Below are 144,179 nucleotides of genomic sequence, written 5' to 3'. Positions count from 1 at the left end.
AATGCCTAATGACACTGACTGTTAGCATCCTTTATTTTTTGTGCTTGTTTTTGGGGGAGGAAAGAGAAGCTTATGTGGTAATCACATGCTCCCAGGTCATTGCAGGGAATCTGGTGCCAGCAGTAACACTCTGTTCAAGGTCCTGCTTCTGTGGGAAAACTTGCGGGTGGTTAACTCGAGCATCCAATTTTGAGCCTTCACAGGGGAGGGTGGTTCATGTATGCTTTTTCTTGAAGCCATTTGGGCCCCACTATGATCTCACATAAGGAGACATTTTTTTCTAGATTTGGGTTACAAATTTGGAGTTGGGATCACTCATATTGATCTTTGGTTTCAAGCTTCTTTCTGCAGCAGTGAAGGTTGTAGTTGTTTACTTACTAATTTCATCATCGTACTTATGTTGATTTAGTGCCCATAGGTATTTAAGCTGTGAGAACAGTGAGAAAGACTTTAACATCTAATTTTCCCCATTTGTGTTCTTATAATTAAAAAGAAATCCTACAGCATTCATCCAAGGAGTCACTGTAAAGTTCATGGTTAATTTCACTATCCATGGACAGCCGAATGCACTTCTGGGACTTTTTTGCAGCACGATCGGGGCCTTCTCTTAATGTTTCTATGACAATTTAATATTCAGTTGGATTTAGAATGAAAGAACAAAAGGATTCTTCAGCATTCAATCTGGCTGCCTAGGGAAGTGGTTGAGTCACCATCCCTGGAGGTATTTAAGATGTGTATACATGGCACTTACGGACATAGTTCGTGGTGGACTTGTCAGCACTGTGTTAGCAGTTGGACTCGATGATCTTAGAGGTATTTCTAACCTAAATGACTAAATGGTTCTAAGATGCAACCTACTACTTCCTGAGTTTGCTCTCCTGTTTGAAGGGCTGAGTGAGGCACATCAGGAAAGTTGTGGTATCTGGGTTTCAAACTTCATCTCTTTTGACCACCTTCCATGCCAAGTATAGGAGCATGGTGAGACCTTTAGTTCTTGAAAGGTAGATTGGTTATTTAGGGACAGACATTTGAGATTATTCTTCATTTCTTTGTCCATATTTGTTTATAATAACAAGGCTTCCAGGAAGAAGGTACTGCCTTTAGTTCAGGATTTAGGAGGGCAAATTACTTCAGGTGAGAAGAAGTTTTTTGGAGGTGAATGTAGCAGAAGTGTTCCTGCCTGCCTGTAGCATTTGGATATACCTAATAAGGATGGGAAATACCCTGACCTTAAGATAGCCTTCTGCCCTCCTACTTTGCCATCTGTTTCAAGACCTGCAAAAGATTTCACTGCTTCTCACACACTATTCTACCAAGGTGGTCTCTCAGAAAGGGAAAAAGAAGTTACCTAACAGTGTTTTCCTCCAAAACTGTGTGTTATGGAATTCAACCAAGACCCTGATTTTAGCTCCAGTAGAAGTCTAAAACTGGCACATGTTGTTTTCCAAGCTCCCTTTTTCTGTATGTATAAAGAAAGTGAATGAACCAATAGTTTAGTATGTGGGGTAGAATATTCCTAAATAGCAGCAAAGTAGAATGGTTCTTGGGAAGAGCCACAACCACCAATTCACTAGTTTGTGAGCTTTCCTTCTCCATGAGGGGATACAATTACTTTCTCAGAAATCACCAGTGGAGTGCTTAGAGGAGAGGAAATGCACTGTGATACAGAAATGGAACCCATTTCAGATATGATACCCTCCTGTTGAACATTTATGAACTGCAGCAGTTGTATGTAAGGCTTGGGATTGTTACATATGCTTAGCTTGTCAAAAGTTTCTCAGGGCATTAAGGCCAGGCAGTGTCATTTGTGCAACAGGCAGAGCTCTCTGCCCGTGGATGTAACACTGACCTTACTTGAACTGATAAATAGCTGTCTTATCCATGACCTTTAATAGCTGAAATGTGCACATCATCTACAGCCTTTTTCAGGTTTGCTTCAAAAGAGATCACTGGATAAAGCATATGTACGTATGTATGCAGTACTCTGTGTGATCTTCTCTGGCTTCTAACAGCAGATCAAGAGAATTCCAGAGTTTAGGAGTAGCAGAGCAATCACTTTTCCATGTGCTCTTTCTTCCTCATGAAAGGTATTCATTCATAGGGATGCATGGTGTTGTGCAGCCAGCTGATCTTAAAGAAAAATAAAACACGACAGAATGTAATGTTGGACTTTATTCTCTTAATGTCAAATAAGTACTACCTTCTGTTTGCATTCTCTGGTTTAATTTGGAAGAAGACAGAGACAATATTAAAATATAATGAGGGCAGTTAATTTTGTGGTTCACAGTGGCTCAGATTTAGAAGGGAAAAAACCCACCTTAATCAGCACAGTACTTAAGGGCTCCCTGTAAGAAGGTTGTGCTTAACCTTCAGCAAACGCTTAAGGGCTGCCCTGAATAGTAATGGATTTAAGCACATGCTTAAGTGTTTTCCTGAAGGAAGACCTAAGCATCTTCTCAAGTGTTAGATTACAGCTTCATTTACCTTATTCATAAATCCCAGCATCAGAGGCAAACTTTTCTTTCATCTCTTGGCAGATATTTGGGTGTATAGATTTTTCCACCTCCGTTTGCCCTGCTTTCCATGGCTCTCTTGCTGCAATCTGATCAGCCCAGGCTGACCTTCAGGGGTGCTCCACATGGTTCGGGAGCCTGCCCGCATGGCTCCGATTGCACGATCAAAGTCCGTACCTTGGCTTTCATCTGCCGGCTCTCTGCCCTTCCCAGGGTTATTAATTTGAAGAACTCAAAGGCGCAAGCCCTTTCTGCTGCGCCCGTTCCCCGGGAAGTAGGAATGGGAACTGGCAGGTTGTCCAACGGCTTGGCTGTGGTCAGTTTTCCGTGGTGGGAGATGGGATTGCAGAGGGTTAAATCTGTACCAGCTGGTTCTTGCTTGGTTGGCTGTCGGAAATGCAAGGAAAAAAAATGAAAAGAAAAAACAAAGCAGGAGAGGAAACAACCCCACACCAACCCTACAAAAATATGAGGGGAGGGGAAAGGAGAAAAAAATAAAAAGGGTGGGGGAAGGAAGAAACAAGAAGAAAGAGGGGAAAACAAAATAAAAAAGGTGAAAAATGGGAAGAAAAAAGGGGGAAAGAAAAGAGTACATAGGGGTGTAAAGGGATACAAAAAAAGTAAATAAGAACAAGAAGAAAAGAAAATTAAAATGAGGGAAGTAAAACGGAAAATGGAATAAAGAAAAAAGGGCAAGGAGGGAAACGAAGGAGAAAAGGGGAGGAAGAAAAAAAGTATCACGGGGAAAGGAAAAAGAAAGAAGGGAGAAGAAAGAAGCGAGAAAAAAGAAGAGAACGAAAAAGGAGGGGGAAAAAGGGGAGGGGAAGAGTAAGAAACAAAAAAAAAAGGTGGGGAGAAACCCCCCAGGCGAGCGCGCCGCCCCCCGCGCCGGCAGGAGCCGCAGGCCGCAGCCCCGGCCGGGCCGCCCCGAGGCCGCCGCGGGGGCCCGGCCTTGCGCGGGGCCCGGCCTTGCGCGGCTCTTGCGTAAGCGGCGGCCCCGCCGCCCTGCCGGTGGTGCCGTTGCCATGGCGAGATAGCGGGGGAGGATTCCTGGGATCCGTAAGCCGGGGGAGAGGGACAGATTACGTCTTAACCCGTCACTTCGCGGCGCCTAACGTGATGTGGCAGGGTCGCCCAGGTGTCCCGGGGGGGTGACCCGGCGGGCAGCTCCGGGCTGTTGCAGGCATCGTTTTAAATAAAATAAAGCTGGGAGGGTGGGAGCGGGGGTGGCTCTCGGGGTAAGAGGATTAGATGCGTTCGTATGGGGGGCAGGATGAGAAAAATACTGCAGGGCTTGAGGGAGGTGGGTTTGAGAAATTGGCCTCGATGGAAACGGGAGGCATCCCTCTTTATGAACATTCCTAGTGCCTGCTGAGAACTGCCTGGCAGGTGCTGGAAGGGGATTCTTTTAATCTTCATCTGCATATTTTATTATCACATTTAGTTGTCAGCATTTTAATCGTAAGATGTGAACATAAACACACCCTGAGAATCTCTAAGCAGCAAGTCCAAGTACCAGCCCTATGCTGATACCAAGCCTAGATCAAATCATTGACAGATGTCTTTTACATGAATGGAAGGAATGACAGGAGAAGGCATCAGTGTCTGCTTGGGTAAGTTTCCTTTCCCTTATCTTTAATCATTGTTAGTATTTTACACTGTCTCTTCCTCAGTGTCAGAGTGGGAGCAGTCAACTCTGGTGGGGTCTTCTTGTGCTTTTGATCTTCTCACTACTCTTTGCCTGCTAGAATTCCTAGAAGCAGGTGAGGATTTATTTAACCCTTTTGCCGTGGTGTCTTCTTGGTCGCTGTAAGGATGTCATTAGAGCAGGAAAAAACTTGATAAATTCCGATGTTTGATTTTAAATTTGGAAAAGATGATGTCTGGTCTAGAATTGAGTATGAAAAATACTGGTCTCCAAATTTACTGTGTTGTAAAACATGTTTCTTAAGAGAGCAGCCCCTACCTGTGTTAATAATAATATTCCATTGCCAGAAAAGAGATGTGTGTGGGGCAAAAGCCTTAAGTGAATTTAACATTCTTAAACAGTTTTCCAGCAGTGGGGTAAGAAATGTAAGAGAGAATACTACTGGGAAATGAGCTTGCGTTACACCCACAGAGCATATACTGTATATTAGTTATAACCCTGTTGTTTTTGTTGCCTGCAATTAATTGAGTAATTTCTTCCATGGCTGAAACTGCAGGTTAAGCATGTTTGCTTTGAAAGCCAGTCTTCTGAATTGAGACGGCTTTTGCACTTACTATATATTAACAAGCTCTCGCAAAGTACATTTTGTGCGCTATGGTTCTCAATTCCTGAAAGGTGTCAGTGGGGGTTAATTCACTGTTACATAAACAGCCAATAACAGCTTCTGACTGTACTGGAATTGGTCTAAAATAGTTATTAGCTTCAAGGCCATTATGGAGGAAAAGGCATTTCACTTTTGCAGATATTATTTCTATGAAAAAAACAGAAAATGGACTATGAGAACTCTGAACCATTGAAGTGAGGACACTGCTGTATGAATAGGCAAAGCTGTAGTGTAGCTTTACCACTGGGTTTTACAACTCTGACAAGGTCTTTACCTCCCAGTTATACTTGGAAACCAACAAAATCTTAACCAAGCCAGTTTTCCAGAAGCTAAGCATTTATTGTATGAAGACATTTGAGTAGAGCATCATTGCTTTAGCTAGCAGAGCCTGGGTGCTATCTGTGTGCACGCATGCTGATGTTCTAAAAAAGCAGAAGTCAGAGCTGGCATCACAAAAAGCCAAATCTTAGAGCAGTACTGAACTGTGGGAGCACAGGAGCAGCACAGAGAGCCAGATGCTGGGGTTTATTGCAGCAGGGTTATTCAGCAGTTCAGCTCACTCCAGGTGGTGCAGGAAGGAGCTGAGAATCAGTTTCTGAGCTCCCTGCCTGGGAAGCAGGGGTGCCTGGAGGGTGGAAGATATGCCTGGAGCCATTTCTGGTGCCTTCTGGTTTTGAAACTTCCCATGGGGAATTTGCTAGATAGTTTTGTTGCTGGAGCGTTTATTTAGCAGAGTAGGCCTGGTACCTGTTGAAGCAGCCTGCAAAATTGGCTCTGTGCTCTCTGGGCATGAGCAATTGTTGTTTGCTCAGAGAACTGGAAGTGTTTGAATATGAGAACTTTACTTGCATTTAGACATCTTCAGTTGCCCCCAAACTAGCTTACACCTTGACTTTTCAGAAGCTGGAAATACTTCTTCTGCCTCATTTCTAGAAGTAAAAGAGTACAGGAAGGGATTTTATGCGTAATTCAGCTGGTTTTTGCGTATGACTGCTCATACTGACTGCTACTTTCCAAGAGATAAAGTAATTTTATGTTTTGGTTGTTTCAGCTATAGGAGTTGACTCCTGTTTATTTTAAATGCAGTGTTGTTCTGCATCACCAGCAAGTTATTTATTTAGGTGTCTGAGGGAAACACATGACTTGGCATTAACTTTTCTTTTCCTCCCATCTCCCCTGACCCCAAAGTAGTTCAGCCTGAAACTTGATAAGTTAATCGCAGTTACCTTGGCAAAATTATAAAGAAATTAAGATGGATGAAGCCTGGCCATAAAATTATTTTGGATAGGCTGGGAAAATGCAGCTGAGAGCATTAATTGCTGCTACTTTCACTGCTACCTTTGACAGTGTAGGGTTTCAGTAAGTAATTCCTCCTTGAAGGAAGGGAAACATGCCATGTCATCTGTGTCACTTCTGTAGCCTTTCTGAAATTCCCTGGATTTATGATTTGTGTTAATCGATGTTTTGTAGGTAAGTCTTTCAGATATTTTCGCTTCCCTGATATGGAACTAGTCTATCTCTTTATTTTGGTATATGTATGCTTGTCACAGGGAATTACACGTTTTTGCACTGTTTAAAAATGGCAGACCCTTACTACAGTCAATATAGTTTTAATGGAATTAATGACATTTTAAATTAAGAAGAATTTTTGCTCATTTGTCTGTTATGGACCATAATTTGATTACAACCCCCAGCAGTGCTGATGGCCCTGGAGATGATAGATGACAGGACACAGCACATACTGTAGGATCAGCTGTTAACGTTGCTTCATCCAGTCCTGCATGTTGTGGAAAGACATTTAGGAGGTGCCAAGACCTCAACCATGGAATTTATTTAGAGGGAGATTTCAGAAGAACACCAAGCTAAATCTTCCCATATTTGCAAGTTTTTTTGTGATATTAAATCTGATGGTGCACATTTTTGTAGTATATTTTACCAAAAGTGAGCCTAAAAATTCACAAGTTGTCTTTCATCCAGGAGGTGGGTAGTACAGTGAGAGTGAGAAGCAGGGATAAGGCTTTTGAATCTTAATGAAGCTAGCTCAGCCAGAGGGGATGTGTCAAGTGGGAGGCAGAGCTGTCTTTAAAGAACCACATGGATATCTTTTGGTGTGGTCTAAGTGTCCATTTGAGACCCTCTACAGATTTACCACACTGTTTCGGTCTTTACTTGTTTGGGTTTTATATATTATAGAGTATATGATTGTAAACCACTTCATACTGAGCACAGTATTCATTCTGGTTGAACATTCATGCCTTATTATATGTCTTTATCATCATTGCAAGATAAATATCAGGGCTTTATGACTTAATAATAAGTTTTATCTTTAAAGATCATTTTCTAACATATTGAAATGGGTTGTTACCTCACCTAGGAGTTATGAGTGTGATTGTTGGGAACACCTGAGAGTTGAGTTAGCTGAATGCTGTTTTAATTGGCAGGAGATTACCAGTTTCTATGGGAAAATGAATTAGTTAAAACCCGTCACAAAGGCCTTTTGAAAATTCTCAACTGTATTATGAAGATTGTTGATTTTGAAATTAATTACTACAAGTTGGAAGAAGAGGGTACTTTCTCAATACCCCAGTTTTGCATTGTCTGTACACAGTAATTGGTTTACACTGTATTTAGGAGACACATACAAAACAGTTGTGTTTTTGCAAAAGTTTTAGCAGTAGCTTTGTGTGGGCCCACTCTGAGACAATCTGATAAGGTCTGATTTTCAGAAAGCCCCCTGCTGAAAACCAGGCTGGTTTAAGAGAGCTCTGGTTCAGCACTTTGATTCATTAGCTGTTTTGGAAGTCTCTGGTCTAACTAGTTAGTATTTCCTGTCAGAATGTGTAAGGGCAGGAGGAGTATGTGGCCACTCTTGGATGAAATAATTGTACCTGATGAGGCACTGGCACAGATTGCCCAGAGAAGCTGTGGATGCCCCATCTCTGGCAGTGTTCAAGGCCAGGTTGGATGAGGCTTTGAGCAACCTGGTCCAGTGGAAGGTGTCCCTGCCCATTGCCGGGGCATGGGAACTAGATCATCTTTAAGGTCCCTTCCAACCCAAAACATTCCATGATTCTATAAAATAGTGAAAAAAGCTGCCTTTACATTTTTGTGTATCATTGGAAAGGGCACAGGTAAATGAGAAGATAGGCTCAGGAGGGCAGGCAAGGGGTTAACTCTAGAGTGTCTCTATGTAAGTAGTTGGCAATAAAGTATCTAAATATCTGTGTAAGTCTTCATGTGTGCAGCCACTATGTTCCTTAGGAATATAATTATCTTTCCAATTAATTCTTGGAGTGTGGAAATCTTGTTTCATGGACTAAAACTACGAAGTACACAGGAAGGTTGTGTACCAAACTCACATATCCCATGACAAGTTCCTAAACCCAGAGACCAGACTTCCCCTCACTACGAAATTCCCTCACCTGTCCATCATCATCCCACGCATTCTCTTCTGCCTTCCCATCAGTGAGCTATGTGGTCAAAAACAAGAATCCCCTTCCCTTTTCCCTCTTACCTTAAAAGAGGGAATTTTGAGCTTCTGGTAGGTGACTTGCTGCCTGCAGTTTTTACTGCTCTGTGCCTGGACATTTTCCAAGGCAGTCAGTCCTGACTTTCATCTATACCCTGGGGATTCCACAGGTGCAATGGAGAAGTGAACCTTTGTGTGAGATTTGGCTGGTTTGCAGTCTCTTGCCACAGGGGAATGGAAGTAATAACAAGGGAGTTCCCACAGATAGGTGGATGTTGTGGGGTTGTGCCAGGAAGTTTTGGTTTCCTAAAAAAATTGAAAGACCAATTTCTGCTTCTCTTAAAATCCTTGGGAACTTTATAGTCAGCCTGAGCACTGACTGAATTTTGGTGAAGAGTCAAATTCTCACCTGAGACTGAAGCATGGGGTTGGGGGATGCATTTCAACTTCATCTAATTCTAATTTATTCTGTGTGAGATATTCACCTGTGTGTGCCTGCAAGGGACGGGTGGATGTATAACAAAGAAAAAGCCCTGCATTTTGACATCCATAAATGTCACTTTACAATGGCTACGATGTTCTTAGTGCAAAAAGCAAAACATATCCCTATTGAAATTGCTTAAAACAGCTGTGTTTTCAGAAGGAGTTCCCTAAACAGTAGTAAATTTACTCACAGATTGGAATAAGCAATAGATGTTCAATCCACTCCTAATAAGTGTGTGCCATGCCGTTCATTGGGAGTTTGTCAGATGACCTTCAGAGTAGATTTGTACTGTACTCAAACATCTACAATTAAAGCTCATTGAAATTAGATTCTTAGGACAGTGTTGACATTATTTTTATAGAGTGACTTTGTTTTCCTTTATAACTTGTACTTAATGGGAGAAAACCAACAAAAACTAAAATGTTAGAAAACTCAAAACTTGTCATATTTCCATAGTTTTTCCGTTTTTCTGAAATTATCTGCATTAAATGAGGGATTAATTGCTATGAATTTTACAGACTTAGCACTGAATTTGAATTTTCAAAGTCTGCTTAGCTTCTAGTTTAAATTATTAAAAGACTTGAAAGAAAGCTTTGGACAAATGTTTTTGAGATTTTTTGTTGTGTTTTTTTAGGAAAGATGAAACTGTTCATTCCAGAAAATATTTGTATTGTAAAACTTGCTGAAGCTCATCCTTTCCACAAATACCTTAAATTTTGGTAGTGAATTTTTTTGTCACAATTTTTTTTGTCAGATTGCCTCTGGCAGCATCATTTTGTCATCTCCATGGGAGCTTACAGTTTTAGGGAAAGATAGGTGTCAGCCACCATATACTATAGATAAATGATGTGTCCTTTGGTAGTACTAGAACATGAGAAATGGCCAGTACATCATTAGAGAAAATTGAATCTAGGATTTCAAAATGCTGGAATATCTTAGTAAGAGTCCCAGTATTGACTGGATTTAGGAGGTCTCCATGTGCCTTAAGAGTGTGTTTCCCAACCATGATGTGTTTCAATTTATTTTGCTCTGATTTTATGGATATACATTACTTGTTTTGGGGATAACTGTGAGGATAATGTGCCATATAATGCATTTTAGTCTCCAGTTGACATTTATTGTCAACCTGTTTTCTTAGAACCTAGTTTTTATAGGGGAAATTTCAGATGAGACTGTATGGATTGATATATTTGATCTGCTTCTTGTTACACAGGATTTGCAGTATAATACTTAAAGCCCCTTCGATTACACAGCACAGAGTTTCTTATTGGCCTGTACAAGATATTCCCAAAATGGTTTTGCTAGCATAGTTTACTGCAGCCTTCAGGTTTTCCTTGGCATTATGCCTTGAGGAAGCTTTACTGTTGCATTGTTTGTTTTCAAATTTTACTTCTTAAATATTAATTAGATATGATATAAAGCAAAAAATTAACATGGCCAACCATCTCAAATCTGAGCTAGAAATGAAATATTGGAAATAAAATTTAGGTTTCCTCTAAGTCTTGTTGATCTGTATGAGACAGAAGGTATGTGAAGGTAAATGAAGATACGCATTTCCTGCTGTGTATCTTCAGCAATCGGCAGTGAAACTGAATCAGCAGCAGACTGATTGGTTATTTACTTTTTATTTTCTCTCCCATAGATCTTATGTCAACAGCACTCAAGCAGAGTGTAGCATGGTTATTTTTACTGTGACTTTATTGGTTGCATAGATTAAAACATGGGCAGTTTTATGAAGGTTGCCTTTTTGCATCCTGACAACTTCATATTTGTCCTTGTCTTTATTAAAACATTTCATTTCTCTCAGACAACTTAACCTTTTTCTTCTACTCCAACTAATGACAAGGACAAATATTTGTCAACATCCTTTCAACATGATACATTCACAGCTCCATCAGTATCTTGGGGGTCTGGAAAAATGTTTCTGACCCTTCCTGTAGCCGAGGTGATGCCAGGTGTGGGAATGCTCATCTCTGCTTCCATCTCAGCAGCAGTTCTGGTGGTGATGTGCAGCTGCCCAGGCATCGCCACCAGCCCTGGGGGCCACCTGAGGATCTTTTCTTACTGATGCACTCTCCCAAACCCCTGGGTGACTGTGGGAGCATGGCAAGGAGCAGGCTGCAGGTTGGGTATGTTTCTCATCTTCCTTTCTCCTAAAGTATTGTTCCAGACCTCTGAGCTGTCATCAGGTATAACATAGCAATGAAGCAAGCAAATTCAACAGTACCTACAAGCCCACTATAGTTGTGGAGTTCCACCATTTTGCTTTGGATAAAATTATCAAAAATAGTGTTTAGGGAAAGAGTGAACATGACCTGAACAGATACAGCGACTTTGTCAGGATGTGTAGGGTCTTGAGCAGAGATATGGGTTTGGGGAATCTGCAATGTTTGTGAAATAGATACAGTATTTTTTAAGAGTATGGATAAGTTAAACTTCTTGGGAGAAAGGGACTAAGTATTTTTCCCCTTTTATATGTGCTGGGCAAACTGTTCGGTAAATATGGTCCTAATCTTGCACTAGCAGACTGTGGTATGAACACCAGTGATTTCCCCATGTCTCCTTCAGGCCTGTGTGATTAAAAACCCACGAGAGTGATTAAAATCTTACATCAGCATTGGAATGATTTGGATTCCTTCATGCTTTCAACTGTTCAGGATGTCAGTAAAAAAGGCCTATTTCTACCAACATGTGATCAGAGATTTCTGTCGCATTCTGCCTGGCACAGAGACCTAGTGATGATGGATGTGACTGGTACCTACACAGAATGTTCCTGCTGTGTCTTTTCCTGAATGTGTGCCCAAAGGGAAGCTTTCCATGGTTTTTGAATGGCCTTTAGCTGAAGACTTGTTCAGGAGGCAGAAGGTATTTTAAGAAAACTGTGGTAGGTACGAATCCTGGTAATAAGGCTCTTGTGGTCTATTCAGTGCTGCCTGACAGGTCTGTATTTGATTTCACTGATGGCCTTTCAAATGCAGAGTTAGATTTTTCTACATGTTATTGCAGCTGAACAATTGTAGGTATCTCCCCACAGAAGGCCCCATTGCCTTTTCCTGGGCAAATACTCTCTTGTTTTTTCATATCCTGCTCTTTCAAAATGAGTTGAAGTGTTTAATTTAGGAAGAACACAGTCAAGTATTTTCTGCTGTGAGATGGTAGAAGGGGTGTTTGTTCCTGGTGATGGGGCTTGCTGGTGTAGGTGTCTTCTGTGGCTTTGGAAGGAATGTTCAGCAGATACTTGATGACCTTCTGTAGGAGGAAAATAGGTGCACAGGTGAAAATGGAGGAGGTTCTTGTGAATGTCGACGTCTCTTGCAAGTCTGGAGCTCAGCCTACATTTCAGTACACAGGGATAGAGTTGTGCTGCCAAGAAATTAATGTATTTTTTACTGGGATAGTGAGGGTCTCTGTGCACCACATTCAGAGCGCTCCTATGGCTTTGCTTACAGACCTAGGTTTGAAAAAAACAAAAATGTTCCAGCTGGAAAGGAACTGATTTTTCTTTAAAAAGGAAAAAAAAAAAAAAAGCTTTGGAGTGCCTTGGGTGTGTTGGGTAATTGTGTACTCAAGAAACGCACTTACATAAGTGAAGACACTCTGTAACCCTCGCCTGCCAGGAAGGCAGACGCTGCAGAAAATCCACTCATCACAGAGGAACCTCCAGTAGGTGCAAAAGGGGAGGAGAACCTTTGTTCTTTGTGCTGTGTTTATTCACAAAGAGAAGTTGTCTTTGGCATGTGTGCTTGGCACCAGAGGATTCCCGTTTTTTATCCTGCGGAGCTGCTTTTTCTTCTCGGTGTTGTGGGTAGGTTTCCTTTCCTAACGCGGAAGGGGAGAGGTGGGTATTTTCCATAGCTCGTCCCAAGGCTTCGTTCCTGCTGGTTGGAAGAGCCCAGCAAAGCACCTTCTGGAGGCAGGGTAGGAGTCAGAAGCAAAGTCCTGGACAGCAGCTCTGGTGGATTCCATTCCAGAGCTGTTTGATTAGAGAGGGGAAAGATATGGGAGGATGTAAAGGTGGCATGCAGCAGGGCACAGGGTCAGGATATCAGTCTGGGTTCCCTAGTTCAGTAAGGAAAGCCCACACAGATGGGGAGGGACTTTATACAAGAGCATTAGTGATAGGACAAGGGGTAATGACTTTAAACTGAAAGAGGGTGGATTTATATTAGATATAAAGAGGAAATTCTCTACTCTGAGGGTGGTGAGACATTGGAACAGGTTACCCAGAGAGGTATTAGGTGCCCCATCTCTGGAAACAGTCAAGGCTAGGTTGGATGAGGCTCTGAGCAAGATGATCTCGTTAAGATGTCCCTCCTCATTGCAGGGGATTGCTTTAGATGACCTCTGAAGGTCCCTTCCAACCCAAACTATTTTATGATTCTGGCACATGCTCAGTAAATATGGTCCTAATCCTTCACTAGCAGACTGTGATATGAACAGCATTGATTTCCAGATCTGCTTCTCATGCTTAACGGTGTGCATTTAGGGGAGTTCTAAAACAAGGGCGCTTTCTGGGCAAAACTAGGCTATACTGTATTTACCAAGTAAGCACATTTTCCATTAATGTAGTTTATAAAACGTACAAACAGGCCTTAGTGTTTGCTTACATTGCTTACGGTACAAATGTCAAATTTAAATGCATGTGAAACTTTATTGCATATGTTTATTTCAAATGTAATTTGATTTTACTGTGAAAACATTTCAGGAGTTAAGTTTGAGATGTGTGACAGAACAGCAAAGATATTTAATACTTAGCTTAATTTAGAAAAATGACCTTTCGGAGGAAAAAACTGTGCTTGTCAAAAATATACTGATGAATTAATTTCTTGTGATGCCAGTGTGATAGCTGACTTTTGAGAGCAACCTTAAAGATAATGAGTTTTATTTTTATCTTAGATCTATCTGATTGTAGTGCCTCTCACAAATCAAGTCACTTTACTGACTTCTATGCCTATAAATACATAGCAAAATTTGGAAGCAAAAAAAAGCAACCAGAAAAAAAACCCAAACAAAACCAAAAAAACCAACTCCAACAAAATTAAACCAAATCAGAGCAACGCAAATCTGACTGACCAGTGTGGATGCATACTTGGGATTTTAAATGACATTGTAGTTGTAAGATCAGTGTCCTCTTTCACCACCACCACCTCCCCACTCCCCATCCACAAACCACCCTACAAATGCTATGTAGAAATACCAGCATTGTAATCAGTTTTTAAATGTCCCTAATAGAAATGTGATAGGAATCTGTCTTAGAAAATACTTAACTTTGTTTCCAGAGACTGGAAACTTTGTTTTCAGAGACATGTCAATGACTTTTATTTTGTAAGAATCTGCTAGGAATTTGAAAGCAATTTTAGTACTTCTTGTAGATTTCTGACTGCTTAAATTGATTTATGTTTAGAACCTAATCTTGCTCACTTTGACAAAGCTGGCAGCTTCAGTGGGTTTATTTGTGCAGATAGAGTGAGAAAGATTCAGCTTTTGATATAAATACTTTAGCTTTCTGGTTTCTGAGAACTATTTTCTTACAGTTAATTATGCATTCTTAAAATGTGTACATTCATAGGCATATGTAGAGGGAGACATGGCAGCTTAGTTTGCAAAATATTGAGCTTCGTTTTGCCTATCAGTGTTTTTAATTTTAGTCAGAACAATCTCTAAATTGTTAAGACAGATCAAGACTTAGAAGTCATGTCATATATTGTCACATGTAGCATTGTAAACTGTATAAGCATAGCTATTACTGGAACATCAGTATGTTTCAAAACATTGTTTTAAGTGTTTTCTCTGGGTTGGTTCAAAGTGGTCCTTTGAGTTTCATTTTGGGAAGGACAGATGTCAAAACAGGCGGTTTGTGTTCTTGTGGGCCATGGGTGGCTGTCAGGTGGAGGGGAGAGCGTGGGAGGTGACTCAGCGTGGATGGGCCTGGGAATGGGTTTGTGAAAGCTAAAGTATTGCAAAACAAAAATTCCTTTCCATGCTTGAATTATATTAATTGAGATGGTTTGAAATAAAGTGGTGCCAACTTGAAACAGCTTACAAGTTTAAAAGTCTGTATTGTTTAAAAGAAATACTGAAGTGTCAGTGATGAGGTGTGCTTCTGACTACAGCTGAAGTGTTTGTATCAGCAAACAAGAGTATGTGAATTCATCAGTCTACACGTTTGCAATTTGGGTGAGATGCAACCATAAAAATGCATGGTAAAACCACATGGGTTTACCTTAATCATTAAATTTTAGCAGTATTTTAATTTTCTTGTGTAAAATGTTAGTTTCTACACAAGAAGTTAGTTATTGGGTTGAGCATCAAGTTTGCTGAAAATACCTTTTGCTGCAAGATGCTGTTGAAAATAGAAACCTCCTCTTGCTGTTGTGGTTATGATAGAGTTGGTGAGCAGCAGTCACTGTCATGTTTTGGTGGTTACACTGAGGTCACTCCCAGCTAGGCTTGGCTGAGCATTTTTGGTAATGTTACAAGTATAGTCCAGCTTTGCAGCAGCAAACTTACTGTAGTTCTGTGGTGATCTCCTTTTGGGTGGTAGTTTCTTAGAATAGCTTTAGTTATTGTTGGAACAGTGGCAAGTTTAAAGAGTATTGCATGCATGTAATGGTATTTCATCTCAAGCAAAACAAAGGATGTCAGTTTCTAAAGGAACCAGAATTACTTTTAACTCTTTCCTCAGTTCTTTAAAAGAAATTCAGAGTGATTTGTCAGGATCCTGTCTCAAAGTGACTCCTGTAAAGTGTTTCTAAGAGAGAATAACAAGGCGTTCAGTGGGCAATTTTGCAAGAACTGGCTGTGGACCAGTTTGCAAGAACTGGCTGTGGATGGTATTTTGTTTTGTGGATTTTTTAATCTTTAGGCAGTGCAGTTAGTAGCTGGGTGGTGTTCTGAAAGTCATATTTGATCTTTACTGAGAGTGTTATCTGTTTGTCCTTACCTAGGATGTCTTCTTCTTAGTAAAGAAAGTGCTGAGATTCCCCAGTACACAGCTTCAGTATTCCAGGATAAAAGCCCGGGAGCTCATATCTCATTGTGCTTTAAAGTGTTTCTCAAACAGCCTTGATCAATGAATTCATTTGCAGTGGGAAAGCTAAATCTCAAACACATGCATGTTAAATATCTGCCTGAAAGCAGGGAGGAAATGGGAGCTGAGATAAATTGGTGAGAAGTTCAACTCGTAAGACCTACAACTTGACATAAGAAGTGAAAGGTACAAAGCTTCACTTTGGTCTTCTATTCCACTAATGCTCAGTTTGACCTTCCCTGTATCGTTGATTGTTTAATATACCCTTATTTCAAATATTCCTCACCTCTGTAAATTAAGCTGCTGTAAACCTTCAGACTCTTCTCACTGGGAGTCATCTGCAGGCTTGTAAGTATTTGTATTGCTCTTTGAACTTTTTCTATTTCTGATACAGTTGTATTGTCTGTATTTTTCCTGAAGCAGCCTAATATTTTATCTGAGAAGACTGACCCTTCCTACAAAGAATTAAAAAAATAAACTAGTAAAGTGCTCAGGAATGAACTTTATGTGCTATGTGGTTATTTTCAGAGAATCATCAAGACCTGCAGGTCAGTTCTTCAGTGCCACAGACCAAAAGGTCATAAATTGAATGTTATGAGTAGTTTAAAAAGGTACAGGGATTTGACCTATTTCTCTCTTTATGTATTTCAGTGCTTTGACTGTGGCTTTTTACCTTAGCATTCTTGTTGTAACACAGCATTCCAGGTTACAAACACTTTCCCATAGTCCAAAGTTTAGGCTGCTAATGTGCTGGTTGGGTTGCATTCCTCCAGCTATCCTGTAAGGAGGTGACTGGCAAGGTACCATATGACAGCCTGTAGTTCAGCCAGGAATTAAGCCAGGAAATTAAACTATCTGCATGCTTAGAACTGTATACTGGTAATAATTTTAAAACTCTGTCTGTTTTCCATATTTAAATCCTAATTTTTCAAGGGGTATTTAATGAGTGCCACTGGGTTTGTCCTTGCTTTTATGCTAAATCTGGAGTGATAATTTCCAAATCTTTTGTTTACTGTAGCATGTGAGGTAATGAAATTAGAGCCACCAAAATCATAAAGATCATCTACTAGGGGTGTGAAAATTTTATCTAGTTGATAATTGGCAATTAAGGTTGGATTCTGTTACTGAATCTTGGCTTGAGTTGTTACTGAATAGTGCTTGAGTATTCAATTTAAATAAAGCATAATTTCTGGAAGTTCTTTAAAATAAAACTGTCTCAGTTTAATATGGTTGGAAAGTAATTACTAAAATGATTAAATGAAAACTGAAGTATTTAAATACCTAAACCGTAAACTTGATATGAACGGAAAGGGTGTGGGGTGTGTTGTTGACTTTTGGATGTGGTTGGTTGATTTATTCTTTTATTTGTTTCTCTGAAACTATTCTGTGCTTAAAATTTATTCTACAGCATGAAACCAAAACCCAAATACTTGACAATCTATAAGAAATTGGTTAGTCTTGTCTCAGGATTAACCCAAGATTATTCAGTTTGTATTTATGAATTGTAGAAGCTGTACAGAACGACTGCCAAAGATATGAAAGCATCGGGTCATCTGCTGTAAGAGTATTTATTTTAATTAAATTTAATCACTGATAAAATATTGTCCAGTGTTTTGTTTAAAAGGGAAAGGAAATGGGAAATCATGTGTTTAGTATTTTCCTAGTTGCTGTGATTTCTAAGTAGATTCCTCAAAATATGAACTGATCTACCGTTTTCTCAGGAAAAAGGAAACGAAAGAAGGAAGTCATTTCAGTGCATCATTTCTACAGTGTATCCTCTTTTTTATGCCTTGTATTGTATTTAATAATATTTTTCTTCTTTTTTTCCCTGTGCTATCTTTTTATGCTGCCTTTGTTCTCCTATGTCCTTTCCTTCTTTCATCAGTCTCCACATGGAGCAAACTATTTCTATTTTTGAGAACCATAAAGAAAGAGAGGAAAATGAGGTCTCCCTTTAAGTCAGAGCCATCAGAAGCCTTTAACCTACTGTAGTTCACATGGGCAATAACAGATCTGTGCATTTGGAGGATGCCCATGACTCACAGCCCTAAATATCAGCACCAGGTGAATCTGGTGGCAGTAGGTGGGAGGAACTTGGTCTTGCTCTGTGATTCTTGGCTGAGGAGGGGTTGGCAAGAGAGAAAACCTGAGCGAGGCTGAGGAGCACAGAGCACAGCCTTTCTCCTGTTTCTTCTGTGCTAGAAAATCCAGTCATTCCAGCAGTTCTGTGTGATGGTTTTTAACAACAAACAAAGTGAATTTGGAGAAGATTACAAGGGGAGAAGAGTTAGTCTTAGGGAAGCAACATTTGTTCCTTGGCAGGCCATCACTATGATTTCTCAGCTCGGTGGAAATGTTCAAGATGTAAGCTTTAATGAGAAGTTGGCCAAGCCTTTTCCCTCAACACAACCCCAGGTGCTCAGGCCCAGGAGACTCATTGGTTTACCAGTCACTGTGAACCTCCTCAGAGAAGAGAAATCAGAGAGCAAGAGAGGTCATCCAGTTGGCTTTATTCTCTGTCCTCCTTCCCTTCCTTATGCAAGCGAAGTTTCCAATGTTTCTTTTCTTCCTATTAACCATGCACAATTTTTGTCTCAGTTAGCCTTTCTCTGCCAGGAAACATGGAAACTAAAAGCAGGAATTTATTTTAGCTGACCTGTTGGAAAAAAAAAAGAGAAAATAACTTCTGTAAATAGGTACAACATCTAAAACTGAAATAAATAGATTAGAGTATATATAGGGGTAGGGAGGACATGCCCTTTAAAATCTGAATATTTCAGGAAATTTGGGGCTGTTTCTTGAATCATTAATTTTAGTGCTACCGAGAAAATGTCCGAATAAACTTAATAAAAACAAAACCAAAAAGCAGTTTCGGGACATTCTACTGGGTTTTTGTTTGCATTGTTTTAGTCAAGTGTCACATTCTGATAATCTCTTCTCCCACACACCAAATTTTCCAGAAGTCATTGTTCCAACAAAACAAAAAAAATCTTACTGTAAACTAGTTAAGAAAGTTGGATGTAATTCTTTCTGCTTTGTTGTAGCACAGGGTTGACTAATCTAAAATCATTATGTTAAAGGCCAAAGAAAAATTATTTGAGGACTTGAAATCCTTGGATGTTCACTTTGGCACATGGTTGTTGAAGTAAGCTCCCTCCAGGCTGAATTGTTCACTTCCAAATGCAGGATCAGGATGGTGTGTGCAGCAGCTTGCTGTGGCTTTCTCCCCCACGTTCCTCACCGCCTCCTCATCTTCAATCAGACAGCACAAAATTGAGCGTGAATTCTAAATAAAACAGAGAAAAAACACTTGGGTGATGTTCACATTGCAGAGTGCCATCATTTCGTAGGTGTTTAAGAAGTAGCTCATTAATTATCTTCCTAAGCTTGCAAGTACAGAAAGAAAATTTCACCACTAAGCCTAGAAAAAGAGGGGAAGAGGGCTGGGTTTTCAATCGGTGTAGATTTTACTTGTTGGTTTTTGGGTTTTTTTTAATAATTCATAGTAGGTTGCTGTGCCATAGCAATAGGAACTGTACTTCTTGTGGGATGAGGTAAATATGAATTCATCTATAAAATAAATTGTTTCTTCATCTTTCAACACACTTCATAGCATATTAATAATACACGTAACTATCTGCACTGCCATATTTGTTTTCTGTTATTTATTCACTGAACAAAACCTTCTCAGCTACTTGTAATAATTAGTTTTTTGTATAAAAGTCAATTAGTTAAATTTACAGTGTCAGTATTCCAGGATATTTTTTTTTCAAGAGCTGATTTCTTATCCAAGGGTATCTTGAAGATTATCAAAAAAGGAATGCCAGAAACTTCAGCCTCCTTTCTTTTATTTCCTGGGAGGGAATGTATTATCTTTCTTGGGGAAGGAGAAAAACAGCATTTCAGGGTTTTTTTTTTTCAGATTTCATGCTGATTACCAGCTAGGGCAAATATTTTAAAAACTCTCAGCCCTCCTTGAAGAGAGAGAAAGAAAAATCATTTTGGTTGGGACTCTGCTTTGGAAGATTGATTAAAGATTTCACTGTTCTATTCCCTTTCTGTATAAATTCAGTTGTCTCCATTCCCTTTTACTGGATTTGTATGATCTGAGCACTTTTGACTTCTTGCAGTGGTCAGGGACAAGGGCACTGCTGTCCATATGGGTGAGCCAGGCTGGGCAGGGTGCCTGTAGGTGGGACCAGGAGCAGGGAGGCTGCAGCAGTGGTAGCCCTGGGGCCAGCCTCCCCTCTTGGCTCCTGGTTCCAGCTGGAGCAGGCATGGAGGAGGAGAGACAGAGCTGGTTGTGCTGGAGACAGGTTTTAACAAGTACTTTGGGACCAGCACAATCCTGCTCCAAGCAGAAATCTTTTTGAGAAGAGAAGCAGAGGGGAGCTTGAAAATGGCTCATGTGGTTTGTAGGGTAACAGCTTGGTGCTTAAAGCCAAGCACAGCTTCAGCAGGCTGCTGTGTGGTTGTGAGCAGAAATTATCCCTTCATAATGATGTGAACTGTCCTTTCAGTACCAAACATCTCCCTGGCACGCCTGATTTCCTCACTGAAAGCCTGCTGATTGGTCCCCTCCTTCCCCAAGTCATTCCTTGGGGTGTGTCTGGGAAAATTTGGGTGATGTAGGGTAATCACCACACAGCTAACTTGCTCTGCTTAGGGTCTGCCTAAACCCAGGTAGCGCATGATCTGGAGAGATACTTTATCCTCACTCCTGCCATCTTCGTCAGGAAGACAGCTTGGGTTGGAAAAGACCCAAGTGCTCTTTGGGATACTTTAGACCTATTTTTTGACTCAGGTCTTGAAGGAGGATGGGAGCAGATAGAGGAAAACAGTAAAATCAGTCACTGAATTGAGATATTAGCTTCATATGTATATTTATTACCACCAATTTATAATTTGCCCAGAGAAAAGAACATGAAATCCCTAGGGTTGTTTGGTTTGTAAGCCTCTTAAAGTGGCTAAGCCCCTGTTCATGGCTGCAGCACACTGTTAACATTAAAAATGTCATATCTTTGTGCCTTTGCTAAAGTTTTGTGTTTCAGGTACACCTAGTTCTACATCAGCCTGTATTGACTATCTTTTCAAAGATGTTTTTCATTTTATGAATCCAGTTTCTGATGTTGTTTTTTCACTTTAAAGCTGTAGCTAGTAACATTTTATTTGGCATGTGAAATTCAGGGCAAAAATAGAAAATTACTATGTAAAAATAAGCTTACAAAGTCTGTAGAGCAAGGTCTAGTATAGCAAGCGAATTGTGGATTTTTAGGTTTTTTTGGTTTTTTCAGTGAGCACTAAGACTCACTGATGACAGTTAGTATGACAGTTCATATGTTAGACTGACATTAAGACTTAGTAAGTTCTTGGATAAACAAATAAGCAAAAAAATGAGATACCTTAGTCAAGTTAATGAAAAACTTTGAGTTTAATGTTCAGTCATGCTGAAAGAGTGATTTTGAATTCGAAGGTGTGATTTTACAGCCCTGTTGGAAGGGGATTTACAGCATAGCATAAGAAGGCAGCTGCCCTTCGGTGCGGCAAGGGCCCAAGCTGTGTGTCAGAGTCACTCCAGTTGTTGCAGTATCACATGAAGATGCTCCAGCACAGGCAGGAGCTGGTGAGGAAGGAGTGGGCAGAGTGGCTGGAGGCAGAGAACCAGAGGTGCTTTGTACCTTGGGCTATACATGGTGAAGGGATGACAGTGTTTGTTTGGGCTGGCTGGATTTTAAAGACAGTTGGAAATAAAGGCAGTTGGAAATAAGGGCAAAGTTTTAAAGAAGACACAGTACCAAGTGAACTCCCCCAACATAGCCCAGCAGAAAAATCCCTTGTGTGTAAATTTACTGAGTCTGATATTTACACATTTTGCAGTCAATACCTGCTCCTTAGCAGACAAACATTGCCTTCTGTTTTACAGTTAATAGAAATCTGCTACTGTCGATTCCCATTCGCTTGAGTGATCCAGGAAAAGAGCAGGAATAATGAAGTGACAGTGTTGCTGATTTGATGGAAGTGATCAAGGGAGGTGAAGATGAAGATGCAAATGAAATTGCACAGGATTTCAAAATGACATTAGGTTGCTGTGCAACCAAATTGCAAAAATGACAAATGAAATTCAGGGCAGATAAATGTGAAGTGATGTCCACAGGAAAATTATTTAAACTCTTCATTTAAATTGAGTTGCTTGTTAGCACTTGGGCATGAGATCTTGGGGTCATGTATTTGTGTGGCAAAGTCAACTGTATACTCGCTAGCTGTCAAGAAGCAAATAAAGCATTAGGAATATCTATGGCAGAGGTACAGAAAAACATATCTGTCATGGTAGCATCTGTGCCCTCATCTCTAACAGTGGGATCGACTCTGATGTCTTTCTTCTAATTGTTTTTCCCCTCTTCACTTCCACCTCCAAAGAGTATAAAATAGCACTGCAAAAGCTGCCAAAGGTCATAAGTCTGTTGAAGAGTTTTTGTGTAAGGAATGACTCAAGTAGATGAAGCCGTTTGGAGTTTGAAGAAAGATGTGAAAAGTTTACATAGATTCAGTATGAAAAGCTCCCATGGATTCAAATGATACTCGGAGAAATTAATGTAGGAATAATCTGTGGGACCCATGAATTTCAAGAACAGCTCCTGCGGCTCACTTCAGAGCTGCCTGGTTTCAGAATCTGCTACTTACTCTTCTGCTTTTCCCTCAACTTATGCTGTCAACTTCTGTTGGAGGCAAGATGTTGGGCTAGACTCTGGCTTGTCTTGTTAGTCATCAAAAACTTCATTTTTCCTTAGCCAGCAGTACTATTTATTGTCCATCTTAATATCAGGTAATTGTAAGAACTTCAGTATCCAAAGTCCTACTAAAGATCTCATATTTTAAACCATTTCTGAAGACACTTTAGAATCTTGGTAAAGCGATAATTTTCAAGGGTATACGCTAATCTTAAGAAAATTAATCTCTGCTTAAACAGGGTTGTTGGTGATGTAGGTTCCCTGTGCTGAATGAATCTACTTACCTGATGTCTGCCTTGTAAACTCAATATTGTTTGAGGAAGTCCAGAAATAGAGGAAGAAATTACAGAGAAGTTTGACCTCTCAGAGAACTTGCAGAAAGCCTCTACACTGTTGTCTCAGGTGATGAAACACCAACTCTTGGTGTTGTTCTACCTGTTGAACCAGTTTTGTGCCTTTTTCTGTTGAGCAAGCCCTCCTTCACCAGCCATGCAGCTGAGAACAAGTGCTTTTGGAGTATCAGACAGATGCATAGAAACTTTTTCCCCTGTTTGTCTGGGGAGTGGCTGGTTCACTGTTTGTTGCTTTGGTTTAGGATCTGCATTTGAGAAAATACAGAATTTAACGAAATCTTTTGGATTCCACATATTATTATTTTTTATATGTTTCCAGTGAGTAGAAAAGCTGTCAGTTTGGTTTGTTGCTTTTTTTTTAATGGTTTCAGTTATTTCACTGGCATTTATTTAATTTCTGTGTGTGACTTAAAAAAAATTATATCTATATAAATATATATATATATATATACACACACATATACATGTACATATATATATATAATTGAAAACCTCTCCTTTTTCCAATTTGGAGACGACAGTTCATAGGCCAGTAAACCTGCCAAGGGAGGGAACCTGTCTCAGTGCAGAAGTCATGAAGGTGCTCCTAGCTGCAGCTTGGACAAGGTGGTGAACTACAGCAACTATGGCTTTAATATTTTAACTTCTAACACTGATACTGGGTTAGGTATAGAAAAAACACCAGAAAGCCAAAACTTGTGAACAGTGAATACCCTAGAGGCTGTTAAGTAATTATTATGCAGATTTTAGTGATAATAATCATCCTGTCCTAGGTAGGCAGCTGAAATTTGGCAGTGGGATAGAACAATGCCCTAGGATCAGCATAGCGATGGGGTAATTATTGTGCTAGATGGCTAATTAGGAGCTATGCAAATGAAATGCAATCAGTACTTGTGTTTGTAATTCGGTACCGGAGGGAGACAATGTGTAAAGGAATTATCTGTGGCGACTCAGCTGGGTGCTCTCAGAAGCACACACAGGATGCAGGATCACCTGGCTTTGTGGGGCCGGTGGAAAGGAGCTGGCCCTGGCAAGTGCCACCCTTGTGCGTTGGCTTACGCAGGCTGAGAAGGTGCCAGGCAGGAGGTATTTCTGAAGATACTTCACCTACACTTCTGAAATCTTATGCTTGGCAGCTACTGTGCCTCTCCCCACAGGTGCCTCGCTGTTTGCTATATCCTTCTGTAAGGCGACAGTCATCCAAAAATTCTCTTCCTCCCCATCCCCTCCTGTGCTCAGTTTTTAATGAGTGTAGAAGCCTCATAATAAAAAATTCAAATCATGGAAACAAACAAACAAACACAAGATTGAAAGCTCCCCAATAACAAAGAAATGACACAGGGACAGAGTCTGGGTTCATATGTAAAGTGCTTATGTAATTTATGCACGTACACCTTGCCAACCTCATCAGGAGCCCTTACCATATTTGAGTAATATATGTGATGGCAAGGAAAAAGCCTTTATATATTTAATTTATATACAGCCTTTGCATTGACTGTTTTATTGTATATACAGTACAGCAGATCATTGCTGATACAAATTTAAACTGGAGATTACAGATTGTATTTTCAAATATACGAGCATCTTTTTTTCTTAAAATGAAGAATAATAAAAGGAAGATTTTCATTTTCTGTTTTCAACAGGGTTATATAAAGTATCTGTCATGAGTTCTTCATTTTTAAATGCAAATAATTATATATGGCAGGGAGTGTGATGAGCATTCAAAGTTGACATTAAAATGAAAATGCATCAAATTTTTCTGAAAAACTGATCAAACAGGTCATTAGTCAAGGTTATAATGACTAGTGGAGCATTTTAAATTGTTTAAAGTCTCATTTTAGATATTTAAAAAGGTAGTTTATAGCTATTAATAGGATGACTGCTGCTGCATCATCCTACTAGTTGTTAAGAGTTTTGAATTTGCATCATTTTTAAGAGGTCTTTTTTCCCCCCTCTCTTACAGCTGTAAAAACAATCTTCAGACCCAGTAGTACTGGACAAACTTGAGATTTAATCTGTTTTACCTTGCATTTTTGATAGGCTGGGGACATCCATGCTATCAGTTATCAGGCTCATCATTTGGCAATTCACTAAGCTGTGGTGCTGTGATTCTCTAAGCCCCAACTGGGAAGGAGAAACCACAAAACAAACCATATGCCAAAAAGTGTCAAGTTCCCACAGTATGAAATTATAAAGATGAAAAGACTGTCTTTCCTCATCTGATCTCTTCCTTTTAATCTTGAGTGTTTCTCATTAAACTGGAAAAAGGAAGTGTATGGGGACAGAAGAGTGGTTTCTAATTAAAAGTAGATTTAAATCTGAGTGAGAAGAGTGCCTAGTCCAGTGGGTTTCATGCAATGCCTTCTTGCTGCTGCCTGCCAGCTTTGAAGGTGTTCACTTTGTGGCAGGAGAGCGGTGGTGGAAACTTGGGGCCATCAAAGGCATCCTCAGCTGCCTGTGTCTGCCAGCCCTTGCACCCCTGGGTGCAGGGTCCCCTCCTCCAGCACAGAGGGACAGTGCTGCCATGCCCAGGGTGCAGTCAGGACCCCGGCCTGGCTGGTTGGGTTTCAGGCTTGGAGGCTCTCCTGCAGTGTGGGGACGTGCAGGGGCCTGCCGAGCCTCCACGCTCCCCAAGAGGCAGCATCCCACCGGCTGCACCGCCTCCCAATTAACCTAATGGGCTCCTTGTACAGACAAGACTGGGGTTTTGGGTTAGGGGTTTTTTTCTTTACTTTTTCTTAATGAGCTGGTTAAAGGAAGTCTTGGGATTCATCTCAGTTAACCAAAACACATTAGGACGACAGCGTTCTTGTTTTAGCAGGTTGTAAAGAGCCTTTCCTCCTCCTAGCAAAAGGGAAAGACAAGCATCACAGCCCCCTTGCAGTGGAGCGTGGGCGCTTCTGCATGCTCCCCAGTCCCAGGTGGGTACCCACAGCTGCAGGCAGGGTGCCTTGGGATTGAACACTGCCTCCTGTGCCAAGGGAACCTGCCATCTGGGAAATGCGCCAAGCTTGCATCATCTTTGCGTCGTTCGTTGGCTTCATGTGGCTGCCCTTCCTGCCCTGCCTGCACTGCATGGGCACTGCTGCTTCCAGCAGCAGAGGGTCTTTCCTCTGGGGGAGGTGTGAAATGGCTCACATGGGATGTGGGGCTGGGCTCGGGTCCTCCGTGTCAAATCTGAGCCCTGGAGATGTTCAAGGCCAGGCTGGCTAGGGCTTTAGTGGAAAGTGTCTTTGCCTGTGGCTGGGGGGCTGGAATTAAATGATCTCTAAGGGCTCTTTTCAACCCAAACCATTCTATGATTCATAAGATGTGCCATTCTGCACCACCTGTCTGGTGCTCAGGGTATTTTTTTAATTTGTTTTTTTAATTTATTTAATAATAAATGCTTTCAGGCACACTTCTCATCCAGTGAAATGTGAAGCACTTTGTTACTTGCACATGAGCCTGGTGGGTTTCAATAGTCTGAAGACTGAGATTTTCATGCAGGGACTCGGCTTCTTTTCACTTGCTCTCTGAATTTATAGTGGTGGAAAATGCAGCATTTTGTACTTTCTTAAGTATTTTTCTTAAGCTGTGCACAGCCCTCTCCCCCTCAAATAAAAACACATTGACAGTTGTTTTCAGTAATATTGCCCAGTGCATACAGACTGATTGCATTAATGTACTTCAGCTGAAGAATATTTTGTCACTTTGATTTTCTTTCTGCTCCTGATCTAGATGATCAGTGCAAGAAAAAATAATTGAAGTGACTTCTTTCTTTGTGTCTATCTTAAAACAAATGCAAAGGGATTTTCTAGATTACTTTTCAAATGTCTTCTGATGCAGCAAGGTAAGAGAGAGTGCGATTTATGAGAAAGCGAGAAGAAAATCTGCTGTCATCTGAAGCTGTTTTGCAGGAGGTATTTTTAGGATGACTCAGGCCTAAGGCCTGAGAATTGTTCTTGTCTTTAACTGAAGGGGAAAAAAATATGCTGATATTTTCCTTCCAGTTGTTTTGGTTAAATACTTGAAGATATAACTCTAGCCTTTCAGGCAAGATATAAGCTTGTATTTTTTTAAGTTTTGATGTCATAGCCTGTTTTCAGCATCCACAATGGTCTAAATCTGCTAATTTTCCACTTCCCCATAAACAGAGTATTTGTGATTAAAAAAACAAATGCAACAAAACATTTATTGTTTCAGAGCAGCAACTGTACATCTTAAATAATAAGCCAAAAAATCCCTGTATTTGCAGTGATACAGACATATGCAAATATGTGCATGAAAAATCCTCCTGTTAGGGTGCTTTGCAAGAACTTAATGAACTTACACCAACCACTCCCTTGTAAGCTTTCCTGGAGGCTTAAAAGTAGGTCTTCCTCAGTGACTTAATTCCTCTGTGTGCTGTCATTGTGTGGGGCGAGGTGACTTGTTCAACAGGACAGTCATCTCATTATGCTGCTGTGGGGACACTTGTCACTGGAAAAAAGCCCTAGAGAGATGAAACAAACCAAACCCACAAACACTTCACTAGAAAATATAGTGTGCTCCAGCTTAAATTGCTGTCATAAGTTACTGGTTTTATACTTTGCCAACCTCACACCTTTCAGTATTTCTGCTTTCCCTGCTGAAGTTAATAAATCTTTATTTTCCTTAACTCACCATATAAGTGAGGCCTTTAAGATCTCTCTGAAAATTTGTAATGCATATCTGATACATAGAATGCTAGACATATTCAGTGTTTTATACATTATTGGGATAATCTCTTTGGAAAAAACCCTGTAAACTACATTTTATTTATGAATTAATTAAAATCTCCGAGGTTCTATCTCTCAGTGAAGACCAAAAATAGAGACTGTAAAGCTGTTGAAAAATCTGGTTTACTTTTTCATTTGAAACCCCACCACAGTGCCACCATATCTAATTCAGACTGTTGGTATCCTTGTAATGATCTGTCACAGCAGGAGGTGTGTAAAACAAGAAGCATATTTTACTGCACGCTAGTCTCCTTCCTTGCATTCCTAAAAAGCACAGTTACATTACATATTTAAAACCTCAAGGAATTTGATGGTATTTCCACACAGCAGATACCTGCTGGGAGAGCTGTGGTGGAGAATAACGTGAGAAGATTTCATGCTGGAATAAGAAAAGCCATTGTACACATTGTTTCATTTTCTTTTACGCATATGCAGGTGTGTGTGTGTATAATTTATATCTATAATGTATAAATAAAATCATTTCAGGATGCTACTTGTGATTTGCATTTTTGTGGTATGCACCTGCCTGGGATGGCCAAGAGCTGGCTCTGTGGCTCATTGCAGTGCTGTCACATGAAATCTCCATTTTCTACAGCCATGCATATGATGATTTCCTCTTTCATTGCACCTCCACTAGTAAGTGCTTGGTGAGAAGTATCCCATCTTCAGTGAGAGTGTGTCTGTCACTGTCATTTGCTTCTAGATGTGTGCTACTTCAGGAGGCTGTCTGCTGAAGGTTGGGGGCCATTGGCTTAGGTCTTACAGTAAAGTAGTCAAGATATGTACTATTCTGGCTCTTAGGGGAAATGAAGAGAGTGCTATACCTACCATGTACTAGAAATTCCCATTAGTTAAATGATTTTATCCTAGTAGAAGTAGATAATATTTCATTGATAAGCAAATGTTTCCTTTGTAAAATGTTCAGGTTAGACAGTAACGCAGGTTTAATTCTGAAATAATATTAGACCAAACAATTATTGGATTGGATAATATTATTTGCAATTAAATAGAGGACTTCTTGGTTTTCAGTTCCTCCTGGGCTTTACAGATGATTTTTTGTGTGGTGTCTTTTTGCTTATAAAGCGTTTTCAAAGGTGTGTACCATTAGAGCACCTGTAATATAATTATGACAGAATGTGGTATGGTGTCAGAAATAATTTTCCTTAAGATGTTTGACATACAGCTAATTTAATGGCACACAAGAGAAGGAGATGACTGGAAAATATAAATTTGTTAGCAAGTTATTGCTGGCGTACGTGCGAGTTGGCAGAAGACCTGGGGAGGCTGCCTTTTGGTGTTGCTGGGGTACTTGGCTCTAAGCCTGCTCCTGCCACCTGCTCCAGGGCCCTTAGGGATAACCCAGTTCTTCCCTCCAGCCTGAAACACAGCAGTCTGTAAAATGCAGCAGGGTGGGAAGCAGCTGCCACAGATTTTGTACAATGGTTTGGACATGCCTTGGTGCAATAGCCAGAGCAGGTAGCGTGTGATGCTGGCCATTAGGAGGATGTAGGCCCTAGCAAAACATTTAGCCCCAAACTGATGTTAATACCCATGTCTCATTTACAGTCCAGATCACTGCTTTAGTTTTCCAGCACCAACACCAAGATTTTTCAGTGTTCAGAATGTTCAAAACTGTTCTGCACAGAGATACCGCCATAGGTATGAAGAAACACACACAGCAGAAATAACTCCTTGGGGAAAATGTATCAGGAGAGGCAGGAAGTGTAGGAGACTTTCTGGCTGTGTACCAGTCACCTGTTTACCTAGCTATTATTTCTGTTATCTGTGGTTCTTTGTTTGGGATTACAGTCTGACAAAGGAATGGTTGGGAATTACTGATAGGAACTAATTTTTTTTTTTTCCAATAAGAGACAGAGTATTCAGTTAAGGAGATCAAAGCCTCTAATCTTTCTAGCATTCTCATGTAGCGTGATTCTGAAATACTTAAGTAATTTTTCTCTAAAAAGTAGGATGATTGTCAATGTAAATGCATATATTTCTGGTAGCATTTATGTGAAATATGCAGATAATAATTTTAATAATAAAACTGCAGTTGTCTATGTACTTAGATGTAAGTTTTGTTGACAAAACATTTACTCTGAGAACAGAAACACCATGTATTGTGCATTAAATATATCTCTAACATAGGGAAAGTGAATTTGAGAGCCAAACTATCAAAGATTTGATTTCTTGTTGCCTTTTGCTAAAACCTACCAGCTCCATTTACGTGGGTAATTTGTTGATTTTTTTTCCAGTGTGTTCATATATTTTATCAACTGTCCTGCAACTTTGTAAATTGCTTATTTCTATCACCTGTAAAGCAATAGTCTGTGGAAAAACCGTATAAGATTGCTAGATACATTTTCCTCTGAGAATATTAGTCACACGTATATAAAAGGTGCTTTGTTTACATTTCCTCCTTTTTTCGTTGGAAATGGTTATTTACATCCCTTTCTATACAAAAAAAAAAATATGAATACATTTAATATTTCAGCTGTAATATTAAATCCAGGAAAGCATTAAATATTGAGTCTTCTGTGTTTAAAGTAAGCCTGCATAACTGGTGTGGTAAAGAGATGGTGAAGGATTGTGCTCTTTTTGAGTTGTGTTAGTCTTCAGCAGCCAGTAAGTCAGTATAAAAGAAAATGTGATAAAACTTCCCATTAAATATGTATGCATGTCTCACTAACCCCAGGGGAAGAAGGAAGAAGTTTGGCTTTTCAAATTGCCATGGTGTCTTTCTTTCTCATGAGAAGCTTTGGGAGTCAGTTAGCACCCTTGTGAGATGTTCTGGTCCATTCTCTAGGACATGTACAACAGAAAAATTACTGAGCTTTAATGAGAAGGGAAACCTGGTACTTGTTCTGAAAAACAGAAATGCAGAACCAGAGCAAGATCAACAAAACTCAGTCTTAAAAGCTGCAAGAGTTTGATTCAGTTGTAATTATTTGGTTCTGGGGAGGAAAGAATTGAGAAACCATACCAGACTTCAACTGTGAATGAATGGTTCCAACATGCTTGAGTGATTCAGCTGATAAATAAAAGAGAAGTCATTTAAACCCACTTTTTGAGAATTGTGTTGAATAAATATCCATTTTTTTGAAAGCTTGTGTTGTAAAAGTCAGAGTGAGTAAAGCCTCCATGCTTGTAAAGAAAGAGGTGAGGGCTTTGCAGAGCTGTCATACTCCTCTTGTATATGGCAGCCATGAAGTCTGGCATTTCTTGAGTTGGACCAATAGAGTTTGGGAGATTTAGGATTAATCCAGTTACATTCTGTTCTTTCAATTTAGTTCAATAAAAACTGACCCCACCAGGGGAAAAGAAGAAAAAAACTAATACAAGGAAAAAAGTTTTCACAGGTATTTTAGAAAATGACCATTTACATCTGAAAGCCATGTTCCAAGCTCAAATCTTGGTCAGTCAGGCCATAGTTTGATGTTCAGGACACCAAGAGAGCTCAGCCTCTCCCAGTGCTGCTACTTCTTACCAATGCAACCTTTTATCCTGAACCTACTCAGAGGACTGTTTGCTACCAAAAGAAGATTTGGTCTTGAATTTTTATTCAGTCCAGTTACACCTTTTCTTGCTTCTTGCTCTGCACATGCAAACATGCACACATGCAGAACAAGGACTCCCCCTTTCCATGGGAGCTTCTGTGCAACAGCAGGTGAAGCACAGCTCTCCTTCCAACACCAGTGTCTGAGGGGCAGCAAGTGAACTGCAAAGACAGACTGGGAGAAAAGACTCAGGGCCTCCTTTTGCTCCTGCTCTGTGCATCTGGGAATTTCTGGTTGTTTCACAAAGAAATAAGGTGGGGGCTACCACTCACCCCCTGTGCTCCCATGTGAGAGGATTGGCTCCATTGCTTCACTTAGCAAATGCTGTTTGCTGTTCTTCTCACTATGTTTAATGCAACATTGACTTGCTCTAACAGCATTTTTCAAAAATGTATTAAAACACTCTGTAATGCACCATAATACCTATTCCAAAGAGTCCCCTGACTGCACACATTATTATAGATGGTAGGAAGCTGCAGTGGGATTTGCTGTTAACTGCAGATCCGATGCCAGTGCTTTTCTTTCAGTGGTTCCGTGTAATTTAACATGTCAATAGCCTCTCTGGTAAAACATGATAAAATTTTATATGGTTGTATTACTCATAATGTACCACATAGTTACACATGAATGATATCACTCCTAAATATAAACAGATATTTCAAGACTGATTTCAGTAAATGACTTACTGCGATCTTGCCTTTTTTATATATGTGTTTTAATAGTGACCTCTCTTTCTTGCAGACAAAATTGAAGAAGCACAAAAACAACTTAATGGAACAGAAGACCAACAGAGAGGTAATAACAAGCCCCAAAAAAATAAAATAGAAAGTAAATAAAGTATTGTGATCCTAGAGGCTGGTCCAAAGCCTTCCTGTGTCAGTGAAAAGACTCGGTTGGGCTGGGCACTGGATGAGGCCCCAGGCATGTCTGTCTGCAGATCAGGGGCTGTGTCTGTAATGTTCCACTTCAGATGAGACAAAAAGGTTTTGTTTTATCCACTCAAGCAGCTGCCTTGACCTTGATGAGATTGCTGAAGCTGTAGCATCAGGGCCATGCACATTGCTGACCACAGCCTGTGCTAACCCTTAGTTCTTTATGTCATTTACCTAATCATTAACAACCGTACTCAGTTTATGGTGAGCAATATGTGATGATTTCCAGCAACATGCTGAGGAAAGAGACTGATCATCACTGCTTAGTTTAAGAAACAGATGACCTGTGGCAGATTTAATCTGTGTGTTAGGGCTTAGAAAGCTGGTGCAAACTCATTGCATTTCAAGAATGACTGACTGCAGTGATACATGAGGATGCCCAGACACAGAGTGGGGAGCCCAAACAGAATTTTGCCAGGTTACTACTGGGCCTGTCATGGGAGAGGCATGAGAGGTCATCTCCACAGCTTAGAGGAGCAAAGGGGCAGGAAGAAACACAAATTAAGGATTCAGAGAAAGAGTAATCCTGCCCAGTCTCCTCTCAGGCCTGTTCCTGCAGAGCCCCAGCCTTTGTCCAGGAGTGAAACTGTCACCATGTGGAGTCGGGGAGCAGCTCTGCAGTTCACTGTTTGGACTAACAGTGTTGCTGGCTGGGGGTGTGGGACACATTAGGGGATGCAGGGCAAAAGCTTCTGGGGATTGTATAATGCTCTGTACCAGCAATTGGAGTTGGGCTGCAACCCTGAGGGATATGTCCAGGTGCAGCAACTGAGGAGTCTGGGATCTAGGGGTGGCTATTGGGCAGACTGAGTTTCTGAGCCAAGCTGCTGGTGAAATCCACCTTGGAGACATAGAAATATTTCCATTAGTGGATCTTTGCCCTGCTTAGCCAGATCAAGGAGCAGGATAAGGTAGGAGTGCTCAGAGTGTCTGTCCAGGATCTGTATATCTGTACGTCCAGTCATATATATGTATGTATGTTTGGGGGAGGGGCGGGTGGGCATGTGTTTGATCTATATCCCTCTTGGGAAAACGTTTTCAGCCTTGCTACTGGTTGGATCTGGGGGCATGGAGCAGCAGCAGCCTCACTTCCTTGAGCTGCTGGATTTAGCAGATGAGATATTTTCTAGTGTCTGGTGTCTGTGCTTTGGCTTTTTCTGGGTAGGCATTCACCTTTCAGTGGTGGTGGCCTGTGACACATCTGTGAACAGTGTTGTAAATTATTGATGCTCTGTCCTGGAAGGTTTATTATCTTTCAAAACAATGAACTTCAAAACATTTTAAAGATCAGAGAGCAGAAGACATACCCAAGTGGATCTCAGCAGGGTCTCTCTGGCCCAGCATTTGGCCTCCCATGGAGGAAGTAGGATGTACTGTTAAAGGATACCACATTAGCCTGGCCAATTTCTTTAGTGTCTTCCCCTTATGAAGTCCACATACATTGAATTTAGGGATGTCTGCCTCATCCCTTTATTATCTAGACATTCATGGAGCTGTTATCTATGAGTACAGTTGATTAAATGCTACTTGCACCCAACATTCTCTGGCAGCAGTTGCAGTAGTTCACTAGCAATAACATTAAAAATACAGATTTTATCTTTTCTCCTCAATTTCCAATTTTCCTTCCATTTTCAACAGGAAACAGCCCTAGCTCAAGCACTGTGAATCGTTAAATAGCAGTTCTGCACTCACCTTATTGACTGCTTTCACGATTTTGTAAATCTTGTCCATATTTTGCTCAGCTTTTTTCTCTCCTAACTTGTAGCTGGCTTCATATTTCAAGAGGTTTATTATAAACAGTCTCATATGAGTATTAGGACTGCTCTATGTATTTGTAAAAGGTGGAAGAGATAAAACGTAAGTGGCTAGATAGCAGACCTTCAAATGTTTGCAGAGATTTTTAAACAAACTAGACCTTCTAGTAAGTATTTCTTATGTCTATCTATTTAGTGTGTCATAGATAAGTGGTATTGTGATCCAAATGTGAAAAACTTGGCATGTAAGGTATAGCTGTCTGTTCTTGTTGCTGTTGGTCTCATAACATTAATACTGCTCTGGATGATTTTTTGTGATGGATATGTTCAAGCTAAAGACAGGCTAACCTCTGCTCTTAGGCATTTGTTCTCACATGTGGCCCAGTAACATCTTTGCATAAAGGAAGATAAATTCTCTAGGGTAAACTTAGCAATGTACTCTGAAAGGGATGGGGTTACAAAGGTTTATGTGGTGGTAGCACTCAGCTTTCAAGCATCTCAGAATCAAAGAGAGATTTGACTTAACTTTTGGCTTCTAGCCTAAATTCTTATGGCTGGAAATTGAAAAATAAAGTTTTACATTGAAAACTGATACATAAATAACTGAGGTAATAAAGTTAGTCTTTTCAAATTAAAACTGTCCTCTGAGCCTATGGGGTTTTTTTAGTTTCTTACATGCCTGAATAGATCATATTCTTGGTAATATGAAGTAAAAAAAAAAATTTTATTTGAAGCTTTAGACTCTGAAGGCTGCTGAAAAAAAGAAAATACATGTTTTGAGCTAAACAAGTAAACAAAAAAAATGCACATATTAACATAACTTATTGTAAATCACAATCCTGTGTATACAGATTCATGTGAGGTATGACTGTATATTTTTCCTCTTGGTTAATTTATTTTGGTTTCAGTTCATCTAGATCACTTTAGATTTGTTTATTTCCTATCTGAAATGATTAAGAAATGTAATTTTGTGGAATTTATCATAAGTTAAGTGTTGCTCTGTCAGATGAGCTGTCAGTGGCACAATGTATTTGTGGGGAGTTTATCATAAGTTTATTCGTGCTGAGTATCTGCTGAGTAGCTTTGTGCACTGATCAGTCATAACTTTATACATGTTTGGGATTTAAGTTGAATTTAATTGACTACAGAAATACATGTATTTAACACCTCATTTTGCCATTAGCTATAGTAATCTAATTAAGTTCAAATTGGAGTAGGACTCAAGCACAAATGAGGCAGTAAATGGGCAGACATAATTTTCAAGTTTGCACTTCAGTTATTTAGTATAAAGTTGCAACTGCTTTTTTGTCTTTTGAAGTGATAGTTCACAAATGATTCAAATGGCCTTGATTCAAATAACCACTTGAGACCAGAAGCATGTTCATTAGGGGTTGTGCTCAGCTTCCTGCTCAGCGAGTGTGGAAGGTGGCTAATTCTCATGTAGGTTCATTTTCTCTCTGCTGCCCAGCTGCCACTCTGAATTTTCAAGAGGAGAAACTGTGCTTCCTCTTCTTTTTGCTGCTATTTCCCAACACTTTTACACCCTTGGTGTGCCCCTATTTTGGGGCTGAATTTTGTCTTCTGACACATGTACAGGGTTTAATTAATGTGATAGAGAAGGTCTTGCTTCACATGGTGTTCTTTAGAATCTAGAAGGGATGGTGAGCTTGAACTACACAAAATCTCTCCTTGAGAATGCAGTTGAAGTTTTCTGTGGTGTGGGACTCAGTGGATATTGTGGGCTGGAAAACATTCAGGTGAATGCAGCTGCTTTATCTTTGATCTGCCATTGGCCATCCTCCTAAGAAAGCCATTCCAAGGATGTCTCTCTGTCTTCTCCCTCCCAGACAAGTCAAGTTCTATCAGATTGTGATTACCACAGAGGCATCTAATTTGGTCATCCTCAGAGACAGTCCAGCCTCTGAAGTGCTGTAAGCATTTTGTTTCCTGCTTTAACCACTGCAGCAGTTCTTTGCCTGTCCCAGCACTCTGGGTCCTAGGTACATCAGCGCCACCAACACTGCCATTATGTTCCTTAGGTCTAGTGAACTAACTTGGCTGTCTCCATACTTGGTGTCAGCTATGCTGACTGCCACCTAAATCTCTCTCTGCTTTTGGATGTTTGGGGAACATTCAAAACACTCAAGCTGGTGACAAACTCTAGCAGCACCAAGATTTGCCAGAAAATGGATGAAAGGTTTCCAAAAGGACCATCTGATCTCACTGGTAGGCAATACAGATGTATACTCTGTATTGCCTACCAATCCAGGGGCCCCTCAGGCTGTTTGGACTCCCTCATTTCAGGTAACTGCTTCTTGCTGTGTCACCAGAAGGGTCAATGATAAATTTCTGGGTAAGATGAAGATGGATTCCTTCATTCTCCTTCTCATTCATGGCTATTGTTGTGTCCTCAGGCTGTAGGGTGGTCTGCAATGGACTGGAGACATTCATGTGTTTATCAGCCTCACTGGAGTTTAGACTTGCAGGCTGTCCTAGTTGTTTGTCAGGTGTGAACTCATCCCTCTGAATAAGCTACTGCCTATTGTTTGATCGAGTTTGACTTTCTGCAGTATCAAGGTTTAACCCCAGCTGGCAACTAAGCCCCACACAGCCACTTGCTCACTCCCCCACAGTGGGATAGGGGAGAGAATCATAATAATAAAAGTGAGAAAACTGGATAAAGACAGTTCTTTAGGTAAAGCAAACGCACTCAAGCAAAGCAAAACTAATAACTCATTTACCACTTCCTATCAGCAGGCAGGTGTTCGTCCACCTACAGGAGAGCAGAGGTCCGCTGCCATTTGTCCAGTGACAAATTACATCATGTCCCTGTCTCCTTTCCTGCTTTTTCTCCCAGCTTTATATGCTGAACCTGATGCCATATGGTCTGGAATATCCCTGGGTCAGCTGGGGTCAGCTGTCCCGGCTGTGTCACCTCCCAGCTCCTTGTGCACCCCCAGCCCACTCTCTGGTGGAGTGATGTGAGGAGCAGAAAAGGCCCTGACATAGTGCTTGCCCTGGTCAGGAGTAATGAAAACATCCCTGTGTTACCATCCCTGTGTTCAGCACAAATCCAAAACACAGCTCCGTATGACCTTCTGTGAAGAAATTTAACTCTATCCCAACCATAATTAGCACATGCAGGAAAGGGGGAGATTAGTGTACTGTTTGTATCTATTCAATAGGTAAAATTTTAAACAGGTTACTTATTGTCTCTGCAGGCTGTATATGGTATAACAAATCCACCCTAAGCTCATACTTCCAGACCTTCTTAAGGGTATGCAGGCATCTGCCAGTCTCTTCTCCTGATTTCTTCCCAGAAAGACATCTCTGTGTTTAACTTCAAGGAAAAGCTTTTTTTTTTTTTTTTTTTGTGGATTTGAGGATTTGTATCACCTGCTACCTCAACAATTGCAGCTGACTTTGTTCAGACAAAGCATGGGAATAGTTACATCTTGAATTACACCTTTCCTTCAGGGTCTGTGCTCCATAGCATGAACGAGGAGGATCCATGTTACTGTGGCTCAGTTTGTTGTAGCAGCACACCTAGTCTCACCCCCAGAAAAGACAATGCCATAAATAGCAGAAAGAAATAAGCTGTTACTTAACTTTCAGGTCAGTGCATTATGTTGGTCCCTTGCAGTTTGCCAGTTCTGATAGTTAGTACTCATTATGGAGTACTCACTTGAATTAAAGGGTCTGTGCTAAGGTCTATTTAACACCTATTTTGATCTGTCATTTGCCTATCAATCAAGTTGCTGTAGTTTCTCATTCCATCCTTTCCACATTGCTTAAAGACCTTTCTCGGTTTCTTGCCTTCAGCTGGAGGTGCAGGAATTTAAATACTAAGCTGTTCATTCTTCTGTGTCATCAGTTTCAGATCCTCAGCATAGCTGTTCACTTTCTAGTCTGTGAAATTGAATTTCTAAGTTGCTCTCACTTATTCTAGAGGCCATTTGTGGCAGATCCGTTTTGATGATAGCATTCCCTTTCAGAGATACCACAGTTTGTCCCTGAGACAGTAGCAGAATTTCACCCAGACCAGCTCTCTTTCCAGAGTCGTATGCTTTGATATTAGTAGAGCTTCTTCACATTTGAGATACAGAAACATTGTTGGCCAGTTCAAGAGTTTTGCTTGACTTACCAGTGATTGTTCGAATGGCTGGAGGTTCTGTCAGTGCTCACAAGAAACCACCTCAACAGAACTATTCAAAGCCCTGGTCTGGACTCCTGCAAGGTCCAAGCAACTTCTGGGTGCTGTTGAAGTACACCTTTTTTTCCAGCCTCTGTCATGGAGCTGCCTGAAGCCTCCATCATCATTTTCAGTGGGTGCTAATCTGTCTCTTGTGAGAAACAACTGTTCACATTGAAAATTTAAAAAGGTTTATTAAACTTTTACAAAAATACAACAAAAGAACTATATAAGGAAAAATTCACAGCGCTGAGAACTGCCCTCATGGATACCACATGGCCAGTTCATCTTCAAGATGGATGCTCAGTCTTTTATACCCGTGGGTGTTGCACCAACCAGCCCTGGCCCCTCCCAAAGTCTGCCAGCCAGCTCTTCTTTGCAATTTATCGGTGGTTACTGCTTCCTTGTAATTTGATTGGAGGTCAGGTGTTGCCATGCCACACCCCCTAAGCGCCAAGCTTTTCCATTCCCAACTGCCCCGGGTAAGGGACACGTGCAGCCTTCTCTCTACCTGTCCTAGACAGCCCCTGCTGTCTGATGGCAACAACACGGGGGGAAAAGGGAACTATGGGGAGAGCAGAGGCCATCTAAATGACAATAACATAACTATACATCAATAAAGCTTTTCTTAATATTCACACAATACTTATCCTTTAATTGCGAGAGCCAGTCGCCTCATTATCCATCTATAACATCTCAGAAGCCTAAAGGTTGAAGCAGTGTTTGGTGGAGTGGCTCTGTAGTCACTGGTGGCATGCAGAACATGACTCTCCATTTGCTTTCTCCAGTCCCAGTATAGCTGTGTGGAAGCACCCCTGGAGTGAGTGGACCTTTGAGCTGTCATGCACAGAAAGAGGAAAGAAAGGAGAGATTGCATTCACCACCAAGTACTCTCTGAGATGCACAATCCACATGCACATATGTTCCCCTCCCACACTTGCAGTCCCTTCAAAGGAGTGTGTTGGCATGGAGGAGAGACAACCAGAATTAAATGCCCTTTACCTTGTTTGCCCATCTGCTGTTTTTTTAACCGGAATGTTATTTTTCTAGTAAACTGAACAGCACTGAGATTTGAGTGAGAAGATTTGTCTTTATAAATGTGAGCATGAGACTTTAGATCACAAATATATGTTCTGCTGCAGATTGATGGTAGACATATTTTGTATCATGAGAGTTTTTCCTAACCCTCCCCGCTTTATCATCCCTCTTGTTACATGAATGCATGTTATTGACAAAATCATAGAGGGAGTTTGAAATCAATTATTATAAATATGCCAGCATTCTGCTTAGATAAACAAAGCATTGCATATGTCTTACCTTAAAGATTGCTGCTGTTTTCATGTTGTCATGTCCCAGCTTAGAGATGACTCTCACCAGGCCACCATCTGGTCCCAAAGGAGCAGCCAGGTACCTTCCCTCCTCTCCCCTCCCCACAGGCACTCCCATTCCTGCCTTCTGCCACTACACCTCTCCAAAAAAACAGGTGGGAGCACTTCCTGGAGATGTGCTGGAGATGTGCCCTGCTCCCTAGGCCATCACAGAATCATAGAATGGTTTGGGTTGGAAGGGACCTTAAAGGTCATCTCATTCTAGCCTCTTCCAAACCCCCTGCCATGGGCAGAAACACTTTTCACTAGACTGGGTTGCTCAAAGGCTTATCAAGCCTGGCATTGAGCACAGCCAGACAGCTGCAGTCAATACCATATTCTTTCACTTGGGGGAAATAGGAAGTGGAATGAGAAGGGGAAGTATCAGACAAAAATCTGGAAATGGGATGCTAAACAATTTACATGTTTGTATATACTAGCTTAGTGTGACATCATCTTCCTCAGATGTTTCTTTGAATTTTTCCAGGAGGTTCGCAGGCACAGGAGCTCTCTGGATGCTTTGCTGCTGTGTAGTACCAGTGTAGTATCATTAGTCCAAAACATTTTCTTTCCATTTTGTATTTGTAGGAAACTGCCTTACTTTTTGGGCAAGGTACATAACCAAGATCCAGAGTTTCATTTGATTCTTTTCATCTTCTCATCCTTAACTTCCCCAACCCTATGGGCTAGAAATATAGTCATTCTAAATGGAGTTCTAAATGGAGGTATATAATCTTCAAAATTGCAAATTACAGTAATGTTGTGTTTGTTATTTAATGCTGATGAGAGGATTAGCTTTTTTTTTTTTACCTACACCAGAACTGCCTAGCTTTTACTTTCCAAGTGTTCAAAACTACCACTTAGCAGTGAGATTTCGAGCAATTCACTTGTTCATTTTCCTGATACCTGATTTCATCAAGTATTTGTATCTGCATTTAAATATGTCAATACATCTGTCTGAGAGATGGTTTATTTAAATTGTTCTCTGTGTGTCAATATATAAGGCTTTCATTCAAGACTGAAATGTCTTCCTAAAATATTTACATCAACTCAGACATCTATGATTGGCTTAATGCAGGAACTATTCATGTCTATAGCTCATGTTGTACAAGATCTCACATTTTCATAAAGTCACATCTATTCTTGAAATCTCTGATGTTTTCACATTGAAGGAACATTGCATACTGCTAATAACAACAGTGACAACTTGAAAGGTCCCTTCTGTTTTCAGGCACGTTCAATACAGGGGTTTATGCCCACGAAGAACAGTGAGAAAACTCTCCTGACTTCTGCAGAAACAGAAATAGTCTCTGATATCATTTAACCTTGTTTTTCTTTGCTCTTGTCTTCAATGGTTAAGTACATTTTAATGTCCCCACTTAGGCAGTGAGGACAAACTGATAAAAATGGAGATATTTACGTGTTCTGTGCTCTGAGAGACAATGTTAGAATATGGGCTTAACCCAGAGAAGTTTTCTGGCTCCTGTAGACCTCCTGCATTGTGAGTCAATGTCTGTATCTGTTATTTCTATTTTAGTTTTCTTCTGTTAGTACATTTCGTTTAGACAACTAGCAGATGAAATCTGCTCGGTATATCCACTGCTGGTGCTAGACATAGCAAGAACTGGTGTTGTTTTGACAGGCAGACAAACAGATTTACAGTTTTAAATTGAAAATTTCATCCTTTTGAGCTATTAGGAGAACTTGGTTAAAACATTAATGGGATATTAAAGTGATAGTATTTTGACTTCTTCTGACAAGTGTGGCATATTTTCTGAGTGACAGTTCAGCAAAAGAGATTCCAACCTGCAAGTACAATTTTCAAAGGGACATTTTACAAACTAACATTATAAAACAATCATTGGAAAAGCATCTTCCTGATAGTAAATGGAAAGTATCTATTCCAAATCCACTGTACAGTACATTGTTAATTAGGGGGCTATGTTTTCAGACACAGCAAAATTTTGAGCTTAGTCCTGTTTTAATGAATAGAAGGATTTCTTTCAACTTTATAGAATCTGAGGCCAGAGCAAGCTCATTTTTGTGGTGGGAGGATGCTGAGCTAACAAACTGGCTAATTTGAGAGCATACCTACACACACACACATAGTGAATTCAAAAGGGTGCTAATTTTAGCTGATGTGAACTGGGAGCAAGCCAGTTGTGGAAATTGAAGGTTTTTACTTGTTAGCTTCCTTGCAGTCTGCCTTGCATATGAGTAATGAGTGGTTTTTTTCATGTTTTCCTGATACTTCCTTAGCTCGGGGAGTTGTTAGTTTCCTTTGGTCTGCTTTGGAAGGGAAAATATAACATAAATGGATGAGTTGGATGAAATGTACCACTCTCTGGTAATGATATGCTTATGGGCTGACCTCCATGGAGTCTTTCCTAGGAATCTCCTTGAATGTGTGGATGTGTGAAAGGGCAAAAAGAGAGACTGTGCACATTTATGGATAAAGGGCACATGAGGCTGGGGGAAGGACTCTGAGTAGCTCAGAAATGGGGGCTCCCACTGATGCTGAAGGAAACCTACCCTGGGGAGATCATCATTTCCACTTGTGGCATGACAAAACCGCAATCTGGATATTCCTTGGTTAGGACATTTCTCACATCTAGATTTCAGTCAAATGGGCTTGATTACTCTACTTCTGTCATACTCACAGTACCATTTAGTCCCAAAAGAAAGACCTGCTGTATGGGACTTTTCCTACTCTCTATGCCAAATCTCCTAGTCCTTTCTCTGTCTTAAAATAAGGTTGTTAGGTGTGATCTCTTTCCTACTCTTCATTCTTGATGAGTTGCTACAGGCAGTATGGAAATTGCTCCATTTGATCCCTGCTTTTCATATGGAAGATTACGTTAAAGAAATGCAGAGAATGTGACTAAGGAGCTTGTTCTGTTTGAACATCATTATGTGCAGGGATGGTTTAGTTAACATCTTGTTCCTTTCATTTCTGTTTTTTCTCCCCAGATTCATGTTTGGATATTTTGTATTCAGTGTCTCGTCTGACCATGTAGCAGTTGCCCTCTGCTGAAAACCCTTACACTGGCTGCAGTTTCATGAGCCTGTCTATCATTCTTTTTTCATGGCCTTTCTTCTTCAGCGGTGTTAGAGGCGGAAGTTGTTCTAATAATTTGCTAGCCAAACCCTGACTTTCCAGTAACAACTGAATATACTTAAATTACAAACAGGTACTTTAGTTGTGAAACTGTTGACAACATTGCCTGATACCCAAGGAAAGTTTCTGGATGTCCCTGAGATATTTTAGTTAATTTCTAGCAGTGTAGTTTCTTTAACTATTTATATTTAAGTAGCTTTTATTTTCACATGGATAATTAGGTGGAACTGGTTTCTGCTTTGGCTTTGATTGGGAGCTCATTAATATGTCTTTTTGCTTGTCTTTGGAGTGCCCAAGCAAGAAAGAACTTCTCAGGCTGTGATTGCTGGTGATGTGAGTTATCATAGCATTATCTTGTCACTTACTCATAGTCAATGTGCTTTATCTTGAGAGCACTTAAAATGTGATTACTTTTCTTAGATTGATATGAAGGGTTCTGTGCAGTTCAGGAATATAGAGCTGTTAAAGGGCTATAATCCAGAGCCAGTATATGAATGCCACAGGGCTACTTAATATAGCAAATATTTTAAATTTTTTGCAGGATGTTTAAAATTCTGTAGTATATGCCCTTGCTGAATTTTCATACATTGCCATTTTATGTGCGGAATTAGGCATTAACCATAGCCTGTGTGGTCAGTATCTGGTGTTTTTGCATTGCTTTCCTCTGTCTTTCAATGTCAAATCTTAGGAAACTTCTCAGTGGTTCAGCCTCTGATGGTTTCTTACACCATAATGGTGGGAAATCTTGATCAGTATCAAATGTCATGTTTCATTTAATGTGTGTCATGCTGGGCAGGAAATTAATTCTTTTTGGGGAAAAAAAATCCTATTTCACTTTGGTCAGAGGTTTTCAGATGTGTAGAAGTGTTGCATTTGATTGCTGTTTGCATATGGACGTTGGAATGCCTCAGTTGAAGTTCTCATGTTACTTCAGTTGTCAGATGTTTATTGTTGTTTGATCTTCATGGTCTTCCTCATCAAGCATACTGATTTTATGGCTAAAAATCTGCTGGTGGTTACTTTCTTCACTTGAGATGATAGATGCACTAAATGAAACCAAACTGTTCTAAAGAAGGTATTTCTTGGTCCTGTTAGCTAGGGCAGTTATGTCCTTTACACCTCATCAGAAGTCAAGGGTGGCTTGATGTGAGTAGCCATGACTTGAAAAGGTGCCGCCGGGAAGACAGCCCCAGACTGCAGCTTATCATTTCCTCTTTACCTGTCCCAAGGCCAAACAAGGGTTGGCAGGCTCTCACATCTGAGATGAAACTGTATCATGGGAGAGCTTCCTGATAAGTCCAAGCCCTGTGCCTGGGGGCAAAGGTGTCTCCCTTTGCTTAGGATAAAATGTTATTGCACAATTTATAAAGCTAATCCGCTCTGCCCTCGCAGGGGTGTTTCACCATATGTGAGGACTAGCCCAGAGGCTAGTGGCTGGAACCTTTGTGGCTGGAACTTTTAAACATGTCAGTTACTGTATTTCACTTGTGAGGTTATGTGTGTTCCTGTTTCTTGGGGAGGAACCTTTTATGGTTTGAATTAATTACTGGATCATATCTGTATCTCTTCATTGTAGCTTCGATCAGTCCAGAACATTATTCTCCCCTTTCAGCTTCAATGTAATTTTACAACTTAAACACTGGTGAAGGAGGTCCTGAAACCTGGGGGCTGAGGAGCCCCTTGCTCACTCCCACACCAGCTTCTCTCTCCCTCACAGGAGAAGTATAAGCAGGCCTATTATTTCAGGGACACATTACTCAAAGGCAAGAAATACTCCTTCCTTTCCTCAGTGTTACCTTCATAGGTAACGTACCTTCACAATTCAATCCTGTAAATATGGAATTAGTGGAAACAATAAATTGTGTAGTTTAAACTTTGCCATTTGTACTAAACATTACTAAATTATATTTGGCAGTTCTTAGCAATTGATTATTTTTGATAGCCAGCACTAGGGGTATTTCTTGGAATGTCTGTAGTTGAAAACCACAAAATTCCATATGAGCAGAATGTTTTTATATTGCATTGATTTTGTTGAGGTATCTCTTAGTTTTGCCATTAGTAAGATGAAATGTGAACAGAATTTAGTTTGGGATTTGTTCCATGATGGAAATTGCAAATGGGAAAATGAATTAAGCAAAAAGGAAAATAGAAAAGCAGGATTCCTGGGGTTGCTGTTCCTGGTGTAGCAAGAGAAGTGTCATTGGTGTGTATTCTGATCATGATGACTTAACAAGATGAAGACCTATGGAAACATGCAAGCAGTGTCTTGGGTATGAACATGAGCAAAAGTACTTTGTCGACATTCAGCTTTATCTATTCTAATCTCATAACAATGGAAACTCTGATAACTATGATAAAATTGTTTATATTATAGAGTTGGGGACAACGGGACACTGTTTCCCACAGTATTGCTGTATCCTGGTGAGGTTGGTAAGGTCTGGCTAGGTGGACAACCAGAGGAGTAGTTCAACAGGTACAAATGCACAGCCCTGCACCCAGGCAGGAGGAGACCCAGGCTGGGGACTGACAGGCCAGAGAGCAGCTCTGTGGAAAGGCTCTGGGGTGTGGTGAGCAGCAAGCTGGGCACCCACCAGCAGCACACCTGGCTGCAGGGGAGACCACAGCATCCTGGGCTGCATGGATGAAAGCATGACCAGATCAGGGGAATGAATGATCTGCCTCTACTAGCAACCCTTAGACCACTTTCAGATGCTCCGGTTATACCAGCAGCATCCCACTCTCCCCAGTGCAGGAGGAACATCAGAAAACTGCAGTGAGTTCAGTGTTGAGGCACCACAGCCATCAGGGCTGGAGCATTTGCACTCTGAGGAGAAGCTGAGGAACCAGGGCTCGTTCAGGCTTGAGAAAAGGTGGTTTTGGAGGTGGTTACCATGGAGTCAGACGTCATGATGGAGAATGGTGAGGGGATGAGAGGCAATAGGAACAAGTTGAAACAAGAGTGATGCAGACTGGCTTGTTCCTCATGAGGACAGTCAAGCAGTGGAAAATATTGCTCACAGGAGCTGTGTAGACTCCTTGGAGGTTTCCAGTACTTTATAGTTCAAAGCCCTATGGACTCAGGTCTCATCCCATAGCTGGCCCTGATTTGAGCAGGAGGCTGGACTAGAGATTTTCTGAGGCCACTTCCCAACTGAATTGTTTTGTGATGGTATGAAATACCAATTTTCAGTTTGGAAAATTCACACAGTGGCAGAGGAACTGGATGTGATTTCTTGGTGTGTATCAATCAATATATATTTTTCTCAACAATTACTTTTAACATATGAACTTGAGAAACACTGACTTTATGGGCTTGCCAGGGTGTGATGGTAGAGGGCATCAACATTTAATTTGACTTTTCAAAAATGTATGCTGTCATTGAAGTTAGTGGCACTACTCAAATGGGTGCAGGTACTACATTTTAACACAGGTGCATCTTTCCTGGAGCTTGTGTTAGTAGGATATTTAGTATTTTGGTTAATAATGAGAAATTATGCTGATAAAATAGTCATTCCAGTACAAAAATCTGGTGGAAATGACCCTTGAAAGAGGATTGGGGACACTGTGCATGACAGCCGGAACAATACCTTTATGGGTCACATATCAACATTGTCTGTTAAAAACACCAAGAAAAATAATGATGTGCTCACAGTGTGAAATCCTGAAGCTGTACTCACTTTATACATGCTCTATGGAATCATCTGCTGTTGGCTGGTATGAACAAAAGGACAAATGTTGGCACAGATGAACACTTGATCCAATCCCTGTCATACTGCTTTAGCCTTTGAATGTCAAAGCTCCTCCTTACTCTTCTTTTTAACTAATCCATGTTAAAATGTGCTTTACATACAAATCCAGTGTTTCTAAGGGTCTGCTCTAGATATGTTTGGACTGGTGTTCTCAATAATAAAAGTACATACATATGCATTAATCCTGCTGACAGGGCTTTGCAAATAACACTGCTGGCTTGGAGTGCCCCAAGTTCTGTCACTTGCCTCCTGACCTCTGAAAGAGGGAGCGACCACCCTCTGGCCACTTCATTAAGCCTGAAATTAGGGATTGAAATAAGACTGTTCAAATTGTTTTGCTTTAAAATAGGATTTTATTAGTACTTAAAATTAATCATGGCACTTGTGTTAATCATGTTCAAATCTTCGTGTTGACTTGTTGGCTGTGAACATTTTCATAGTCGTATGGGTCGGTTATGTAATCAAGGTTTTGTTGTTAGGGAAAGTATTTATGGCTGTACTTAACACATAGGAAGTGGTATGAAGCTAAAAAGGTAGCTTATTAAAAAATGAACATTTATGCATAAATGCAGCAAGTTAGTCCTTGCTGCATTTAATGTGAGTTCTGGTGGCCTTATATTTGCCAGCAAATATATTTTTTCTTATTTCTTTATTTCATAATCATATTCTTACTTTTTCATGGAAACAGACCCAGTGAGGTGATTCATGAGTGCTTTTGATAGTTTTGGTGAAATCAAAATTAAAGTGTTTGTAAAGCTTAGCTTAAATCAGAATAAAGTCTTTAGTAACAGTCTCTCATTTGGGGACCCTTCCATCTTTGGATCACTAGCATTGCTGGGTGTCACAGTAACCTCTTAGCCATTCATTTAAGACATCAATTAGTAGTTGAAGACTTTCGAAAGGGACTTGGTCTTACTTGCAGTGCCCTGAGAGCCAAAGTACAGATTAGGAGCTAAAAGATCAGGCACTTGGATTTTAAAGTCTGGTCTTTGTATGGGAGCCAACCGTGATTTTTTTAAATTCTGCAACATGAAGTGAGTACATGTGATGAAAATTATGGCACTCATTGGACTGCAGGGATAGATAGTGATTGCTTGCTCTATGTTCACAGGATGGCACTGAGGGAGAAGGGAGTGGTGCCCTTCCTTGGTTCCCTCTTACTCTTTACTTTAAGTTCAAGCCTGTAGCTCTACAGGCTTGAACTTAAAGTAAAGGGAGAGAAAGAGAGTGGGTGTTATAATAACATGTAGGCTTTGAGACAGGCAGTTCTGGAAGTTACTTAAACAAAACCATTGAGATCATTTTGTCAAGACACTGTCTGGTTCACCAGTAAATGCTTTAAAAGCAAAAAATCAGATCACTTATAACTTCCCTTATTTGCTGTGTGAGTTACTCTGCAGATTGCTATCTGCACCATCACACCTGTGTTCTGTTGTTCTATTTCCTGTGCATAAAGCGAAGCACATCAGAGAAATTGTAGGTGAACAAAATCATGTTTAGAAACATCAGCTTCCTTTTGTCATGTTTTGAGTGCAGAATTCATGCTGAAGCAAAGGAATTACGTGGAGAATCTTGAGAGCAGGGAGAACAAAGCCAACCATGCAAAGCACAAAAGAGATGCTCTGGTGTCCCTGGAATGTGAAAACCGAGGTATTGAGCACAGTGGCATTGTCCCCTCTTCTCCTGGCCTGGGTAACTTAATCCTATTTGATGTAATACAGCTTATGAGAAAAGTTCTTTTTTGACATCTGATTGAGGTGACAGCAGTTCTCAATAATACCACTTCACCACCAGAGGAAACAGGAAATTACCACTGAATGATGAGAATGGCGGGGTGACTGCAGAGGGGGTGAGCAGAGCACATGGCATAGCTGGGAGAGAAAGAAAAGCAGATCAACTTCATACTTTTTTTGCACATCAGGATGTTTTTACACTCTTTTTGTTCCGTGTCGGTTTGTGAATGTGGGTACACGGAAGGCCCTGGCAAGTCATTGCACTCCTGAAAGTTGCAAGGCAGAGGAGTCTTTAGCATTTGGGGACCGATGCTTTCTGCCAGTTTTGTTGATGCCTCTGGAAATACTGATGCAGTTGACCTTTGTGCAGTCATGTAGCTGTAGATTAAGAAACGTGCAGTGAAATCTCTTCAACATAAACTGGGAATACAAAGAAGAGACTTATACAAAAAGAATGACAAACTAAAAATAAGTGAAGCAAAGTTGTTGGTAGTTCCTTTTTTCTCCAGATATGCCAAAAATTTGGTTATTAGCAAACATAACTTGAATATTTCCATTAGGAATAATACTAAAGATTTCTAAATTATCCAGGAGTAGGGTAGAAGACAGGACTTAAACATTTTTTAAGCCATGTAAAGTCGTTGTGAAGTAAGTACATTTTTCAAGATTTTATAGACAGGTACACTGAAGCAATTCTGTGACTCCATCTCTGGGATCAGAAAATCTGTAGAGGCAGAAATACAAATAATAAATTAGTTCTCATGATTTCTGTAGACTGGAATTTTATGGGTATAGAAGCAGCACAATTATTGTGAAGACTGAAAAAAAATACTTTTTGCCTTTGTTTATTCTTTTTTCTTTTCTTTTCAATTTTCCAATCAATTTTTATACTTTGGCAGGTGTTCAACAGCATTTTTAAAAATAAAGCAATAAAGATACTATGGAAAATTCTGATCTTGTTATTCAAAGTGAGTGAATCTTTTTAATTGCTTGTTGATAGATTAGAAATACATTTTGACTTCCATTAAGGCTTTTGTAAGCCGCATTGTATCTTTCAGCTGTGTTGGTTTCCAGTTCACCAGTACTTTGTGCAGGTTGAGTATCCTTCTTCTTTGGCACTGTATGGTTGAAACCCAGAAACAGTAGCTTTGAGTATTCCGATATATCAGGAAGCACCACATCATTTGATTGTTCAATTGCTGCAATATGAAACAACTTAGTCTTTTTTGTGTACATTTGCTTGGATGTTTGCAATTCCTGGCACTCTTACTTTCCTAACTGTGTAATCTGCCCATCTCTTCCTGTAGTGCTCCGGTACAAACACCAGCAGTATGATGGGTGTGGAGGCGTGATTGTGACAGCACAAAAGCTACAGTGTGTGCATAAAAGGAACCAAATCACTTATGTGCAATTAATGTGGCCATGTTTCAGAGAGATTGCCAAACCATGGCTAAAAGCACACTTTTATGTAATTACCTTGTTATCTTCTCTTTGGTTTGTATAAAACTGGTTTTTGTTGTTATTGAAGAAAAAACAGTCGCAGTAGACTGTGAATTATAAAGAATTCACCCTTAATAATATGAATGATAAGTTATTAGTTTAAGTCACTATTAAATTGTGAAGCAATGGAAAGTACAAAACGTTGTGATGAAAGAGTGCTTGGCTTTGAATATGTTAAATCCAGCCTAATAGGAATAGGTTTTTATGATACAGCAATAAATCTGAAGTTCATTTGAAGGTTAAATGAACAATTACCACAGAAATTTCTTTCTGGATGCCCAAGAGGAGCACAAAGTTACCAGAACTAGGAGCCAGTAGTTCTGGCAAGGGATTCAAGCATCTCTTTCATGGGACTGCTGAATGTGGCAAAATAGACTCTTACCCTTCTTAGGTAAGCTTTCTCTAGTAGGGCTGGGAGAGGTATGGGTGAGGTTCTGCAGAGATTCCATACTTGGAATGAATTATGTGTGCTGTGGTTTCACCTCAGCCAGCAGCCAGGACTCCCTAATTCCCATTCTAGCCACTGTACAGAAAGTTAACTCTACCCCAGCCAAAACCAGCACATTGTGTGATATGTAGTCTTTAATCTTTCAGTTTGCAGAGTAATCTGAATATCCATTCACCCTAACTGAATATATGTGTATAGTTAGGTTGGCATTGAGGCAGATTTTAGGTTTTGAAATTCCAAGTATCTGGCATTACCACACATCCCAGTTGGGTTGTGCTCTGGCATGGAGAAAGCATAACATCTTTGCTTTTTTTCCCTACTGGTCACTTTGGATTCTCTTGTGCTAGGCAAGCTTTAAGCATGGCCTGGATTTTCTCTAAATGGAACAGGAATTTCACTCTGGATTCATCAGCTGCAGTATCTCTTGTCAGATGCACACAATGCATTGGCTTTCTTTCCACCACAGTATGGAATTCAGCTGGTGTTTCTGCAAAAGTACAGTGTGTGCCAGTCCAAGGGGCTGTAGGGTTGATGAGTACTGGGAAATCTGAGATTCTTCCTTGCCTGTGCTTCCTTGCCTGTGCCTCCTTGACTGTGAGAATTTCATCCCTTTATGTGTTACCGTAGGGCTGTTCTTCACGTAGAACTGCACATAAACCTCTGTTCCTGAGTTACTTATGCAGGAAAAACTGCTTACTAAGTGCTGCTTCCCAAAATGCGTGTGTCTGAACCTTCCCAGAGCCATCAGTCACATCGGATTCCTCCTTTGCTATTAATATTGGCAGTCAGACAAGTAGGGGGTTTGCTAACAGCATCATGAAGGAGTTGTTAAAGCCTTAAAAAGTGAATTTACATCCATTTAATATTTAGCTTCCTCTGCCCTACCAGTGATGCTAGTGGAGGCAGTGGCTCTGACTATGTTAGGATAGAAGTAAAAAAAACCAAATTAGCTGATAGATTATTCTACATTTGAGGTAGACAAGGACGTGTAACTTGGGTATCCACTAAAAAAAAGGCTTCTGTGTATCAACACTGAAATTCAGTCTATTTGTGCTTTTTGTTACAGAGGGAATTGGACTGTCTACAAATACAAAAGTAGTGCTTCCTACAAAATAATTCTGCTGAATAATGCTCCAATTCATTTGCTATTCCCAACCTCCCTGAAACTCTGCACACATATCTGCTTAAAATCAGCAACAAGTGTAGCTAGTAATGAAATAATTCAAATTTAGTTTATTTTGTTTCATGATGCACAAATAGGAAGTCATTTAAGTGTGAATGATTTTATTCATCCACAGTAGCTGCTCATCTGAAATGCTATTGAAATTCAGTAATTGGAGCTCTGAAATACAGTATTTGACAGATGGTGTGGGTGGTTGTGCCATTTCCATGATAAATCTACTTACAAATATAACCATGAGGAAGTTGTGTTCATTCCTTGACTATGGGAACATATAGATGGAAAAAGTGACAAACATGACATATGTGTCTTGGTTCTTCGTTTTCCTCCTATAATGATTTGAATTCTTAAACTAGTGCAAGAGAGAGGCTTCTTTTACATGTCTGAAAAGGAGTTGCTGAAATATTCCTTCAGTGGCCTTCCTTTTCTTACATTTACTTTGAAGCACTTCCTATGGTGAATTACTTTTGTAATGTCTTCAAGCATCAGCTAGAAAGCATTGCTCATTTTAGATGAAAACATAGTAGATCTTCTCTAAGATACTTTTACTGTTAGCTTGAAAGTATTGGCGGCTGGAGAGATGGACAGTCCTGTTGCCCCAGGGCTTACTGTTGAAACTTAGAGATGGTAAAACGGTATAAATAAAAAATATACTCCATTATCCAATTTGATTTTTTTTTTAATTCTTTTTATTCTTTTTGTGTTTTCACAGAAATCACTGATGCTGGTACTAGAGGAACCCAAGATACAATTAAGGGTGTGAAAAGAAAAAAGATTGTTTCTGAGAACCATCTTAAAAAAATACCAAAATCGCCTTTGAGAAACCCTGCTGAAGCCAAGGTTAAGCAAAATGTAGACCCTTCACCGCTAAAAGCTCTTCCAGATGCCTCCGAACATGCCACGGCACAGGATCACCTGCCCGTGCAAAATGGAAATCAATGTACCAAACAAAATGGGGGAGCACTTAGCAGGTGAGATAAGTGTTGAAACAACCAAATCTGAGACATCAATGCAGACAAAGCTTTCACTGATGCATCAGTCCTTAGATTTGTGTAAACAGGCAGCAGGGGATACTGATGCAAACCACCTGAACCCAGCAGAGAGGAAGCCTCCCTCAAACTCCTCATCAAGTAATACAAAGACTGACAGTAATGAATGTATTAACTTTGTTGATTGCAGTACGTCATCCCCATGTACGCGTACTGCATTCGATGTCTTACTAAAAGCTATGGAGCCTGAACTGAACACCTTAGCACAAGAGTGCCCCCCTTATGGGATGCAGATAGAGAAACTGAGACCAAATAAAACTGTAAGCACCTCTTCTAGTCTCACGTCCAATACAATAAGTGTCCAAAATCAGTCGTCTTTGTCACAGCAGGAGTTTGCAGCTGGACCTCCCTATTACCCATGTACGTTGAACAATGTGCATGTAGCAACAACAGCCAAGACTGGACAAGCACAAGGCCAATCAGTTTCTCATTCACAAGACCTTATTACTAAAACCAGTCAGCAAAATCACCAGGTTGTTATGTGTCCAAGTTTAACTAGGTCGCTGGTGCAACAGCAGAGTCAAGAAAACCCCAAGCTCCAGCAGATCTACAGCATAGCAGTAACTTCATCTGTCGTTCACACCTCATCTTCCACTGTAACTCAGGTTTTTTCTCAAAACCCCTTAGTAGCTAGTTCGTCTTCACCATTGTCAATTAACACATCAAGTTCAACACACTTGTCTATAGGTCCCGTGTATAATTCAGCCCAGATAGCATCAGTTGTAAACCATGGCGTAGAACAAATATGTAACCTCTTGAAAGACCAGAAGCCTAAAAAGCTAGGGAAATACGTCTGTGAGTATTGCAATCGGGCCTGTGCCAAGCCCAGTGTTCTCCAAAAGCACATCCGATCCCATACTGGAGAGCGACCATATCCTTGTGTGACATGTGGGTTTTCATTTAAAACCAAAAGCAATCTCTACAAGCACAAAAAATCTCATGCACACGCTATCAAACTTGGACTTGTCCTGCAACCAGATTCAGGTGGCCTCTTCTTATCTCATGACTCAGACAAAGCACTTAGCATTCATTCTGATGTGGAAGAAAGCGGTGAAAGTGAAGATGAAGGCACGGCAGATGAAAGACAAGATGATCAAGAACTGGAACCTGCACAATTAGTGAAAGTCATTTCAAATGCAGAAACACTGCAGAAAGGAAGCCCTATTACATTAAGCAACCCAGACTGTATATCAGGTGACTCTTCATTACATGATGCAGAACCTCAAATAAGGGCAGCATTACCAAAAGTAGTAGTTCATTCTGTAAATGTTTCTCCATTGAGGGCCGATAGTCCAAAAGTGACAGAGCCAGCACCTGAGCTTGCTGCAGCACAGAGAAAAGGAGATTCTAAAGTCACAACCCTTCAGTCAAATTTAACAGCCTCATTCAAGGAGAATGACATAAAGCAGCATCAGAAAGTAGAAGCAGGCCTGTTAGAGGAACAGCCAGGATCTACAGGAGGACCAGTGCATGCTCAACTCCAGAGACAACAGGCTACTGATGGTTCTCAAGATCAGCAAGGAAAATGTCTTTTGAGCCCTAGAAGTTTAGGTAGTACTGATTCCGGTTATTTCTCTCGTTCCGAAAGTGCCGATCAAACAATGAGCCCTCCAGCTCCTTTTGTAAGGGGATTGTTGACCTCTGAGAAAGATCCAAATAAAAATCTGCCCTGTGTGCCACGAGCAAGTGGCATGGTAGCATCAGTGGTACAAACTGTTTGTGCTGACAAAAATCTGATTCTCTCTGGCCAAATGCGACCTCCCTTGGCAACAAAAACTCTTGAGGAGCGTATCTCAAAGTTAATTTCTGATAATGAAGCTGTTGTGGATGACAAACAGTTAGATAGTGTGAAACCAAGAAGAACATCTCTTTCAAGAAGAGGAAGCATAGATTCACCAAAATCTTACATATTTAAGGATTCTTTCCAGTTTGATTTAAAGCCCATGGGAAGAAGAACTAGCTCAAGCTCTGATATACCAAAGTCTCCTTTCACACCCACTGAGAAATCCAAGCAAGTTTTTCTTCTTTCTGTACCATCCCTTGACTGTTTACCTATAACACGAAGTAATTCCATGCCTACCACCAGTTACTCAGCAGTACCTCCTAATGTCATACCTCCCTCTCATCCTCTTCGAGGAAGCCAGTCATTTGATGATAAAATTGGCTCTTTATACGATGACGTTTTTGTGTCGGGACCTGCTACTCCACTGAACCAAGGTGGACATCCTCGGACCCTGGTCAGACAGGCAGCAATAGAAGATTCTTCTACTGGTGAAAGCCAAGGTCTTGGACCTGTGCGATCTGTAGAAGAAAATTATCTGGGGTGTAATTTATCAAATGAATCCTTACTGCAAAGGAGCAAATCTCTGGCACAGGGATCAAATTCAGAAAAAACAAAGAAGTCCCCTCAGGTGCGAGGAACAATGTTTGAATGTGAAACCTGCAGGAACAGATATAGAAAACTGGAAAATTTTGAAAACCACAAGAAATTTTATTGTTCAGAGTTGCATGGACCTAAAACTAAAGCAGCAATCCGAGAGCCTGAGCACAAAACTGCTCCAAACAGTACACAGCCTCAAATTCTACACTACAGAGTCACAACTTCAACTGGTGTCTGGGAGCAGACACCCCAGATAAGGAAAAGAAGGAAAATGAAAAGTGTTGGTGATGATGACGACCCACAGCAAAATGATACGAGTGTACCATCGAAGAACACAGAAGGCCAAAGCAAGCCAGCAAATTCTTCCAGTCTGTCAAAACACAGTGCCACAACTGTGGTAGGATCACAACAACCAAGCAAACTTGTACTTCAGAATTCCCAAATTCAGCTTGTGGCTCGTGGCACAGATCAGACTACTGAGCCAAAGATGGCTTCCCTCATTGAAAAGCAGGCAAGTTCAGCTGTGCAAGAAAAGGTGGAGTTGAAAAGACAAGGGACTGGCATTTCAGTAATACAGCACACAAATTCACTGAGCAGAAATAGCTCATTTGAGAAATCAGAGTCATTTGAAAGAGTATCACCAGTTTCTTCTCAAGAACCCAACAAGGGTGCAAAGCACCGCTCTTTGAATACAGTTGTAATCCAAGAAGACAGACACTCTCATCTTAGCACTCCCCAGCGTCACCAACCCTTGTCATCAGAACCACCTAGAGGGGAAGTTCAGGGAAGCCAATTAGTTTCTAATGAGAGAAGTGCGCCACTTCAGCCATCAAGACTCGTTCGCCAGCATAACATCCAGGTTCCTGAAATACTGGTCACAGAAGAACCAGACAGAGAGCAAGAGAACCAATGCAATGACCCAGAAAAGACAGAAAGGTTTAACTGGCCACAACGCAGTGAAACGCTGTCAAAATTACCAACAGAAAAGCTTCCGCCGAAGAAGAAGAGAATTCGGCTGGCTGAAATGGAACATTCATCTGCTGAATCCAGTGTTGACTCCACACTTTCTAGAAGCCTAAGTCGGGAGAGTAGCTTGTCTCATGCCTCCAGTTTCTCAACTTCACTTGATAAAGATGAAACTGTAAAGGCTGAGAACCCTTCCAAAGCAGAGCCCGTTAGTAAGTCGTCAGAATTCCTCATGATTCCTGGTGGCTCACACGCACTGGCAGTGCCTGGACCTCATTACCGGGAAATGAGACGTGCTGCCTCAGAGCAGATTAGCTGCACGCAGCCCTCAATGGAGGTTGTGGACTACAGGAGCAAGTCTTTCGACTGTGGAAGCATGTCTCCATCAAAACCTGTCCCGCTTGTAGAGGTAGCCACTCCAAAAGTGTCGTCTGCAAACGGAGCTGCTGGACACGTGCCTCTGCTAGAAAGGAGAAGGGGGCCATTTGTAAGACAAATATCTTTAAATATTGCTCCTGAAAATCAACAGCCTCAAGTGAAATCGACTTCTTCATTGCAGGCAGCTCATGCCACAGATGTGCCCACAGTGCCATTGCACAGGCTGCAGACCTCTGGCAAACCGTCGGTGGAGTTTCCTTCAAGTACTCAGCATTCACAGACTAACTCCAGACCTCATTCAACTATTCAAAATTGTAATCCTGTTAGCCTGTCTTCACCTCAGCAGCCTCTAGATCACATGTTGAATAATCAAGGCCAGTCATCCTTGACTCATCAGCCTTCTCAGCCGTCTACTAAAACATCAGCCCAAGGGGAGCAAGCAAGCACATACTCACTTTCTTGTCATCCTGATGAAAAAAAGGACTGTTTTGCTCCAAAGTATCAACTTCAAGTTAAAACATTACATATAGGTCAGCCATACTCTTCTAAATTACTAAAAAATACTTTATCAACTCAGACTGCTCTGAGTCAAGTTGGGGTGGACCAGAATGCATCTTCCTTTGAAGTGCAGACAAAACTCTCTGACCTGTCTAATCCATACTCTGTGCCTCCTCTAAAGCAAATTGTTCCTAATAACTGCAGCAGTCAGATACATCAGATTCCTCCTTTTGTGGTTCCCGTCCGTATTCAGAGCAGCATGCCATCCTATGGCTTCGCAACTGTTACACCCCTGCCTCACATTTTAGTGACCCAGGATCAGGGAAATCAGTCCCTCTGCAAAACAAATGTTGTGATGGTGCCAACGCTTGAAGGCAAAACTCAGCTGCCAAAATCTCACAAAGATCATCAGAGGACTTTACCAAATTCATTTGAATTTGAAAATTCACCACTGGAAAGTGGAACCAGAAATTCACCTTTGTCAAGCTCTTCAAATATCATTCAAAAAGTGCCAGTTAGCGGACTCTTCCCTCAGCCAGAAGTTACAGCTTCAAGCAAACGAATGCTTTCCCCAGCAAACAGTTTAGATATTGCCATGGAAAAACAGCAAAAACGTGTTAAAGATGAGAGTGGAGCTGCTTGTATGACAGATGCTAGACCATTGCATTCACTGAACATTAGATCTAATGACCCGACTAGTAAGCAAAAGAAACCAGTTTTGGTAAGACAGGTTTGCACCACAGAGCCTCTTGAAAATCACCTCTTGGATCCTGATGTTGTTACACAGCATGAAAAAAGCAGCAAGGCCAGTACTTCAGACCTGCCTGACCATCAATCATCTGACACTGGGGTTTCAGAAACCCTAAAAAAGTCACCAGAATCTGAAGACCTTAAGTCTTCCACATCACCAGTTTTTCTAGTTAGGAAACCTTCTGAATTGTCTCCAGTGAATAGCCACAGTTCTCTTCTCAAGGCTGTAAGTAGCAGCCAAGAAAGAAGGTCCCCAACTAACAGTGATGAGAGTACCCACATCAGCAGCCCAGGCCAAGCAAATCCTGTAGTGACACTGGCTGTGATGAATGCAGGAGAATTGCAGAGATTGTCATTTCCAAGCCTCAAGACCACAACAAATTTTACCTGGTGTTACCTCATGAAGAGAAAACCATTGCACCTGCTGCAAAATGATCAAAAAATCTCTGCCTATTCTACATGGACCATTAGTCCCAACAACCCCAATCCACTCGGTTTGTCAACAAAGGTAGCTCTCTCCCTCCTCAATTCCAAACAAAAAGTTGAAAAGCCACTGTACACTCTAGCAAGAACTACTCACCCCAGATCTGATGTATTGGTCTATTCAAGCAAGTGGAAGAACAGCTTGACCAAGGTACTTAAGCTATGTTTGATGTATACTGATAATTTACAGAGGATTTGCTTTGGAAATCATGCTTCTTCTTCTTTTAGAGAATGTAATATGCCTGACACATACCATATATGTGCTTATTTATTCTAATTATGCTGAATCAAACTGCTAAAAAGATCTTAAGTAATTCAATTAGGAAACCTAATTGAATAAGGATTTATCATTTTTTATGGGAATTAGTTCCTGGGCTTAAATCTGTGTGTTGAGTGTTGTGGCAGAAATGTGTCTGGCTATTTTTTTGTCATGCAAAGGGTAGAACAAAGTAAGTCTGATATAAATATTTTTTAAACACTTCTAACTTAATTTAAGATCATAATTACGTATTTTACCTTAAAATTCAGCTAAGGAAAGAACAATAAGGGTATTTTCTGCTTCAAACGAGTACTCAGCTTGAGCAGGTGTCCACAGATACACCATGAAAACAGTTTTCACCATCACTGATCATCTAATTGTGAGAGGAACATTTCCCTTTCTTCCACCTTGGTTAATCAGCGGTGTGAAATAATGACAAAAATAGCAAGGTTTAGACAAAATTGTCACTGCCATAAAACCACTGACAACTTCTTGGATTGATATGGCTCCAAAGATAACATTAAATCTTGTGCCGAGGAATATAATCCAGGCAAAGGTTGTGACCCACATAAAAAAACCACATCATTCCAGAGTCCAAAGTGGCAGAGCAAAATAGGCTCTTGTTATTTCCTTAGCTGTTTTGGGGCTGCACAGATGTGATCAAGATTTTACTTGCTGGACAGTTTTGTTACAGAGAGGACCAAAGCTCTTTGGTTTAGACTGGATTTGGTGTTCTTAGTGATTGAACCACCACTCTGCACGGGTGATGATGGCTCTTAGCCCTGCATTATGGCAGCAGGTGTCTGTGTCTCTATAATGGACCCAGTAGTGGATTTTATTGTACCATCTACTGAAGTTGTAAAGCTCTCTGAAGCGTGCAGCATGGTTTCATGCTTTTCCTTCCTCTGCACTGCATACACTGTGTCTTTGGTGCCAAACACATTGGAGCTAGCAAAAACAGGGCATCCACAAAGCCATAGACCTTCCTTTTTCCATGATCCTTCAGGTCATGGAAATGGTTTGGCAAGGGGGTAAAAGTAACTGAAATTTGTTCTTCTGCCATCAGCAAAAGGTCCCAGACATTGGGATTCAGGGTCCATAAGCCAGCAGTCACTCTAGAGGAGACATTCCACAGGCTCGGGAAAAGACCCCTGTTTGTGTGGGTGTTGAGGAACAGAAACTGCTGCTGTCAGAGGTCACCCTGGAATGTTTGTGTCTAAATGTTTTGCTAAGATACAACATTGTCAGTGGGGAGAAAAGCAATAGCAAGAGAAACTGTGTGGTAAGTGAAGTAGTTTCAGAATTTCAGGAAGATATGCTGAAACCTTTAAGGCCAAAAGGACAGTGGAGTTAAATGTGGTCCTCCTGAAATCAGTGGGAGACTTGCTAACATTTAGATTGGAGTTCAAAACTTTATCCATAATGTTCCCTGTAGAAAATGCATACAGGCTGCTGATTTTGGTTTTGGGGCTGTAGTTGAATCAACTTGTTGGTTCCATGTTAGTGTGCTGCCTTGGTTTAAACTCTTACTGCTTTTTTTTTTTTTTCAGTCTGCTTCCTCATATATTTTATGAGATGTTGCACTTAAATAGTGCTAAATTTAAAAAAACAAAAAGGAAACAAATGTTTAGCTTTTTTCATTGCATGTAGTTGAGCAAGTCTTTCTAAGGCAAGTCTCACATCCTTGGGTCATCAAGTCATGTTTGTTTTATTTTTGAGGAACAGTCTTTCAGAAGAAATTGTGTGATAGCAAAGCAATTGTATGCCTCCTGAAAAACAGATTTTCTGTACAAACAAATTCTATTTAGAACAAAAATAATGGATAATAATATTTTCTTAAAATATTTTGACAGCACCATTTTAAAACACTCCAGGAGTGCTTAAATGCTGTAATAGGCATCTGTCAGGTACATTTGCAGTGCTTCTGCCACAAAAGAAACACAGTTACTAATCTTGCTTCAGTCTTTCTTGCTGATGTTTTGAATGAAGCACATGAGCATGATGGAAATGAAGAGTTTTTAAGCTCTGCTTGGGCTGATTTACAGGCTTTGCTTGGAGCCATTACTAAGGAAAAAAGTGCAGCAAATAGCACCAATTAAAGTTTAATTGGCACCTCAGATTGCATGAGCAAGGTGTACCATGGCAGAAGTAAAAAATTTCAGAGACCTGATCTAATACTTCCGGAGTTTGTCTGCTTTCCCTTCTAATGATTACAGTAGCAGAATTTCAGCTGTTTTCCAGAATGATGTTTCTGCTGCTGTTACAGTGTACCTCTGTGTTACCAGTCTCCAGTTAGACCTGGTAATGGAATAGCTGATGCCAGCTTGGAATTTTCCTCACAGAAGCCATATTTAAAAAAAGCAAAAACTGAAGTTCCTCAGCTCAGGCCCAGTAATTCCACTGTTTTGGTTTTTTTTTTTTTTTTTGTTGGAGTCTGAGGATTGAGTGTTGGTGATCATTTTGGAAATTAACAAGCCATTAAAAAAAACCAACAAACACAAAACCAAAAAACCCAGCACAAACAAAACCAACAAAGGAAATAGCAAATAATTCTAAAAGAAAGTGGTTGATTTCCTGCTTAGAAGCTTGGCAGGGTCCTGAGTTCCTTGGGGAACCATGGTTTGGATTGCAGGTGTTGGGGGTTGTGTTTGCTCAAGTGGTTTGCACATTCTAATGCTGATCTGACACAGAGCTTGAAGTGCTACCACAATCCAATTTATGAATAATAATAAAAACGCAGTACTGTTATGTCTCACCTCCTCTCTCAGACCTGTAGCCCTTTCCAGACTCATTTGGTGTATTCTGCTCATGGGGCTCTAACTGCTGATCTTCTCACAGAGATAAAGCAACTTGCTGAACTGTTCTGGGTTTGCCCCCAGAACTAAACCATGTTTACAGACACCTCGTGCTGCTGCATAACCGCTACTAATCACTGTCCCAAAAAGGCAGCTCTTTCAACAATAGGTACCATGGGAAAGGAAGATACACGTGAACAAAATGCAAACAAAAAGGAACCTAGGGACTTTGTTTGCTCTTCACAATTCACTGCTCAGAGGCAATAGGTGAAGTTGCCACGTTCCAGTGATTCAGAAAACAAACCACAAAATATTATTGTGAAAGAAGCTCCTGGAATGAGTGCAGCATGTTAAAATGTAACAGGAGGTTTCACCTGCATGGAAAAGGCTTATTTTATCTCCATCTTCTTTTTATTTTATTGTTCCATTTATTACTACTTTTCACCAGTTTTTCTCACTTGAATTCACTGGTGTTATATCTTTCTCAAGCCTCCACATTGATCTTGGCTCTTCTCACTGAAGTGAATCAGTAGTGTGTGCAGTATTCCAGGGTGATGATTTTTGAGCAAGGGTAGGCTGAAGAATGGAAAGTTTCTCCTAACTGTGAAAAACTTTCCTTTCTTGGATGATATGCCACAACAGTCCAGCTCACCACTGGAAAGTAGTTAAATGCAGAAGATTTTTATGTGTAAACTAGTAAAAGGTTAAAGATATTAAAAACATTTTCCCCAAGTGACTGTGTGCCAGTAGGAAAAATGTTTAATGAATATTCTAATCTGAAATTTATAATTTTGATTATTCAGGCTGCAAGCATGTTTTTTTTCCAAAAGATGTTGTAAGGTACCAGAAGTATCTGTTGAACTCTGGTCTCTGGACAGCCCTAAGAGCAATTTTTTTTCAGTTTTATATTAGTAATTGAGGACAGTAGAGTTAAATTGGAGCAAAATGAGTAAAGTAGAAATGAATCATGGCCCTTTTCTCTATGGCAGTAGAGAGACAAGTGTCTCTTAAAAAACAGAAGGCAGAAGTAATCGTAGAGAGGAGCATTTTCCAGCACTGCTGTTTTTCTGCCCTTTCCACCAGTTCATGTGGTGCTTGGGGAGATTTCAGGTGAGGTTCATTAAAGGATTTCCACACTAGAAACCTGTTCTGGTTAGAGACTGGTTGCTCTTAAAATGTACAGAGGGGCCAAGTCATTTTCATCATCAGTTTGAAATTTTTCAGAAAAAGCTAAACAGACTGCTTTTTTCATTGTCAGTGGGATTTCTGTAGATTTCTGTGATGGAAACTCAGTGTTTCTTTTACTCTGATATCAGCATTTTACATGTCCAAGGCACTGGAGCAATTTCCTAAAGCAGCAAATAACCATTAAACTTAAGTACAGCAGAGGAGGTAAAATAATTTTAACACATAAGTTGGGCTGTCTTATATCTGTACATAGACATGTGTTTAAAGAAAGATTGGGTGGTGGGAGCATGAGAAGTACTTGGTTTCATGATAGCTTTTTCATTCTAAATACTTTTGTAAATATGCAACTTATTGTAACAGTTTCATCATAGTTTGGATAACAACGTGGATCTAAAACTTCTGTAATCTTTCTTTTTCCTTTGTCTTTTCACTACTTAAAAATAAATCTGGAAAAAAATAAATGCTATATAGTATTGAAGGATCAGGCACTAAAAGATTGCATTATTTCAGCTGCTGGAAATATTCATGTGTTTGGTTTATTGTGTGTATTCTGTATTTTCCACAGCTCTCTTCTTGTTAAGCTACAAATCTCACCTTGTTACTCTTTGTTTGCAGTGGACACAAAAGCAGTTTGTGTGCCAGGTAGTGTATAGGAACTGCAGAATGGCTGAGTTGTGATTATTGGAGCAGGCTTCACTTCTGATATTTCTCATCCAGACCATCATCTCCTTTCACCTTGTATGAATGCTGTTGAAACATGCAGGGTGAAATTTCTTTCTTCCTGCACACAGGCAGCAGAGTTGTCATGTGTGCTTTGGTAGAAGGGCTCAGACGTTTGAAAATGCAGCCTGAATCAATGCGGGGGGCTGTGTGAGGGTGTATGGACTGGGGTAGTGCTTGTGCATGTGCAGCTTCCTGGGGCTTTCAATTGAATAGGAAGATGCTTTTCTTCTGATCCGTGTTAATTCCTTATCCTGTGAGAATTAGAGGTGAAGGCAGTGTCTGAGGCTGCATGAAGGACAACGGGCAAGAACCGGGTGCCAGAATGATGTCACCCTTCAATGTATGTAACAACCAGCATAACTGATCAGTCATTTTAAGCCAGCCAGTGAAGTCATTCCTCTTGCCAAGAATTCATAAGCTTACAGCATTAAATTTTATAATGAGTGAAAAACATAAGGCCAGACTTTTTTTTCCTCTCATCATTTTATTCACTTATCAATATGAGCAAATGAGGTAAATGTGCCAGCTACGTGGGTAGAACAGTTTATAAATATAGCTGTAATAATTGCTGGCTAATTGGATCATTCCTTCATTGTTGCCCATTTTATAAATATCCTAGGGTTGGAAGGAGTAGATTTTAATTGGCAAATGTTGGAGGAACTCATTCTCCTTAAAACAAACAAAAAAAAAGTTCCTTGACTAATAATCAAGCAAAATGAAGAAATAAAATCTTGTTCTGCTAGACAACTGTATGCTTCTTCTTGTAATTTGGTCTGGCAGTAGGAAATTAAGTGTGGAATCTTGCTTTGGGAGGGTTCTGGAACCCCTGTTAATAACCTCATCAAATGGGGAGCTGTCAGTCTCCAGAGCAAAAGAGCTGTAGTTCTTGAAAAACATTAGCACTCAGAAATGTTACCTGTTAATAACCTCCTTAGCTACACCCCTCCTTCCCACCCTTCTCCTCTCTGCCTGTGCCATGGGAAGGCAGCTCCTGCAGGCCATGAGGTGCTGTTGTATCTGGATATAGGGGTCAGCAGACAGGCTGGTCCAGGTGCTGCTGTTCAGGAAGCACTTTGGTTTGATTGTACACATCTTTCTCTGAAGGCTATTTGTGAGCTAAAAAGCATAATCTTTATCTTCCCAGGACAAGGAAAAGGAATGTCCTGCTTCAGACTCAAAGCATTCCTGGTTTCCTTCAGGGCCATAATCTCTGTATAGATTTAGCAGCCCACAAACAGGCAATGCCTAGTAGAGAAGAAGTTTAGCGAAAGATATTTTTTGTTTCATGTATCTTAACAGTTTTAAAAAACAATTATTAGAATTGTGGCTTTTATGATGCTTTTATTCACGATAACTTGTATGTTTCAATAGCATATGAAAGACACTAATTTTAATGATAAGCATATCTCATTTTCTTTCAGAGAGGTTTAAACAGGAAAAAATTGACTCCAACTGAATTCAGCAATAAGGAAAACTCTGAATCGAGCACTGAACATGATAAAGAAAACTCATTTATCAAAACTGTACCAAGAAGAGTTAAAATATTTGATGGAGGGCAAGTATTGTACTTTGTATACTAGATATCATTGGGAAGATTTTTTTCCTAGATTCTAGACTTTGCAGAGATGTTGCTTCCTGATTGATTTATTTTAAACAACAGTTGCTGTATTGTGGTCTGTGGATGTTGGTTTATGTTTCCAAGAAAAATGGAAAGTCATCAGTAGCATGGAGCCATGAGAGTTATGAGAAGGGGTAATAAAATAAAGAACAGTAGGCTGTGCGATTCATTTTTTTTTCCCAGGGAATGAGCATTAATCAGTGCTAAGAGCAGCTAGATACAGCCAGAAATGTAAATTCTGTTCCTATGTTTCTCTTACATGATAAATAATACCTATTCTGCAGCAAGGTTGTATAACTGTAGCTGGAGAGGAAATAGTCCAGGGGCTAAGGAGCAGCCTGCAGTGCCATCTCTGTCTGGCAGCTTGCTGTGGCATACACAGGCTGGAGAGCTCTGATTTGAAAAGTGCCATGGAAATACTTACTGAGAGCCCTCCTCCCTGCACCATAATACTTCAAACCTGCTGCCTGATGTAAATATCTGTTGCTTTAGCTACAGTGTTGCACTGTGTGCAAAATCTTATAAAATTTTTAAATAGAAAAGCAGATTTTTAAATAGAAAACTGCCAGTAACACCTGTAAAATTTTGTAGCATAAATACTTCATGTTTGATTAGTCTCAATGGTCAACTCTAGGGCTTTAGTTACTTTATTAGTACCCAATTAGGTTCCCAATTTGAATCTAGTCTAGGCCAGCAGTTAAATCATTACCAGCTGCCCAGGTAAAATATTGTTGTGTCTCTGCTCAGATGCAGACATTTCAAGGACCAGGTCACAAAAGTGTAACACAACATTTGGCACCCTTGAGTGGAAATATGAAGGGCATAATTGAATCTGAATGACTTTTTCTATCTAGAGACAGTCCCCATAGGCTGAGTCCAGAGGACATTGATAGGGAGTTTTAAAGACTTTCTCATCATTGTAACTAATGTTACTCCTTTTCTGCACAAGGCAGAGCTTCCAAGATGATCTTTTAAAGCTCCCTCACGGTGCTCAAACGTGCTTCCAAGAACTGACACCTTTAAAAGATATGTTCCTGTGTTGCTAAGAGGAAATTTGAAATCTTTAAATACTTAGTATCAACAGTACCTTTATTTAAAAAGATTAGCTTCTATTCCTAAACAGGTCTATGACTAGCTAGTGATAAATATAGATATGAATTTAACAAATACATGCAGGAGTGAGCAGGCAAAGAGCATGATTGGTTTTGTCAGTCATGGATTTTCATCTCATGTGTTATTTTAAAAATTCTGGTAGCTGAGGGTTTCTAGCTGGACTTATTTTTCCATTACAACTGATTGCCTTCTCTCATGGTACTGTTACTAGGTACAAGTCAAATGAAGACTATGTGTATGTGAGAGGGAGAGGGAGAGGGAAGTATATCTGTGAGGAGTGTGGAATACGTTGCAAGAAGCCCAGCATGCTGAAGAAGCACATTCGCACACACACCGATGTCCGTCCTTACCACTGCAATTACTGCAACTTTTCCTTCAAAACTAAAGGTAAGGCTACTTTACTGGGTATGTTTTTCCCTTTTTTTCTTTCTACTTTAAAGTACAATTCTTTTCTTCTCTCAGTTGACTGTTCATGAACTAAAGAGGTTCCCTCTCTGTGGCATTTTATTATCTAATGCTTCAAATATTTGTAATTTATTTCCTGCTTTTCCTTTGTATTCTGTATATTTGTTTATATGATCACATTTTCATATGAATGAACTGTCTGGCATGCCACAGTGGGTGAGAAATTGGAGTGGAAGAGGGAAATCATGGGAATATGATGAAGGTTAGGTGAAGACAAGTGAGATGGTTAGCTGCTCACCCTAGACAGAGATGGGACACAGAATTTTAAATCCCTTACAGTGTCCTTTGGAGGTAGGAGGTGGACGTATATTGTACTCGTAGTGGCACTCAACCAATTGCTCTAGGAAAGAAATTGGCCTCTAATAAATTACTATATTGAAATTATTTTTTTTTTAGCTCTTAAAGGACAAAGGTTCACTTTCCACTTGACCTTCTAAGACCCAGAGTTGGATGTCTACTTTTTAAAGCCTATTTATAACTCTAGATACTAAAGTGTATCCCAGTTTATGCAGGCAATATATTAAACAGTGGTACATCCAGAACTCAAGTGAAACAGACAGGAGTTCACAGCCAAAATAATTTCAGAAAAAAAAACAGTAAAATTTTTCTTGGCTTTGAACATCATTTAGCAACAATTTCCCCCAAGCTGTAACCTCAGGAACATTTGTGTTTTTAGTGGGTTTGAGACTATGCAGTGGTTGGGTGGAAGACTTCCAAGAAATAACGCAGTGCTGCACAAAGTGGGATGAATAGGCTTCAGATGTGTCAAAACTCATTACTGCATCCTGACAGGCTGGGTCATCATATTGCCTTTATGATGAAACGCTGGAGTGCAAACCCAGTAAATTCTCATTATGGTTTTTGCAGAGGAGGGGTGCTGGCCGAGTTCAAGTAATTAAGTTCTGCCCATGTAAAGATCTCCCTGGTTTCAGTCATAGCAGATAATTGTATTCACATCCTCTTCTGCATATGCTGTGCCTGGCTTGTGCCATTGCTGCTGGCAGTCAGGTCACACAGTTGTGTGTTTGATGTTTGGTAAGCCACTCTTCGTGACAGGACAGTATAGCCAGCAGCTTCATGAAGTGTGCAAAGACTGGAAAATTCGCTATTTGTGAGTCAATTATGTTCACAACAATTATTTCAACATTTGGGATGAGTTACCACCTTCATTTCAAAGCAGAAATAAAGTATTCCATAACCATTGAAGATCAGCATTGCACTTTAATTTTTCCTATTTAAACACCTCCAAGAAACATTTTTTGTGAAGTTTAAGGTGGGCAGTTACTTCTAGTAACATGCATTTTATAATTTACAGATCTGAGCCACTCTTAGCCATTTCTTGATATTTACCATATTTTCTTTTTAAAGGAGAAGGGGAGAGCAGCCTGTGGGGCCTCTCAGCTGCACATTCACTTTTGAGATTCAGATCAAGTATGTTCATGCTCTGATTTTGAATAAAATAAACATGTTTGCTTAAGTTGGCATTGAAAGTGTTTACAGTAAAAATAGAATATATCAAATACTGGAAGAGCTGCAAGATACAAACTTCAGTTTCACGTGATAGTTTTCTGTCAGTATGACTCTGAAGACTGAATCACCCCTTTTTATACTTTGCCATAAACAAAGGAGTGATCTCTTACACCAGTATAAAACACATAATAATTTAGAATTTCCATCCTCTTCTATTTTATCTCAATAAAAATCTTCCTAAATGTAGACAGTGAGTTGGTAGCATTCAGGATAGTGAATCTCCTGCAGCCCTTGACAGCTTGCATTGAGGGACAAGGTTCTAGCAAGTGTGAAATCAAATTATGAGGTTGTTATAAATGTACCTGAAGAAGAGATGGACACGTTGAGCATATATTTGTAGACATTTGTATACTCACAGAGCAGATAACGTTTTCTTTTTTTTTTTTTCCTTAAGGCAATTTAACAAAACATATGAAGTCAAAGGCACATAGCAAGAAATGCATGGATTTGGGAGTCTCAGTAGGCTTAATAGATGACCAGGATGGAGAAGAAGAATTTGGTAAGAAATTAAAGTCTTCTTTCTTTATTGAATTATTGTGTCTATTTTGTCATCTCAGCTTCTTACCCTTTCTTTTCCGAAGCTTTTTAATTATTGTACAGGGAAAAGATACAGAGAGAAAAATCTTAAGAGCTAGTCCAAGGGAGCCAGAAACACTGGAAAAATTTTCACTGAAAGAAATGACAAGCATATGCTAAGGATAAATTGCTGCTGCATTTTTCACAAAGTGTTATGCAGTTTAACTTTATCACTTTCACAGATAAATATGACAAGATTGAAAATACCAGAAAAACAGCTGTTTTACTAGAAAAAATGCAGTCAAGTGTAGTACTTCTTTGAAAATAGTTGTGCATGAAATGGTCCAAGTTTTGGGATGCATATTTCATGGAAATTAAATCACTAACATGCCACACAAATCACAAATATGTTGCTGAGTGCCTTGCAAGGAGGTTAATCATCTTCCAGCATAGAATTCTGTCCTCCATCACAAATAATTGGGATAAATCTGCAGATAGAAAACATACAGAAATTAAAAACATTATTCATCTTCACCTCTTCTACTTCTTCATTAGTGATGAGAATGTTTTCAGAATGAATGTATTTGCTAAAAAACTTGAATTCTGCACTTCCCACATCCCAAGAAGATTCTACTGAAGAGGAGATGAGATCAAGGACAGTCAAAGAGGCCCAAACCAGGTTCATGAGTGACTTGCTTGTCATGATAAGAAAGGTGTGCCTGCAGCAGAGCCAGTGAGATGGAGAGCAGGATTGTGCATTAGGACAGTTTGGGATCTCGGCATGTCTCAGTGCAGTGATGGCATTTTTCCCTCCCTCGCATTCCTCTGTGGGGAGATGAATTGTGTTGCCTTGCCTTGGTGTATTTTTCTCCCTCCAGTGGAATAGTTTATTAGATTGTGGATGAGGCTTGGAGAAAAGATAGCAGTGGGGGTCTTTATTTAAGCTATAAGAGAAAAGAAAGATTAATGCACTTGCTTCCATATGACAACCACTGGCAGAATAAGCGAATCATCTTGAATCTAATTCTAAATAATGCTGGGAATATGACTCAGCTGCTGTGATTCAGTAGTGCACTAGGTAGAAAGAAACCTGTGTTTTTCCCATTTTTGGCCTTCTTCAATGAACTCTTTTTTCATAAGCAAAAAATATGTCTCCCTTCACAATTTGAGGTACCAGATAAATAACACAGAAGATAAGCAGTAAAGCAAATGACTGTATTTTTCTTACAGAGGAACAATTTTTATTAATATTTTCAGTCTTCATATGACAGAAAAATTGTCACTTTTTTAAGCAATATTCTCTAGCATTTGACATTTTCATGAGTTGTGTAAACAACAGGTGAACAGATATTTCCACTTACTAGAAAACATTTTATTGATTGATAAATTGATATTCCCAATTGCATGCATTAAAATTTGCATTTGTGATTATAATGCAATGGGAAATGTTTCAAATGTTAACTGAATTTTCAGTAACATGGGGTCAAAGGAAGCCACTTCAAACATTTGTTGAATGAATGCTTTCCTTTGACTTCAAGACTGTTCAACTGAAAGAGAGAGAGGCTTTCCCTTTTTACATATCATGTACAGGCATGTTTGACCATAGCATAAGTATATTATATATGCACTGAAATATGTTCTTTGCTCAGCACAGTAATTGAATAAATGAAATACTCTATTTTGGAAAAAAAAAAAAAAGCACAGACACATACAGGATTTGTTACATAATCCTTGAAGTTCTTCATAGAATTTAATTTTATGGCTACAATGCCTATTTTGTTTTTCCCCAAAATAGAAGATGTAGCACTTCTTTCTTTAACTGGAGCCCCAAACCAAAATAACCACTTGGTGATAAAACCCTGCCTTTTCCAAAGGATCTGGCTCAGGTACCCATAGCAAAACCAACAGTGCAGCACAAAGTTCAGCACTAGAAACCTATCCAAGAATCAGGGTAATTAAATCCCTGATAAAGGTGCATTTGCTGCAGCCAAACCAGTCCAGCCTCTCCAGTTGCTGCAGAGCACAGGGCATTTACAATTATCCATGGAAATTCAGTGAGTAGCCCTGCACTTCAAAAATGTGATTTCATCTGTCTGCTCACCAGGCCAGCCATGAAGGTTTTTCTCATGATAATTCAGAATCTTTTTTGTCAGCCTATTTTAAGGCAGAATCAGGAGGGGAAAAAAAAGTGTGATGTATTTACATGTGTGGTTTTTGTTGTATGGTTCAGTTGCCCTCTCTGAAATCCTGAACATGCTAATTTTAGGCAGCGTTTGAATCAGCTTCAACCACCTCTTTGGCTGCCCTTTCCCCAGGGCAAAGCAGCAGAGCTCACACTGGGGCCAGCACCCCTCGTGCCAGGTCTGGGCTCAGGGACAGCCCTGGCAGCAGCACGTCACCCACAAAGGACAGTGTGATGGGCCATGAGTACGGAGCTGCACTTGTGGTGTTACATCTTTGGTGCTTCCACCCCTCCTCCCTCTGGCATGCATTGCTGGCACAGATGTGCCACATATCCTTCAGATGTTTTAAAAACCAAATCTTCAAATGCTTAAATGTTTGGGGTTTGGTTGTTAGAAATGTTCTGTCTCTTAAAAAGTGGTCTGTCTATTCCCATCGCTTTCCTCAGCTGGAAGGCAACGTGAGAAGCAGTAGAGGAAGGTGCAGAAAATCTGATAAGAAATAATTATGACCTCAGAAAAAAAAACTTCTTCCTGAAGACTGTGTGAAATTGGCCTGTTTCCTGACCTGTCTGTCTGTCTATCTGTCTGTCTCCACCTAATTCATTATCTGAACATTTGGGACACTGATTATTCTTATGGTAATAGAAATGTCTGCACCTTTGCTTAAAATAACTAAGCTGTATGTCTTCCACTAGAATTCCACTTTGAATTAGAGAATTTACCCAGAAATTTAAGAAAGCCACCAAAGGAATTTGCTGGTTTCAGTCATTTGAAGCTTTTTTTTTTAAAGTCTGGGTAATCACAGTTATTTGAATATACAATTTTTTGGATTCATATGAGAAGCCAGCTGTGACCGACAGCAGTACAGATTAAATGGATGCAAACTGAACCAGGAGTGCAAACTCAGGCACAATCCTGAGCACAGGCAGACACACACACAGAGTCTGTTTTTTCAGTAATCTGAGAAGCTGAAATTTTGTTGTGTTGTGGTGTCTCGGGAAAAAAGAAAGATGCTCTCTAGCTGTCTGAGACTGTATGTGATCAGAGCTTTTAACATAGCGTTCTTTGTATTTGGACTTGTCATCATTTGGGTATTAGTAAATACTTTCTGGCCTGGGTTTTTGTATTCAAAACGATTCCCTCATCCATTTATCTTTCATCTTCTGCTCTGTGGAATGTTCTTGTCACCAAAATACAGGGTTACAATGTGAGGAATGTTAATATCTGAATTAAATTGTCAGAGGAGGTGAACTGTTTAGTGTGACAGACTGCAACTGGGGATATCCTCTTTGGCCCTGCTCACATGCTCACACAACATTTTTCTATCTAGTCTTAAAAACAACAATAGCATGTGTTCAAATTACAACAGTTAAAAACTTTGAACTTGTAATAAGCTAATGTATGAATGGTATGGTATGTCTGAGTAAACTTGCACAAGAGGATTTCTCGATAATGAAATCAGTAGATGGGCAGAACATTTAAGGGGTTTCTCTGCAGAAATTCTATTCCAAAATATTTATTATTTTTACCAGTAAAAATAATAGTAAGTTTCAGATACATGTTTATAGATATCTACACACACACATATTAAGAAAATACTTTCATTTTCTGCAGTATTATTACCACAGTTCTAAGTTAATTAGCAATATGTTACTTACAGTAGATTTTAAGTCAGTTTCAATGGCTCTTCATTTGCTTAATCATGACTCAGTCTACTTTCACTGAATCTGCATTTAAGAAGTGAAAATAAATGAAAAGCCTTGCAATAATATACTCCTTTTACAAAGAGAATGGAAGGCTGGTTCTGTGTAGTTTACAATAATTATTTAAATTTTTTTTTTGGTTAATATCAATGTCTATTTTTCAACTAGATGTACATTAGGCATGCTGAAGCCCTACACCCACAGTCTGACATTAGACTACCTAGTGCTAGGTTTGATTTACAATATACAAATTACTTTAAAAGGTTTAGGTGTAAATAATTTCTTTAAGCAGAAGTTGCTCTTACTTTTTGGTGTAGTTTCACTTCATTACTTTCTGTCATCTTAGGAGTGAATGTCAAAAGCCCACAGATTTTCTTATTCTCGTTTTTGAGGAGCCCTGGTGATCACCAGTCTGAAGTTAACCCAGTAGATGTCACTGTGAGTCCTGTAGAGCAGTGGGCAGTAGCTGAAGCAAGACTGAAATCCTATAATTGAAGCCTATGAACAGGCCTAGAGTGACAGGCGGACAGCAGGGTTGGGTACAGGTGCTGGCATTGTTTAACCCTATCTTGTTTACTGCCCTTTAAATTTGTGTGAATGGCTGTGGAAGGAACTATTGCAAGTCTAATACAACAGGTGAAAGGCAAGTCTAAGTTGTAATTGTTTAGAAGAATGGAGTGAATTGATGACACACAGACCTCACTTTCTGATTTATGATCATATTATGACATGCTGAAAAATATTTCTGCATTTCTTGCCATAGTCTACATTTTTCTTGAGTTTGATGGAGAATATATAAAATATATATTATGGATGCCTTATTTTTAAATGCTTTTATGTAAATGCTAGTCCATAACTGAAGATACTTCCAGAACTTGAGACAATGAACACTGCTTTGTATTACTCAGGTGCTAAAAGCCAATACATGTAATGAATTTAGATTTAGATACTAATAGATAGTGAATAGATACTTAGTAAAGTAGAGCTGCATACTTATACTCTGCATAAGTAGAGCTAATGGCAGTCATATAGTTATCTACATAACTGCACATTTCCTTAGGAATCTGTAAAACTGAGCAGTCCAGCCTTGTATTTTCAAGCCGTTCTTGTCTTCCTGCCACTGAAAGAATGAAAATGAACATTTTTCTCTTTATGTGACAATCTACTTAAATATTATTAAGTTATAACTAAATGTGACAAAGTTACAAGCTTTTGAACTTCATCACTGGATTTGGTGCAGAAATTGCTGTATCTGTAGCAGGTCCTCAGTAAGTCAGGTCACGTGGCAATGATACTGCAATTAAAATTAAAAGCTGTAAGTTGAGGTTCTGAAGAACCTTTATTTTAGTACTTTGCAGTATGATGATAATTAGATGGCTGTTGTTAAAACCATGTACTGTAAGGATTCCTATAGGGAAAAACCTCTAATAAAATAAAAAACTTCCAAGTACATAAGGAGACATATTTCAATTACCAATTTATAGCATCCCAGCTATGGAAATAGCAATATGTGGACTTACTAGCCCCAGGCACTTCGCAAATGGACATGTTAGGATGCTGATAATTCCAGCTAATGCTATTGTGCTAAAGAACGTAGAGTTCTTTCTTTTCTGCTCTGGGGTAAAATGTCGCTATAACAGAACCTTGTCCAACAAGCTCAACACCAACACCACAAACACAGTACAGAATTGACCAACTGAGGACTGAAATAAATGAAGGACCAAGGTATTTTTGCCTATGATTTGTAGACTCTTCAATACATAGGATAAAAACTTCAGTTTTCTTAAAAATAATTGTAGCTGGCATGTGAACAAAATCCCCAGTCAAAAGTTTTGTCCATGTTTCTATTAAGCCTTTACTTCCAGCTGTTCCTAATTTCTGCAGAGTTCAGGTCTGTAAAATTCACTTACTTGTGTGAAGTCCAGGAAGAAGAAAGAGTCTTTCTAAGAATTTAAAAGAAAGATGCAGCAGTTGACAGAGAATGAAAGGCATCACCTACTCTTCCAAAAAGACTCTTTGTAAAGAATTGAGGCTGTCTTGAACAGTTTGTCTGTTAAAATGGTGAGAGTTGAGTTACAAATTCTAAAGAGAAGTAGCTTTCATAAGTCTTCACTTAATAGTGTGAAACTTTTTTCCTGTTTTCTTTTTTAAAAAAGAAACTGAACTTTCATGCCAAAAGCCATTTCTCCATATGTTAGGAGATTTTAAATTTATGATACATCCTTCATTTGAAAATACCGTACACCATTTTACAACCTCATACAAAGTTAAACACAGAAGTAATTTTGTTCCTGCTGGAAATTGAGTCAGTTTTAGTTATATGTATGTATGTGTGTGTATATATATATATATATCAGCTACATAAGCATATGGTTATGATTGTGCATAGTTCAAGATAGGAAGTAAAGAATTATCTTTCCCCAATTAAAACTGCCAGGGAACTTTAGTAGGCAGGGTACAATTACCAGAATGGGATTGGAGCCAATACTGCTTAGTTAAAAAGACACTGCTTGGAAGAGAATCTTCCACCACAAAGAGTGGTCACAGCCTCAGCCCGATGCCTCCTTCAGAGGAGACCCATAACCCTGCCCGGGTCTTTTAAAACTTCAGCATTGGGTCCTCTTGAACTCCACCGAGGCTTAGTGGGATCACTGATTGGAAAAGCCTGGGCACCTCTTGTTTCAGCAAATGTGCACTCACGTATAAAAGCCAGAGCAAAGCATTCCTTTGTGAATTGCCAGAACAAGGAAGTCAGGAATCTTATTTTTTACTCATCTGATGTTGCAAAGTGGTGTGGGAGTAAGGGAACCACATTCATTGCTGTCACCTCGCCTACACTGCAGGCTCTGGCTCCAGGTAAAACCACACTCAAGTAGAAGCTGGCAAATGCACAAAGGGTGGAGGTAAACAGGGAAACAATAGAGGGAAATGATATCCCATGGAGTCCTGCATGTAAGGAATCTGTTCCACACACAGTTTCCCTTTCTCTTTCCATGGCTTTGTTGTAGAAAGCTGGGATGTATGCAGAAAATTCCTACATAAGCAGCATTTCCTAGTAAATCGGTAGCATTTTTAAATGTTAATTTGAAAGAAGATGGTTTCTTCTAAATCATTGTTTGCACATATTTTTTCCTTGCTTTACAAATGCATCAAGTCAGTCTAATCACCTCAGGTAATTCCTCTACCAGTAGAAACAATCATTCATTATTGACATCAGCTTTCATAGAAAATGTGATTCATGTGGAGAGAGGGAAAAAAGAAAGGCAAGAATCAGTAGGATTTCATAGAGAATAGTTATGTGACATTGGTAAAGAGACTGAATTTAAGAGGGAGTCCAGAGTGAACTCTAAGACTTTGCAATGTGCCCTTCATTATTTAAAGAGTTGCAAGAAAGCTGTAGGTCACCCTTTAGATATGACACATGGAGAAGTCTTCAATATCTGTTGAGGCATTGAGGAAATCACAGAATATTCTGCGTTGAAGTGACCCACAAGGATCATTGCAGTCAACTCTTAGCCCTGCACAGCACCATCCACAAGAGTCACACCATGTGTCCAAGAGCACTGTCCAAATGCTTCTTGAACTCTTTTAGGTTTGGTCCTGTGACCACTTCCCTGGTGAGCCTGTTCCAGTGCCCAGCCACCCTCTGGGTGAAGAACCTTTTTTTAATATCCAACCTGTCCCTTCCCTGACACAACTTCAGGCCATTCCTTTGGGTCCTTTCACTGGTTACCAGAGGGAAGTGTCGGTCCCTCCTCTTCTCCTCACGAGGAATTGTAGCCTGTGATGAAGTCTCCCCTCAGTCTCCTCCTCTCCAGGCTGAACAAAGTGACCTCAGTCTCTCCTTATAAGGCTTGCCCTCAAGGCCCTTCACCATCTTTCTTATGCTTTGGATGCTTTCTAACAGCTTGCTATCTTTTTCATATTTTGCCTTCCAAAACTTCCCCCAGCACTGGAGGTGAGGCTGCCCCAGCTCAGAGCAGAGCAGGACAATCCCCTCCCTTGCCTGCCTGGCCATGCTGTGCCTGATGCCCCCCAGGACAGGGTTGGCCCTTCTGGCTGCCAGGGCACTGCTGGCTCATGTTCAACTTGCCATCGACCAGGACCCCCAGGTCCCCTTCCATGGGGCTGCTTTCCAGCCTCTCATTCACCAGTCTTGTCTGTACAGCCAGGGCTGTCCCATCCAAGGTGCAGAATCTGTCACCTTCCCTTGCTGAATTTCATACAGTTGGGGATTGCTCATCTCTAATCTGTCACGGTCTCTCTGCAGGGCCTCTCTGCCTTCAAGGGAGTCAACAACTGCTCTCAGTTTTGTATCAGTTTTGCTCAGTGTCCCTTCCAGTCCTGTGTCCAACTCATTTATGAAGATTTTGAAGAGCACAGGGCCACAGATGGGGCCCTATGGAACCCCACTAGTGACAGGTTGCCAGTCTGATGTCGCCCCACTCACTGTAACCATTTGTGCCTGACCTGTGAGCCATTTTTTCACCCATCACATGATGTGTTGTTTATCCAGCTGTGGGCTGGACATTTTATCCAGGAGAATTCTGAGAGACACTATCAAAATCTTTACTGAAATCCAGAAGGGTTACATCAGCTGGCTTCCCTTGGTCAACTGCATGGGTTACCTTGTCACACCAGGAAATCTGGTTTGATAAGCAGGACTCTCCTCCCATGAAGCTGTGCTGGCTGTAACCAATGGCTCTGTTGTCGTCCAGATGTTTTTCAATACCTCCTGGGATAATCCTCTCCATAACTTTACCAGGCACAGAAATGAGACTGACTGGTCAGTAGTTTCTGGGGTCCTCTTTCTTGCCCTTCTTGAAAACTGGGACAATGTTAGCCAGCTTCCAATCAGCAAGGACCTCTCCAGATTCCCAGGACTGCTCAAAAATCAGGAGAGGCCTTGCAATGACATCAGCAGTTCTTTAAGTATTCTCAGATGAATCCCATCAGACCCCATAGACTTTAGGCATCCAGCTGGAGCAATAGTTCCCACACAACTTCAGAGTCGACTGGGAGTTTATCATTCTCACAACCATGGTCCTCCAGCTCAGGGCACTGGGACCCTCCTAGTTTGTCATTGGTATTGAAGGCAGAGGTAGTTGTTTCCATTCAGAAATCAAACATATGTAGATGTTCTAACATTTTAGATATGTTTGCTTTGCAAGTTACTGAAAAAACACTGTTTATATGAAGAATAGAAATGACAGAATTATAGAGAAAAAAATACCAAAAACATTTAGTCAGTCCACATGTTGTTGTTAATAATATCTTTAACGATCATACTTGCCATAATTTTGGAATGGAAGTTAATGAATTAATTTTTCCATCAAAATGTATTTTCTATTTTTAACAGCTTTGTCTGTGGATGAGAATTATAAATTAAGACTATTTAAAATTCTGCTAAATATTTTTGTTAGGATCATTCCAATGACCTGGAGGATTTGGGGTATTTTTAATAACATGTCAGACATGTTCATGTCTGCTGTAGTAAATGTAGGAAATCTAGTTTCCATATTTAGCTAATGTACAAATTATTGTGTAGGCAAAGCAGGGGAAAGTCATTACAGGGGGATTTTTCCAAAGAAGCTATTAGTTCCCAATTGCATTGCTCATTTGAAACCCTAAAGGCTTATAATGGTGGGTAACTTACTGAAAGATAGCTCAGTTAAGCTCATTTATTTCATATGGAGTTCAAAATGTTGGTTTTGGTTTTGGTAACTTAGCAGCCTAAAGTATAGGCAGTATATTCAAATTCTTTTAAGGGCCTGATTTTTTTCAGAATTGTTCATTTTGATGGTAAGTTGCTTTGTAGGTAAGTAAGATGCTGTTCCCTAGAAAACTATCTCTGAGATTTTATCTAACCAGACATCTTTGGTTTTACAGAGCCAAATGATTTTTATGCAGATATGTTTTTTTGGACAGCTTAAGAGACAGACCTTTAATCAAATACAAAATATTAATGTATTTAAAGCATTTTGTCTTTTATAAAATGATCCCAGACAGTCTGGCTTGGAATCAGACATAGCAGATGGGATTTTCTGTCGCTTTACTAAAGACAACTCTCTTTCCAAGTTAGATACAAAAGAAGGTGAAAAGCTGCAGTTTAACTGTATTTTGTAGAGAAATTTACCCCTAGACAGAGGTTTGGCTGTAAGGAGGGCTTCTTTATGCAAACAAAGATTCATAGGTAAGTTTTGATACAATTAATGCTTTCTTGGCTCTTAGGACATCTCAGGTAATTTTTTAATAAACCCTTCAAAACATTAGTGAAGTGAAGAAATCTAGTAGGGTCTAATTTTGGTCTCTTTTGCCTGTTAATGAGACAGATTCTTGACTAACAGCTTCCAGTCTTTCTGTTTGCATCCTTCAAAAACCTTTGTAGCCATGATTCATATTAGGTACAAGGACACCCACTTACGAGTCAGAGCCAGCCAGAGAATATCCCACTGCTAAGGTTGACAGACCAGCCCCTCATAGCTCTGGGAACCTAATGAACCAGGAATCTGCTCACTGCTCCCCAAGCAGAAGAGTGAAGGGTGACTTTGAGCAAATGGTTACAAGTGGCATGAAGGAAAACAGCCAAATCCAGAAGGTTAAAAACAACATAGAAACAGAAGATGAAAGATTATATAGCTGTGCAGTTAAATATGTAAGCTGGAAAATAAAAACCAAAATTTAACTCTACCCTGTTGCTTTGCTGCAGTGGGGTGTGAGTGGAAAATACATGTGCCATGAGGTTTTTTGCTGGTTTTAGTTGTTCTCTCCTGCTTCCTTCCCAAGTCAGCCCAGGACCTTCATTGTCTTAACTTCTCTTCCACTTTTGCAGGTGAGAAGCAAAGATTTGGCTATGACCGGTCAGGATATGACGTGGAGGAGTCTGATGGTGGCGATGAAGATGAAAATGACAATGAGGACGATGATGAAGACAGCCAGGCTGAATCAGTGCTATCCACAACACCCTCGGTGACGGCCAGCCCCCAGCACCAGCCCTCTCGCCACAGCCTGCAGGATGCCGCCAGCACCGACGACGACATCAGGCTTCCAGACTGCTTCACCGGGGCTCACACGGACTCCATGGATGGTCTCCCAAAAGCACTGCTGACCAAGATGACCGTCCTTAGCACAGTGCAGTCAGTCAGCAGGACCTCCAGGTCGCCAGCAGAGTCCACCCATCAGGAAGCACATGAGGACAAAGCCCAGGAGAGAGGAGTGGGTCCCTGCGGTGCTGATGCGGCACTGACAGACATTGCTCCTGCATCTCCAGGTCGCCAGATGTCTGTGGATTACCCTGATCCACATACAGCCTTGGGCCACTCCTTAATACCAACTGCAGCTCTTACAAAGGTAGGAGTGTCTGAAATCAGGGAGAGAGTAGGATTTTAAGTCCTCCTTCTAAAAAGACCTTCTTGGAGATTTTTCAAAGAATAAAATGTTTGCCTTTCCCTTCATTCTTAGAATTCTTCGTGATGAGTCTTTCAGAAGAGTTAAAATTAGTCCAAGCACAAATATATAGGACTGTAGACACAAGGATGTTGTCAGAGGATTGCTTTTCAAATTCTTAAATTTGATTGTAATCTTCCTGAAAGGTTTAATTGTAATATGGTCATTTCAGCTGATGTTTGGAGCTGGTAGATTGTATTACAAATCAGAAGGAAATAACAAATACGTGGAATGAACATACAGTGGTTGTTATGTTTTCAGGGGAAAGTGATAGAATTCAGCAATCAGTTCAGTCTGAAATCTGATGATACAATCATTGGTAATTCCAAAGGGAAATTAATCTAGTCCCAAAGTGTTTTGCCTTATCACTAAAAAAAAAAGGTGCAGTTGTTTATCTATCCTCCAAATATGCTTAATAGTAGAATTAGAAAGAGCACCAGATGTTCAAGGAAACTAGAAGATTGCCCTTGCACAATAACAAAAGGAGAGATGAACACAGGACTGAGACCTGAGTTCCCAGTGCTCTCAGCTTTTGTCCAAGCTGAAAGAATATTTTAATCAGAAAAGGATGTATTTTGCCCATGCACGTGTTAGACATGTGGATTTTCAAAGCAGTGTGCAGAAAGATGAGGTCAGTCTGTGTGCAGGTCTGTGGGAGCATTCAGTAATTTTGGCAACTGTTTTTTTTTTAAACTGTGCCCATGAAATCACAGAGAGAAGTGGCAGGTGCTGAGCCTTTTTCATTCAGCAGCAGCTTTAATGAACTGCGATGGGGATGGTACAAGTCACTTACCAGACTGATCCTAAAGATACTTTTTGGAATTTTTAATTCTTGCTACAGACCATGAAGGCATTCGAGCTTTTCAGAGCAATGTTCAAAAAAATGAGTTGTACAATAGTTTAATCAAAGCACTGCCTTCTCCATGATGAATGCAATATTTAGAAATATTATATAAAAAGAATTAATCATTTAGGTTGGAAAAAATATTGAGATCATCGACTCCAAGCTTAAACCTAACTGTATGCAGTTACAAAAAAGTAGCAGAAAAATTTCAAAAGCATAAAAAGTAAAAATTTCAATCTGTTTTAAGTACTTAGTGGTTTGTTTTTTTCTTTGAAAACTTACAAATGTACTCTACTAGATTTATTTTTTACACCATTTAAGATAGCAAACTGTTGACATGGAGAAACAGTAAAAATTATTGCTGCATTGTATTGTTTGACATAGGTTCATCCTGGCTTGTAGGAACTGTGAGTTCATGTGGCAAATGTTAATTGGAGCGAATTTGTAGTGTGACAGAGAATAAAATGAAGTGGTCTCTGATCACTGTATATGCCTGCCTTAAAATGGGAAGGGTCCTAGTATTTGGAGTTTAGGTTCCATTGTTGCCGGTGGATACCAGAAGGACATTTAACTGAATGTACTCCCTCATTAAATAGAACCACTGAAGCCTCAAGTAAATATTCATGCAATTAAAAATGTTGAATGGTGTTCATTTATATAGCTTGAATAATTGTCTACATTAATATATTAAAAAAAAAAAAAGGAAGGCATGTAAGTAATATGAGGAAGCAATTCCTTTCCAGATTTTCTTTTCCTTTCCTAGACCAAAAGAAGCATCAGCCTTGTGTCTCTAGTGGTTAATCTGCAGTCTGTTCCTATTGTGAATGGTTGTGGATCCCAGATCTTGCAATCGAGAAAAGGAGTCCTCATAGCTCAGGAAGGCTGTTGTACATTCCTTCAAAAGCATCCGTACCAGTTTATCAGGATCTCTTGTGAGGTGTCAGTTCTGAGAAAGATGTTGACTTCTTTCTCACACCCATCTTCTCATTTAGACGGGATGGCACTGCATAGCCAGTTAATCATATTCTCCCTTTGCCAATACATTTTCTACAAGCAGATTTCAAAAGTATTTCTGTCTGGTGTTGAGTTTTTTGCCTGCTCTAGGGAATTTTTGAGAGTTAGGACTGTAAAAACTAAGTAAGGTTGCAACAGAGTGTGTGTGCGATCAATGTGCCAAAAACAAAAAGATAACCATGAGATTGCAATTGCACTTTCAGACTACTCGTTTTAGGAGGTTCTAGGAAAGGAATTGCAAGCCTTGGTCAGTAACAGGCTGTAGGAGAAGAAAAGGGAGGATAAAAATAGTATTATAAATCCAGGTGTGTGCACCAAATAAATCACAGTGAGCTGAGGCAGCAATGGGATGTGGATCCCACATCTCACTCCAGTATCCACCCATCACCTCCACTTCTGCAGGAGCTGTAGTTGTCAGCCATCTCCTGTCATTGCACACCCTGTCTGTCTCACTAGAAGCACCTATGACAAATGTGCCATGATGCTGCCTCTGCCTGCTGGAGGCTGTAATGCCTTCAGGAGAGGAACCCAGTGCATCAAAAATGCCAGGTTATGCTTATTTAACCTTCTTGCCTGAGGTAATTTCCACATAAAACAGGTCTCCAAAGCCTTCTCACCACTTAAAACACACATGCAAAATATATTCAGCAATGTTTTTGAGCACCAGTGTTTGAGAGAAATTAAGCAAGGGTAATTAGCAGAGGAAAATGCAATTAGTGGGTGAGGAAGGAGGTGGAAAAAAAGGAAGGAAATCAGTTCATTGTTTAAGCTGAGCAGTATATACTATGAACCATTTTGTTGTTTTTCTTTCTGAAAAGGGGGCATGGGAAGCACTCCCAGCTCCCTCGTGTTTTCATGTCACTGAAGGGTATGGTGGCTGCCACATTAACACTCCTGTGTGGTTCTCTCCCAGGGCACGCCCTCTATCAGCTCCCCGTCCTCGCTGGCAGACCACAGCATGCCGACACCGACAGCGCCGTCACCCTACAGCGAAATCCCGGAGGAGAAGCCGGCTGCCGAGCCGAGAGCTCCCCAGACTCACCTCTTCAGCCACCTGCCCCTGCACTCGCAGCAGCAAGCTAAGGCTCCCTACGGCATGGTGCCCGTCGGGGGCATCCAGGTGGTCCCTGCCGGCCTGGCCACCTACTCCACCTTTGTTCCCATCCAGGCGGGGCCGGTGCAGCTCACTATCCCAGCTGTGAGCGTGATTCACAGAACTACCAGCGCCCTTGGCGAGACAGGCGGCACGGCCCCCGGCACCACTGCGAATCCCGTGGGAGTCGCCGAGGTGAACAGCGTGGTGCCCTGCATTCCCATCGGCCAGGTGAGCGTGCCGGGCATTCAGGGGCTCGGCACACCCAACCTGCAGCCTCTGCCACCGCTGGGCATGGAGACAGTAAACATCCTGGGCCTGGCAAACACCAATATCGCCCCGCAGATGCGCCCTCCGGGAATTACCCTCAACGCCGTGGGCCTCCAGGTGCTGACAGCCGGCGCGGCCCCGCAGGGCACCAACCCCAGCCCGCAGGGACCCCTTCCCAGCCTGCAGATCCTGAACATCGCCCTGCCGACCCTCATCCCCTCTGTCGGCCCCGCCAGTGCCGAGGGGCACGGAGCCTCTGAGGCACCCACCGCAGGCTCCAAAGCCGGCGAGGTCCAGCTGGAGCTCGCTCCTGTTGGCTTCCCCACAGCCGAGGCCGGCCGGGATGCTTCTCCTCAGGCGGTGGCTGGTGGCCAGCGGTACGGCGGGAAGAGCCAGCCTGAGCCCAATCCGCTGACCAACCCCGCTGGTCCCGGGAAAGCTGATCCTGAAAAGACTGACCTCGCCAACCCCAGCAAGCCAAAGCGTGACCTCCCTGCCCTCCAGGTGAAGAGGGCTGCCCCAGCAGAGCCCCGCTCCAAGGCAAATCCCAACGCGTTAAGCAAGTCCCCAGTCCACCGAACTGTCACCCCGGACAGACAGGTACCCAGGCCGGCCGCCCCGCCCCAGCGGCAAAACACGGTGCAGTTTAGCGATGGCAGCAGTGACGATGAGGATAGACTTGTAATAGCAACCTAGTTTTTGTTTTTAATTGTGTTTTTATTTTTAGAGTTTTTTTGGGTTTTTTTATAACACTTGCAGGTTTCTTTGCAAACCTTCCTTTCCTTAAAGCACATTTTTCTGACACAAACCCATTACTAATCTTCGTGCAATCATGAACTCTTGACCAATAATTGTTGTTTCTTGTCAGCTCCAGCCATTTTTGTACATGTTGTATAGACGATTGTGCCTTTTTGGAGTTTTATGTTTAGAAACCTGTACAGATTGTTGAATATATATATATAAAATATATATATATAAAATATGTATATTAAAACCAGGTAGTTGCTTGTGTTTAGTAAACATCCTATGTCAGATAAATAAAGGATTAAATTATATGTTGCACTGTTAAATGTAAATTTTTATGGCTGTGGGACAAAGTTTCTGTGTACAGATCTAGTATGTAAAACTCCATATTTATTGTATCCATATTAGTCTTGGAAAAGGGTCTGTCCATCTTTCTTGTGTAAGACGGTAGCTTTACACTTCAAAGAGAAATACAGTATCTGTGTTACAAAATATTACAGTAAAATTTTGTTTACTGACTTTACCATTGCTTATGTTGTGCCTTCTTGATGCAGTCCGGTAGCTAGAGAGGTGCTTGACTCGTTCCTTTCAGTGCCCTTCTGTGCCCTTCCAGCTGGTTCAGCTTGAAAGGATCTGGTGGTGGTAAAAGCCCCTGTGGTTTCACCTGCCACGGGAGAGATAGTAACTCACCGGGCTTTACTTGCAGTAAAATCTTCCATTCAAAACATCTGGCAATTGCAGAGTGGGGAGGGAGTCCCTCAGCTTTCCATAGAGTGAGCATCCATCCACCTTGTGTTTCTTCCCTAACTAGAATTTGAAGACTTGCCTGAGGACAAATGGCAAAAGGGTCATAATGAAATATTTTTTTATTTGTAATCTTGAACTATAAAACCACTTTTTACTGACATTAAAATGTTGTTACACAAGAAAGGAATAATTCTTTGTGTGTTAATTGCAAAATCCGCCATACAGCTGGTGAAAAGGCCACTACTGTAATGAGGGTTTGGCATAACTCATTACCATCAACCTCTTAGGAGACTGCATTTCAGGAGATCTTCATTTACAGGTAGACAAAGCCATTTTCTCCCTAAAACAAGTCTGTCTTACTCATGCAGGGAAAGAAGAAGGGACTAGAGGCTTTACACATACAGTTAATGTGCTGTTTTAGCAACAAACCCTTCATACTAGGCATACAAACATGGATGGATCCCAGAATAATGAAATTTAGTACTCCTCTGTTTGCACGTAGTGAAAACAATGCAAAATTATCTCTGAATTGTTTGGGTATTCCAACAATGGCAGGAGACACGTTTGACAAGTTACAGGGCTACACATTTCTAGAAGTTTCAAATTGACTTGGGATTCATGCTACAATTTTTAAGTAGAGTTGGTTTCCTGCTGTGTCCTTTTATCACATTGTTACAGAAGTTTTTATAACCCCTTTAATAACCAAATTCCAGTAGGAAACTGGAAGGTGTAAATTAAAAGCACAATCACCTTTTTGGAATTAACAAGGATGAACACATATAAAACAACTGGAAGAAAAGGACAGGAAGCAAATCTGGAAAAAAAAAAGGGAGCGAATTTGAATGTGAGCTGGGCTGCATTGTTCACAGATTAACTCCTGTATCCATCTCAAGGAGCTAATTCATACCTTGCACTGCTCATATTCAAAAGCAGCAGTACCCTAGATCCATTTTTAACTTTACACTGGCTTTTGTATGGTACTCACATTGTACCCATTACATTATTCCATTACGGCGTGTTGTAAAACTGTAGGCGATGTTGAATGAGCTTTATTAACTTCCAGAAAGAGCACTTCAGTAGCAGAAAGCCGTTTCTATTACTCATGATTATCAGGCAATTGTACTAATCTAGCCATTAGAAGCACACACACTGGAAAGGGGAAATTACTCCTGTCTCTGACAGAGCTGTGCAGAGCCTCGCTGAGGGCCCCAGCACCTGAACCACCAAGCACTCTCAACTCACATTGAACTTGATGAGAGTTAAGAGTCCTCGGCTCCCCGCAGCGCCGGACTTCAGATTTGTGAGTGTCTTACGTGCAAGCCCTGTGTGGAGTGTCACTGTGCATTTGTATGTTCTTTTTATAAGTGTAGTAGTGGTGTCAACGTGTCTTGTACCATTATCGTTTTTACCTATGTGAAATTACCCCAACCAGCCAAAGCTAGAACCAAAACATTGCCATCTTACATGTGCTTTAAGAGCCTGAAGCTTTTTCCAGTAGAATCAGGTGACAGTTTGTAGTTAATGAACTCAAGAAATTTTGCATTAGTTTTAGCTCCTTTGAAATGGACACCTACCAGTAAAGTAGAACTATTGTAATTAATTTGAGCGTATTTGTCTAAAGCATGAGCAAAAAAAGATGACAGAATCAGATAGCTTTACAGCAAAGTAAAACTATCCCCAAAATTTTGAATGCCATCACAACTTATTACCATTTTCCTGAGTTTTATAAGGCAGCAGTGGGTAAGGAATTGCTGTTGCACATGCCCCTGAGTCTTGATTTTACTAAACTCCAGAGATTTATTGTATACACATCTTAAATATTTACTTGATGAGCAATTTGTGGTGTGCTCATATTCTGCTCAGGATTAATTCCAAGTAGTCTCCAATTTAACAGAAAATTCAGCCTGGTGAATCGGGTGATCTGCATCTGTCTTTTCTGTTCTAGGTGTTTTGAAGACGCCAAGGGCAAGAGATGGAAGCATATCTTGAAGAGTAAGAATGACATGACAACAGATATGTCATAAAGAGGAACATTAAGATGTGTCACTTGGTAAGTTCATTTTAGGACAACAGGGAGAAAGGACCAAGAAAGTAGGCACTGATTCAGCCATGAGATGGGAGAAGAACTCCCAGAAGATGGGAGTTGCTTCTGAGGATGTAAAGCTGCAGGTCAAGAGATCTGAGGACAAATACTGAATCATCACTTACCCAGGCAAAGCAGATTAGCCACATTTGAAGCAGGAACTCTACTATTAGCAGGTAGTTGCAGATATATCTAATGTTCACATCAAGACTGTAGGAAATCACAGTTTTGTAGAAGACTGTGGTCCTGAAAATTACACTGTTTCCCTTCCTTCTAGGGTGTTTCCAAATGGATATTCTTTGAGTTGCCTCTACAGCTTATGCAACAACAAGAAACAAATTTGGAGTGTGACCAGACCTGAGAGAAGGTTAAACTCTGTACATCCCCTCTGTTAGTGCCTGGAACCAACATCTATAAATACATCAGCACACACGGGTATCTTGCATGAGCACAAGCCTGTGACTGCTGCATTAACAATTACATTTTCATTCTGAATTAATTCCTTTTGTTTTAAATAGTGTTGTAACTTTTATTGTCTTGTCCAGAGTCAGCAGTGATGGGGAAATCACATTCCCCTTGCCACAAGGATCCTTCTGTTCGAAGCAGTAGCAAACATCTCAGAAACCTGCCAGTGCAGTATTAGGCTGCTCTTCAGATGGTGTGAATTATCACAGCTGAATTGGAATAAATAACACCTGGCCTGTTTACTCAGGGATCTCTCTTGGACACCCTCTGGCAAATCCAGCACAGCTGTTTAAACATCAAAGGGCCAGAACAAGTTTTGCCCTTCAGTGTACCCAGGCACACTCTGGCATCTTCTCACAACCTATTCCCAGCAGGAGGGTGCAAGCAGGTGCCAGCTAAAGGCTGGGTACAAATACAGCCAGAGTACAGACACTCAGCTTCTGTGGGATCTGTGCAGATGCTTCCCTGTGATCTGCCAAAAGCCCTCACTAGGAAAAGAATTGGTGGCCAGTGGCCTGTAGCTCTTTCATCTTAGACCTTACTTGGTTTCTCTTTGCAATAAAGGATGTTTGCTGGTGATGTGGGTACCTGGTTTTGGAGGCAGCATGTCCATATAATAACAATAATCATGGGTTTGGAACATGAACTGTATTAAATGTGCCTGTGTTTCCCATTGGGGCTTTAATAAGCTACAGCATGGCCTACCTGTCACTTCTTGGGTCAAAAACTAAACCAGAAACAGATATAGACAATGTACCTGGCCTCAGATCTCTTGACCTGTAGCATTACATCTCCAGATGCAACTCCCAGCTTCTGGACCACAGCTGAAATAAAGCACTTTGTAGGTGCAGGGATGCTCTGCCTTGCTTTGGTTACTGCTGCTGTACACACCTTTGTCCCTTTCTTTCTCAAGTAATTTGCTGAGCTTCAGGTTGCTGTAAATTATGCCCTGAGGCTTGAGCAGCCCACAGTTGGTCCATATCAGCCAGTCCCCTGCCAGAAAGTCTGACAGCAGTGTTTTGCATACAAATTCAAGTGCCCATCACATGCATTTCATCTCAGACAACCTACATAGGCTGAACACAATATAGCCCACCTCAAAGCCAGAGATGTACCATGAAACAGACATCCCATGACTTACACTTAACTAAACATTCTGTATGGTTTCTTAACAGATTTTTTTCTTGCCTTGAGTTTACTGACATGTGGTTAAACAGAATATAAAATTAATTTGTCACTATATAACTTACTCCAGAAGTCCTCATTTTTTGCAAGATAATCCTCACTAAACTTTCATAAACACTGTAGTTTAAACCCGTAAACTGCCCTTCAAACATGTGTTTAACACTGGGACAGTTTCATCAAAACAAAATTAAAAATCTTCAGTTTTAGCATGAGTGACTTGCCAAGAGCCATGGAAACCAAACAAGCCACAAGTGAGAGTGCTCACTCAAGATACCTTCAGCTGACTTATCTGATGGGCCGCTGCTTCATTGCTTTGGAAAGATATCCTCTCAGACCAGTATGACCATCTCCTCCTTTCCTTGCTTTCCTGGTTATTCATGGGAGCAGTAAGTGCCAGCCGTCTTAGATGACTTCTGGCCACTCTCTATTTGTGAATGTTACATTATGGATGACTAAAAAAAACATGGCTAGAATTGTCTTCCCATGTCTTAGGGAAATTTCTGTTCCCTGTAAGGAGTCTCAGCACCTACAGATGTTGTTTTAAATGATACCTAAAACACCAAAGACTTAACACCATTTCTGGCTTATATCTTTGAGGATAAGACCCCTGTCTTAATTCTAGACACTGGACTGCTGATTCTGTTACTGACTTAGGATGACAACAAGCTACTTTAAAGTACTTCAAATTGATTATTAGGTAATTTTATATGGAATGTTCATGGGTGGATGAACATACAGCAATAAGGGTGTAACAGCCTGTAATTCATTGATTTGATGTTCACGTTTTGTTCCAGGAATGTTAAATCAGGAAAAAAAAAAAAAAAAGGTGTTGTTGCCATTTATGTTTGTCTGTACATTTCTCCTCTTTATACTGAACAGACTACTCACAACGTTAGGAGGTGACTGGTGATTTTCAGATATTCCATGAGATCTAAGGAAACCATGCTAGCTGAAAGATGGCAAGGCTTTACATTCCAATGGTTCAGTCATGGAAACAAAACTTAGAGTTCTAAGATGAGTCAATTAGCTAGGCATGCTTAGTTTTCTTTGGTAATTGTAGGCTTGTTTTCCCCAATAAGGTCAAATGTTAAGGCTTGTTTGGTTTTGTGGCTGTGCTCTTTAGTGTATTTGAAATCCATTACCATGCATGAGGCATTTGTGCCGAAGTGGGCCAACTGAAGGCAGTTTATAAAGTCAAATGCCCCCAGCATTTCCTCTTTTTGTTAAGTTCAGGCAGTTACAACATCCCTTTGGGCTTCAGAAGTTCCATTTGCAGGTCATTCAGGTCTGAGGTGTTTTGTTGTTGGTACCTAAATACCTCATGGCTGGATTCCTCCTTGTAGGAGAGAGCATGTGACACAGGTGACAGTTCCATTTCATATCATGAATAATAAGGTCTCCATTAAAATCACTGACTGCTAAGAGCCCTTTGCCATCCCATCATCTTCCTGCTCCAGATCTAGGTATGGAAGTGAGTTCAGAGCCCACTTGTTGGCACAGCTCTCCATCCCCATTGCAGCCCCACTTTCATGAGGGATTTTTCACAGAGTGCCTGTGGAAGGCAAGAGTGATCCCTGGACACTCCCTGGACATGAATTTGCAGTGAGGGACACAGCATGGAGGGAGCATCACTGAGAACATCCACCCACCTCCAAGGAGCACAAGGACAAGGTGCACCAGTAGGGATTTTGCTCAGTGCTGGGCCTCGTGCAGGAGCAGATTTTGCAAAAGAGTTGGCATCTTTGCAGGAGGGTTAGAATAGATGACCTTTAAAAGGTCCCTTTCAACTCAAACATGATTCTGTGAACAGGACCTACCCAGACCTGAGGCACTTGAGTGGAAAGCCATTATCTTGTGACTTAACCCTTCCTATCCCTTATGATCAAGGCAAATCAAGTCAAAATGAAGGATTAAAAGGCATCTTTTGACAGAAATTTTTGTCTAATCAGAAGGAATTTTGACAAGAAGCCAAAATTCCCTGTTTGAACAGAACATTACTACATCCCCTGATTCTGCTAATGCTCAAACATTCCCCAGCCTGAGTAGCTGCCCTTCTGGCACCCAGCTGTCCTGCACAGGATCTAACAAAGTACTATCCTTCAGGAACACTGTATCCAGAGTCATCACACCCTTTGTACAACCTAAACACAAGGGCTTCATCCTGAACACGTGAGCATGAGGAGGAGATGGTGCTGCCCATTTCTTCCACACTCAGCTACCAACACCGCAGTGGTGGCACTCTCTGCCACCAAGAGGTGCCAGGGACGATGCAGTCACCGTCCTCTAGTGCAGCACCAGCTCCCTCCTCATCAGCCAGGGATTACACAGCAAGGGATGTTGACGTCCCTCAGGTCCCTGGATGAAAGGACAGCTCTGTTAATGACCCCTCCCTCCCAGGAGGCTGCTCCAAGCTCCTGTGCTCTGGCCAGGCCAGCTGCAGACACTCGCTGGCTGAAACGAGGCCAGGAGAGAAGAAAGAGGGAAAGATAAACCAAGCTGCAAGACAGAGCAAGCCAGGGAGAGCATGGCATTGTAACCAGGCTGTTGGGCTGTCTGGGCACAGGAAGGCAGCTCTTGTATTTCAGACCTGTTACCCAGTGTTAGGTGTGTCCCTGGTTTGCAAAAACAGTCTAGGTGCCAGAACAGAAGCAAGTGTTGAAACAGTGCCTCTTTGCAAAACAGAAGTCATGTTTTCATCTGGACACCAGACAGTTTTGCTCCACCAAAAAATCAAGTGGGTGGTTCAGAAACCATTTTTGACACTTAGAGGTTTAAATAGTGTTTCTCTCTTTGTTTATTCCCACACCTATAATGATCTGTGACGCTTTTCTTATTTACAGTGTTTCAGAGCAAGAGCTCACACATCTAATGCTGATTAATGCTGCTGGACTGAGCAACTGGCTCCCCTGTGGATATCCTGTTTTCCTGTGAATCATCACTCCTTCTTGAGACATCCTCCAACTCAGATCAAAGGTCCCAAATGTATTAGATATGAAGACATCAGACAGCTCTAACAGATTAGAAAAGACACACATAAAGAAATGTGTCCCAGCTTCTCCCTCCTGTCCTGCTGAAAACTGGCACAGTGAACACAATCCTAAGCTCTTGTTATAAAAAGTAGAAAGACAAAAAGAAGAAAAATGGAGAGAGACTTTGGGAATGTAGTTTACCCAAAGATTTCTGCAATTTGCCCTTTTTAGGTATTTGCACTTTTGTATTTACTTCATTCTCCCTTACAGTTGGGAACTTCTCAGGCCAGATTCTCATCTGATGGAAAATGACATCCGTGAGCTTCAGCAAAACCTGCACCCAACTGCATCAGCAGAGGACTTGGGACTATCCCTTTAAGCACTGAGCCTTGCCTACAAACACAAAAATTAAAGGAACATGAGCACCTGTGGTCTGTTTTTTTAAAGTTTATGTAGTCTACTGCATCCTCCGTGGTTTTATTCAATTTTCCATATGGCTAATGAACAACTGAAAGGGTCCTGTGCCAGTGAAATGCCAAAACCTGAGGTCATGAGGTCAAACTAGATTATCTTAATAGTCTCTTCTCCTCTTTCAATCTTTGCACACAGGTTTTATCTCATAAAGGAGTTAAAGTCTTTATTTCAGCAACGTTTGATCTTTAAGATTACACAAATAATTAGTCTTTTAAGCTTCTGAGCTTTTTTTAAAATAGAATTTTAAACTCTCCTTTTAATGGATGTCTTTTAATCCTTATGTTTAAGTATAAGAGCCATGCTTGATCTAAGAGGACAGACAATGTGTTTGGATAGAAAGAAGGGCATTTTATGGGAATGTTTGAAGAATGCATTGTGTTTTTTTAAGAAGCTCTTCCACCAATCAGTGGAAAGAGCTGACTGAGGGACCAGAGGACAGTCTTTTGTTGACATGAAGCTCCTATCAAAGAAGATAGGATGTGCTGCTCCTACAACTTAGAGTGGACTGTGCCAGGCTTTTTTTTTTGTCCTAGACTTCTAACTCTTCTTGTATTCTTCTGCACTTGGAGGGGAAAAGAAACCCTTTTAACCTTATGCACTGTGACTACTCACTTGAAGGCAGTGGAGGAAAGAATACCCAGCAGGAACACACTCTGCAAACACTCAGCAAAATCATTGGATCTGCATATTTTTAATCAATGAGGTCTTGGCAAAATAAAGGGTGGTGGTTTTTATCCAGACTGTAGTTCGTCCAAGTCCCTGGGTGGGGTTCAGCTGTTTATGTTTTCTTTGAGGAAAAATGTCCTCAAGATCCGGTGCTGAGTTGTTCTTTGCCTCCAAGAAAAACCCCCAGTGTGGGAGTACTGGCATATGGCAGGGCTGTGAGAGGCATGCGAACTGAGCCCAGAGTTTGCCCTTGATGCAGCTCAGGCAGCCATCAGGGCCGCTGCAACCACCTAAAGGAGGTGGGACTTGGTTTGAAGGAACTAGGGTCAAATGACATGAAAAATATTAACCTTCTCCATAGGAACAGAAACCTCACTGCCCATTCCTGAGAACAAATGGACATTCTCTTTTATTTTCAGTATCAGTGGAATTTCTGTTGTTTTTGTGACCTTCTCCTTTTAATTAGACCCATGTATGCAATACACATGTAGAAATGCACTGGAAATAGTGATGGATAACATTGTTTTCCAACATTTGAAAGAGGAGGGGGGCAATTGTTGGTATGTCCAATCTGGGAAGCAGTAGGAATACCACAGCACATGCTCGAGACTTTGCTAGGCATGTAGGACATTAAACCAGATGCTTCACCTCCCCCACATTCCTCCCTGCCAGGGCAGGAGGGAGATGGGGACTGCTGCCTTTTTATCCAGTGCTACCCTGCTCCTCAAAAGGGCTCAGCCTCTTACCTCCTCCTGCTAGGGACCATCTACTGAGCGCACTCATGTTCTGTACGTGCATGGTAACACAGTTTTTTCAGGCCCAACAAGTCATGCCATGCCTTGGGTTGGAATGTGTTGTATTGCACTAAATAGTTTATTTAGTTGTTGTTTTGGACTTTAGAGGCCATCTCATTCCAACCCCCCTGCCATGTGCAGGGCTGCCCCCCTTGTGGAATACTGACCAGAAAATAAAGATGTTGGAGTAATGATGATGCCAAGCCATCACTTCCCAGGGGGGAAGTGGAGCTAGAGGTTATGTGTGTCTCACCAGCAATTGTCTTGTGAATTTCTGGCCCAGCATAAAAAAAGAGAGCTCTCTGAGAAGGGGTTGGAATTTGATGCTTGGGAAGGTGATGGGAAATACTTTTCAAATATTTGTTTGGGCCAGAAAATTAAGACAAAGAAGACAAAGCCTGGCCTCAGCATTGTCACAAGCAGTGCCCTACTGCCTTTGGGAAGGCCAGGATTTCACTTGTGGATTTTTAACGCTGGCACAGAGACAATATCTTACAACAGAGCGTGGGCATTTCTGGCACTGTGGGGATTGCTGCTAATGACACCAGAAAGTGTTTTTGTTTTTTTTTTAACCTGGCATTGCTCCTTGGAGCAAATTAAAGTTTGATACGTTCACATTTCTATGTGTCATTTACCCAGACACCTACTGCAGGGCCTAAAGCTTGTGGCTGCTGGAGAGATTAAATCCTACTAACGTGCTTTTCCTAACACACTGAGGGAATCTGGAGTCTCTCCTTTTGAAGCTGACTTGCTATTTTGACTAATTGCTTCTGGTAACAGTTAATAGCATTTTGCAAAGGCACTTCATCTGCTGACAGCAGATTGATGTAAGGAAGGGACACAGTTCACGTTTCCAAAGGGAGCATTGGGAAACCCATTACCAGCTTCATTAATCTGTTAATAATAAAATTAAAGTACAAATAAAATGTGACAAATTGAGCTCTGTTGTGAAAGTCACTTTAACAGGAGGCTCTGAATAAAGGTCAAAACAGACTCTGATTTCTGCTGTATTATAACAGTAGAATCAGAGGAGAGCATTGTAGAAACACTGTAATTAATCTGGCAATACTATAATTGTCCCCAAACGATAGAGAGGTTGAGGAGGGATTTTTCTTTTCCTTTTTCCTTGAGAACATTTACAAAACCTAGAACGTAAAGCTCTGTCACACAACATTTAAGTGCTAATCCAATTTCACAGGAAGCTTTCCACAATGTAGGAATGGTAGATAGGCTTGCTCTCACTGCCTGTCTGCTGCATCAGTCAGAACTCAAGTTTACCCAGCACAAGGGCAAAAGAGAGAAGAAAAGCCCTGCAGGTGTAGATCTTCTAACAGCTGCCAAAGAAACGAGCCTGACATTGGACACTGGCTTCACCAGAGTCAATCAGCCAGATCAGACATCCCTTTTCTGGCAAGGATGGCACTGGCTTGCCAAACTTGTTTAAAATTAAAATGGGTTTACTTTTAGGGTAATCCCCCAAACCTATTGATACTCCCTGCATCAGCCTTCCTAGCCACATTCAAGTTAGCAGGATATCTTAATCTAGACTCTATTCTTAAATAATCCTCCTGCTAGGACCCTCAGCTAAAACTGCAGAAAAACATATGCTAAGAATGAGACTGATTCATCTCTCTAAGGCACAGTGTGAATAGGTTCTGTTGAAAAAGATCAAATTTATCAAATTCCTTATTACTGTTGAGCAATTGCCCCAAAAGCAGTCAGTCAGTCACAGAGCATAATTTGGAGCCACAGCTGCAGTGAATGGAGAGCTCCTGCAGCCTGGCAGAGCAGCCTCTGCTGGGAGCACCTGAACCAAAGGCATGCTATTAAAGAACCCAGCCAGGCAAGCAAATACATAAACACGTTAATGTGAAGTGTTTGAGGGGAATGGCTCATTAAGTCAGGCAGAATAACAATGCAGAAAACTAATAGCTCTATTTTAAAAATCGGCAGGAGGAAAAGGAGAAAGTTGTCCTTTAGTTCTATGTGAGCCAAAAGGAGTCTGTAGAGCCTCCTCTTCTCCAGTCATTTCAGGGATAATCCAGACACTAAAGAGACCAGATTTTCAGTTTGAGAAGCACCATATGGAGTCAGCTATGTCAGGAAAGATGCAAGGGGAGGGGAAGGATAAAGAATAAGGGAAGGAGAACACCATTGTTACCTGGTCACATGGAAGATGTGAACAGCTAGGTGAGGAATTGCCCCAGAGCTGATGGGTTGAGGGTCTGGGTAAGGCAAGAAGCCTGGAGCAGATGCCCATCAGTGTGAAAACACTCATAGATTGGAAATGGGATATAAACTGGGCTTAGCAGCCAGAAATTCATGTGGGTTGTGAGAGGAGCTCTTAGGGAGAGAGGCAGACCATTGGAGGGGGAGAGGGCAGCAAGAAAGCTGCTGCCTCTGGGTGGATGAATTTTTCATTAGCACAGTGGCCTCACAGAGGAAGGAGCAGGACAGAGGCTCACATGAGCAGATCTTTCTGCCACAATGTGTAGCAAGAATCACTCTTGTGCTGAGACTGATTTTAGACTGCTTTAGACTCAGACTGCTTACTTTACACTGTCTCATATTTAATATCTATTTGTGATAAACATCAAGTCAGACCTCTAATTCTTGTGGTAGTGATTTGAGCACTAGAAGTGCATCAATCCAGTTCAGTTTGGGTTCACAGAGAGCTAAGTCATCTGTGCATGGGGCAAGATTTTGGGAAAAGCAATGATGGGCAGGCCCAGGATTGAAGCTGCTTTGGGATATGGAAGTAACCTGCCTTGAATTTTCTTTGTCAAGGACTTTCTCCAGCTAAGAGAGTACTATTTCCTACCTCCTTGTTCCCATTTCCCACCAATTTTCCTATAATTTTGAAGTGGATCTTTCTCAGACAGTGTTTGTATAAGGCGAGGAAGACAAGCTCTGGCATCTCTATTTCCACCTGCTTTTCTCTCTTCTGTTGAGCAGAAATTTGTGCATTCTTGACCCAGTGTGAGCCTGAGGGATGTGGCCACAACAACTGTAAAAGAACATCCCCAGGTCTGTTTGATACCACCAAATTCCTGAGTGTCCCTCCAAGTCTTTGCTGACCACATCTGCTGCACCACAAGGAAGGCAGCTTTGTATGGCTATTGGTTATGTATGGGATCCTGCAGCTGCCTGCTGTAAAAGCAATCATGCCTCAGGCTTTTATTTCTCTATAATATGTGTTTCTCTCATAATTGCTTTCATTTTTGCCTTTCCCAAGAGTTCTGCCTTGTAAAAAATTAGAGAGAGCAACCCTATGAAGAGAATTAATATCAAATATGGAATGGCCAAACACAGCTTCGATAGTCCAGTCAGTCAGTATATTATAACTCTGGGATCAGAATTTGCTCTAAGTCATTCCAACTCTGCAATTTAATTCTTCAAAGGCACTGTTATTATGGCAAAAACATGGCCTTGCTGGCCAAGCACCAAGAGCATCAGCTGAGGTAAACATCTACATGTCTATCTCTTGTGCCAGGGTCATCTGTAGGAGCAACCATCACAAAAATTGCCATACAGTCTAAATGGCTGCTGTCTCTCCTTCAAGAGGCTCTCTTTAAGCTCTTCTGGGCTTGTTACACTAAAATAAAAGAGTAGGTAATAGGAAATAAATCAGCTTTTAGCAACAAAATAGTACCCTGCTCATGGAACGGCAGAGAGAAGTATAAGTGATGGTAGCTTGGAAAACCAAGCTATTAAATCTCAAACAAGGGTGTGGTTTTTTTCTTTTTTTTTGTTTTTTTTTTAGGGAGGGGCAGAGGAAAAAATTATTCGATCTGGCAAAGAATAAAGAAGCAGCAAAGACCTGAAGCTAGAAGCTTAAGTGAGACATGTGAGTTGTTACAAAGATAGAAGGCAAATAAGGATACATAGCCAATATGAGAAGAGTTTAATATGGAATGTTCCCCATTCCTTTCAGTCCTATGTCAATATTTGGATAACTTTCTCCATGGCTCAATCACAACTTCTGAGCTGACACAGAATTTATTGAATGAGCCTCTTTGGCTCCAATTAAACAAAAGATAGAGCAGAAGAGTACTAATGCTCCCATGGCTGTAAAATTTATAGACATATGAATTTATGGGAAGGGAGTTTGCTTTTAAGATCCCAGTGTCTGGTTGGTTGCCTGGTGTGAGGGAAGGATGAATCTACCTGCAGGGATATGTGCTGGACACCGAGCCATGCTTGCCCTCGAGGCACTCAGTGTCACCAATATCCTCAGCTTAGAGCTGGATCCAACTGGGTATTTTCAACACATTTTCTAGGGCAGAGCTTCTATCCTAAAGTCCAAGCCTGAAACCTGCCATGATTTATGTGCTTGACCCACTGCAAGCAGTGTAATTGACTGGGGGAATGGTTACCACATCAATCACAAACCATAAAGCCAGGTGTATATGAAGTCCAAGGGGCAACTTATTGCTACTAAACTAAAATTCTGCAGAGTTGAGTGTGTGTTTGAAGTTTCAGGGCTCAGAAGGTTCAGAACAAGTATAGGTGAGAAAATATTATGCTGTTTTGCAGGCCTGGACACTGTGGTCTCCTGATCAATTTAAGGACATAGATTATACCTTGGTTGTGGAGGCATGAGGAAAGATCTATAATCAGAAAAGATACTGATAACTGCTGAATTGGGTTTCCTCTTCCTTCTGGAAGGTAGCATCTCCCAGGCTTGGCAGGTCAAGTTCCCCAGGCAGAAACAGCAAGCTCTCAGCAGGGGCATGGGGACACTCCTGCAAGGAAGGGACTGCCAGTGGCAGGCAGAGCCCTGAAATGCCTGTGTCCTTGTGCTTGGAAGAAAGAAGGTGTCATCAGTCAGGAGTGGAGCCAGAGGATGGGAAGAAAGGTAGGGGTGGGTCAAGAGCCTGGGGATCAGCAATGCTGGACATTTCAGAGCAGAGGAAATAAAGCGCTCACATGTTGGGGGGATCAGGACTTCATGGCTTGTCTCCTCTCTGCAAGCAAGTTCACACCAGGGACAGACGTGTGTATTTATCTGTAGGTCTCTGCCTCAGCTGTCTCCCTCTAAGGAGAAAGGAAGCCAGTAAGGCCAGCAGGTTAGCAGGTGCTTTGGCAGCCTGAGCAGCAGGAAACACACAGCTGGGTTACAGCTATCAAGTCTTCATCAGGACCATGGGACTCCCACCAGTGGGATTCTCTTTCCCCCTCCCTCCCCTCTCCTCTTACACTTGCCAATTTTAATTTCATTTTAGCTCTAAGAGTCTCTTTGCTCCTGACATTTCCTCATATCTTCCCCAAGTAAACCAATATTTATGACATTAAATATATTCACTGTGCATTGGTATTAAGCAATTGCTTTTAAAAGATAATCTTCCTCTTTCTGTTATTACCCCTTTATTTCCACTGCTACTTTTCTTGGTGACTTATATGTGGAAGAAATTACTGCTATTTTGTCTTGAGGTTTCCCTGAGGATCTTGTCAAAATGAACAGTCCTTTTACTAAGCTTTCCTATACAGACTGAGCAGAAATAAAATGAAATAATTGAATGGCTCCTGAAAGAATCCACTGCCTAAAACCCTGGGGAAAAATAGTGAAAGCCTTTACTGATGCACAGTGTTTATGTTCTGCAGAGGGTCTCACGGCATCATCCCCATCAGCAGCAGCTCTGAGAGCTTTCCAGGCGTGCAGTTAAGTGATGTGACTAAAAAGTGTCACCTGTTTGTTCTCACAGCCTCTCCCCACTGGGAGAAACCCGTGTGGTGGAGAGCCTTGTTTTGCAAGTACATTACTTCTGTTTGAGTCATAATTTTATTACTGTTTTTAGTATACTTGTTATCATCTGTATCCATTAAAGAAGTTTAGTGGCACTCAGGGAGTGAGTGTGTCTCCTGGATGCCTGTTCTCCTGAGTGCTTTGTTTTTCAGTAGGAGATTGAGAAAAAAAAAATTAGTGTTAGGAAAGTTTTTCTCAAGTTAGAAATAAGAGGATGAATTTCACACTAGTGATACACTTAATTTAATTTGTGCCTACAAATTGGCATGATGAAAAATGTCTTGGCTTATTTTGCTGTGCAAAAATATCCTGCATCCATGCAAAGTTGTGATTGCCACAGCCCCAGGCATGGTTGTGGCATGAAAACCCTGAAGTTCCTTTGTCTTTTTATACAAAGCCTATGAGGTTTCCTCGACTTTGGAATTTTCCCTTCTAGTTGGATCAAACAGTCCAAAGCTGTTCAGTTTTCTGGCTCATCTGTTCCCCCCGCTACTTCTCAGAGAGTGAGAATTAATGGGCTCAGTCCTGCAAGACACTGATCCTTCTGGCACCAGTTCAGCAAACCACTTATGCAAGGGTTTAAATTTTAACTGCCCAGAAGCTTCTGAGGTTAATGGTACTGTACCAGGGACTTCAGTGGGATCATCTTCCCTGACCCTGCGGCCTGACCTGCTGACATCCCTCTGGCTCCCACGCTGCCATAACTTGGGGGTGACCTCAGCACATGTTTGTTTATCCTGGAATTAAATGGGTATGTGGGGACTTTACTGGATCTGCCTTACACTGCCCAGCCCTTAAGTTCAGATATCCACAGAGCAGTCACAAGGGGACAGCAGATGGGGTGGGATCAGCTCCATGATGTTGTCCAGCAGCAGCCAGCTACCCTGGCCATGAATTCCTTCAGGCACCCAGGACATGGGCAACCTCTGGGAGGGGCACCCTCCTTCTCATTGTCCCATGACATGTTGTGAGGGTTTTTGCGCTCCAAAGTGTTTCATAGTGTAAGGAAGGTGGCGTTGGCACTCAGGTTTGGGTACCTAGGTTTCTGGGGCCCTGGATCTCAGAGGTTTCCTGCAGTGCCATGTTGTACTGGGGAAAGGAGAGGCCACCATGTCAAGAAATACCTGTGCATGAATACGGGTTCTCATGAGTTCTTTGTTCCTTATAGAAACAACAACAACAACAAAATTCATCTCAGGCATGATCATTCACAAAACTTATGAACCTTTGAAGGCAGCCAAAATTGACCCATCCTTTTTTCTTGAGAGGGGCAGGGGAAACAATCTCCACTGGTCCCAATTACTCTGTTCGCTAGAAAAAATATTCCCATGTAATGACCTCAGCAGGGAGTGATCAGCTCCTTTTGTGTATTAAATTAAACCTCTGGGGGGACATTAGACCCTCTAATTCGTATTTCTCAGATGCAATTTAAGTCTTTCATCAAAAAATCTCATAATATCTGAGCACTGCGATACCCAGTAGATTCATTTTCATGTGGAGGATGAAAATAGCCAACAACATGTTAACAAATTCCATGGGGAGACCAATTGGAATGATATAAATAATCTAACATGGGCACAAATTTGAAAATATGCTTCTTTATGTCTCGCTGAGAACAAAAAGGCTGTTTTAAACACTTTCTTTATGTTAAGATAGAGGTGAGGAAAACCTCCCTAGCCTGCTCATTAAGAATGGAGTACATGAGCAGTTTCCAAAGGTCAGAGCCCCAAAATGATGCATCTCTATTTCTTACTCAGAAAAAATTCTCTGTGCCAGGAAGACTGCTTGCATGAGTTGTCATCGCTTCTGCTGCATTAAACTGACCGAGGAAATGACAGCTTTGCATGAGTAACAACTTTCACTTAGAGATAACTGCAGAGAAGAACACTGCTCCCTGTGCAAAGAACTGATCCTGGATCAAACATCATGTTTTGAGGAGCACGTGTATAATTTCCCAGGTTTGGGTTCTTTTCTGAGAATTGCCTGTGAGTGTAGGACAGCCCCAAGCCTCAAAATGCTTCCTCCACCTGCATCCTGTGAGAGCACTGCTATGATAGAAAACATCAGCACAAATGGGCCTTAGACACAATTTAGCCCCTGGAGTGGGTGGCATTTTATGATGGGAAAAGCAGCATTCCTCCCCTTCCAGCTGGACACTTTATCTAACACCATTGCTTATGACAGCACACTGATGGATGCATGTCTCTGTGACAGCTCTCCTCCTGAGGAGAAGCAGAGCCTTTGGTAGGATTCTCAGCCACACTGAGAGCTCAGGGCAAGGGGGGTTTCTGTGCAGCAAATGCAAAGCTACAGGATGATAGCCCAGGTCAAGGAGAGGGAGGATATGGCTGGGTGTAAAAAGGGGCAGCTGGGAGAAGAGAAGAAAATACAACAAATTATCAAATAAACAGATACTTTTGCAGTTCAAGTGACACTAAAATATCTAGAAGTCTCAGAGAAGAATAATGGTATTATCAGTATATTAGGAACTTTAAATAATTTTAATTATGATTTTGAGCATGAAACCTGCTTTAGTAGTGTTCAGCATCTGTTGTTGAAACATTTTCCATTGGAACCCTTGGTTTTTGCATATGTCTACATATTTACTGCTATTAAAATAGCATATGAAAAGATGCTTATCAGCCCATCCAAAACATATTTTCTGGCATACAAATGCTTTAATCTATTTTTGCATTTAATGATCTATAAATAAGCAAACTAAGACATAGTCAAATACTGCACATGCAAGCCATGCATACATCAGGTACTAATTTTCAGCATCTACTCAATTTGTCCAAAAAAAACTGAGCAGAATAAGCCTCCTAAGCCCTGGTTAGTTCATTGGGCTGAGGCAGAGTACAGTTACAGTGGCCTATGAAAAGCAGAACAGGTCGTCAGGCCTATTTATGTCCTTTTCCTGGTGGATTTGTGAAGGATAGAGTTTGCAAGAAGATGTGGCTGGTGAATGATGCCACTGCACTGGAAAAATGACCTGGGGTAGGCACAGCTGTAGAGTGTGGGTGCAACCTACAGGTACAGGTTATCCTGCTGGGAAAAGGCAAAAACCCCCAAACCTTTGCTTTTCCAGAGACAGTCCAGACTGAGGAGACCTAACACATGCTGCCATAGCCCATGTGGTTAACCTTTTGAAGAGAGACCATGATTTATCATCACTCGGTACAAACTCTTCATGTCTTGCAAGGTAGTAAATGAAATTGTTTGTTTAACCAAATCCTGTCAAATCACTTTATTTCCTGGAAAGCTGTCCGGAAAACCACAGAGAAGCTGTAACAGGCATGTCCACAGGCATGGGAGAAGCCAGCTCCCATTCACTCAGGCCATCTGACAAAGACTGATAGCAAGTTCTTATTTTTGTCATTGCAAGGGCTACTAGGCATTTCCTTCTGCTCTCTTCTTCTCTCTATCTGTTTAGATCCTTTAATGTTGAGTTTATGTGGCTCAGTTTATGCAGAGCTCATCAAGAGCCTGTTCCTGCTGTAATTCCCACCACCAGCCTGCTCTGGGAGAGCACCAAGGAACAAAAAAGAGGTGAAACTGCCAGAGAAAAAGACCCATATGTTATACAGGAACTCCTTTGCAATCAAGAATATTAAAAGGATAAAAATTGATTCATAATGAATTCAGGAGGCTCTCTCTAAATATTTTAACTGCCTGATATTATCTCATTGAAGAGACACTCCAGCCTCACTAAAACGTGTTGTTACACAAGCAAAGCACTCCAGCATTGATTTTTCTCTTGCTGAGGATTATGAATCAACGTGATTTAAACAACTCTACTCCTGAGAGTAATGACCAGCCCCTGAAAGTTTAGCCAAGCACAGGAACTTTCTGGACAGAGGCAGTTTTGCATCAGTGCTTCTAATTACATTTGAAGACATGGATTGTCCATTAATATTTGACCTCTAATTATGTTTTTAAGAGGTGGCTCTGTTGAAAAACAGTTATATCGTGAAGATATGTGCAGAATCTTAAATGAAAGCAATTTTTTTAAACTGTGCAACACTTTCTCTTGAATGAGCAGGTCTGTTTTTAGCAACAGGCCAGAGGGGCCCTCCCAGTAGCATCAGTCGTGTCCTGAAGGCTTGTGAACCTGATATGGGAGTTGTGGTTATGAGCTGCAAGTGTCTAAGCTAAAATGCAAGTAGCTGCTGCCCTGGCTTGCATCTGAGGGCACTGAAAGGATCTAACTGTGGTAGCTGTGAGGTGCAAGAGCTGCTGCAGGCTCCCCTCCACCTGCATGCCCATCCCATGGTTTTCCTATCGGCAGGACTGAGCTGAACTTGCTCCAAGGCATCCAGCACCTGCCTGTTGTGCAATATTTCTTACTTAGGCAAGAGGGAGAACAAACCTTCCCTGCAGAGTTCCCCGAGAGTAAAAATACAAACTGTAGCTATTGGTGAGTGTTTAGTGCTGGAATCGTGAACGAATTTGCTTGGCCTTGCACTTCCCACTGCAGCAATCAGCAGCTGTTTGCTGTCTGTGGTGGCTGCCAAACACAGCGCCCTTTTGGAGAGCAAGGAGCCTTGCAGGGCCCTCCTGGTGCTGGCAGAGTTTATAGTTCTCTCTCCAGGATCCCACCACTTGCCCCAGGCTGAGAAAACTGTGAGTTTCTTTGCTGTTTATCATCTACCTCCTCTTTCCACTAAACCCCCCCAGCCTCTGAGCTGTCCAGATGTGCTGATATCATCCAGGCCCTTGCATAACTTTCCTCTTGGGGAAGAAAAAAAACCAAAACGCTGCAGTAGCAGTTCCTATGGAAATTTATTATTTTAATAAGATCCTCTGAAGCACTCAAAACCAAACCAACAGCTGTTCAGAGATCAGTTGTTTCCCCTGAATTCACTGAATTTCTGGGTGAGCATGGACTTATGGGATATAAATTTGAACGCTTCTAAAACCAAAGCTCAGAAAACTTTCAAACCAGAAACAATATCTTGACAAAGCTGAAAACTGAATTTAGCATTCAAGTCCCTGTTTTCTTTCCCCTCTGGACATGAGAGAAAAGATCCCTGGTTTATTGCTCTGTTACTAAAGGCACCAAACAGCTTTAGACGTAACATAAGGAAATCTCTTGTGTTAGACTTAGGGCCAAATTGCAAGGGTACACCAGAGCTTGCATTAAGAAAACCACACACACATACTCTCTTCCTGTACAGCCTCTGCAGACTTCACTGTGCTACTTCTGACTTACACCAGCACAGGAGAATGGGAAACCAGTCCCAGTACGGCAGGAAGGAGTGCAGGGTGACGACAGGAATCTGCAAAACCTTGCGTGGTTTGGAGGGAGGGATGTAAGGATCCTCCATGACAGGAACTAATGATCATAAAGCAGAATGAAAATGAAATAAAGGATGTATCTTCTTCACAGGAAATACAAGTGAGCCATAGGAACTGGCTGTGAGATGCTGTGAACAATAAGGCTCATCTGTTTTCTGAAAACTAGGTAACTCAGTGGAATAGGAATCCATGGAGAGCTACTACATTCAAAAGCACCACCCCTGGCTCAGGACGTCTTCTGTGACTCATGGGGGTGACTCACGTTATTTCCTTCTCCATTCTCCCACTCCTTCCTAGGAATCTGCCTTGGACTGATGTTGGTGGCTTTTGGTCTGACATAGCACAGGTGTCCATGCATGTGGAAAGGAATTTTGGCAGGATGACATCCTTCCCATAGCAAAGCATGCAGAATGCACAAGGGATTTGAAGGGGATGCAGTGTAGCACCTGGGCTCTGGAGGAGGGTGAGCTAGGTGAGACAATCCTAGGAGAAGGAATAGACTCAAAATCTTGTCTATTTTTTTGGTTTTCCAACCATTGGTTGACAAAAACTCTCCAGGATCCCACTGAAGACCCTTGCGGCAGCTCAGCCATTCTTGGGTTTTGACTTTAAAGACTTGCAAAAATTTCAGTGGTTTGGATTTGTTGTTTTTTTTTTTTTTAATACAATCATTGCTCAGGGTTATATTTACCATGCTTACTTTAACAGCATTTGGCACAGAGGCTGTAGAAGTTTCTGTTTTTTTTCCATACACAGATGCCCCTTAAGAATCAGACTATTTATGCTACTGCCTGGAAAAAGCAAAAACCATCCTGTCTTAGGACATTTTTGTAAAGATTTTTCCATGTCGTGCTTTGTTTTGTTTTTCAATTAAACATGAAACATGACAGATGAGAAAAGGTTGCTTCCTTTATCTTGTACATTCAGATGGAATTTATTTCCCTTTGAATCACACCTGATTAAGCCCAAAACCTTGGTCTTACAGCAGGTCTGCAGTATAATGCCTATAGATCTATGCCATCATCCTTCACAGGTGTGCAAAGCAGTGTGAGAACTAGTTACTTGCTTTGCTCACATGGAAAGTTAGTGTAAACTGTTCAGAAACTGTGACCCTGACAGAGTTTTATTTGTAGAAGGAAAGTGAACAAACTTGCTGGGCTGTGTGGGGAAATATCCACACCTATTTTCAAGTCTGGCAGTGCTGTCCTTGTGCAGAGGTGTGGGATGAGCTACTAAGATAGCTCTGCTCCTCTCTGATCCCTCGGGTGAATGTCCCTGGATTGGGTTGGATCAGGCATTGCTGCCCTCCTCCTCTGCATTCAGCTCTTCAGCATCAGACACTGACAGCAGCTGCTGTCCTCAGCTTTCCAATTTCCCTTCTGTGCATTCCCTCTCCAAAAAACTCTCCCTGCAAGAGAAGGGGAGAAAGCTGAGTCCTCAAAATGCTGCCTTTTCTTGTCCAGAGCCAAGGAAACACCTGCATATTTTGCCACCTAGTAGCCAGCCTACCATGGGCTCACTCAGTTTTGTACAAGGCAATCGTGAGTGATGAGGGTAAAGGACTTTTCCAATTCCAACATGCTTAAGCATCTTTCTTGAGAGAAAATCTCGAGTGTATATATAAAGGCAATGTAAATTCCCACGGGTCTCAGATACTGATAAGCCTTGCAGGGCACTGCACAATTTTCTCAGCAGTTCCTGCATTTCCTCTACACACCAGTTTGAAGATGAACAGCAGAAGAAGTGTATTGACCTGTCTGCCTAAAGACCTAAGCCCAGAAGAATAACTATGGACTAATTATTCCTCTCCTGCACCAGTGTGAAATGCTTTTAAAGAGCCTCTTGTGATCCTCTTATTTCAGCCACTGATGGCAGAGGAAGACAAGGAGACAGCAGGACAAGGCTGGAGACGGAGTGTCTTATCCATCTGAGGGAAAAAACACCCCAAGCACCCCTCCTCTGGCTAAAGCTGACTGAACCTCCCTATGGAGATGCCATTAGCTGGGTTGCTTCTTTCAAAGCCTCAAAACAATGTGAGCTGAATCTGGGCCTGTAAAAGACATTCTCACACAGCTTTTAGTGACCATGTGTGCAGTGGCGTTAGGTGGTTCTGCACCTCCCCCACATTCCAGGTCCTTAAAACATTTCACCTCAGCTATGTGACCAGCTCTGCAGCCCTCTCCTCCCAGAGCTCTCTCCAGCTTTCTTCTTTTCCTCCCTTTCCCATCCACACCACAACTATATCTGGCCTCACTTACCAGCTGTAATTTTCTTTTCCACAGGCTTGTTTTCTTCCTCTTTTAGAACTGCATAACCCTTTGGGCCTGCCAATTGGAATGAGGGACAAAGAGGTTAAAATAAGGGAAAAGAAATCAGAGATATGCTTTTTTATTTATCATAAAAGTCAGCCTTCTGGTTTAGCCCAGAAAAACCTGGAAATCTAACACCCTTGTCCAGCAGCACTCTTAAATAAGCACAGCCACAGGTACAGTCCAGTGGGAGGAAGGAGCCAGAGCTGCCACCAGCTAATTACCCAGCCCACTAGGAAAGCTGCAACAAGCTCCTAAAACATGTCCAAGGAGAAAAACAACAAAAGGAAATCTGGTGGGGTTGGGAGTTGACAGCGGCAGGGAAGGAATAGGTTATTTCAGGAGGATTAAAAGGTCAAAGGACTCAGTGTGGAGAAGCCAGACCAAATCCACCCAAAGCTGTTAGTATGGGATCATCTGAAAAACAAATCCAGGGGCTAATCCCTCAGCCTGCTCGGGAGAGCAGTGCATGTCAAAGATGTACCCCCTCCTCCAGCTAGGCATGTCCTGCTTCTGGCTGAGCACATGGGATGGCCCTTCATCTGTGGATGCCCATCCCTCTGTGACACCACCTCATCCTTTGTTCCAGCTTTGCTCACTCCTTACATGCAAGCAAATGGAAACCTGTAGGGACAAGCAGGAAGCCCAAGGGTGAATTCTTTGTCCCTATACTAAATAGAAGCACTGTCGCTCCACTCAAAAGGATGGTGCATCTTTGAAGAAAATAGCAAGACTTCCAAGGCAGCTCCTGTTTGCCCAATTAAGAATTTGTTCTGCTTCCTAGCTGCATAGTGCATTTTGAAGAGTTGTGTGACCACCCCAAAGCTGTGAACCTCCCTGGTGAATGTCCTTCACCTCAAAGATATAAAGAGAAGCATCAAGAACCACACCTTACAAATTCAGTGGGGCTTTTCAATTCCAATCCTTAGTACTGCCCTCACACAATATTGCCCTTCATAATGCCCTCATAGTCAAGGGTAGGAGACAGCTCTATACCCTCCATGGCCTCCTTTGCTCCACAGGTGTCTCTTATAGTTGTTCCTGCCAAACACACCACACTTTTCACACTGCTCAGGTTAGCAAAATAGGCTGCAGAGCAGAAAAGAAATAGGCACCTGCTCCTGCTGATGACCCATGAGCACTTCACTTTTCTCTTCGAACACTTCAGTCTGAAGGGTATAGACCTGGTTACATTTCCTTACAGACACAAATTCTCTAGAAGACAGGGCTCTTCAGCATCCTCAAAGAGAAACAACTCGTGGTTTTCTTTGAGATGCAGCTTTGAGAGAGCATGTCTCAGTCAGGTCTGGATGAAGCCTATGTATGAGGTCTGGGTGAACTGCAGACATTCCTATTTGCTGTGCAGGGATCCCTCCACCTCTAGCTGAGTCTCCCTCTCTCAGAGAGAGGGGCCTGCTTTGCTGCATCTGCCGCACCAGGAGGGCACTGATGTGGGATGGGACTGGTGGCATCTCCGGCTGAGCAAAGCCCAGCCCGAGGCTGCTGCTCCCGGCTCCTGGCGCCAGGCGGCAGATCCAGGCACCACCTAGAGGCACTGGGGCTGCGCAAGGCTGGAGAGGTGAGTGCGGCCAGCCCCGGCTCTTTTCCGCAGCGATAACAAGGCAGTATGACGCCTATCACTACAGTTAAGAGCGCCAGCATTCCCATTTTCCTGTTCTTTATTTTATCAAAACAAGTTGATTAGTTTGAACAATAAATGCAAGCCTGGAAGCCCTCAGGGAGAGAAAGCTGTGGGCAAAAGTTAGGGGAGGGGGAATCCAGCCCAGAGCAAAAAGAATCCAGTGGGACAGTTTAACTGGGGTATCTCCATAATCCATGCAAGATGTGCTCAGTTTACCAGCAACTTGTTTTAGGCCCTTTTTTTGGTGAAAGTCTCAGCCTCGATTTTTAGCTATTAAACAAAAGCAGATTTCAGTAATTGCTTGTTGCGGTCATCCACAGCAACACAGCTTTTCAGTCTTGAATAGCTAAGCAGCCTCTCAGGCCAGAACAGACTAGGATTTTGTCACTACTCAGGGAAAATCTATTTCTCTTTTTCCTCCAAAGTCACTTCTTTTGGGAACTTGATACTGAGTTGTGGTATTGATTCCCTGCACTGAACCACCTGGGCTCATCTATCTCCTTGCATTCAGATTACCTCTCCAGAACCTGGTGAACTAGTGCTTTCAGAAAACATTCACATGTCTTAACTTCCTAACACCCTCTCATTTTCTTCTTTCCAGAGTGTTCTTTTTTTTTCTTTTTGCAACATCTTTTTCCTCTATAAACCTGTTACTGGCCCCTCCCAAGTAGGAACTTGAAAAATAATTGCTAGGTCTACAAAGTCAGAGGTGGTTTTGTTTGTTTTGTGCCACAGGGTATGTGACATGAAGTTTATTGCATCACTGATAGTCGTTATTATAATGAAGTACCTGTCCATAATAGGAACTGGAGACAAGCCCCTGGATCTATTTGGCCCTCCAAGTTGCTATTTTTCTACACTTGGTCTCCCTGACCAGGGAGAAACTTTCTAAGAAATGCCAATGGCCACTTTTAAGACACAGAACAGCATCCTATTCAATATTTCTAACATCCTCAGACATGAAAAAAACATCATTAAACCCTTGTGGTGAGAGAACCTCACCTCTGACAGATCTGAATGGAGAGAAGCAAAAATATTTCCTGAAGCCCGTTAGACTAAGATCAAACCTAAAAAAGGAGAAATGTCCTCTGCTCAATGAAGCTCCTGAGCTTTGGATTTTATATGAGAGGGGCACACTCCACAAGAGGTAAGTGGTCTCAGCAGGGTGACCATATGTACCTGTGAGCTCAGAAACATGCATTTCCTTTCTCAGTATTCCCCAGAATGCAATACCTCAAGAGGTGTTTGAAATCCTTCTGTCACCTGCACTTTGTCATGTACTGGCACCCCAGGAAAGGATACACATCCGACCCTGATGCTGCAGACACCCGAGCATGTGCTTAAAGACATTCTCAAAGCCAGTGGAGGTGGTCATGCAGTCAGCATCTCTGAGCACAGGTTACCTGCTCCAATGAGCACTGCAGCAGGGACCTTGCAGTTCCAGCAGCTACATGGATCTTCTGTTGGAGCTGTCTCTCTTGGGTGGCCCTCCATGAATGTGTGTTCTTCCTTGTGCCCAGTTCTAGGGCTTGACTCCCTAATGTTTTTGTCTTTCATACCACTTTTTTGGTTTATGGTGCTCTGGGACTGACTCAAGTGTTAATGTTACATTGCAGAGAGGATGTAGCACTTTGTAATTCCTTCATTGCTTAGCTGTCTTTCTCATGCTGTGGGCCAACGTGTTTGCTCCATGACTCTGGGCTGTCAAATAACCTTTGAGAAAACCATGCCCTTGCTGATAAGACCAAAGAAATGAAAAATGGAAAAAAAAAAAGGGGGGGGTTGGCAGAGCAGTTTCTATTGCAGGCACTAATCAGTGCCTCATTTGGCTACAGTGTACTTTGATACAAGGAAATGCCTGGCAGGTTCACTATCCCAAGGCAGCAGTTCACCTGCTGTAAGTGTTCCTCAGGAGGAGGATGAGGAGACAGAGCTGCAGTTCCACGGACCCTGCGAAGTCTTCTGGGAAGGTCTGCCACTGCAGCCTGCCACAGGGCCAAGCTCCCTGCCCTCCTGGCTGCAGCTTTGGAGATGGGCAGTGCTGGCCCTGATTGCTGATTTCCCAGCATTTCTCACACCACAGAGCCACTTGCAAGGTCCAAGAACCAGCCCTTTACTGCAACTGAGCTTTCACCCATTTATTTCTGTACAGCGCACACACAGCAGTGGTGGCACGGACACAGCAAGCAAGGTCTGGGCTGAAGACAGAAACACAAAGAAACACAGAATGTTTGGGGTTTAAAGAGACCTTTAAGACCATCCATTTCCAACTTCCCTGTCACTTCCAGATCTGGGACATCCACCAGTTCTCCAGGCAACCCATTCCAATGTCTCACCACCCTCATCATAATTAATTTCTTCCTTATCTCCAATCTAATTCTACCCTTGCAGCATGTAATTGTTGTGCTTTTCCTGTCACTACAGGTCTTCATAAAAAGCCTCTCCCCATCTTTCTTGCAAGCCTCCCTTATGTACTGAAAATGCATGCTAAGGTTTCCTCAGAGATGCAAAGATGATTGTTTCCAGTAAAAGTCTCTCTTTTCTACCAGTATTGGAAATCCCACCTTCCCATTGTAAGGAATATCTTACACAATCACAAGCAAACTTCAAGGAAAACAGGATGCTATTTCATTCAAGTATCACAACAGATATTTCTATTAAATGAAAGAGTGGAAAAATTGTGAATAGTAATGGCAGCAAAGGGTAGGTGCCCTCAGGTGCCCTGCTTCTTCCTATTTTCATAACAACAGTAAGTGGATGGAAATGAGACACAGATCTGCTAATGAACATGGCGTAATTTCTCTAGAAAAGGGAAGTGAGGATTCCTTATTTGCCTGATCTTAAACCATTTTCCTGTCAAGATAAGTGGGTTTTGAGAGGATCACTTTGTCTTGATGCTTTTGATTTCCACTTTGCCAGTGGAACAAGAAAGCTGCAAAGAAACAGACAAAGATTTGAACTGTGTCATGTGGCCCAATACAAAGAGGGAAACTCTTTGAATCGTCAAAGGAAGCATGGGTTTTACTTCTCTTTTCCATTGTACAATATAACACATTTTCAAAATTTACTGCCAGCTCCACTTCTTCTGGGAAAAGAGGCTGTTCTGGTAACCAGTGGCTGAATCGAAGTTAAAAAACTTGGTGTCAGGATCAAAATTCTTGAGAAAGGAGGTCTTTCTCTTCTTTGCATTTGGCCTGGATATCTTCCCAACTAAGTTTCATTGTCCTAGAGAAAAGTGTGATTTAAAAGCCCTTTTAAAAACTAGGAATAAAACTATATGGATAGCTAATCACTGAAATGTGTTCAAAACACGATGCTAAACTTCGTTGCAGTCAGGTTGAACCCTCCTTACTATTCTGCCCTCCTAAAACTAAAATGAAACTGCTTTCACTGTCTCAGATGGTGTGAAAGCAACTTAGCTTTGCAGAAAGATGCTTTTCACTTAAAAAGGAAATACATCTGCAAGAATTTGAAGAAAGCTCAGCTGTTCTGTCAGCTGATGCTTTGACCTATATTGTGTGATATATACAGTTCCTATTTTCAAAACATTCATCCTAGACCCATTGTAAGAAGCTGATTGTTCCTGTTGAAATTGAATACAATGCTACAGTTTTATATCATAATCCTGTTAGGAAAGGTGGACTATGTTTGTCTTTAATAATAAGACTTCATTTAAAACAGTGAAAAGATGGTAACTGTTGGGGTCAATTGACACTAGGAAGCAATTTTTAAGGCTCACATGCAGTTATGCCAATGGTAACAGAGTAACTCCAGCTCAGCTAATTGAAACAGGATTAGTCAAAGGATGTTGCATATACACGGCTGGTAGCAATGGCGGAAAAGTCTTCACCACCCATAAACTTTGTCAGAGCACAGACTGGCATTTGCTCTGCACTGCACTGCACCATCAGAGTAAAGTCCCAGGGGATACCTCTCCTACAGAAGCTTCCTCCATTTCAGCTGAATGCCTGCAACTACAATGCTAAATGCTTAGAGAAAACTGAGGAAACTGCAGTGACTTTTTTTGACATAGCAAGTAAACCTCCTTGAAACAGTAAGAACAGAGAGGACTGGCTGCAGGCACTGAGAGACTGCAGTGGAGTCACCGGAGGCATAAGCTCAGGCTGTGACAAGAAGTCAAAATGGAAATGGCTGGTGAAAAATTCCTAATAGAGACATGCCTCAAGGACACTTAGTGAAAGCAGCCAGAAATGCTGACCTCATTCCTATATGCTATTTGTCATATATGTCAAATATCAACATACAGCCCTGTCAGGCATCTTAGTTTTTTAGCTGTTCATGGGAGCCTGGAGACATTTAGAGCCCCTTCAGCTTGCGGTGGTGCCTCATCCCCACACGTTTCCCAGGCACTTGGTGCTGTGCTGGGGAGTGCCGATGCCGCAGGTGGCATGCTCACTTCAGAACAGGCTCGCTCTTGCAGCTAAAGGCAGGGGTGGAGTCTGTAAGGTAACCCTAGCTCAGTGCTGGGGCATCGTCTATCCTCAAGCTGCTATTCCTGTTTTCTTGGCCTTGACAGGTCACAAAATCTCCTTGTCAGTGTCACCAATGAGTAATTGCCATAACAAACCCTGGACCTGTGTGGTCCATATTTTGCCTCAGATGTAGACATTTTAATGTGTACATGTCCCATGTAAAAGAAGAGAGTGTCCCTCTTAATGTCCCTTTATAAATAAGGAGAGTTTCTGAATTTTTTTTTAATTACTGTAGTTAGTCTTGAGTTTCTCTAATCTGTCAGCTTTCGGTGTAATTTGTTCAAGCTGAAAATGTTTAGTGCAATGTTTCCTCACAAAGCAGCCTTCTCCTGGGAGAAACAAGACAGATGAAGACTAGGAACTGCAGCTGGAGAGAGATGATCAACACTTCATCTACACGCAAAATATACTTTGGTCAAAAAGAAAAGACAAGCATATGCCCAAATGGACAAGCAGATATTTAGTGCTAGAAGCACTGGCTTGTAATAAAACTACTTTCCTGTCCATTTTCCTGGCAGTCATGCACAGAAGTGTAGTGCCAAGGGGTTTGGGAACAAAGCAAGTACCTGAAACAGGAGAAAAACAAACCCACACCCATCGCTTAGGCCACATCTAAACCCATGGTGTTTCCTAGCCCATACTCATTTCTCTCAGAAAGAAAAGACAGAAACCAGCAAGCCCGCTCATCAAACCCCAGGCTCAAAACAGAGGGGACAAAGCAGTCATAGAGGGGCTCCATGTTCTTGGCCAAAGGACTGTGCTGTAAAGAAAGTTCAACACCATTCTTGGAACAATGCATTTCTCTAATCACCTTCATTTCAGCAAGGCTTTTATGCACTCAGGAAAGAGTAGAGCCAGACAGCTCTCAGAAATCTACTGATTTGAGTCTTTGGAGACTCATTCAAAGGTGGAGCAGGGCATGTGACAGGTGGAAAAATTAGGCATCAAAAGTCAATTTTATTAATTAATTCAAAGAAGCACCTCTGAGCAAACCACAGGAAGACCTCACAAGTACCTTTTCTGAGCAAAGCAACATAAAATCCAAGTGATGGAGAAATCAAAATAGAAAAAAAAAAAGTTTTGATAAACAAACCTCTACGTACTGGAAAGGCTGACAATGTAGTGGGCAGGATACAGGACATGGGCTCGAGGAACTCAGCTCATTTCTCTCCTCATCAATTTCTGAGGGGATCCTGGACAAGTCACCAACTTGGATTCATCCCCAGCTATCTCTAGACATTAAGAAGAAGATGGTGCCTAAATTTAGGACAGTCAGCACTGTCCTAAATTTAGGCCCTTTTCCATACTCCAGAGGGCAATTCAGACACCAGGTGAACCAAGATGTTAATCTAATTTAGAAACCATATCTGCTGTCTGGTGGTGCAAAAGCACTGTCCTCCATGCTTCAACTCCCAGCTCTGGACACTGGGATGGCATCACTCATTTTTTGACAAGGTTATGGAAAAGTGACTATTATTAAAGAACATGAAACTCTGAAATGCCCTATTGATAGGAACAAGGTATCAGGTAGACCAACTGCTCTTAGTAATTTTCTTCAGAAGATTTTCTAATTGGAAGCATGGGGTTTGAGTTCCTTGCAAGCCAGACTTGCCAAGAAGTAAGTAAACAAACCTGATAAAGCACATTTTCCACTAACTGTTATTTGCAAATAAGTGTTCTGTCATATGCTGCTGTATTCACAGAAGAGGTTGTATACAAAACTAGATCTGGTTTTTTACAACTAACATTTTCTGTTTAATATTTCCTTTTCTTTGCTAAAGCCTTCTGTTGCAGTCCTTGCACTAATCTCTTGTATTTATTGATGGTAATCTTTATGTAGTTAAACTCTTACTTGCATAACTCATTCTTAAGAGGCTGATTATTGATACATGTAACCTTTTACCATCTTTTCACACTTTTAGAAGACATAGTTCATGCTGTCTGTATTTTGAACTTGAGTGATGGAATGGAGCTGAAGACCACACAGACGTATTTCTTTCTCTCTAAAGCAAACTCAAGAGTCCAAGCATAGCTATGAGAATACAACACAGCCCTGTGGGATCAACCCAGCATTTTGTGTCTAACATGGCTGAAGGTGGATGTGTCTGCAAGAGACCAGGCATAAGACAGATTAGGGAATATTCTGGAGAAGAAGCTCTCTAAGATTTTCTGGGTCAGAAATAAGGCCTTTGCCTTTTAACTTCTACTAATGCTGACACTCACATGAGAATTGGGTCAATTAAAAAATTATATTCAACTTAAGCACCACCGTACAAATTGCTTGTAGCGCAAAGGGCAATGGATTGAATTCCTTTGGGGCCTCTGTGTGCAGGGTCCTGAGCTACCAGAGCAGAAATGATCACCCACCTGAGCCACCCTGGCACCTCACAGGACACACCCTCGGCAGTACCAGGCACCTCTGTCACCTCCACAAGGCCTGGGTGGGAGGGCTTAGGTCACCTGCCCATATTCCACCCACGGAGCGTAACCTTTTCCCTTGCTCCTGGTATTCTGTTTGCTTGCTGCCCCTGCACAAGAGCAGATGCAGGGTAAAAGATGGAAACGGAGGAACTGCTACAACTTGCTGGGACAGGGGACAGCCAAGTGCCTCCAGTGCCACTGTGGTTCACTTCAGTGGGAAGTGGACACTCTTTCTCCCACAATATCACAGCAGAGATGGACACTGATGTAAGGGAGAAGTTCCTGTTAAGTCTCACCTAAAAGTTATATGGATTCTTTGTTCCCAGGCTATTTAAGCCTTTCCCTTTTCCCACCTGATGTTTCCCTCATTTTAAAGATGACTTTACTTCCAGGGAAATATTTTCCTGTTGCTTGCAGTTCTTTGTTGTGGAAAGTATAAGTGGGAGGAAGGTTTCACAACAGGTTTCATCCTCTGAAACCTGAATCTCTGCAAACCATCTTACTTGTTTTTCTGACAATAACGATTTTAGCCCTGGGAGAAACTGTGAACCTTGCTCAGTAAAGTTGGTTTTCTCATCTATTTCAGCTCTAAGCAGAGTTTGATTTTTGTATTTTAAATGGTATCTAGTCACTGCCACATGGTGTCAGGACGTGCATGGTCTGGAAGAGCTTTCTGATAGAGGCTTTCCTCCATCAAGGGTCATATAGCTGCAACTTTCCTCCCTTGATTAAAGGCAATTTTGTATATGGAGTGAATTTTGGAAAGAAAATGATCATTGGTGGTATTAGACAGGATCTGTTTGGGCCACATGTTACAAACATGTAACATGAGGTTGCTGGATCACTGGCTGTCATCATTCCTCTCCTCAGCACTTTAATAAGTCCACAAGTGTATTGTGAGACAGGAACCCATGTCCTTTGCTAAACCTCACTAATTGGGCATGGGGAGAAATGAAGAAATTTGGTTTGCAAGAAAATAGACTTCAGCCCAAGGACTCTCGCAGCTGTAAGGAGAATTAAATACATTATAGGGCTGGGTAGTGATAGAGAGAATAAGGTATTTTCCAAGAGCTCAAATTATCATGGAATCCTAGAATGGTTTGGGTTGGAAGAGACCTTTAAGATCATTCATTCCAAGCCCCCTTCCACTAGACCAGGTTGCTCAAAGTCCCATCCAACTTGGCCTTCAACACCTCCAGAAACTGAGCATCCACAGCTTCCCTGGGTAATCTGTTTCAGTGCCTTACCACCCTCACAGTAAAGAACTTCTTCCTATTCTAAACTCACCCTCTTTTCAGTGCACAGCCATTCCCCCTTGTTTTATCACTACATGCCTTTTTAAAAAGTCTCTCTCCAGCTTTCTTGGCCCCCTTGAGATATTGAAGGGCTGTTCTAAGGACTCCCTGAAACCTTCTCTTCTCCAGGCTGAAGAACTCTCTCAGCTTGTCTTCATAGGAGAGGCGCTACAGCCCTCCAAGCATTTTCATAGCCTCCTCTGTATTTGCTCCAACAGGTCCATGTCCTTCCTGTGCTGGGAATCCCAGAGCTGGATGCAGCATTCCAGGAGAGCTCTCACCAGAGCAGAGTAGAGGGGCAGAATCACCTCTCTTGACCAGCTGCACACTGCTTTTGATGCAGCTCAGAATACAGCTGAATTTAGGGGCTGGGAGCATATGTTGCCAGGTCACATGAAGCTTCTTATCCACCAATGCCCCCAGTCATAGAATCACAGAATCACAGAATATGCTGAGCTGGAAGACTCCCATCAGAATCATCGAGTCCAACTCCTGGCCCTTGCATGGGACACCCCAAGAATCACACCTGAGAGCATTGTCCAAATGCTTCCTGAGCTCTGTCAGGCTTGGTGCTGTGATCACTTCCCTGGGGAACCTGTTCCAGGGCCAAACCACCCTCTAAGTGAAAAAAAACCCCAAATCCTTCTCCTCGGTGCTGCTCTCAATCCATTCATCTCTCAGCATGTATTTGGGATTGGGATTGCCATGACACCTGTTCAGGATCTTGCACTTGGCCCTTCTGAACTTCCTGAGGTTTGCACGGACCCACCTCCCAAGCCTGTCAAGGTCCCCTCTGCATGGCATAGTCAGCTCTTTGATTTGCATGTTATGTAAAAAATTTTCATTTTGTATAAAAATGGGGCATGGGCAGATGGGACAGCCCCTAAGAGGAAAGTAAGGTGCAAGAGGGGCAGTGAGGGAAGTAAGGGGACAAGTTATATAACTTTCATTTAATTGAGAATAGTGTTTCAAATCAGCAGAAAACAGCATGTTGCTCCCCTTGTTCCCTAGACAGAAAGGCAGAGTTCTACAGTCTCCTTTTATTGTTTTGCTGATAAGCAGGCATTTCACATTTCTGACACTAAACAAAATGTCCTTTAGAAAAGTCAGTGCCATGGACTTTTCCAGCTGGAACGTTACAACCACAGCCTGGCTGGCCAGCTGAGTTTTTGCTCTGTAACACAATGTCTCAGGGGTGGCTGCCCAAGGTGCTCCAGCTACAAAGGGACTGCTCCTGGAGCAGCCAGCTTCAGCTCCTGCTTCCACCCTTGTCCCCATGGGCAGCAGTGCAAATACGGTGCAAACTTCCCAGCTCTTGGGGTGATCTGTCTTGGTGTGCACTGGGATGACTCGTGGAGTACCTGACTTTGTGCTTCCATCCTGCAAACTCTGACTGCTACCCAAAGTTTAGTCCTCTCCAGCAGATTTTATAAGGCCCCTATTGTGACCCCTACTGTTGGACTTTAAACAGCTTTAAAGTGAGCAAATTTTCCTTCTTTGATTCCCAAAGAGTATTTCTGCATGGCACAAAGTTGATCTTGTTTTCAGTGTCCAAGTAGGGGTCAGGATTACCCTTTCCTGGGGAAACCCACCTCCTGGCCCGGCAATTCCAGCGGCCTGAAGTGACCCATGCAGGCCACTGGTAACAAATGGAACAAAAGTTTGTTTTTGCATTACTCAAGCAACGAGAATAGCAACCAGAATAGCTCGATTCTGGTTAGTCTCAAGATCTGAAAGTGGAGCTATCAAAAATCGCTGAATCAGAGGAAATGGACCTCTGACAACAATAATATTTATGAATTCTTATGAAAATTTGCTGAAGATGTTTTTGTTATTTAAAAAAAAAAGGTAAAAAGAACACCATCTTCAGAAGTGCCTGCGATATGTTTGTGCCTTGTTACTCAGAGGAAACATGCATGCTGTTTTTGTCAGCTAACAAAATACTTTCTAACAAGATATTCTGACAAGGCTGAAAATATCTTACACCAATGTGAGTCATTTTGGCTCCAAGTGCACATCTTAGGAAAAGGAATCTCAGGAAAAAAATTTAAATAAGCACTGGCATGAAAGCCAGTCTTTAAGTGACAGGCCTGGAAAGGCTTCGCATATTTGTACTCAATACAGAACGATTGCTATCTTTCAACCGACACAGCTGCTTCACATTTTGTGCTTTTTGAAAATTTTTTTTTTTTTTTTTTTAATGTCGAGAAAGAAAAAAGTCACCTAGTTTCTTTCCTAACTTTTGAACTCCGATAAAGTTCATTACTTCGGAGGGCTGTGATTACTTTTTTTATGTAGCTGTGTGACCCCTGCTGGCAGATTCTTATCATGACTGCAGCAATTCAAACACATATGTACAGATACTTTGGCATTCCGGTAAATCCTGCCCTACATACACAAGGAGACATAATACACAAGACGATATAATCCCTGCTCTGGAAAATAAACTCCTACGCTGGAGAGGTGTGAACAAAAACCATTGTACAACCCAGCTTTCTCCACTCACAGATATTTACAGGACAGTTTTTAGAATACCTTTGATAAATAGATATGACCATCTCAGGATGGGGCCACTGGTGTTTATTCAGCATAATGGTCTAAATGTTCATTATTGCTCGGAAAGCCCCCACACTTCATCCTGTTAGAAGCAGGGAGGTTACACCGAGGAAAGGATTAGTCTCCACTTGCATTCCTTTCTTGTACTCCTTCTCATGCCATCTGCTAACATTCATTGTGGCAGAGAGGACACCAGCTAAATGGACCTTTACTCTGACTCAGCACGGCTGCAGACAGTCTGTCCGCTGTGATACAGTGGCACAGTATAATTTGATACTTTAAAAAAACTGGCCATTCACCTGCCAGACCACAATGCAACTTGCACTTAACAGTCCCGCTCTTTGTGATAGCCAAGGTCATTTCTATTATTACAGCACAGTGCACGGAAATACCACAAATACCAAGAGAGTCTTATCTATTTATCATAGGTGAAACTGGCACGCTTTGCAGCGTGACGGCTCCACAGCGGATCACAGGCACTTTGAGTTCACTTAATTAAGTTTATAGACAGGGGCTGGCTCCCTCAGTTGGGACCTCAGTGGATTCCATGCATGTCTATATCTGTGATGGCAATGCTGCACCCACTCCTCAAGGGTCCAGCTTCCACACTGACTCTGCTCTTGGACAGATGGCTGAAAACACAAACATGCCAGAAAAAAGACGTTGTTAGAATTAGCGGTGAGAGCCATAGGCAAAGAGCAGGCACAGATCTTCCTCCTTCCCTCCCTACCTGGCTTTAAACACGTGCTCACACCTAAAACACCCTGGTTTTAGCACCTTGCCCTACCATGGCAGAAAAGGGAGATAATACCCCAATGCTTCACCGCTGCTGCCAAACCCAAACCTCCTGAGACTCCAGAGCCCACCGGACAGGGTCTGAGGGGAGGAGCAGGGCAGGGTCCAGCGCAGTCAGGCATCCATCATCCCGCGTAAGGAACCCGTGTGTCCCACAGCTGGGTTCTCCCCAGGGCAGTAGCAAGAGCAGCAGGTGGAGCCCAGAGCCCCGAGCCCTGAAGCCTTGAAGCGGTGAACCTTGAGGCCCCGCAGCCCTGAAGCCCTGAGCCTTGAATCCCTGAAACACTGAAGACCTGAATCCCTGAATTCCTGAATTCCCAAATCCCCGAATCCCGGAGCCGCCCTCAGGCGCGAGGCGCGGGCAGGGCGCCCCCTGGCGGCTCCCGGCGCGCCCCTCCCGCCCCCGGGGCGCCCCCGGCCCCCCTCCCGCCGCCGCCGCCGCCGCCGCCGCCCCCCGCTCTTGAAGTTTGCAGGCGATTTCCTTTCCAGCCCCGGCCTTATCTCGGCCCGCACGTTGCCGCGCGGTGACTAATAGGAGAATAACATTGTCTCGGGATAAAATAGCGCCGGGGCTGTTTACCCGCTCCATGGGGGTTCGCTATAAAAGGGCGCCGGGGACCGCCGCGCCAGCCAGACGCGCCGGGGCGCACCGAGCCGCGCCACGCAGGGCACCCGCCACAGCGCTCCGTGCTCACGCCGGGACACACTTTCTCCGCTTTTCCCTCGCCTTTTATTGATTTTTACCCCGTTTCCCCTCACTTCTTCCATCCGCCCTCCGCCGCCTGCTATGGATTACTGCCACATGATCGTCTCGCTGCTCTTCGTGCTCTGCCCGGGGCTGCTGCCGGCAGGTAGGTGCCGGTCCGCTGCCGCTCCCCTCCGCCCGGGACCGACCCCGCGGGAGGCTGCGGGGTCGCAGCGGGGCTCCGGGGAGGGCTGGCCGAGGGATGCAGCGGGAGGGGATGCGCGGGTGCCTTGCCTTGCCTTGCCGCGGGTGCTGAGCTCTGCCGCTCCCTCCCTCCCGCAGCCCCCGGAGCCGAGGTGGACGCCGCGCCGCCCCCCGCCGCCGCCGCGCACCGCCGCGCCCGGCGCTGCTCCTGCTCCTCGCTGATGGACGAGGAGTGCGTCTACTTCTGCCACCTCGACATCATCTGGATCAACACCCCCGAGTGAGTGGAGTGGAATGGAGGGGTTTCGGCAGTTCCCCAGTGCCGGGTTCTCCTGTGGTTAGGAAGAAAGGGAGGGAGGTGTGAAGGCGAAAATTAAGAGCCACAACCCCCCTGCAGAGATGGGAAGGGGAGGAAGGAATAGTTGTTTGCACAGTTTATCCTACTGCTTTACCTTCCTGCTCCTACTTTTCTGGCACATGCAGCAACGATACTGTTCACCAGAAGAAGGCAAGCAGGACTGGGCCACCCAGATCGGGCAGATAGCTCCTAATAGCCCTAGCACACCTGCCTACCTAAAATCTGAGCAGCAGAATTTCCTTTGGGTGCTGCTCAGCAAAGGCTGCAGGATACTTTTCACTATGAATCAGAATCAGACAAAATGCCAAAGGCATGATTTTGCCAGCCTGAATTTGAGTGGTTTTCTTTCTGACAAGTTAGGAGGTTGGAAGGAATACTTTGACTCTGGGTGGCTCTAGCTGCCTTTCACTGCTCTTTGCTGCAAATTAATGCATCCCACGTGTTAATAGGATTATGCACAGTATCCATTTCTATACTCTCCTCACCAAAAAGTAGTGAGCCGGAGGCTCACCTAAGGCTGCAAACACTGCAACATTGACATTTCTTCTGCTGCTGGGTTTCCTCTGAGAGAGAATCTGTTCTTCACTTTTACTGCTTCTCTCAGTGTTGGCAGTAGCCAAAGTTCAAAGAGATGAGGTTTTATTGCTTTCTATTGCACAGGGAGGCACAACAGCCTTGTGAAATCACAATTAAAAGGTCATTATCCTTGTCAGTAGCCATGCTAATGAATATGTTGCAGGATCATCAGAAGCATTTGCATGGAAACTGTGACTAACAAGGCATTCCCTATCCCACAACCTTTCCTCATGCAATCAATGCCGTCGATAAGATTGCCCAAAATACCCCATAGTGTTTTGAAGCCACAGAATTATTTAAATGGCTTTCATGTTGTCTCTTTGATCATAGGAAGACTGTTCCATATGGTCTCGGCGGCCCTGCTCGACCCAGAAGATCACTGAAGGACATGGTGCCGGAGATGCTCGCTGAACCAAGCAGCAGATGCCAATGTGCCAACCAGAAGGACAAGAAATGTCTGAACTTCTGCCAGGCAGGCAAAGATTTCTGGTGCGTCTCTTGTTGCTACTCTTTAAAAGGCAATGCATGTGAAAGGGATGGATTGTGGTGCACTTACTCATTTTGGCACTTGCTGAGCGAATGCTCTTCCCCAAAGCCTTGCCTCCTACCTGAGTGCTCCCACTTCTATGATACACACTATGGCTTGGCCCAGAAAGATTGCTTATTACATGCCTTGAGAAGTGGTTGATGAGATGCCTCACCTTGTGGACTGCAGACTTGGTGCTTTTTTTAACAGCAGCACCTTTTCCCTTTTAACAGGGCTCAGTCCACCGTGGAGAAAACCTCACAGCACCGCATCAAAGCTGGCAGTTGCTTTGGACCCAAATGCATGAACCGACAGCTTGTTGACAGCAAGAAAATGAAGCGGTGAGTTTCTTCTCATCCCGTTGTAGTTCCCCGGAGCGGCAATAGAGAGCACAGTTCACCTGCCTTCGGGTCATCCTGGGCTTAGCTGGTGGTTTCAGCCTGACAGTTATGGAGGAATCAGTGAGGATATTCTGAGGGCTTTTCTTCATGCTCTGGGTTTTTAGCTTGTGAGGATATGGGTGCTGAGCTCAGCCCGCTGTCTGTCCTCTGCTTGCATTCAGTGCTCAGCCATAATCCTATGGAAAAGTATGGAATACAGAAGTTTGCCTGTACTAAAGAAGACTCTTTAGTGCTCCTTTCACAAGTAGAAGAGGACTTATGGGAGCAGGCAACCTGATGATATTGAACGAGACTTGGGCCCTGGAAGCCTTAAATAATTTTTTTGAAAGCAGGGCTTGCTTACTTACTTGAAAAATGCACCTATTCATTGGAAATAGGATCAGGTTTACCTAAAAGAAACAACACAGGAGAAACATAAAAAACCACTGGAGACCTCCTGACTGGCTACTTAAGGAAGTCTAGGGCATCTATATTTGAGTGAATATTTTAATTTAATGTTTGCATTGAAATTATGAATACAACATTTCAAGTATCTTAAGTTATCCTCATTCTGAGGTATAGCAAACAGCAGTTTATTAGGATCCCACGGTAGAAATCTAGACTGAGGTTTATTTAAGCAAAAACTAAGTTTTTTCACTCTACACATACATCTCCATTATCACAATGCTAAATGTACATTTCTTGGTTTTGCAGGCTGGAAGCCATTGGTAACAGCATCAAAGCCTCCTTCAGTATCGCAAAGCTGAAGGCTGAGCTCCAGAAAGGGCGAAACCTCAAACACAACAGGGCAAGCAAAAGGCAAAGCATCCGGGAGAGCCTGAAAGCATCCTAGTGGGGAGATCACCAGAATCCTTCTCTGCAACGCTTGCTGACAAAGCATCGCAAAAACTGCCTTGACTCCAACATTCCTCGATGGCCAAGGGCCCCTCTGTCCCAGTGTTTGCACAGTGGAGCAAAGTGCTAAGGAAGTCCTGTATTTGGAGATATAAAGACAAAGGATTTTGTCATTTTGGAATTCAGGTGGATGGGTAGAAGGGCTGAAGGGAAAGCTGCAGTAACATACATGAAAAGCCATCTGTCTGAAGAAACCTTTGAATACTCCTTCTGGAATGTTACCCATCAACTGAGCAGCTTTTGGGGTCTACAATAAAAGCATCTCACAAGGAAGACCTCACAGATGTGCTTAGCAAGGACAGAAAGCAAGATCTGAGTGTACAAACTTCAAAGAACTCTACCTTATGATTAAAATGCAAAAATGAAAGCCACAGTTCTACTTTAATCAGGACTTACTGCATATATACATGTCTACCTCGCATACTGTTTGTTGCACTCCTGCTAGAGTATTTTTACACCTTGTTATTGCCTTTACTAATCAGCTGCAACCCTTTGCCTTTTTTCAGAAGTCTAGTTTACTTGTACAACCAGAGTTATCTGAATGTGGGTTAGGCACTCTGATTGTTTGCATAGTCAAAGTCCTTTGGCTTTGGATACCAAAGGACCCTTCAACATAAAATAAAAGTTATCGAGGACACTACTAAGTTTCCCATAACAAGGATATCTGGTCAACTGAAGTTCTAATTATAGAGGTTGTTGTGTCTTGCATGCTACCAAAAATGCACTGAAGTGGGGATGTACCAGACCCTCTTGCAAGATTTATTCAGGGCCTTGTTTGGTGGAAATGCATTGAGACAAAGGGTTGTTTTGAATTAAGTCAAAAGGCTAATATTGGGTGAATGTTTATAGCAGTGAATTTGTTCACATTGTTGAATTTGCAGACAAGTTGAATCTTATGTGCTTATTTTTGTGTCATGTATTTATATTCACACAAGTTCTTCATTATATTTACCATGTTGAATACACATTGAAGTAGGCCATATTGGTCTATGCATGTTTTATGTATTTCTGTATGAAATTGGGAAATGCTTTATGCCTATCAAGGTAAATATCTTCAGAAATAAATATTTTTAATTACTGTATTGGCTTGTTTTTCCTTAGTCTATGGCTCTGTGGTCATGGAGGTAGATTGCCCCATGTACAAAGCTGACCCAGGTGAAGTGTGTGCACATAATTGCCTTTCTATCAGATAAGCCACATCACAGCAAAGTTTGTGCCAGATGTGAGACAGCACATGACACTTGTTCTAGCTGCAAGACTGCTCATCAAATTTTCATGACAAATTCTAAATTGGTCAAATGAATTTATCCTGGAGCAGTCTTCTCACGTGTATGATGTAGGTGTACTACAGCATTAAAATATGACAATAAGGATTTGGATATGGATGAACTAGAAGGGGAAATGTGCACACTGGAACACTTGTGGGCTGTATCAAACTAGGAAATGTTACTTATTACCCTGCTATACTAAAATTTTCAGCCCATTCCATGCAAGGTAAGGGTGGAGATCTCAATGGGGCCCAAGCCCAGGAAAAATTGAGATCAATAATTATCTTTTTTACATGTCTCAAAATATTGACTTTAAATGGCTATACCTAGAGAGATGTTTAAAGCAAATAAATTGATTTAATAAACTCTGATTTGGTAGGGAAAAAAATAAAGCACAGGAGTTAATCCAAGGATAAAACTGAGTGGTTTGGGTTTTCTTAAAAACAGAACTTAACAAAGAAGTACAATACAAGGAGTGTGACCCAAACACAGCAGTAGTCATGACTGAGAATTTCTGAAATTGTTCTGGATTTCTTGTCAATATTCATAATATTGACAGGCTAAAATAATGTTTTGTTTGCACTGCTCTGCTATGTTTTAGAGCAGTAATTCAGTGGGGAAATGACATTGCTGGCAGTCTTGTACTGACAGGAGTGCCTGGTCCAGGCAGTGGGAAGGAACTGGGAGCCCCTGTGCTTCTGCAGGGCAGGCTGCAGCCCCCAGAGCTATCCTTTGATCTCTGCATCACCAGCACTGACTGCTTGGGATGTGCCTGGATCAGTGACCTCTGTCAGGTATGAAGAGACCTCACTAATGCTCCCTGGTTTTCCATTTCTTGCCCTACCAGTGGTTGCCTTTGGCAGGGAAAATAAACAAGCAAGTAGTTGAGATGCTGCCTCTCACTCAGCCAAAGTGGCAGATGAGCAGCTGGTGTGGGACGCTCCTGATAGTGAAGGGGCTGCACATCAGCATCCCCATCCCAGTAGCTCCTGTTTTCTCTCCCAGGAAAGATTGTGGGGAGACGATCAATCCTGGGAGTGGGGGAGCATTGCAGCAGTGTCTGTGCTGTTATTAAGGCTGGTTATTTGGATTTTCTATGTGGCTGGCCTAAATGATGCTGTGGATGGGCTTTAGTAGCCCAAATTCCTGGCTATCTGCTTAAGAGATTCTTGGGAGACCATCCTAAAAATAAACGTGTTCCTTCTAAGGTTTACTCTGTTCATGCCTGGAGTCAAAAGCTGGCTTCCATTCTCCTTTCCTTCCCAGTAAGCTGCATCTGCTGCTTGCTCATGCTGCAGCTTTGTGTAGGGATGGGCACTCTGGCCTTTTGGCATGCCACGGGTTCAGCTTGGTCCCCAGGGTCATGCAAAGAAAAAGCCTGAGCCTCAATGCAAAGAGCACGAAGGGATAAATTGCTCTGATGGCAGGGGCTTGCAGGCTTTCAGAAGAGTGGCAGGAGCTGTTTCATGCTGCCCAGCTGGCTTCAGGGACCTTCTGGTGTGCAGCAAGGGTGGAAGGGGATGCGTTGCTGCTTCTGCGTGCCACTCTGCCCCCCATTTGCCTTGTGGCATTGGAGCATAAACTGCAGCTTACCGTGGTTTGCATTAATGATCTAGACTGAAAAAGCAGAGTTCAGCAGTCTGTTTGTCTCACTGAACAAGCAACAGGGAACATGAAGCATTTTATCTTAACTCTGGCTCACATACAAGTACCAGGGTCTGTCCCAGAGGTTTGCTCCTTCTCAAAGCTCTGTGAGAGAGAGAGATTCAGTGACTTAGGCTACAGCCCCTGGTGAGAAAAGAGAGGCATAATATGTGCTGGGATTTATGGCACCGAACACAGAGCAGTGTAAAAGTACATTCTTACTTATAATAAACGAACTGAGTAAAAAAATGTTCTACCTGAAGCCAAAGGAAACATTGTGCTGACTGCAGAGGCAAGGCTGCAGAGTCAAAGCTCTTGGTCTTCTAACTAACACTAATCTTAGTGCCCTGAAAAAGGGAACCTTTCATGATCATGATCTATCTCCTTTTTAAGTGAGAGGTTCTTCTAATCCAGGATGAAATTTGAGAGGCATAAAGGGAAGTGTATAGGGAAGAGGGACACCACTTTCCAGTGTGGCCCAAAATACACCTGACATATGACTGAAATTCCATCTCACACTGAGAGCAAGGAAAAGCTCCATTCCTGACCTGTTTTCAAAGTATATCTCCCTCCTCTGATATTTCCTGGGTTCAGGATGGCCATTTCTGGAATTGGAAAGTTTCACAGGAAAAGACAAGTATTCTCCAAAATTAGGCTTGCTGTACTTATTTTTATTCAATTCTGACTGTAATTCTTTCTTTCTCAGCTGGTTTATTTTCATTTTCTCTGGATAAAGGCTGTTTTGACTATAGATCAAAACAAGGTATACAATAAAACAAAGCTTTGACGTGTGAGTCAGGCTTCAAGTCAGGAAAATACTACAATGCTACTGAAATTCTTTCCATCTTATCTACATAATTCTGACCTAATTTTTCCAGAAATGGCAACCCTAATCTGTACCACATTATCATGCAGGATGTCCTAATGTTGCCTATAGAAGTTACCAAATACCAACCTCTTTGTTCATGTTTCCTTACATTAGGATAAATTTAGCCACCAAAACACATTTCTATATTTGCAAACACAGAATGACTGGATAAACCACTGTTTGAATGCTATCTGGTGTTTACTCTTTTCACACTCAACTGTTTGCCTCTGTGTATATAAAACCATATCAATTTTTACTTGGCCTGCATCAAGGCACTATTATTAGGCTCCTTGGGTAGAAATCCAGCTTCCATCCTCAGCCAATATCTTTATTTAATGTACTGTTCTTCCTTCGTGACCTAGGAGACAAAAGGACCGACTTTTTGATTAATTAGAGGAGAATGCTGGGAAGCTGTGGTGCTAAGTGTAAGTATGCAGAGAGACAGAAAGCTGCAGATAAAGTACAAAGATAGTGGCAAGATCGTTTTTCCTGAGGTAAACATCGTGCAAACGACATTTCAGAACCGTAGCCAGGATGAGTGTTCATGTCTTTCTTTATTTTATATCTCTGATCAAATCTGAGCTAGGTGAAAAATGGTAGGGAAGCCTATTTTGCTCAATATGGTTAAACAATCAGTTGGTATGTCTTAGTGCCTGGGACAGGCTCCTCTGCTCTGATCAGGTCAAGGAGACCTGAGTTCTGCATGAAGTCCACTGGGCCAGCCAGCCAGCCAGCCAACAATTCCCTCAGCTCTAGAGGCATCACTTCTGGCAGTGCAAATGAGAGCAGAATTTGACCCAGAAGGGCTTCCTTCTGTCTGGTATTGCCACACTGGGGACAAACAGACACTGGTTTGCTGATGCTAGCACAGGTCTTTAGTGGCTCTTTGTTTTCTTGGGCTGGGTTTAGATGGGTTTTGTTTTTATTTGGATGGGGTTTTTTCCTCCCTGAAAGCATTTGATAGTAATAAATTAGATAAATATCACTTTGGTAAGTGATAGGGCAGTTTGCCTCTGGCTCAAAAAAGCTGCATTCAGAAATGGATGAGCCTCATGGAGTTTGTGGTTTCATTGACTTCTCCAGCTATTTTGGGGGCTTACATCAACTGTAATTCAAGCCCACACTGTTGTTGTTGTTGTGTTTCTCTCCAAGGAAAGAAAGTAAAAAAAACAACCCTAAAAGGAACTTTTTTCCTAGCTAGAGGAAAAATGTACATTTGTGCCAGTCACCAGAGACAAATCCAACTTCTAATCTGGCAAGAAGAAAGCAGCACTGTATTTTTGGTCGTATAGGTTTGATTTACATCCTCCTCTGCTTTCTCCATCTCTTTTCACAAACACAATTTAACCCAGGACTTGATGAAATATCCATCATGAAAAAAAAAGGAGTGCTCTAAGGACTTCTTGTGCAGAGGTAGTCACATGTATTGAATGTTTTGATGGGCAAGAGCTTCTCCTCTTGTCATCATATCTTCCTTTCAATCCTATTGTTGCAAGAGATTGTCTTTTGTTTCGTATTTTAATCTTCCCTTATTTCTAGCAGGAGTATAAAGCAGTGATATTCACAAACTAGACAGCAAACTAAAGCAGAGAAGTTGGACAAATGGTGTGTGCCTTATTCTTATCAGAAATGTGTAGGCCTTTAAGGTGTGGATTTGCCTGTGGGAGGATTTCCCTCGAGTTCCATAAACAAGCACAGAACGAGAACCATGACATTATATGTGCTGGAGAGGTGCCTTGAGAGTTCCCTGTGGGTTTTCCCCTTATGATTGTACCTCTCATGTCACCTCAAAGGAGACTCTCTTTCCTTGCACATGGGCTGCCCAGCACATCCATCAGGCATTTAACCTAATTATGCAGCCAGGCAAGCAGGAATGAAAGAACCCATGCTGCTGGAAGGAGGGATCAATGCTGGGCTGATCAGAGCCTGCAATGCTCAATGACGATGCCAGTGTGCCCTTTTGGGGACAGGAGAAGGGTGGCTGCATGTCACAAGCCACACCAGCAGCCCTGATCAGTCCTCTGGAAATGTAAACCTCCCGTCCCACATGGCTGCATGTTCCACATGGGGGCTGCTTTGCTGTGCCAGCTGCTCTTTCCATAGGCACCATCTCAAAATGACCCCACTGGTCTTATCAGTACCTCACAGCATATTTTTCTGAGAAAGCATCTCAGCTGGGAGTGCTGTCCAGTCATCCCAGCTTCCCTGTAGATGGACTAAACTGGCATTATTCAGGAGAGTTTGGAGGAACAGCCCTGATTTCACCAGCTGAAAGGTTTTATTGTATCAGTCATGCAGCAATAGCCTACAGATATGAAATTCACAGACACCTGCAGCAGACATCCATGTTTCTTCCATGTTTTCATAAGAAGAACATTTTCTTAGTTTTCCCAGAAATTTTAATCCACTATCTTTCTAAAATCTTATGGCTTTTCCTGAGGACTTGGCCTGCTGTTTTTCCTTCTGCGTCTCTGCTAACCATTATGTCATTCTCGGTACACATCCAGCTGGACACTTTGCAGCTATGTGCTTTCCAGTGGCTTCCAAATGTGCATTAAAGCTGTTAATTTAATTTCACTTCACCCTTAGTCTGCTTCGTCATGAGCACAAGGACGTCTTTCACCTGGCTGAAAAGCAAATTGTTCATGAGCGCCGTCCTTTGCCCTGAATTGGCAATAGATTATAGATTGCTGGTTCTGGTGTTGACCCTTTAGGCAAGTCAGAAAGTTGGCTAGATATTACTATACAGTAAAAAAATGTATTCTTTGAACTAACCACTTTCTGCCCAGCAATTATTTTCTCCAAAGATGTTTCTATAAGTGCCTATACATGCACAGGGTTCAACTTTCTAAGCAAGCTACAGTCTTTCCTTTATTTTTGTTTACACAAGTATTTCTGTGCTGTCCCTGTTACCAAACACAACTTTTGTGAGCTGCTTCTGTATGAAGCTCTGATAGTAGCTATTTTTTCAGCCTGTGTTCCCTGAATGTCTGAAGAACCATGAAATGTGATTAAGGGATGTAAGTCATATGTACTTTAAAACAACCTGCATATGTGAAATTCCTGGAACAGTTTGCACTTCTACTGGATATTCTTTGGTGGCCCATATTATAAATTAACTAAACTGGTGGTTATGCACAGAAAGTAGATTAGAAAAAAAAGTTGCAAAATGAAGCTGTCAGCATAGGAAAGTTCAGGATTGAGTCCCACCACATAGCAAATACGAAAGGTACTGTTCTTAAAAGAATGTGATTGTATAAATACATTATCAGGTGTACGTGATCAGGTACATCAGGGGAAATCCAAGGCATTTATCAACCTGGCATGTGTGCTTGTAGGCAGCAAATGTGTGCACATGCAATGTAGGGTATTGCAATGAAGGTCTTTTCAATGTTGTACAACACATTTTGGATCTACTCCCCATTGTCAGAAGAATCCAGAATCAAAGGGCTCTCTGCCTTGGTATCTGTCTTTTTTATTGCCACTTAAACTATCAGAGTGCTCGTCAGTATAGCCAAATTCTGTAGGTGCCCTTGCAAAGGATGCTTTGTAAAGTGTGCAGCTGCTCTTAACACCTGCACCAGGCACTGCTACACAGAATGGCTGCTTTTGCTCAAGCTTCTCATCTGTTCAAATCAGCTCTTGCTGTTAACATGGAATTATTTTTACCATGAGGTCTGCAAGGAGAGATTATATTTGCCCTCAGTTTTCCCTCTCTGGATGGACAGCACAGTTGGGAAGCTCTGGATGGTTTATGGGCTAATTAAAGACAGACCACGGGTTTTGGTTGGGTTTTTTTTTTTTCTTTTTTCCTTCTTTTTGCTGCATTCCAGTTCATTTAGTTGCTCAGCAGGGATTTGACAGGGACATTGTTAAGGAGACAAAGAACCTGTGGCTGGGGTGACATTAGTGTGCTAAGAGATGCCTCCTTTTCAGCTGACAGCCCAACCAAATTGGATCAGGTATCAGAAAGACTGATGGAGCACTGAAGGACATGAAATATTTAGCAAATGAGTGACCTGCACATCCTACCTGGCCCTGGCTACAGCTACAACTTTGCAAGGGAGCTGATGCAGAACTAGCCTTCTCTCTCCACCTGACAAGCTCAAACATCTGATAAATTACCAGAACTAATTGTTGCCTGACAAGCCTTTGATCCCTGGAAGAGTCAATTTATAAATGATGAGCTCTTTTTACATGCCACCACTGATGAAGCTGTTGAAATAGCTATAAAATCAATAATCCCCGCTGTCTGGCTATCCTTTAGTTTTCTTCCATTTTCTCAGGAGACAGTTCAAAGTGTCTGCAAATGCTCATTTCCGTCTCTTCCGAGCACCCTGCCCAGACAACATCAGGAATTGCTGCAGAAATGAGGCTTGGGAAAGGGAAAGCATCTGAGAAGCAGGTCAGTCTAGATGAAAACTGAGTAGGAAGCAGGACAGTCCCCAGATTTTAGTCTCAGCCCCTTGGGGTAGTCTCTCCAGGAAGAGAAACCTGTTAAAAACGAGGGCAGAAAGGCAAGGTGGGGAACTTCTGGATGGTAAGCAGCATGGTAGGAAATGGCAGCATCTTAAAGGTGACAGTGGAATAGAAATCACAGTTATGGCTCTGAGTGTCCAACCTCTACAGGGAGCCCAGCTGGTCTGTTTCTGAGGATTTGCTGCCTCTGCCAGAGACAGAGCTCCCCACTGCCAGCACACATGTTCTTCACCTGCTGCCATCTGGTTACAGCACAGCAGAGAGCTGGGGTACAAAATTCTGCTATGGCCTCAGCTGCCTGTGGCCAAAAGTAGCCAGAGTCCACCGTACTCATCAATGATTTTACTTTATGGTTCTGTTCAGTGCAAAGCTGGCTCTGCTGATCTGAAGGAGCAAGTCAGTGTTTACCCAAATAGAGTGTCCCAATAGGCAGGATCTCATGTAAAGAATTTGGTCCCAGACCTGTTCTGCAAGAGCTTGTCATGACCGCCACATGATGGAGAATCCTATGAAATCTCATCCTGGGGCTATTAGAGCAGGTTGCTGATGCTTTTACAGCAGACCTCTTTACAGAGCAGTCAGGACACTCCAGAGCTCATATTTCTGTTGTGCAACCATTTGACAGCTTCTTTTTCATTTCTGATGAGAACCACTAACCAGAAAAATGAAACACCACTACCCAAGCACGTGCACAAGGGTGGATCTACAGGAAGTGTTGGCTGATGTTTCATTTTCTATTCTTCCCTGGAAGCTTGTACACAAATATGAGGTTTTGTTATGAGGCTCTCTGAGGTTACTCCAAAGCTCTCTGTGGCCTGGTCACCAAGGTTTGTCCTCACCACAGTCAGAAGAGGTGCTTCCCAAGAGTGAAATTCCCCTCTGGTGTCCTCCAGGCTGAGGAAGCCTTGGACTGGGTCACAGGATCAGTTATGGAAAGGAATAACTGAGACATTATTAGCTTTAACTAGCTGTTACTGAATGAATGAAATTACTTAGATAGTGAAATCCTGCTCTTGTCCAGGCAAATATTTCACTGTCTTACCAAACATGGAAGTTCTCCAGACCTTGAGCCTGTAGTATCATGCAGGTGATCCATAGGGAGTCCATTCTCCAGGCCACAAAGCCTCAAGGCTAGAAAACTTGGGCTGGAGGATGTCTCTAATCACCATGTGTTCTAGGGAACTACATCTGGAAGAGGCACCAAGACAGAGGTGAGACTGGTGCCAGAGGGAAATAAGAGGGAAGAGGCTCAATCCGTACAGCCTCTTGTGGCAAGTGCCTTTCTGACACTAAGGGTCCCAAGAAGCTCCCAGCAAAGAACTGCTTCCAAAATGGGGAAGGCCACAGTAACGCACCAAGATGAGCAGAGCAGGGTGATCAGTTCAAAGTTCTCAGCCTAGAGTTTAATTTAGTGGCAGTTCAATAGTGAACAATTTATTCTCAGGATGCTATTCACCCTGAAGTAATATTATGCTTCCCAGCTGAGTAAAGGGTTTAGAAGCAGATGTATTCTCAGATTAGCATCCAATAAGATGCAATGAGGGTGGAGCAAAGGAGGGTGCAGCAAAGGAGAGGTACAGGCAGTCTAATTTATGAGAAATGGTTAAGTGCAAAAGTCTCGGGGATTTTCTCTAAGGAAATGAGATTGTTCCCAAGACATTATGCCATGTGTAAATGATAAAAGAGGTGGGTGTGAGCTCAGAGGACAGGTTGATATGGAGAGGCCAGAAATTGGATGGTGGGAAAAATATGCAGGAAGCATCTACTGACAATCCTCATGGAGTAGCATTTGAGGGATGAAACCATACTAAACAGAGGGAAATGTATTCAGTATCGAATTTGCTTAAGAGAATACAAAATTCTCACAGAAGAATAGCGGGACAGCTATTTACCAATTGTTTCCCCATAGATACATAACAGACTTCTGATATGTTCCTTGAGGCAAGCAGGAAAAAGATGCACTGTATGAGAGTTGTACAATAAACTGAAGGTGTGGTAAAGAAAATAGCATAAAGGAAGCTCTTGGGAGGAGAAGCTCATCATCTTAATCCAAGTTTCTAGAACAGCCTAATTACCATGAATCAACTCTAGGTTATCCTGAGGAGGTAGCAAATCAGAGGGAAGAAAGAAGCAGGATGGAAGCTAGGCTGAGGAGAATTTGATTCCCGTGAAATGTTGAATGAGGCTAGCTCCTGCAGCCTGGCCTACTACCCTCACATAGCTGGGCTGACTCAAGAGGAAAAGATTACCAGTTTCGACTATTATACTGACAAAAGAAAAAAAATAAATTCTTCGTGCTCTTTTCTGACTTAGTCAGCTGTTGAAAAATCTTTTCACACCCAGATGTTATTTATATCTCTTCCAGGACAATTTTTCATTGGGAAATCTCCTCTGAAAAAAAAGAAAGGGGAAGCGTAGGCTAACTCAAGGAAAAATTTCAAGAATTGAAATACCAGAAAAGAGAATTTTAGTGTCGTTTAAAAGGATGTAGAAACAGCACTGAGGCTATTGCTTTCAATAGTTTTGGAGCGCATGCCAGGATCTCACTGTAGATCAGTTCTCACTGTACTCACTCCCAGTTTGAAGAAACCTTGTGAATGCATTCCATGTGTGACTCCCATCAGAAAGCTGGATCATTTAGACAGCACTGGCATTCCTTGACAGAGCTGGTTTAAGACTATTTCTCAGTTTGACTGTTGAGAAAGTCAGGAGGGGTCAGCTGAAGTTTCTTTATGTTATATCAAACATATAGAAAGGAACAGGTCCCAGCCCACAGTGCTCTACCCTGAAATCCATAGGTGACATCAGTGAATAGCTATGTCATCTTTGAGCCAGGTGGGCACTGAGTCAAACCTAATAAAGCGGCTTTCTGTATTGGAGAGAGAGAACAAAGTTGTGAAATGGGGCTACCCTGACTTGCACTGATTTCTCAGAAATGTTTGACAGCAGAGGGTATTGCCTGATGCAAAAAAAACCCTACTATACGGGCAAAAAAAAAAGTGTTCTCCTTGGGTCTCTAATATTCATAGCCAATCATATGTGAGATGTGTGTCAACTGTTCCTTTGGGTAAGCTGAAATATTGTTTTTCTCTTCACTGGAACAAGATATAGATGTCTTCTAAATTGATTTTGACCTTTCCCTGAAGATTAAAACAAGGGAAAGGAAAATAATCTCTCTTTTGCACTCTTACGAACAACTACACACAGACTTTTGTTGACTTGTCTCCTAATCCAGAGACCTGTATCCAGCTGCAAAGATGGAGCCAGCTTAGCTTACCTCCTCCTTGATTAATGAGCAGATTTACCTGGTAGAGGTGCTGCTCTCAAGTTAGCTCCTGTTTGTGTTTCACAGCATTGAAATGGCACAAAAAGCTCTGCTGAGGTACAGGGAACTCTGCTACTCCTTGTTGGTAGTTTTTGTTGGAAAGGCTGAGGCAGCATCTGTGGACTTGAATGAAGAGTGACAGTGAGGATGGCACTGGCTAGAAGTGACTTTACGGGTCCAGCATCAGCTTCCAACACATCCTGCGTAAGGGGTGGCAACTAAAAGCAACAGAAGGTGGTTAGAGGGATAAAAGACATGGTCAGCATTCACATCCAACCAACCCAGCTTCCGTCTCGGCACTCTCGCTGGTCAGAGTGACCCCGAGATGCATTAGAAAGTCTCTTTTCCCAGCCCAGCGCTCGAAGAAGGAGTCAGAGCTCTTAATTTCTTGATCTCAAGGCTTGTTTATTGTATCTTATCTATAAAATTCTTTCTCCTGACCTGCCGACAGTCAGAGGCACTCTGCCTGCCCCCAGGGTGGTAATATCTTTTTATACTAAAAACTATGTATACAATGGTTACAATTACTTTCCAATACCTATCACCTTTGATAGACAGTGAGCTTCTACTCTAAGCCAATCTAAAAGTGCCACCATCACAGCAGAAGATGGAGGCCAAGAAGAAGAAGGAGAAAGGCTGGACATGCCCAAATCCCTCCATCTTGCCCCCTGAACCCCCATTCTAAAAACCTCAAAAAAATTTATTTTTCACCCTGTGATAAATACACTATCATTCTACTTAAACTTTTGTGGCTTGTAATTCTTCATATAAGGTTGGTAATTGTTTTTTTCAAGGGCTAAATCAAAGGCACAGGGGTCTTGGGCTCTGTGTGAAGGTCTCTGAACCCCCTGGGCAGGGGTTCAAGTCCTCCAGGGCAGCCAGAGGAATTTCCTGGGCTCCGACACTTCTGCAATGTTTGATACCATGGGAAAGAGCAGAAGAAAAAAGTAGACAGGGATGGTGCGGAAGCTACAGACTGTGATTCCAGATGTGTTATGAGATGTCCAAGGTACTTGAGGTACATGCTGGCAGTAAATGCTGGAACTAAAGCCCCTGTTGTATTCTTCAAGCCCAATTGACATCAGTGGGACTGAGGCCTGTGCAAAATAATACCACAGATGGCTTTTCATATAGCCTTCAAGAATTCATTAACCTAGGGTACAAAATCATGGGCAGAGCTAGATAGACCCTGTCCCACCGTTCATGCTCCCAGTGAAATGAAAATTGCTAAGAATTTATGTCACTTTTTCCCAGCTGCTGTACCAAGCCTTGCATACTTGTCTGAGTAATGCCAGCATTTTTCCAGTGTTGTTACATGTCTGTTTCCAAGTTTATTGATTTAACTTTCAAGAACCTAATTCTGCAAACACATTCAGTTTGCCATTTAATTCCAGGTACTAACAAGTGAGAGGGATAGTCAGTTAAATTGAAAGGGAGATTTCAGTCTTCAGCCTTGGCCCCTAAATGTCTGCACTAACACCTCAGATGCATATCAACATTTTTTTTTCTGGTAATATTTCAGTCAGAAAGCCTGGCTTGGACTAATTTGCTTGAAAAATCTGATTTCAAGTTCTTATTCTTCCCACATGGTTTCCCTGGGTTGTGTCTCAAAAGACACACTTCACTATGTCATTTTGCATTCAGACATAAGTGAAAAGTGATGCGCAAAATTGAGTGAACTGAAACACCTCTGTGCTGCATCTCCAACATGCAGCACTGTTAAGGGAAAGAGAGAACTGGTGAGAAATGGGCACTATCATAAAAGAAAGATTTCAGTACCACAGCCCTTACTTTGGAACAAAGTAATGCTGACATAAGACATAAAAATATTTTCCGTTGTGAATCAGGTGCCTTGGCCAAGCCTGGAAGGAACTGAATTCTTTCTCTCTTTATGTTTGAAAATGAAAAAATGTACTGTTATCAGGACTTGACATAAAAATAGACGTGTTTTATTTGATGTGTCAGCTCTTGCTTCTTTTACAGCTCTGCAGAATTCTGAGTGTGTTTTTTTCTGACTTGCTAACTAAGTTTCCAGTGCAAATGAGTTACAACTCAAGGACTTGATATTGGAGGCTTCTAAAATTTTGCAATTTTGTGGTATATGAATGCACCATCTGTTCTTCCTAATAAGTAGCTATTTTTAAATTGTATTTTGTTTGGTTTCTGCTGTCCTTTGATGGGTCTATGAAACAGATTAGTAAATTCTGACACATCAGACAGAAATAACTTCAAAAGAGTATTGATGCATGTTTCTCTCCAAATACAGGAGTACTCAGCCACATTGATTTATTCATATTGTGTGTTGTTTAGCAGATATTGACACATTTACAAGGCAGAGAATTCATTTTCAGTGGTTTATTTAACAGAACCGGTGCATGATTTCAAATAAAATACTTGTATTAGGTATTTGATCTTCTAAGAAATTAATTAAAAAAAAAAGATGCCTCAAAATTTGGGTTTCAAAACATTTTTCTGATTTTTTTAATGAAATGGAAAAAACAGGCCTTTGTCTACCCAGACCCCTTCCTATGTCATTAGTTTCCTGTACATTCTTTTGTTCTTATTTTCCTCTTTGCTTCCAGTCATTAAGTGGTTAAATGTGGGGAGAAGAGAAGAAAAGAGGAAGAAAAGTTGAGAACGGAGAAAGAAGAAAATTTTCATTCCTGGCTTGTTGTTAAAAATAGGACAGCTCGTTACTATTATCATCTCCCTTGTTGCAATTACTGGTGTGGCAACAGCAAGTTTTTAGAGAACTGATAGGGAAAAGTCACTGTATTGCTGCCATGCCTCAAGGACTCTACTCCTATTCTAGGCTGCCTTGATAATTTTACTTAAATAGGTAAGCTTGATTTGAAATAGCTATGTAAAATTCAGCTTTTTGAAGAACTGAATTTTCAGAGAAAATTAGACAAACTAAGGATTCCATCTTGCCTCTCCCTTTTTCTCAGCTGGCTGCATCTCTCTCTTTCTTTAGGAAGGCACAATTCCTCCCCTACTGCATCCTTCATCTTGTGCCTTGTCCACGTGTTTGGGATAGAGTCAACAAATACATGGCAGCTGGATTCCACACAGAGATTCCATAGAGTGGGAAATTCCTTGTCCTCAGGTCCTCAGGGACACCAACAATCAGTAGGAGCTGCAGGTAGCCCACCACACCAGCAATGGGACCTGCCCAGGTCACTCTTTGGGGACATCAGAGGAATGGGAAGTGTGTGGAGGAATAAACTGATAGAGCTCAGAGAACTGGAGAAGTGAGGCAGGGATGCAACACACCCATCTACACATCCAGCTGCAGCACTGATGGGAACCAGAGAGGAGGAACTTGGGAAAATTAGGGTACAGAGCATCTATCTTTCTCCAGCTTGCCTGGAATATGTCTATTTCCTACTTAGGCTGTCATTTCACAGTTGGGACTTTTTCACAGTGTTCTTTTCAAAAGAAAACAGGTCTGGCCCCTCAGGTAGACTTACCAGAGTCCAGCCACAAGTGCTCCCCTCTAGCTCGTCTTTCTCTCTCTCTCTCTCTCTCTCTTTCTCTCTTTCTCTCTTCCAGCTATCCATCTCTTGGTTTTAATGAACTGAAGCCATAACAAAGTCCAGACAACACAAGGGCAATTCAGCAATTCTGGATTTCTTTCAACAGTGCTAATTCCTCTGGCCTTTTACAGGGGCATTGAACCAGAAACACACCAAATGGGTAGAGGGTAAAACAACCCAAACAAACAAGTAGGGGAAACAAACTGGAAGGTTAAAGAAAAGATAATCTGTGCCTATTCTTGGGAATGTAGAGTGTTTTCTTCCATCTCAAATCACCCCATAGCCTGGCAGGTCAGGACTGCTAGTACTGGGTAGCTCACCTATGAAAACAGATATTCTCTTGTTGGATAAAGTGCCACACTGTTGATGTTCAATGCCTTTTCAGGTCCAGAACAAGTAAAAATCAACCAGGCTAATTAGGATGTGCAAGTCTTTTATCTTGATTGTGTTTTGTGTACTAATGTACATATAAGAAAGCAGGACCTCCAGGAGGATGCATGAACATGAGACAGAGAGAGAGAGAGAGAGACAGAGACAGAGAGAGAGAGAGAGAAGAGGAGATGAGCATGTGAATGTGCAACAGGCAAATAAATGTGTCTATTTGAGCAACAGAGACCAAGGAGCCATTTCTTATCATTGAAGATATGTTAGAAGATTTGTTCTTTTAAAGAATGACCAGGATGAGACTATCCATTAAGAAATAAGGATAAAAGGGCATTTAACTTTGATGACTCATTCTATTGAGCTATATAAATCATGTTTCCTGTGCAAGACTTAATCTAGAAATGATGAAGAGAGATAACAGATAAGAACACAAATCGTCAGCTTCTGCAAAGTGATACTCAGGACTGTAGATGTCCTTCCCAGCTAGAAGTCCAGCATACCAAGTGACACTGCATGTGCTGCAGGAGGTGCTGTCTTACCCAGAGGAAAAATGCCACCCAACACAGCACAGGTTGAGATACAGCAGCTACCGTGCTCTATCTGCTTGTGTGCAGCAGCTCCTGGCTCCCACCAAACCCAAAGCTAACCAGAAATAAAAGCTGCCATCTCTTAAGGACACCAGCTGTAAAATACTGGGACTCACATAATGCTGGGCCTGCTGGGTGCTGCTCAAAATCTGGCCAGTCTTTGGCAGTCCTGTGGCAGGTTGCCTGCTGCTGCAGGGCATTATCTTCAGGCTACTCATAATTTTTGGACAAGAACTGACTCAGTGTTCAGATATGCCTCTGTAATCTGTAGGAAATCTGTCTTGCCTGAGATCATCAACACAGTCTGACAAAGAGCCCTTGGGGCAACAGTTTAACTCTCTCAGTTCAGCTGGGACCCAACATAGTATCATGTAAGGAAATTATTTCTAATGCCACTCTTGGGTTTCCATTGTACTTTCCTGCCAAAAGAGGGGTCATCTGGATGTACAGGCAGAGATTGCTGTGTAAAGATCATCAGTTTTTTGGAAAACAGCACAACTCTTCACTGGTGAAAAGTCCTAGTCTCCTTCCCTGGACATAGTCCAAATTTATCTGGACACAAGCCTTAATATCATGCTCTAGGAGACTCTGCCAAAGCAGGGAGGTTGGTCTAGGTGACTTCCAGTGGTCCCTTCCAACCTTGCCCATTTCATGACTCTTTGACTATGAGCTTGCCTATGGACTCTTTTATAAGCCTCTAAATCCAGGGAGCCTACATGCAAAACTGTAGGATACAAAAAACTAAAATCACTTTATTGCAGTGCAAGTTTACAGCTCAACAAGGGCTCTAATTTCACAGGCAGGAGGATTCCTTGATGCCATTTACTACATTTCTGAAAGACATGCACTGACCAAGAAAAAATCAAAACCCTCAAAAAATAGGAAGGAAGCTCTTTTTCTAGAATGAAATATGCTGTTTTGATGCACCTGAAATTGGTAGGAAAAAATCAGAGTGCAGAGAATCACCCAAGGCAAAACAGCATCCTTCTACTTACTGAGCAAAACAAACCAAGATGTCTACTGCTTTGTTTCTAGCAGTGAGTGTTTTTTACATTGATAAAATCTTTTTTCAAGAGCATATGCCAGAACTGTGACCGCCATGACACTCCAGTTTTACACATTGTGTACTGACAGAGGTCTGCACTAGCAGGGTGAAAAAATAAAGCTTTACTTACACAGCCACAAGTTTCTACACAGCTGGCTCAGATGGATGGTACCACAAAAATGTAAGGGCTTCAGCAAGGGAGACTCAGATGTGTTTCTCTTCACTGCTTCTCCAGAATGTGTTTGATGACCATGTCCCAGATGTGTTTCCACTGAAACACTGGGGCCAGTTGAAGGCCCAGCTATTTCCTTGCCTCTTGCTGTCTGAAGTGAAGCTGACAAATTCACTGTGCCAACCAGGGGAGCTGGAAGGCTGCTTATTGTCAGGACAGCCAAGCACAGGTTTGGGATGTGATGGGAGACAACTCCTAACAACTTCCTCCAATCAGGAGCCTCAAACCCAAAACTCTTTTTGTTTAGGAAGTGAGGAGGTATAGCTTTTGGTTTTATTTCCTTTATTATGCAACAGAGATCTGATTCTCCACTAAAAAATCTCCAATTTTACTTTGTTGAAATGCTGCTGTGAAATGGAAACCAGCACTGTCAAGATGCACACAGCATGTACCTAAGCACAAACATATGCATAAATACATTTGCATGCATTTATAGATACTTATTTGCATGCATATATACATATATATATTTTTATATATTCATTTATATATATATGAGTGTGTGTGTGTATGTTTCTGCTCTGTAGAACATAGAAAACCTGGCAGAATTTCAGTATCAGCTAAGCTCACACCTGGCCCACACTCAAAGAGGCTGCTTGTGTTCTGCACCACAAACATGGTAAGAATGCTTTCACCTTCCTGTGTCCAAGCTGGGTTTATTCTTGCAGAAAATACACACATGAAAAACAGAGGCAGAGAAGAAATATGAAAGAACCGAAACAAGATGTTAATTGGGAGAATGGGGATTTGCATAGTTGGCACCCTTCTGGGGCCTCATAACTGCTTTTTTAACCTCCTAATTTTTTCCCCCTAAACTGTTGCTATTTCAGCACAAAAGCTCAGTCTGGGCCCTATTAATGACATTGAGCAATTTTGGCTCTGCTTGAACTTCAAATTCTTCACCAGAGGAATTTTGCTCTTTTGCAGAAATGACAAAAAGTCATTCTTGATCAAGGATACAAGTTTCAACAAATGGAGGTGGGAGTATTATCCAGTGTGAATGGCAAATATGAGAGCCTCGCACACTGTCATGCTGTCATTCTAATTGCTGTCTTGCTTCTGAGAAAAGTGTTATCTGTCAATAGGTACCTCAGCTACCTTGTTGGCCTCACCTTTGTGGCTGAAACAGCTGCTCTTTCTTTCTGCAAGAAAGCAGAACATGTGTTGAGGGGTTTTTTTGCTACTTTGCCAGAAACTGAGACTTTTCACCGCTAACAGTCCCTCCCAAAAAATGTCAGCCTCAATTTCCTTGTGGATACCTTATACATACAATCAGGGAACTAGTAAAAGTTTTCTAGTTCTCTGTTTCACCCCCTGAGTAAGCTCAAGCCTATTCTAAACTATACCAGTTAGCCAGTCCCTCTGCTACTACTTTTCCAGGTATTTTGACATTTTCAACAATACCTCTTTCTTCCCTGTGGTGCATAAGGCTCACAACATAGAAATTTCTACCACTCCTTTGCGGATTCCCTCATTTCAAGAAGGTTCACAGAAAACTGCTTTCTTAGCTGGTGTTGCAAGAAGAGCCTTGTGGTACAAAAATAAAAGGGAAGAAGCAAAGGTGGGATTCTACTTCTCTGTTTCTGGATTTTAATGCAAGAGGTCACAGTCAATGATTCAGACATCACTTTGTATGATTTTTTAAAATTTGTATTTGTAATTTTTATTTGTTTCACCTTGTATGATATTTATTTGTATGATTTTTAGTCTTTTAGCTAACCTTTGCCTTACAGTGATTAAAATAAAAAATAAAAATCAAATTCTTTGTCCAACACACATGATTTGGTAATCTGGGAAATATTTGTGACTGTCATGTATGATCTCAGCAAATTGCCTTGGGGAGAGCTACCTGAAGTTATTATGCTGGGTCTTGCACAGGTAAAGAGCCAGCTCTGCTCTCTGTGGGAGGTCTGAAATGTGTTGACTCAAAATCGTGATGCAATAGCCTTGAGGAGGAGCAGAAAGCACCCTGCTTGCCTCCACCTCCCTGCTGTCACCCAGATCAAGTTCCATTTGGACAGCTGAATCCAGAAAGACACGCAGGTACCCTCAGAGCAATGGGAACAAATGTTATTAGCTGGGACAGCCTGAATTTGAGGTGAGCTTCTTTGCCTACACCCATGATAAAAAGTCTCTGATTTCCTGGGTTTTTCTGTGCTGCTTCCAAAGTGACACAGATTACGTGTGGGTACAGGCTGGCTGCCTATCAGTGCACATGGTGACTTATGCTGAACAGGATGTGGTAGCTAAACTGCCTACCTGCTTAACAGAGTAACAGGAAGGACTTTTTCCAGCTGAACTTTCTAGGGGAAACTTGGTACATATGGGTAAAACATGATTGCTTGAGTTGATTTGATATTTAGCCTAAACCCCAACACAATCCTAAGGCATCCCTGAATAGCACTGCAGTTCTGCTGACTTCACTCATGGATCACCCTCAAGGCAACTAGTGAGACATCAGCAACAGCAAGAAGCAGTGAGGATCCATTCTGGGTTGTATTTTACCTGAAAGATGGCTGTAAAATGAGGACATGAACTTGTCTTGTGCAGTTAGTTAAATCACTCATGTGGCCAGCAGCAAATGTTCAGGGGAAGTGTGCAGAACAAGAAAAGCACACAGCTGTCTGCCTCCTATGCTGGGATACTTCTACTTTCAATCAATTCCATTTATAGTGATATAGCAGGATTGATTTTCAGTTTAAAAAAAAAAAATACTTGTGAATTATTTTATCCCTTTGTCTGTCACAAATTCTAGAGTGGTAAAGAGCTCTAGAGCTTGATTATGCTTGTGCAAGAGAAATACATTCTTTTATTTGTCTTAAAATTTCTGCTTGGTAAATTGGTTAATATATGGTAGTGTGTCAGATACAACCTTGTCAGGAAGTCTTTTATGGTGGTTGAAACATCATAGATCATTTTTCCAAGTTCTTCTCTCAGATCTGCAAATTCCCAAAGTGGTTTTGTCATCAGCAGAGTGCATGGGAAATGCTTGAAGTCTATTTGTTAGTGTGCACACACAGAGCTAAACATGCTACATTCACAGGTGAAAGAACAAACAAATCCCATTGTATAGTAAATGTTGCATAAAGCAGAGGGGATCACAGACAGTCCCTTGCCCAAAGTAATTCCCTGCATGAATTCCTCCTCTGAGCTGCTCTTTCACTGTGCTTTGGAGCCTGGATATGTTGAGATGAATTTCTTTTCCCGGCAGACAACAGGATAGAGTCCACATCTGAGAGGTTTTGGAAAGGTGAGAAAAGGCAACTTTGCTGAAGTGAGTGCTAGGCTCTGAAAAAGTGTTTATTCCTCGTACATGGACATCACTGGCACTAAGCACACTGGTTGATGGCTTGTCAAATACCAGACAGGCGCAGCCACAGTTGGTTAGAAAAGTTACAAAATACAAAAGCAACTGAGACAGCTCCGTTAACTGTTATGCACCAGAAACTTAAAATAGCTAGGTTAGGGAGTCCAGCACAGCAAAAATATTTGCAGTAGATGGAGGGGACCCTTGTGCCCAGGCAGAGACAAATATTGTCATTAACATTAATGCAGTGGCACTTGTGGCTTGCAGGGTGTCTGTCCTTACTTTGAAAACTGCCAGTGCCTCATGCACCAGGGCTAGGGAAAGAGTGGTGAGTAACAGCTGATTTGTATGTTCCTATCTTGTCAGATATTATTCTGAGTGCCTAAATTTATATCTATTATTTGTGCTGCCCATGCAACACTTACCTCTCCGGAGAGAGGGAAGGAGTGCCTACGTTCATTAAATGTTGATTCCACAACCCATAAGGACAACACATGTACTCAGCAATCCCCTCACTAGTATTTCCATGATCTCCTGCAGTAGAGCTCATTAAAAAGTTTTATTCTGGAGGACAGGGAGCACTGCTTTGAGACTCTGTGCTCTCAGGCTAAGCTGCTCCTCACTACAAAGGAGGAGTGGTGCCGACAGGGCTGGTTTCCCAGCTGCTGAAATGCAGAGCTTTGCCAGTTTGCATAGGAAGAGAAGATCAGCCAGGTCCCTGTCATCACAAACAAGTCAAGCAGTAAATGTTTAATT

The 144,179-nt window shown here is 41.7% G+C and overlaps 2 protein-coding genes and 2 long non-coding RNA genes across 4 annotated transcripts in view; 2 read left to right on the top strand and 2 right to left on the bottom strand.

The window, feature by feature from the left end:
• LOC118684273 (uncharacterized) overlaps positions 1 to 3,415 on the bottom strand; it is a 4,800-nt gene extending 1,385 nt beyond the window's left edge. Inside the window, exons 1-2 of the long non-coding RNA XR_004979795.2 lie at positions 2,485 to 3,415; positions 1 to 2,130 (exon numbers count right to left, since the gene is read on the bottom strand). The exon at positions 1 to 2,130 is cut by the window's left edge and continues 1,385 nt beyond it. This is a non-coding gene — a long non-coding RNA (uncharacterized LOC118684273). The remainder of the gene's footprint in view (positions 2,131 to 2,484) is intronic.
• Positions 3,416 to 52,036: 48,621 nt separating this feature from the next.
• HIVEP1 (HIVEP zinc finger 1) lies at positions 52,037 to 83,689 on the top strand. The gene is made up of 6 exons (XM_036379059.1): positions 52,037 to 57,813; positions 64,049 to 64,182; positions 65,570 to 65,745; positions 67,748 to 67,852; positions 78,588 to 79,105; positions 81,973 to 83,689. Exons 1-6 carry the CDS (start codon positions 52,042 to 52,044, stop codon positions 83,116 to 83,118), a joined length of 7,851 nt encoding a protein of 2,616 aa, XP_036234952.1. The 5' UTR covers positions 52,037 to 52,041; the 3' UTR covers positions 83,119 to 83,689.
• On the bottom strand, positions 68,712 to 119,919 carry LOC118684274 (uncharacterized). The gene is made up of 4 exons (XR_004979796.1): positions 119,849 to 119,919; positions 105,852 to 105,917; positions 83,691 to 83,992; positions 68,712 to 68,813 (listed from the first exon to the last, which is right to left on the bottom strand). It is a non-coding gene; the product is annotated as an uncharacterized LOC118684274 (long non-coding RNA).
• On the top strand, positions 119,713 to 123,830 carry EDN1 (endothelin 1). Its single transcript, XM_036379060.1, has 5 exons — positions 119,713 to 119,955; positions 120,132 to 120,273; positions 121,258 to 121,416; positions 121,687 to 121,794; positions 122,548 to 123,830. Exons 1-5 carry the CDS (start codon positions 119,892 to 119,894, stop codon positions 122,684 to 122,686), a joined length of 612 nt encoding a protein of 203 aa, XP_036234953.1. The 5' UTR covers positions 119,713 to 119,891; the 3' UTR covers positions 122,687 to 123,830.
• The last annotated feature ends 20,349 nt before the right edge of the window (positions 123,831 to 144,179 follow it).

The sequence above is a fragment of the Molothrus ater genome, chromosome 1 (genome assembly GCF_012460135.2).
Source record: "Molothrus ater isolate BHLD 08-10-18 breed brown headed cowbird chromosome 1, BPBGC_Mater_1.1, whole genome shotgun sequence".
Lineage (NCBI taxonomy): Eukaryota > Metazoa > Chordata > Aves > Passeriformes > Icteridae > Molothrus > Molothrus ater.
The sequence above is the reverse complement of the archived record's forward strand: the minus strand, read 5'-3'. Positions and strand labels throughout refer to the sequence as shown.

Bases quoted from the DNA above. Each gene is read 5' to 3' on its own strand.
- HIVEP1 (XM_036379059.1), top strand. From the start codon at position 52,042: ATGCCTCCGAACATGCCACGGCACAGGATCACCTGCCCGTGCAAAATG. The intron at 57,814-64,048 runs GTACTTAAGCTA...ATTTTCTTTCAG, and splicing joins GGAAGAACAGCTTGACCAAG to AGAGGTTTAAACAGGAAAAA. The intron at 65,746-67,747 runs GTAAGGCTACTT...TTTTTCCTTAAG, and splicing joins CTTTTCCTTCAAAACTAAAG to GCAATTTAACAAAACATATG.
- EDN1 (XM_036379060.1), top strand. From the start codon at position 119,892: ATGGATTACTGCCACATGATCGTCTCGCTGCTCTTCGTGCTCTGCCCG. The intron at 119,956-120,131 runs GTAGGTGCCGGT...TCCCTCCCGCAG, and splicing joins CCCGGGGCTGCTGCCGGCAG to CCCCCGGAGCCGAGGTGGAC. The intron at 121,417-121,686 runs GTGCGTCTCTTG...CCCTTTTAACAG, and splicing joins CAGGCAGGCAAAGATTTCTG to GGCTCAGTCCACCGTGGAGA.